This window comes from Paralichthys olivaceus, chromosome 5 (genome assembly GCF_024713975.1).
Source record: "Paralichthys olivaceus isolate ysfri-2021 chromosome 5, ASM2471397v2, whole genome shotgun sequence".
NCBI classification, from domain to species: Eukaryota; Metazoa; Chordata; class Actinopteri; order Pleuronectiformes; family Paralichthyidae; genus Paralichthys; species Paralichthys olivaceus.
The window spans coordinates 19,838,439-19,960,334 of NC_091097.1; the positions used below are offsets into that span (position 1 = coordinate 19,838,439).

Consider the following 121,896-nt stretch of genomic DNA (forward strand, 5'->3'; position numbering starts at 1 on the left):
CTGCAGTGACAGGTAAATAAAAACACTGACGATCAAACGTCGGCTGCTCAGATAGAAGACAGGAAACAGCTGATCCCACTGACACTGACTGACATCATCACAACAGAGGGGCTTTCAGCGAGGACGTGTATGTGACAACTTTGTGATTTTTTATCTGTTTGAATCTTTTCTCTTCTGAGAATGATCTAATTCTGATTGGTTGATTTAAAACCTCAGTAAAGTCTTTCACGAGGTCTCAAAAGAATCTGATTCCACTTGGATCTTGACTCTTTTCAGGTCAAACTATGGATTAAATCACATTTTGCCAAAGCAGGTTTTGTCCTTTAATGTCGAAACGCGTGTAGCCTTGGAAAAAAATGCATTTTATTTCTAACATGTTGTGAATTCTATTTTTTGTGCAGCATTTTAGCGATAGGAATTAATCTGCATTAATCACATTCCTTTTTAAAGTCAACTTAATATTGTTAAAGTAAAATATAGTTGAAAAAACCTGGACAACTTGATCAGCGATGGAGCGTCGGTTTCGAGGTCCGTGTCTAAACAAGCTCTCGACCAGTCACGAGTTTTATAGCATCAAATAATTAAGTAAAACCAAACTTCTCAGTGTGATGAAGAAATAAAATGACCATCTTTGAGTAAAATGTATGTGATGTGAGCTTTGGCTTTTTACTTTACTCCATCTCTTGATGAGAGTTAAGCTGCAATAAGTTTTCACCTGTGGCCTCGCATTCATTTTATAGGCTACACGATTCGATGACAGTGACGCAGTCGTGTGCAGTTTGTATCTGTTTTGTGTTGTTTATAATCTGCTGATGTAAACATTTAAAAGAGGAAGTGAGAGTAAACTCATGATTAGTGAAGACACAAGTTGTTTTAGGTGTCTTCGCTCGGCTCGTTGTGTAAGATCCCGGCCACGCTGGCACCTGCCCAGGGCCACACGGTCGCGTCCAACAGATCAGACAGTCGCCCGTCAGATTAAACAACTACGCATGTCGTCCATCTCAGCTCGCTGCCTCAGTCCCAACTAATTAGACTCACCCGGTCTGCGGGGTCACCACACAGAGAGCAACAGCCGGAGCTGGACGACTCACTGTCTCCACTAATGACAGGAGGCATGAGAACCACTGGGACTGTGTGAGTGTGTGTGTGTGTGTGTGGGTGTGTGTGTGTGTGTGTGTGTGTGTGTGTGTGTGTGTGTGTGTGTCTATAGGGGCTGATTTGTGTTCATCACATTGTGTGTGTATTAGTGAGTGTGTATTGTGTTTGTATTGTGCCGCTGTCCAATGTGCTGAACTCCTCCCCAGACTCTGCAGAGATGGAAGTCACCTCTCGCCCTCTGTTATTGGTCAGCGTGTATTTGGCGGCTGCTCTGATTGGTGGAGCCCACTCCGAGGGGACATGTCTTCAAGACGGCAAACACAAGGCCTCGCCCAGCCCGGAGCCACACCTGAGGGACTGTGCCCTGTACGCTGACAGTAAGTGACGCTGCACGTGCAATGGTGAAAAACACATCAACAGAAACGAGTCAGAGCTGGTTGAAAAGTTTCCTCTGTCCTCGCCGCCGACAGACAGCTGCTGCACCGAAGAAAACATCCAGGACATCGCCCACGCTCCCTCCACCGGCAACGAGAACGATCCCTGGGACAAGTGTGGACCCCTGAGCTCCGAGTGAGTCTCACCGAGTTGATCCAGACTCTTCAATGTTCACCTCATGTGCTTGTACATATTTTATAAATGCAGCGTACGGTTCATTGTGACTAAACGATTTACTTTCTGGTCTTGTTTCATTAGCTGCAGCAGTTTTCAGCAAAAAGAAAGCTTGTGATTAAATCATGATACTGAAACGTTTAATTGGTGGAGAACAAAAACACTGATATTGTTGTTGTATGTGTAAATACTGTATAGAAAGAAGGACGACTCATCCCATAGTCCAGAAATGAATCTTAAATATATCCTGGATACAGACGCTGCCATGAAGAGTCTGAGCTGCAGCAATGGGGGGGTGGAGCCTTATAGCGAGGCCCTGTCTATACATAGGCTTGGCCAATTACGAGTCAGTCTCAGCTGTCAATCATGATGTTTCACCCCGTTTCATTAGCATTGAATAACTAATTGAAAACAAACTCAACACTGTGAAAAAGAAATACCTCAAATCACAGAAACCATCTTTTATTTGACTTTTGACTTTGGTCCACGTCCCCTCTGCTAACACGGAGGTGGGGTTTATGACCTACTCTGCAGCCGGCCACCAGGGGGTGATCAAGACACTTCGGCTTCACTTTTGTGGGAGATGTCATGTCGTCCATCTTCAACAGCTGATATCTAGAGGCCAGAGACTGTGTTGTTAAAACATTTGTTTACCTGTGTGATCGGCCTCGCTGCCTGTGGGGGGGGTTGTTTCTCTCCCGGTCAACAGATGTTTAAACGTCACTCTAACCTGTCGCCCTCTCTCTTCCCTCAGGTGCGAAGGTTTCCTGAAGCGAGTGTCCTGCTTTTACCGCTGCTCCCCCGATGCCGCCCGCTGGCCTCACCCCCACCGCCGCTCGTACATCCAGGCCGTGCCGCTCTGCCACAGCTTCTGTCGTGATTGGTGAGGCTGACAAACACCCTGCCTGAGCAAAGCTAAATCAAAATCATTTTATCTGTCCCCCCTCCGCCCGTAAGGACGTAGAGTCTTTGTGTCGACAGCGCTCGGTGTCATTCGTGCTGAGACAGAGTGTCCAATAAACAGCATAAAACTGTACGACGCAGATAAAAACCAAGGTTGCATCCATCGAGCTTAGGCCAGAGTCTTTTCTCACGAAGGAGGCAACAAATATGTGTAACAGTGGTTGAGTGAGTGCTCGTGTTGCTGTGATGTTAAATAGACGAGTGTAGTTCAACTCAGACAGAGAGACGAAGTGTTCCACCTCTGTTTTATCTTTCCTTTCCTACATTGTGAATAACACACGTGTACGAGCTGCTTCCATATGAATCTACATCAGAAGTCAGCGTTCATCGTTTTTGAAAAAACAGTCAATGGGACATTCGAAAAACTTTGCGTTCATCCTACCTGGTTTATCTGCTGCGAAATTGCTACAAAACGAACATTGTTGTTTTACTTTTGAAGACAACGACGTTATATCTCAACTGTTTAAGATGAAAGTGTAGTAACTGTAACAAGAAAGAGAAGTAATTATATACGTCATGAATTTCCTGAGTAAACATTCAGCTGAAGGATCATTTGATTTATTTGACGTAGCTCTACCTCTCTCCAGGTTTGACGCCTGCAGGATGGACTTGACGTGCGCTCGTAACTGGGCCAGAGACCCCCGGGGACAGAACTGCACCGGGTCCTGTGTTCAGTATCAGCAGGTAGGCTGGTGCGGCTGTGATCCTTTGTCATCGTCACTTCTCCTCTTCACATGTCGCTCAAAAGAGCTTCACAGGAGGCGTCGAGCTTTGAATCCAATCGATCGTGACCTCTGAGCTGCGTGTTTCAGTCACGAGGTCGGACACACTGTGTCACCGCGGAGTCTGAGTGTCGGTGGTCGAGGGAGTGTGAGGTAAGCGAAGGGTTAACAGCAGTGCTGAGGCTGAAGCATGAAAAGGTCTCGGTCTTGCATCAGTGGACAGGAGTCAGCTGTGTGATTTAAAAAGAGACAGAGTGACCGAGGGGCTGGAGAACAGCTGAGCCCAACATCCATCTATCCCTCTATCTATCTATCTATCTATCTATCTATCTATCTATCTATCTATCTCTCTATCTATCTATCTATCTATCTATCTATCTATCTATCTATCTATCTATCTATCTATCTATCTATCTGTCTATCATACAAATGCAGAGACACTAATGGCACAAAATAAGCTCCAACAGATTTAAGTAGCTTTCCAACTGAGCTTTTCAAACGTTCCCAGAATATAAAACAAATGAATCACAGCAGCACATATATATATATATATATATATATATATATATATACACACACACACATATTTATATATATATATATATACATATATCCTCTCAGAGCTTCTGCAAACAAGCGCCCGCCTCTTGCAACATTTTGGAGGTCACGGCAGTGAAGCTTCATTTTGTTTTCTCCTCAGCCGGCAGAGATGGGAGATTTCACGGTGGCTCAACGCGGCTGAGACGAGCTGCACAGAACATATACACGGACACAGCATCACATTAAAACCTCTCACAACCGTGCATTTAAAGATGATGTGCAAGGCTTTCAAATGATTAACTCCGGAGTGTCACTGTGATTTAGAAGAAACAATCCTCATTAAACCTTTTGCAGAATCTTTAGTGTTTTATTTGGAAAGCACATTTCATACAGAGCTAGATTCAAGGTGCTTTACAACATTAACAACGTCACAAAATTAAAAGAATTTAAAATCAGAGATTGAAGCTAATTTTAAACAAAATAAACAAGATTAAAAAGAGCAGAATGAAAGTGATTAACAAGAGGGGATGGAAATAAAAAGGATATTGATGGAAACAAAACATTGGTGTGTGTGTGTGTGTGTGTGTGTGGAATAAATAAAACGAGATGCAGAGAGGATTTGTAAATGCTGAATGCAGAAGATATTAATTTGCATAGAAACAAGTGAATATATTTAAAGGCACACACACAAACACACACACACACACACACAAACACACACACACAGCATGCAAAAATCCCTCTGGCACTCCATGTCTCACTCTCTCTTTGTACTCGTCGGTAACATTATTTGTGAGCCAAGGTCTGATTTCTCTCAGCGTTAGACTCGTTGAGCTCCTGGTTTTGTGGGAATGAGGTTACATCTGCAAAGAGCGGCCACGTCTGTGCCAGGCGCTGGCACCAAAACACACACAGCATCAGAACCAGTGGTTAATGGTCACAGGAAGGCGAAATGGTCACATGAAGTCACTGCCAATTACAGTGCAATACATATATTTCGTACCAGGTATTACGTACTGGTATTGCGTACCAGGTACATACCGATTGTTAAACGGGAAGAAAAACACAGAGTAATATTTCTTTATGTGTTTTTGGATGAATTAATAAGTAACCCTTAAATAAGTTGTTTCCCTTTTACAGCCCAATATATTGTCTTCTAGCATTGTATTTACATAGTTGTCCTAGTATCAGTACCTATCTATGTTCTGCTTGTACTACCTGCTATATACTACTACTAAGAAAGTAATTTTTTTTTTAAAATAATCTGTAAAATGATGCAGGAGATTTTCTCAAACCAGGAAAATAATTTACTTTCTTCTGTTGCGTATAAATAGTTGACCCTTGGCCAAGAGAGTAACTGCAGCAGATCATTGCTATAAGCTGTAAAAGATTAAAGTGTTTACCTCGACCTCCTATTCTCGGCGTCCCTCTGTACACCAGGTGTGATGTCATATTACTCAGAGAGAGGGGGGGAGAGAGAGAACTGGGTGGGACGAGAACTCTGCCCCCGGGAAATTTCTCTATCACACTTATTGGATCGCACCATGTCGTCTAAAGCCACTTGTTGTTGTACTGAATTAGATCTGGCAGCAAATCATGTCTGCCAGGGGGAGGAGTGTCTGTGTGTGTGTGTGTGCGTGCATGCATTTGTGTGTGCATGTGTGTGTGTGTGTGTGTGTGTGCGTGCGTGCATGTGGTCCAAGTTTTCCTCATGTTTTGGGGACATAAATCTATTTACACAGTCCCATTATGAGGACAAGTCTTTATGGAGACAAAAAACAAGTGTGTTGTTTGTTTGTGTGGGTGTGTGTGTGTGTGTGTGTGTGTGTGTGTGTGTGTGTGAGCCTCCAGACAGACGGTGTGTATGCAGCGAAGAGAAATTGCACTCATCCTCTTTGTCCTTCCAAGCCTGTAAATATATTACAGCTTCTTCTTCTCTGAGCTCCCTGTGTGACTCAGGCTTAATCCCCACGACAGACAGGAGGATGAGCGGAAGCAGGCGTAGCGGTGGGGGCGAGCTACAGAGAGAGACTAAGAGCGATACACAAACAGCAAGTGCGGCAATAAGCAAGAGAGACGGAAAATGCAGTGTGTGTGTGTGTGTGTGTGTGTGGGAGGGGGGTGTATCGTGGAAGTTTGGTGAGCTATAGCAGGAGCTTTGCAGAACATCCTAATGACTGAGACAGACACCGGAGGGACAGAACGAGGCTTACACCCAGAAAAGCACAGTGTGTGTGTGTGTGTGTGTGTGTGTCTCACTGAAACTTCACTAATTAGCATTCCCAGCTGAGTCGAGGCCTATTTACAGTTTAACAGCTTAAATGTTGAATTGTGATGTGTTTCTGCAGCGTAATGCAATAATCCTCGTGTGTGTCTCATTAGAGAGGAGAGTTCATGAAGCCGATCTCAGCACTAATTGAAGTTTCTCCCTCAGAGTGTCTTTACTGTGAGACGGGAACACCGGAGGTGCTGGAGGTGACCTTTCCCATTAGTTTGGATCATAGACTGTATGTAAAGGGGTTTGGATCCGTTTCAGGGTCGTATCTTGTTCACAAGCAACAAGAGGCCGAACGACATGAATGTGACAGATCACATGTGATGAGTCATTTAAAGAAACTCCTGAAACTCTTGTCACTGCCACTACAGTCACTCAGCATCAGTCCAGGTATATGTGTGTTACTTGGGCGTGTGAAATGTGGGGACGCTGGGTTGAATTCGAGGAGACTGACACGAGCGGCAGCTTTGATTTATGCAGTTAAATCAGATGATGAACTTATAGATAGTGTTGCATCACTGCACGACGGAGGCTCGTCACGAACTGATCACTGAAATGTTCTGAAGTTTTAACCTGTGAAATCTGAATGTACCTGATATCCTGAATGTTTTTAAATCTTGCTGCTCCTGATAACTTGATGCAGAAATGATCGTCTCCTGCAAAGAATCTATATTTCCATTCCATTTAAAAAATACTGTTGATGATGAGGTAATACTAAAGGATCATATTTCATAAACATAAAAATTGTGTGTGTGTAGATGTACCAGCACGGCAGGGATCTCTGCGAGAGCCTGTGGGGTGATGCCTTCATGACGGTGGAGGATGATCCAGAGGACGTGGGAGTGGAGGGGGACGGCGGTCGCCCCTGCGGCTGCCTGACCCTCAGTCCATCAGACAAGGACGTGATCGCCGCCCTCAGGGCTCAGCGGGACGACCCGGAGGAGCTGGACACCACCAAGACGGGCCTGCCTCAGTACCGCGCCCCTTGCCAGACCAAGCTGCCACTGCAGGCCAGGGGCGGCAGGAAGGGGAACTCCGTGCTGCGTAAACGCTCGGTGACGGTGGATGACGTGGAGGGGAGCGGCAGTGGCTTTTAGAGAGCAGAGGTAGAGGGGAACACGTTTAGGTTTAATCGTTCTAGATCCTAATGTCAGAAATCTCTTGAGATGGAGTCGTAACCTCGCTCCTGTAATTAACCTTACAACACGAACCTGAGCTCCCGTTCTCATGATCATATAATCTCTGTGGTTTTAAATAGTTCTGTATGTGGCAGAGGATAAACACGTCGTCTCCAATTCTATTGAACAACTTCAACAGAAAGAATAAAAAGTCAACTGTCGTGTTTCTGTAAGGGCTCTGACTTCGGTGACGAGACTCGGTATCAAGCGTGATTTTTTTTTTAAATCAAACGTAGTCTTTTATTTTCTTTGTGTGTCTCAACATCGTGGTTTGAGTTGTGTGGAGTTTTGCTGCAGTGCTTTAGATTCTACATTTCTGCATGAGCTGAACACGTGCTCGTCAACCAGGGGAGTTTGTGACATGAAGAAGTCTCCGCCCTGCTCCCGTCCGAGGTCACCTGACTTTAATCTGAGCTTTAGAGAAGAGTTGACCAGTTAACTTCAGGGTCACGCCTCCACCACGCCTCTAATCACCATGTGACCGGTCAAACGGTCACGCCCAGCTTGTCTCAGATTCTTCAACTCACCCTTTTCTCTCCCTGGAGAAAGAGGAAAAAGAAAGAGAAACTTCCTTCCTTCATCCCTACCCTCATCCTCATTCCCTTATCCTCATTCCCTCACCCCTACATGCATCTCTTCATCCTTCATCCCTACCCTCATCCTCATTCCCTTATCCCTTCATCCTCCTTCCCTCACCCCTACATGCATCTCTTCATCCTTCATCCCTACCCTCATCCTCATTCCCTCATCCCTTCATCCTCCTTCCCTCACACCTACATGCATCTCTTCATCCCTATACCCTCATCCTTTCATCCTCTCTCCCCTCCCTCATCCCTTCTCTTCTTCTTCAGTTCACCCCCCCCCCCCCCCCCCACACACACACACACACATACAGAGTCTCCCTCCGCCCCTCCACTCAACATCCAATCGTTTCTCCTCATCATCTATTATCAATTTCCATTCAAACCTTTGAATCACTTGTTAATTAAACGCTGATCTTACTGTTGTGATGCTGCACCGAGGTGTGTGATATAATGATGAATGTAACTGAGACTGGTGATGATAATGGATGATACGCCTGGTACCTGAGGGGGGGAGGGGGGGTTTGGACCATCAGCGCACGGTGGTGGATGTTCCTTTTATAATCACGTCATGTATTTCTAGAGTGAGGCACTGTTAGATGTAAATGTTTTGTATAAATAAAAAAAGGATCCTGATTCATGTGATTAATGGTGAAGCCTGATGAAATTGATGTTTCTGTGCTTATCTTTCTCAATAAAGACAAAATTTCGAAATGTCCCCCTGAGCCTCTCGAGCCTGTTTTCATCCAGATGATGGAGGACGAAGCCTCGCTCCTGAACTGGATGTGACTCCGACACCTTTAGTCTGATGGATAAACTGAGCCGCTTATAAATATAGATTTTATCTTATTATTATATGTAACTGTATATTTTAAAGTGGAGGATATTTAACATATAGAAGTGTCTATGTGTTCACAATGCAACCTGTGGTGATAATGATAATATCAATAACTTGATTTATGTAGCACCTTTGTTTAAAAGTGCTTTGACGGACACAGGACATTATTAACAATTGAATAAAGGAATAAGAAGGAAGCATCGGGCAAAAGGGATTCGAATAAAAAAAGGACAAAGAAGACGACTTCAAATAAATAAAAAGAACAAAAGCAATAAAAGATAGAAAAGATAAATGAAAAGATGTCAAATAGAGACGTGTCTGTGAAAATGGGCTTTAAGAAGAGATTTCAAAGAAGATGATGGGTTTGGTGATGAAGTCAGCTGCTTTCTGCTTTTTCAAATCTTCTATCAAGGACGATGAATTTTGAAAAGAAGGGAGATGGTCAGAAATGTGTTTCCCTGGATCGTGAATCACAAACATCAAACCTCTGGAAAGAGACGCAGCAGGTGAAGTTCTTGTTCCTCATTCAAAACTCATTAAATGAACATTATCTGCAGTGTTGGTGTCTGAAAACGAGTCGTCCACCTCCGATGATGGGAACAGACACTGTCCATCCAATGTCCCCTCGTCAGTGTCAGTCCCCGACTTACTGATACATCTTGACGTGTTTACGCTCCTGTTCTCACAGCTGTCGCTCACTCTCTCCTCTGCTGTGAGGGAGGAATTCAAATGATCTTATATTTGAATAAGTATCTGCACAATTTATATCAACACCGTCAACATATGATTTTATCATCCACTTTCAAAGCAAAGGCCTTCTGGCCATTGGAATCCAGGAAATAGACCCGTCCAATAAGAATAATGTTCATGTCATCAGTGTTCAGGAGACAGTGGAATATGTGGATTTAAAACCTCATTAGAAGTGACTGAAGTATCACAGTGGAGCAGTGTGCGCCCCCTGCAGGTGGAAAAACAAAGCAACACATCATGTTGATGCCACAACACCACTGACAACAAATGGTGTGTTTTTAATATTCATCCTGTGTTGCTTGTTGTTCATCCAGGTGATAGACAGTGATCAGAGTAGATATTTTCTGTTGAATGTCACATCTTACTTTAAGTGTGTATTTAAATAAACGCCATAAAAAAACTTATTTGGACTCATGAGTCCTTTTGGACGCGTCACGGTGAAGAGCCCGCTCGGCCTCTTGGCTGCATTTTCACACAGGCGTCGCTACACAGTTGATTTTACAAGAATAACATCTGAAACAAACTGTGACATAAATGAGACATGGATCCGTTACAGCAAGACCAAGATCTGACCTTCATAGTACGGAACGCTTCCTGTCTTCTAGTTTCTAAACACTCCCTTTAACTCCTCTTATTTCTTTTAAGTTTGGAGCAAAATGTAAAATTCATTTGTCAAATTCAACTTTTCAAAAACTGGCCTTTGTATAAAAACAAAGACAGACGAGTTACTGACAAACTTTGATCTGAAATATTTGTCTGTTATTTCATTTTAAGCCAAAAGCCCATTTCATTCAATTAGACCTTTTAAAATATGTGACGTATAAAAACACTTTTAGAAGTAATAATCACCATTACATCATCATCACCATAACAACCAGGATCACAGGAAGAAAAGCCAAACTTTCAGAGGTGATTGGAGCTAAGTCTGTTTACAGTGGATGATTGAAGCTGCTGCTTCAGTTTCACTCCACTAGATGACGATGTGCGCCTTCAGAAATCCTCTTACTGTTGTTGTAGGCGGCTGCTTCCTGGGCCTGTGCTCTGCTGTGGTGAGGAAAACACCTGCACACATGAGAATATGAGCACATTTCAATAAGAGATCAACTTTAATCCCAATGATAAGTTTCCCATCTTCAGAGTGACGCAGCTTGGTCTTATTTTATTGTGAAAGCCTCGTCTGTGAGGCCCTGACTGGTTGAACCGGTGATGGGAGCAGCTGGTGAACTCTATTCGATTCATGGCACCGATGATTAATGAAGCTGTTGCCAAATCTAATAATCAAGAAGCAGAAAAACATGTGGATTTCCTCATGTGTGTGGTTTTTGTGTGTGTGTGTGACTGGAACACACTCCCTTCAAGCTATATAGGTCCCACGGAGAACGACTGATGCAACCTGCCGCCCAACTTCTGTAAGAACCTCAGATGGCCGATGCAAGGTGGGAGGAATATTCATGGTCCTCGTGGAAGATAACACAAGATCGGAGAGAGAGGGAGAGGGTGAGTGACAGAGCCAGGCCTCAGAGTGTATGTGTGTGTGTGTGGGAGGGGAGGGGGGCCCGGTGGAGGAAAATCAAACCCACCCAGAGCTCTTCATACGTCAGTGTTCACATCACAGATGTTACCACAGACACTCAGTGTGGGTTGTGGGCCGAGGCGTGTTGAGAGCCAGTATGGCTTCAATTGGCTTGTTTCTGGAGTGTGTGTGTGTGTGTGTGTGTGTGTGGATTATAATACGTAGGCCTGCTGTGTGCGTAAATGGAGACAGTGGGGATATTTTTTCAAAGTATGTCTTTGATTAGAAGCTGCAAGCTGTGATGTTTGTGAGGATTAGTGGTTTTTTATTTAGCAGACACATCATTAACGTTCATGAATAATTCAACCTTTGAAAAATAGAACATTCTGTTCAGGGCCCCAGATTTGTGTAAAAGTGTTTGAAGCTGTGAACTGATGCTTATCACAAACATTAAGGTTATTTGAAAACTGTTGAAAGAAGCAAAAAGCAAAAAAAAAAAAAACAGACAATGACCTCAACAGAATGTAAATCCCCTGAAATATAGGTTTCTTGGTAAATGAGACGTTGCGTGGGCGGACGAGGATCAGTTTCCACGTTCGTGGCAAAAAAAAAAAAAAAGATAGGGGACTTGTTATTGATGGAAATCAAGTGATTTAAATACGCGTCAGATGACAGGAGGTTGAAAACCTTTCTCTCCAAAACAGCTTGAAGTGAGAGTGCGCGCAAACAAACCGCAGCCCTCACTCACACGCTCTTTTGAAGTGGTTTTTACTGAGAGGTCGGTTTTTCTTTTTTTTCTTCACTCCAGACCTGCTGTTGTTTACTTGTACGTCAGAGGTTTTTAGTATTTTTTTCAACAGGGCAGAAAAACCTCCTCCAGTTTCCCTGAGACCAGCAACAACCTCCCTCTGGGTCAACGGTCAATAAACCCTGTCCACTGATCTTCACGCGCTAAATTACCTTCTCTCGACTCTCAAGCCCAGTTATTACTTTACCCACCGCCCCTCCTCACCTCATATTATCATTATTACCTTTGTTCCGTGCGTTCAGGGGCCACTGACCCCTGCGTAACAGCACGGACGCTTAATGACTCATCCGCATCTTTAAACGCGGGACTTTCCCCCTTTCTATAACCGTCTTTTGAGCCCCTAGTGCGGCACATAGTTGGCCGGTGATGCGTCCCAACCAGAATGTTGTCCTTGGCAGCGCGCTCATCTCCATCCATCCACACAGATGCTCCCGCGCGCTCCGGACGCCCACTCACGCCTTAGTGCTGTGCCAAGTCGGCGTGGCATCTTGAGACGCCCCCGACATTCCTGAAGCCACTGTCACTTCCCCTCGTGTGCAGTTTATTTATCTTACCAACACACATCAAATGCGTCTAAATGGCTTTTACGCGTGAGTGGCACCGACTGGCTGAGAGATTTAGGGAGAGTGCTGGTTCTGTTCTGTGATTTCAAAGATGTCAAACTCCTCATGTTAAATGTTGTAGGTCTGTTTACTTCTTATTACCATCTGGTGAGTTGAAGCCACGTCCCTGAACCTCGCTCTGCTCTGTGTGGCCGATGAACCCTGGAGATCTATACGGCAAGAAAGAGGAAATTCCGTCTCCCCTCTCACGGACCTTATCGATACAGAAGGGGGCGGGGTGGGTGCGACTGAGCTGACACCAGCTCTCTTGAACCTGGGCGGGGGTTCCCAGAATTCCTCCCCTGTGACGAAGTATTCACCAACATGCCCATATATGGACAAGCCCGTGCGTAATTAGGAAAGGCCTACGTATTACGCAGGCACGCTGTGTGCGTAAAAACACAGCAACCATACTGTGTTTGAGTTTCTAACTGTGTTATCGTTACCACGGCGCTGTCACAGCTTGCCTGCTGTTTATGTGTGTTATAGAGTTTCTCTGTCTATATATAAATATATTCAAACAAACACTCGAGGTCACATGTTCAGTCTCATTTGAAGACACTTTACTTAAATACACAAGACAAATAAAAAATACATTGTAAACATTGGATGTCTTAAGTTTGTCTGGATCAACCAGACAAACAGAATAATTTACACAATGAATAAATGCAGCATTTCTTGACAACATCAGCTGCAAAAGTACAAATATCATTCCCATTTTCTACCATTAGTGAACCCTTATGGGCCACTTAGTTGCTCAGTGTCTGCTCAGTCTGGATGCTGCCCTGGTTTCTAGGGTTGAATGGTCCCTTGAGCGGTGTCCAGCATCCGGAAGTACCATTTCATTCAGTCTCTTCACCCCACATAGCCTCTACAGAGTTGTCTACACATTGCCCCCCACCCCGGCCCTGTGCTGCAGCCGGTGCTGACAACACATCAGCCGGTAATCCAGTGCTGCTCATGCAGAACATGACTCCAGTGTTTTTACTTCTCAGTCACATTTTAGTCTCTGGTGTTCAAAACGCCTCCATCTTGCTTGTGAGCATCAGCTGACAGCCGCTGCTCACATGCGTCAGGACCTTCTGTTTGAGCTGGGCGACCTGGTCCCGGAGCACCGACGCTGTGTTGGAGAGCCCCGCGTTGTCGTTCTTCAAACCTTTCACCTTCTCCTCCAGCCGGGCGATGCGCTCCAGCTTGCGCCGCCGGCATTTGGTGGCCGCCAGCCGGTTCCTCAGCCTCTTGCGCTCCGCCTTGATCCGCTCCTGGGTCTCCAGGTCGATGGGAGACATCGGGGGCGAGCCGTCGCTGCTCAGGAGGTCCGGCACGGTCTGCGGCTCCTCCTTCAGAGCGACGAGCCGCTGCGGATGGAGCACAGAGCCGGGGAGAGCGGGCTGGAAGTGGTGCACGCCGTGCGTCGCGGACTGCGGGTGGCTGTGCTGGTGCGGCGGCAGGTAGCTGATAGTGGCTGTGGGGTAGCTGGATGCGGAAGAGAGGCTTGTGTTCGGGCAGTAGGCGTTCAGTGTTGTGTAGATCGGAGGCTCCGGCTGCAGAGCGGAGCCGAAGACGCTAGAGGCCGCCGCTGAACACGCAGTAACTCCACCGGCTCCGATGGACACGTTGGGAGGAGGCATCTGGTTCATCTGGTGCAGCTCGTCTAGGGCTTTCACAAACCCCTCAGCGAAGCCCTCCTGCTCATCGGTGATGCCGCGGTTGTAGAAGTACTGGCCGGGTGTGGGTGTGGTGATCACACCGTTACTGTTCTGGATGATGAGCCTCTCTAGCTCCGGGGAGGCGAGCTTCAGGGACCCCACGTCCTGCTGCGCCCCGTGGTACGGGTCTGCCTCGGCTCTCAGCTGGGAAGATTTCAGGCTGCGATAAGACTCTGTCAAGTTCAAATTCATATTCTGCTTTAGCAGCTTATAGTCGTGCATGGCTGCTTCTGAGTGGCCGTAAGCCGACAGAAAAGAGTCGTCATGATAAAAAGGCTGTTCCATCTTTGTAGACATAAAGTCGTAGGGAGAGAAAAAGGGCTGAAGCTTACCAGCTGCTTCTAGAAACACAGTCTCTGGGATAAATCAACAAATGTCAGAGTCAGCAGAGAGCATGCACCAACTCAGCAACGTCTGTCAACAGTGTCCCACAATGGAAACGAAATCAAAATCACTCCGGAGAAAGAAAGAGTGAAAGTCCAAGGTTCGATCCCAGCAGCTCGGTTCAGTGTGCGCAGGGGAAACGTGTCCTCCAGTTGTCTCCTGTCAGTTTGTCTTCCTCTGTGAACTTTAGGTCTGAACTCCTCCAGTGTGCTGCGCCGCTCCCGGTGTGTGTTGAGGTGTGTTTCAGGCGGAGCGCTGCGTGCTTTTTTATAAAGGCAAGTGCACAAGTCAGGCCGGAGCCGCGCGCTGATTGGCGGAGCCACGCGCTCTCCACGCCCCGGTGGGCCCGACGTGGAGTGACGCGGATGCCGGGAAGACGCTGCTGTCAGCTGGGCCTGCAGGCACCACAGCCCGGGCAGAGAGGAGGGGACGGACCGTGGAGGACAGCTGGAATTGAAAAGATTGGGCTCTTTTACGCACGGATTTGCGCGCGCACGGGGTTGAATAAGTGTTTGTTGGAGAAGGTGAGATCACACCAGAGCTGCTGCTCGTCTGTTTTCAATTCACGCGCGAGGATTCGCCGAGAATCCAGATGTTTTCTTTCTCCGGACTCGTTAGTTTAGGATGAATTATAATATTATTTTAGAGTCTAAAGAAAACTGTTCGGACACCGGATTGTTTACTGTCGTGCAACCTGTGGAGGAAGTCCGCATTCCTTATATGGCCACGATGACGTAGCAGTTCCTCTCCTGGAGAACCGGGAAGACACGCCCACCAGGGGCCTCATTCCAGTAGCATTCCAGCTCGGTGTGTGTGTGTGTGTGTGTGTGTGTGTGTGTGTGTGTGTGTGTGTGTGTGTGTGTGTGTGTGTGTGTGTGTGTTTAAAACTATTAACCTACATTCACACAAACAAACTCTACTTCATCAGATAAACATACTAGTAAAGATAAACATGAATATAAATCGAAGGGAGATAATAATAATAACGATTGTGTTTTTAAAGTACTTACAGTATCACATACTTCAAAGTAAAGTTTGTTTGTCCTACTCTGTTTACTTCTTCACTTTAAAACGATTCACGTGTACCTGGTATGTTCGTACTGCAACATAATATTAATATTAACAACAACAACAACAACAATAATAATAATACTAATAAAGTTTTTGTCGGGCAGATTCTTACCTTCATACTTTAAAACAGTGACTTTAGAATGTGCTGCTTAGCAATGGAGACTTCGTTATAAAGAGGTGACCTGTATTCAGTCCTGCTTTCATTTTTGAAATCGTTGATATAAATATTAAGATGTGACTAATGCTCCAGTGTGACCTGGACTGACACACACACACACACACACACACACACACACACACACACACACACACACACACACACACACACACACACCACTGCAGAGCCTGTGATCACTTACAGGACAAACTCCTCCAGTTTCCTGACAGATTTGCGAGGTGCTGCTGATGCTGGGCATGTTGCCTACAGTACCGCTGCTTTGATCACTGAAGGCAAATAGAGCAGAGTTGGTTCAGCGAAAGCCAAACCCAGTTAATTAACTCAGTAATTCATCCCTTTGATCCGTGAGGCCCGTTTCATGAAAATGACTTTTCATTTTGATGCACAAGTGGTGGAACTGAGGTTAAATCTCAAAGGAGGACGGAGGACGGAGGGGTGCACCTGTTTCAGTCGAGGAGAAGTAAACCTTTGTCTTCAAACTTACCAACATAAAAACAAACGCCTCCAGCTGTGTGTCCTGTGTCCCTGCACAGACAAAACAAGTCAGGGGGGGACGTTCAATGTCCGTTTAAACCAGGAGACACATCAACCACACACCTCTTGTTTACAGATGACGAGTGCAGACGAGGTCAGAACAGAAAACAGAGAGTTCGTGAATGATGGAACAAATCGAGACGCATTCGTCTTTCATGAAATGAGCAGATTAGTCAAGATCAGTGGTGGACATCTATCTGTCTGTCTGTCTGTCTGTCTATCCCATGAGGTATTTGGTCCTGAGGAGGACATTGTTTGTGCTGGAAAAGAACAAGTACATTCACGTATCTTTTAAACAACATGTGAACTAGTATTGATGATGTAAAAGTCAATAAAGTGTGCTGTGTGAAGTTTCCAAACGCGTTCTCTCTGTTGGGAACATGCACGTGTTGTAAAAAACATATATGGAGATATTTACTCAGACGGACCCTGTTATCATGTTTAGGCCTAAAGGGAAAGGTGCTGTTAGGACACAAGTTAGTCAACAACTGCTACAGAGCGGAGAAAACGCTCCTTCACCATGTTCTTGACGTGAATGTTCGAGGGACTTCACGCTCCGATCTAAATTAACTTCATCCCAGGTAATTCTCTGGTATCCACTATTTTAACTCTGTCAGTATCCATGGGAATATGGACAAACAGAGGAAAACAACAGTTCCTGGCAGGGTTGTGCCTCCACTTTGCCACCTCCCTTATAAATTCTATTCTCCGTGCAGCTGTTCCTGCTGCTGCTCCGCTCTGTTTGGGTTTAGGTTTTATTCAGCGCTGCGGTGGAGGCTGACCACAGTCCTAGTGGCATTTTGGCAGAGCACAACAGCACAGGGTCCAGAGTGGTGAGTGTTTACGGGAAGGCTCGTGAGGTGGCACGGTGCCATCCTGCCAAATGTTGGACAGAAAAACACTCACGTTACCCAACCGGAGACAGATGTGTGAACACGATGTGTGCATTAATATGTGATGATGTTTTCGTCCTGAAACAATCTCTGCTAATCGTCACGTCAACCGTAAAACGGCAGTGGTGTGAATTCTGGGCCAGATTCAGCTCTAAAACAACGACATGTGGCGAGGAGCTGATCTATTCAGTTATCAGGTTTCAGCTTTTGCAAAAGCAAAAAAAAAAAAGCAAAAAGTTGCAGACGTCTTAGTCACATCTCGATTAGTCACATCTCTGTTTAGTCTGTTTAGATTTAGAGTTGTTCGGTATGCTCAAGCACTGAAGTTCCTGATATTGAGTTCTGCTTTTGTGTGTGTGTAAAAAAAATATACACGTCCTAGTTATCACCGGGGAACTGCTCTAGGATTGTGTGTTGTTTGTTATTTTTTATGCATATTTTTTTGGGCAAGCTTTCAAAGAGTTGCAGGGCAGGACAAGCTGCTTGGCAACAGCCTCTGTTTTAACAGTCGGGTTCAGATGGACGAGCGCCAGAACCAACTGAGTGTTACCTGCTCTCGTTCCTGGGAAAGGCAAAGCCAGAGGGTGGAAGGAAGCTGTTTACCGTAAGATTAAGCAAAGCATGCGTGCGTGCGTGTGTGTGTGTGTGTGAGCACGTATATCTTTCAGGGTGGAGTGTTCATGAGCGTAGGATTTTTTCTGACCACATCTGCATGCAGTGGAAATTTTTATCCATTGTCTCCCACATCATTTACTTATCAGTGCAGTGATAAATAATGGAGGCTGAACTTGTGGCATTTCGTTTTATTTCCACAAGAATTAGGGAAAATAGTTTATTTTAAAGCACAACTCAAAAGTTCAACACAAACATCTCTTCCTGCTCTCTCACACAATGTCACCAGTTCCTACACACAGGAAAATCCCCTTAATTTCCTCGGTCTATCTGTCTTCTGACAAAGCAGGCTTTCACAGTAAGGTGCTTATGGAGGGGATTGAGCTGTCCTTACCTCCTCCTCTCAAACTGTCCCATTGTGCCTCGCCACCTCAGCACAACAACTTCTTTTGTCAGAGCCGGCCTGCAGCCTACTTGTCCCCAGCCTCTCCACAACGCTGGCCTCTTTTTTGGTCGGCGAGTCCGCTCCGTCTCTGTGACTCAGCCCAGCTCGGGCCGCCGAGGCCACTCGGAGGTCAAAACCCCCGAGCTCCCTCCTCGCATCTGTCCCCCGAGTCTTTCCCCTGACCTTCGCAACTCCTCCAAACACCCACTCAGCAGAAAAGAGTGGTGGTGGTAGCGCAGGGGGGAGCGGGCGGGCAAAGGGGAGAGATAAAGACGGGCTCAGTCAGATGAGGTTTGTTTGTGAAGTGCCCTCTTGACAGAGCGGCTGACTCCTTCATTTGGACATAATGGGGCCTCTCATCCATGGCTCTGCTGTTCTCCTTTGTGACTGTGGTCACTGTGGTCACTACTGCCAGGTCTATTAATAGAGTGATCCATCATCTTCATCATCTTCATCCTCGTCAACATCACATGATGGCCCGATGGTGTTTTGCTCGTCGTGTCGATGTGTTGACGCTCCAACCTCATTCGGCCTCTGCGTGTCCTTCATCCAAAGGTGGAAGTTTGTGATCTTTCAAATCAGAGATGCTTGACATTCACCGCTGCCTCTGATTCTGCACGACGGCATCAAGAGAGCAAATCTGAGGTCGTGTCATTTAATTCAAGTAATCTCTTTTTTGAGGAACTGAAATTTGTGCTGCAGTGAAAATCCAATTCCCTGATTGAACCAGGACATGTTGTCAAAGGACGGTTGTTGGACCGACCTGCTCATATTTCATCTGAAGCATTTTGCAGGAATAAGACCAGAGAATTTCATTTCGTGATCATTTGTGTCCCTGATGGGTTTTATTTTTACCTTCAACAGCAGCAAGGACTCGGTCGACCGGAGGCTGAATGTTTTTAAACTTTCATTGACACCAAACCTGCCGTTCATTCCTTATTCTCTTATTTTTCCTTTAGCGCCACCACCATGGTTGACAGGTCAACAGCTATGGGATGGATTGTCATGAAATTTAGTCCAGACAATAAACCGAGTTTATACATCATGCCTCTGCATGCGCTACCCGGATGCCCCCCCAATCTTCTGCTGCGTTCTGTCTGGACATTTTTCGACACCGACAGACACACAAATCTCAAATCAGCCAAAGCAGAACACAAAAAGATCACAATCTTTCGTGAGGAGATAGTTGGGGAGAAAAAGACTTCGTCTACGTCCGCGCTCGTGGCAGAAAACATCATGTCACTAAAATTCATATTTATGTTGTTTCATCTCAACTTTTACTCTACACGAAATCCAAGTTGACCCCACACTCTTTTTTTTTTTAACTTTTTCACTTTTCCAATGAAAAATCTTTGATCACTTCAGAGTCAAAAGAAGGGACAACTTGTCTCTTTTGTCCCCTTCAGTATAAGAGACAAGTGTGTGCATCTGCCCGTTCTGGGCCTGTCACAATCTCTTGCACAGTTCTTCAAGATAAACAGGACGGGGGTGGGGTGGTGGGGGTGTGTGTGTGTGTGTGTAAAAAAGCCTGTTGGGCAGCCACACGCTCTCACGCACAGCGCCGTCCACGACCACGCTAACCGAAAGGACTCCGAGATCTCCTTGGCAAGGGCCCATGTCCGTCCTACGCAGTGAACCTGAAACCGCCTGTAGGAGCTGTGAGTCAGGTAGCTGACCGCGGCCTCGCTCGCCAGCAGCACGCCACACTCTGCACGGAGAGAGAGAGTGTTGGGGGGGGGGGGGGGGGGGGGGGGTAGAAAAGCTGCTAGTCGGTCAAAAGCGCAGGTCACCGATGTTAAAGCCAGAGGTCAACATGTTTGTCCACGTCTCCTGTCCTGTCCTGTCCTCCATCCTTCCACAGGAACATCTCATCGTGGTAATGAAAACAGAATGTGCCCGATATGATCTTGGCCTATTTAGAGTTATAAGTTAAAAGCTCGGGAGCCTGTAGCGCAGGAGGACATTTAGCGTAACAGAGGGGAATGCGGGGGTGAGGGTGTTGTGGCATGAGCGAACAATTGGCTCCAGATCTTTCCACTGTGTGTGTGTGTGTGTGTGTGTGTGTGTGTGTGTGTGTGTGTGTGTGGAGGGCAGGGACTTGAGATAGCTGACATTTTATCCTCACAGTCTTCAAGTGGCAAATGAGCTATCGCATGAATTCCTCCTCTGCACCAAAGTCGACACACATTTGATCCCCGTGTGTTCGCTGTCTGCCAAGCGACTCTGAGATTTCCTTTGAGTGGGTCTTCTCAGTTATGGTTTGGCTCAGTCGGGCAGCCGCAGCCGCTATGTGTGTGTGTGTGTGTGTGTGTGTTTCCCTTTTGGTTTCCTTATCCGCCACATGGTCGAAACATGGCTTTGGCTTTCATTTAAAACGAAAAGCCTCCAGAGTATTGCCATGTCAGCCTCAGAGGAGCTCATGAGCAGGGTTTTTTTTTTTGGATTGATATAAATCACCAGCCGGAGCAGTTATTTCTCTCTGTGGAGGAGTTTGTTAGCACAAGCGGGTTTGAACGCAGCTGCTCCAGCTGCTCTCACTGTAACCCACATCACTGTGATAACCAACAAATCAGAAGTGTGTGTGTGTGTGTGTGAACAATCACATGTGCCCTGTAAAACTCCCTTTTCCTCTTTGCCAGTCAGCAGAGTTGTTGTTTTCGTGTCTGTGTTGAGTCTCCTCTTCAAACGTCTGGTCGTCTTCCTGGTTTTCCCTCTCAGTCAGTGTCCAGGATGTCACGGTGCCAAAGAGGTAAAAGTCAGACCCAGGGAATCCCTTTGGGGGTGGGGGTTGGGGTTGGGGTTGGGGGGGGGGGGGGGGGGAGTATTGGGAAGGTCACGACCCTTGAAGGCAGTGATGTCACAGAAGGTGCTAAATTCACGACAATGACAGAGGAGTGAGTAACTGCCAAATCTCACACACACCCTCAGACTTCATACAATAATACAGACAAACAGCAACACAACCAGCGTAACACACACACACATGTGCTGTTACTCATTATTATTGTGCTGTTGTGCTCCGGTCTGTGTCACAGATATCCACAGGGGTTTTCTCAGGTTAGAGATGGTTCAGAGAAAAGGTGCAGAGCCGGCACTTTTCTGGGGGCAAACATCCACATGCAGGTTTTACTGTCAACATGAAAAGACCACCGATATTTTAAAAAAACTCTTTTTTTTTTTTTTACTTCGTCTGCAACTCCTGTTCGGCCTCGGGCAGCGTTTGCGTGATCCTGTAACTGCGAGCCATTCCCGACACCCGGGACTTGGCACGTCTGAAACAAGCCTGGACACAGACGCCCTGAGGTGAATTCATCCAACTCCCCCACAAACACCCACAGATTTCATCCACTCACTCACTCACGCAGCCAGACAGACACAGCACTCTCGCTCACACTCTTACTCACGTATGTAAATGCACTTTTACTGCTGCCCCACCTTGTACACAGCTTGTACTGAACACACACACACACACACACACACACACACACACACACACACACACACCGTGCCTCTGCTCTCAGACATGTTTTTGTATCTCACCTCAGCTGACAATTATTGTTTGCGTGTTCCTGCGCCCGGGACAATGATCTTGTGCAGACTCGACGCTGAGGTTGGTATTAAGAGCAGTCTGCAGGTTCCTCTGGGTGGAGGCAAGTAGAGACGACCACAGGCAGCACAATTAGCAGTTTGTGGTCTGTTATGTGGTGCACTAATTACCTCACATTTAATGTAGTTTACCTTAAGTAGTGCGCTCAGGAAGCCCTGCTCCAGATATAGACTCTCACTGGGCAATTTAAGAGCCTCCTTTGGTCACAAAGTGCTGTTTAATTGTTTTCATGGTAGAGTTGTTTACTAGCGTTTGGAGGCAGCGACAACTTCAAGAAAAAAAAACACTGAGAGTTTGTGTGTTGTGAACGTTTATTCTGACATTTTCAACTTGAGTATTAAAGCATGTGGTTTGTAAACCAGGTGCACAAACATGAGGAAAGAGGCTTTCATGTTGTTTTCCCTGAAGTCGAGCACGAACAACATCTTCCTCCTTCACATCTCACTCTGAAAGTTTGGACTTAGTCATCTTCACAGTGAAGTTCACTGCTTTGTCATCCCCCATCATTGTGTCGGTCTGGGCAAAGTTAGAAGTTATTATCACATGTATGTACCATTCCATCCATCCATCATCCATCCATCCATCATCCATCCATCTATTATCTACACCGCTTCTTCTTTGTGGGTCTAGAGCTAATCCTTCACCCTGTACAGGTGGGATAGAGCCGACGTGAGCTGCTTTCAGTCATGAGTTTCTTCTGCCCCCCTGGTAAAAGCTCTGGATAAAGACAAACTCTCAGGAGGAAGACGTCCGAGTTTTGGTGACACGAGCTGACGCTGGCGTCGACGTGCCGTAAACAAGAACACGTGACCTCCACATCAGAATGAATACGTCACTTCCTGCCTCTGTCCGCTGCTCTACCCCTCACCTGAACGCGTCTGAGCAGAGAATTTCAACCTCTACAGAAAGTCCAGACCCAATTGTGAAGAAATTCTCCAGAGTTTACATCTGAAAAAGGTTTTTGAAAACGGCGAGCTACTTGTTTCTTGTAGTTTTCTGCTCCGACTCTGGTTGGACGTTACTCGGTGCAGTTCCCGGTGACCAGGGAACGCTGCAGTGGCAATAACAGACCTGTCATTCCTCCTGTTGTAAGGTTGAAGCTGTAATAATAAGGTTTTAAAACCGCCCAGTGTTGCTTTAAAGAAGAGTCTGCTGCATCTTTGCAGAGCTGAATGTATTTTAAGCTTCTTGACAGAGTGAAATAATGAAACATATTCCTCAGAAGGACAATTCTGGAGAACATGTAGCTCAGAGTCCACATGTTCCCTCCGAAAGCACCGCTGAGGTTTTTTAAAAAAGGACACTCTGATGTTCAGCGCCTGATGTTTCCTGCCGAGGCTGCTCGTGTTCTGAAGCGCAGGTTTTAATGGGGTTCTTGCTCGATGTTTCGCTGCAAAGTGCGAGGACAGAAATAGCTAAACAATGCCTGGCGGCTAGAGGCTCGCATCCATAATGACCCCAGCCTCGTGATTGAAGAGGGCCCCTCTAAAAGGCAGAGCAGGTGGAAGTGTAGGTGGTCTCCCCCCAGCACTCTCTCCTCACGCTGCATATGCACACACAAACACACACACACACACACACACAGCAGGTACATGTGCTGCTGCTGCTGGTTTCACTTCACTCTCTCATCTCTGACTTACAGACACACACACGCACACTATGACAGACTCATTTCACACGGTTTGGCTTCATCGGCACTTTCATATTGTTATTTTTCTTCCTATTTCTGGGTCACATCTCTGGCTTTTGTGCGACTCTAGTCTGATTCAAGCTCCTCGTTAGAGACTGATCTCCAGACTCCACTCGTATCCAACATTTTACGAGCGTGCAGGATTCACCCATCTCAGTTTGAAGTTCTTTTCAATCGCAAGATTTTCTGGTAAAACGAAGCAGCTGCAGGGAGTCGTCAACTTTCTAATGTGCTCTGAGTAATTTCGAAAGCTGCACTCTCATCCCCTGACGCTCCGAGACAACGATGTGGTGCATTGACTGTTAGAGAGCAGCTCCATTCACCTATTTGAGACGTTGCAACGCCTGGTGACTCTGAAGAGTTTCAGTGTCAGATGCTAAAGAAACTTGACGTGCAACCTTGGCTGGCATCTGAAGTCCGTTGGCTTCACCTTTACAATGTCACACACACTCGATAACTGACTTTGCAGCTAACCGTGTGTGTGTGTGTGGTGGGGGGGATGTGGGTGTGGGTGTGTGTCTAACTTTCATTTGATGTTATCTGGTCGTAATCACTGCCGAGATCACAAGCAATCAGAATCCATGACTCAGAAAAACTCTCGACATCCTGAGCTGAATATATGGATGTGTGCGCGGTGGTTGGGTGTTGGAATGTTAAAGTATTTTTGGTGTTTAAGTGCGGTAACAGATAAGTCGATGGGTTTCTTTGTGACGGATAAGCACAGATGTTGTGTTCACTGGAGATGATTGCATGCAGGTGGATTCATATACAGATGTTCATCTGTGCTGAGTGGGTTGAAAACTCACACTTGCGCACACACACACACACACACACACACACTGGTTACATCCATTATCAACAAGCAGAGCGTTTAGACTCATATTCTGTACTAGGAACACTAAGAGTTGTTTTAGAAGAAATGCTGATAAGGTCACAGATGAGTGACAATAATATTCTTTGGAATAATTATATAATCATCATCTGTAGTGACAAAAATCCCCTGGTGCACAGGAAGTGATGCTTATTGAACTGTTTCCATTGCATGCACAGACACCCTGAAGGTCAGAGGGCAACTCCACAACCTTCTCTTATGGTTCAGCTTCATTTTTGGATAAATTAGACTTTTTTCGGGGACACGATTAGGATCGATACTGCTTATTAATGTGTGATAAGTAGTTGCATTGGTAAGCTGGATTTAGAATTCACTGCCAGACTCTTAACAAAGACCCCCCAAACAACAATTTGAGCCTTTTGCTGGTGAAAAAAAGAACTTAAAGTCTGAAGTGTCGCAGTTGAGCCTTTAAGCTCAGATCGTAGCCGCTGCTGGCGTCATGTTGCTGCTGCTGGCGGTGAGCTACGGGACTGAGTCCAGAACGTTCTGCAAATTAATCGAGACGTAAGGAATTCCGAGATTGATTTAATGCTAAATGAACTACGGTTAAGTTATCGTAACTCTGAAGTAACAGATTGTTTGGTGACTCAGGAGCAAAACATAATAGACTCTTAAGCTGTTAAATGTTCCTGTATGTTCACCAAACTGTCGTGAACTTTGTCCGTCTGCTGTTTTGATGCTTAGAGTTTTTTGCAAAACAAATTGACTGGACTGTGACAGTTGCTCCATAAAATGACTCTGTGGCCACCGCTGCCGGCAGAGACGATCTACTCGACCGATTTTCCAAAGGTTAGTCATTTAAGCATCACACACATATTAATAAAGGATAGGCCCCAAGTTGAAACATACTGGAAGTCTCCTGTAACCGTACCATCATTCTCAATGCGCAGATTTTACACAGACAGAATTTTTAAAATGTTGTCACCTTCCTCTTTCTGTTGTTTCCTCTTCTTTGATTTGATCGTCTTCGACCTCTCTGTGTTTTTCTTTCTTCTCTTTCCCCATTTCACCCTTAACTATCCTTCTTTTACAACATGCACCTGTGCGTCTACTCCCCGGCCACTATCTCCTGTTTGCCCTCTGGATAACACAAACCACGTTGCCGATAGCCTTGATCAGAGGCACCACATGCTCGCAGCCGCTTTTACTCACAGCAGGAGCGGCGCTTCAGACTGATGCATGCGTGAGCACAGCCACTTAAACTCGGCCATTCAGAGCCATGTGGACCCAGCAGGTGCCTCCTCTACCCTCCTCTCTGCATATACAAGCTCCTTCTCTTCCCTCCACCTCTTCATCATCCTCCCTCTTCCCTTGCTTGCGTTAGCCATCCACCCACATCCGTGCATCAATTAAGCAGGATCACAGAGCAGAACAATGTCCTGAAGCAAATCATCTGGAGCATCAGACCCTCAGACTCTTTCACGCAGGTCGGTGCGTTGGCTCAGCCGGCTGAGTGTCTTGTGTGGTGATGAATGGATGCGACCCAGCGCCTGTCAGACACTTTTCAACTCCCAGCTCGCATGTGGCAGCGAGAAGGAAGTGGCATTGAACTAAACGAAACTCTTTTAGTATTGATTGCAATATTTCCGTCACTTTTTCATTCAGCTCAGCTCTGAGTGCAGCGTGGTCCCCGGCGCGTCCCATCCAACCCCCGTGTCCTTCCTCGCAGCCTCCACTTCCTGTGATGCTGCGGTAGCAAGGTTTTCACACAGGATGTTGAGGGGGCAGAGAGGATGTTTGAATTGTGATCGCTTCCTGTGGTCGTGTATTTTCATGATTGCGTCTCGGTTTTTTTCAAAAGTGACGGAAACTCTAATATGTGAACTGATGGTGGTGTGATAGATTTCACGAGAACATAAGAACACTGCAATATGAAGGCATTGCATTTAACTGACAGGGAGCATTGATCATCCATCCATCCGTTATCTATACCACTTATTCTTTGACGGTTGCAGGGGGAGCTGGATTCTGTCCCAGCGACCACTGGGCAGGAAGTGGGACAGTTCGCCACCTTATGAAGGTTCGGTTGAGTTGAAGCTCGACGTTCAAGCGCTGGATGTTTGTCTCATCTGGCCATCTTTGAAAAAACGACTCATCACTGAAACGCAATGAATCCTGGGATAGGTTGGGCCAGAAGAGGATCCACACAGCGGTGCCTTTCTTTTCTTGGGGATTGAAGGACGCATTTGAAGGAGCCTTCGAAATGGGACGGTGTCGAGACACAGCTACTGAGACAAACACCTTAATATTTTCAACTAGAGTCAATCGACGAATCAGGAAGAGAAAATTAAGACTTGGAGACAGACGGGAGACATGGAGACAGGCGGTCAGGGTCACGCTCAGACCCCAATGAAAGAAAGGTTGAAAGGAAGGATGCAGACCCACAATGGCTCGTCTCCCAGAGAGCCAGAGTAACGGAGGAATAGGAAGAAGGCCATGAAGAGAAAAGGAAAGGAAGGAGCCAGGGGTTCAGACACTGGAATACTTTACACAGTTTCCAGTGAAGTAGCTTTTATTTTTCCACCAGTTCTGAAACGTCTTAAACTACCTCCGATAAAAACAAAAAACAGGACAAAGGTCACAGATTTATTTTTCTGACAAAGGGCCGTTGAGTCAGATGTGATTGTTTAGTGTTGTCCGCAGATGATACCGGAGGGTTTTACAGGAATGTCAAGAATGTGTGTTTTTAATCTATTGCTGTTTGTTTGTGCATTTCTGTGCGTGTGTGTGTGCGCGCTTGTGTTTTGTGTGTGCATCATGGGGGAAAACGTGTGTGGGTGTACTCTAAGCCCTAGGAATAGCATTTGTGTCGTAAATGCTCTGTTTAAAACAATCAATATCCACTCTGGTTTATACACAATAAAAGAGCATGAGGATTGTGTGTGTGTGTGTCTGTGTGAGGGTGTGTGTGTGTGTGAGGGTGAGTCTGCGTGAGCGTGTGTGTGGGCTGCGGGGCCACCCTCTGATCGTCTCCTTGGCAGCCGCTGTGCTGAAGTGCTCTCTGGGTGCTGAAGAGGCCTCCCAGAATGAGAAGAAACACACACACACACACACACACACACACACACACACACACACACACACACGCACACACACACACACACACACACACACTCACACAGACACACACACTCCAAACTCTTTATCAGAGCTGACAGCCCCTTTTTCTTTCTTGTCCACACTCGGGTTGATGCAGAATAGCCTGGATGCATCTCTGCAACTCTGCACCATGTTATGATGCTCACACAGACACACACACACACACACACACACACAGACACACACACACGCAGTACATGTACATGTACGTACACATGAACCCAGTCCAGCTCCCTCCCTCCCCACTTCACCTCCCCTTGCGTTTGATGTGGTCTTCGGAGAACCATGTTTAAAGAAATTCTTCTGCAGCTTTGAAGTCGCTCCGTGTGTCCCACTCTCGTTCGGCTGCGTTTCTTCTTTTTATCTTCTGACGGAGTGCGAGTTGGGAGGGAAACAGGCTGGTGTGGAACAAGATCCTCGCCCCGTATACACACTTACTTACCATGCGTTGTACCTGTGAACTTGAGAACTTCACAGAAAAGAAGCTATTGTTTTTTTCTTTTTCTGTACGATACGGGTATACCCCCCCCGACCGCTTGCCAAAACACTGCGGTCGCTCTTGGCGAACAGCTCCTCTTTAAACAAATGCCCCAGGAGCAAAGTTTTGATGTTGTTCCAGGCCTTTATCAAACACAGTGTGAAGCAGCACTCAGCTACGTCTGGTATTCTTAGACAAATATGCCAAGTGTCATTATGGCCCCTCGCTCTACAAAGACACAATTACTTCAAAGCGTTCGGCTGCAGCTAAAGACTCTCAGCTCCGCTCGCTTACACCTACAAGTCCCGCACAGGTGGAGGCAACAACACGAAATGGAAAAATTTCTCTTTGAGTGTGTGAGAACCAACGATCTGCTGAGGCTGGCGTTTCGAGAGATGAGGTTTTGCTTTGATCGGTTTATGAGAAAGTTAATCGTCGTGTGATGCAGCTGCAATAACTCCAAAGTAAATTTCAAGTTGTGCATCGATGTATTCTGTCTCAGCGAGGCGTACAAGTGTAGAGATTCAAAGTGTGACAGAAACGTGAGACGTGCAGTGTTAATGCATCACGCTCCATTATAAAAGTCGGTATGGTTTAATGCTCGGCGCTGCTCTGAAACACAGCGGCTGCAGTAATTACAGAAACGTGTTCTCACAGGGACTCTGGGGTCTAATTTGCAGCTGACGTGCATTGACCTGCCTCACCCCGACGAGCTGGTTCGTCCCACAGGTCGATGCATCGATGTTTTTCAGAGCACACACGTCGCAAATTATTTATTATGCTGGTCATCTGCAACCGGACAATCTTTGTACATCGATACTATAATTGAGTTTTGTTTACAGCACACTGGAAAACAGGAGGAAGATGTTATTATTTTAACTGTCGGGTTCAGCGATTTCCAACCTTGTTGACTTATTTCTAACAAATTGCGTGATTTCTCCAAACCGTCGGGACACAGTGTGCTCGAAAAATATAGCCCTAACTCCTGAGAGGGAACAGTAAAGGAAAGACACGTGCATCTTACTGAATCGGGAATCGTGCATGGATGTTGGCCCCTCTGCTTAGATTGTGAAAACCCAAGATGGGGCTCGGCATGCAGTCGAGCAGCTGCGGGGTCGTACAGTTCGTACCTTAAACAACATGAGGAGGTTACCGCTCCCTCCTGAACACGTTGATTACTCCTCAGGTTGGAGGAGTTTTAACGGAGGCCTGAGCGCCGCTCCTGCCGCTGCTCTTCTGAGAAACGTTTGGCGACTGCGATATCGCCGAGGTCAGGCGGTTGAGCCCCCCCCGTTGTCCACGGCGGAACTGCTTCCTTGTCGTTAACGAGCCGACCGCCGCCAATCACCCTCCCTTCACCCTTGCTCCATGGCAACACCGGCAGACAAACAGGAAGCAGCTGTTGCCAGGGAAACAGCCAGAAGGGCTTCAGCTCCACAGTGTGGCAGAGAGCCCGAGTGAGGTAAGAGAGGAGAGAGAAATGTGGAGGGAGAAGGATGGCTGAGGTGGTGGAATCTAATTAGACTGTGACAGAATGAAAAGAGATATTTCCAGCTCGCCTTGACAGAGTGAGAAAATGTGCATGCATGTGTTTGTGGAGGCCTCCTCTCATTTGCGCAGATACTGTACCTGCGTCCGAGCCTGGGAATAGGCTGACTGACGCACAGAATGACAGACAAGCTTTGGAGTCCTGGCAACCCTCGCTGTTTCCTCCTCCTCCTCCTCCTCCTCCTCCTCCTCTCTCTTTCTCCTCCTCACACCCCCACACCTCCCTCTCATCTCTCATCCCTCCGCCACCTCTCCTCCACGTCTGTCTTCTCCCTCGGCATAAAGTGATTGCATATGGATCGCCGCATAATCCGATTCTGCCTCCGCGGGCCTCTCGTCTCCTGCACATTGTGAGTTTGGATCACTTATCCCCACAAATTAACAGGACGGAGAGAGGAACCATCGCATTAGCATTCACTGTGCCACTGCAGAGGCTCACCGTGGGGATTAGCTTCACGGAGGCCGACGCGGCTCTCACCTGCGAAAATGGTGTTAGGAAGCGGAAAGTCTGGTTTTTGGATCAACATTAAAGAACTCACGCGGGTCCTCTGGGTCTTTACTCAGCGCTGACATACAACGCAAACCTCTCCGAGCTAATTGTAAGGCCACCTGACTTTGATCTTGAGATGAGAAAACAAACAGGAATCTATCAAGCTTCTCATGTTTGAGCACATGCACACACACAGACACACACAGACACACACACAGAGACACACACACGGGTGTGGGAGAACATACAATAGATGTGTGGAATCAGATACCTGAGACTGGAATGCTGAACACAATGCATCATTTTTCTTCTGATCTCATTCCTGCGTGTCATGTATCATTTTCTTGCAGCCGTATTAAACTTCATCGTCGCACAAAAGTCTAACATGTTGTGATTATTTTTCTCTCAGGTCAAGTGCATTTGTTTTCTTGCCTTTGGGAGTCGAGCACAGTGAGAGAGAGAGAGAGAGAGAGAGAGAGAGGGAGCGTGCGCAACTCCTGGATTTTTCCCTTGTCTTGGCAAAAAGCCTTTTTCCTGTCTTTGTATTTTTCCGTCTCTCGCTCGCATGGCAGCCGACCATACTCTCATTTTCACTCTCCGCGCGCTCCAGAGCTTTCACAATGAATTTACGAGAAAGGCCCCCGAGAGCGGCAGCTCCTGTGGCAGGATGCCGAGTCCGATACACTCTCACTGTGCCTTCAGCAAAGGCAGACGCGGTGGCCTCCGAGGCGCGGGCAGCTTTGTGTGAATAGATTTAAATGATGCGCACGGACAAACTACACGAAACAACTCACAGTACAGTGCAGCCAAATGTAAAAACCGTCGCAGACTGTGGCTTTGACAGAACAAAGGCTACATCCACAGCACTTTGTTTAAAACTCTGCTACGGACACACCTGACTGGACTTTGGATGGGTTGAACCAAGAAAACAGCCGGCGTCAGTGCAACACAACATGGATGATCAATAACAAGCAGTTAAATTCTGTGTTTTACATTCATGCGTGTGCAGGAGACGAGCTGTTATTCCATCTCCGACAATTCTGCAACTAAAAACCAACAACGAAATGCTTCCTGTTTACATCGGCACACTCATGCACAATGTGAGCGGTCACGTGAGGTGAGAAGTTTTTGCCGGATCCAAACAAACACAGACAAAAAACACAAACTCCTTGGTGACACCTGCATTTATCATAAAGAAAAAGTTTGGCCTGATGGTGGCGCTAGAGGAAAGGTCAGGGGGTCACCACGCTATTCATGCAATTCATCTCTGTGTCTCTGTGTCTCTTTGTCGTTGTTTCTCTGTGTCTCTGTGTCATTGTCTCTGTGTCTCCGTGTTGTCGTCTCTCTGTGTCTCTGTGTCATTGTCTCTGTGTCTCTGTGTCGTTGTCTCTCTGTGTCTCTGTGTCGTTGTCTCTCTATGTCGTTGTCTCTCTGTGTCTCTGTGTCTCTGTGTCGTTGTCTCTCTGTGTCGTTGTCTCTTGTGTCGTTGTCTCTCTCTGTCTCTCTGTGTCTCTGTCTCTCTGTGTCTCTGTGTCGTTGTCTCTCTATGTCGTTGTGTCGTTGTTTCTCTGTGTCGTTGTCTCTCTGTGTCTCTTTGTCGTTGTCTCTCTGTGTCTCTTTGTCGTTGTTTCTCTGTGTCTCTTTGTCGTTGTTTCTCTGTGTCTCTTTGTCGTTGTGTCTCTGTGTCGTTGTCTCTCTGTGTCTCTGTGTTGTTGTGTCTCTGTGTCGTTGTCTCTCTGTGTTGTTGTCTCTTTGTCTCTCTGTCTCTCTGTGTCTCTGTGTCGTTGTCTCTCTGTGTCTCTGTGTTGTTGTGTCTCTGCGTTGTTGTGTCTCTGTGGTGAGCTCCCACGGCAGCCTTATGATTAACTGGAATTATTTGTCCATTTCGAGACGCTGCCGGACCTGACACATGCAGCACACCAGGAGTTTTCACAAGTGGAGTCATCGGCTTTGAGTTGTGTGTGCGTCAATGAACGCTGTTGCTCAATCATCTCACAAACCACAAACCAGGCAGGCGGTGACCTCAGCTGCATTCAGGTTTGTGCAAATCACCAGAGGAGGAGACGTGAAAGAAACAAGGTGCAAAGTTCAAAAGAACACAAAATGTTTTCATCGAGAAACAGAGATGATAAGAAGAGTAACTTCCCAAAGTGAGTCACGAGGCTGCAACTGGCTGTTTTTCTTTCCATTGGAAAAAGGTGGTGTGTTAAACGTCCCTGTTAGCTCAGAGTGAATTGACCCATTTACTGTGTAACATTCTCCAGTTTTTCTTCTAGATTAAGGGTTTCGCTGAATGTGGAATTCATTCAAATCTGTGTAAACGTTCATCCTTCCTCGTTGTGACGCAGCTTGATTTTAAGAAAGTCTGGGATGACCTATAAATGATGACGAACGGCTCCTTCATCTCATTTATTCATCAAATCTCCTCGACACGCAACCATCAGGGACCTGAAAGTTATTTTAGGCTAAATTGTGAAACAGAGTGTTCTAATAATAATCCTATAAGGAACTGATAGCGTTCTGTTTTAAGTTCACCCTCGACACCAGATGGGTCACGGGTTTCTCTCCCACCGCCACCAACTCCTCACAGGAGTCACTGGAGTGAGGAGCGTCTTTTACGTTCAGCTGCAGAGAAACTTATTTTAAACGCATCTCAACTTATTAAAACTTAATCTGAACTTATCTAGACGTATTCAAATGTTTCTCCAGAGCGACAGACACAATATAAATGATGTTTGAATCAGAGGAGCTTACAGGACAGTTCTTCTTAGTCAACATAGTTTCTTCATGCCAGGTGAAACCCCCTTCTCCTTCTCCTTCTCCTTCTCCTTCTCTTTATCTGTGTGTGTGTCTTCTCTGTTCCCCCTTGTTGACCCGGAGGACCACACGGCTGTCGGACCACCTCAGTGATGGAATCAGACCACCAGAGATGTTCAAGTACAACATGAAAAAAAAAAGAGGTAAGCACTTGATGGAACTGAGAACCAGAGAGTGGTGAATGACAATATATGAGACCAAGATACAGGGACAGTACCCAACGTTTCATGCTGTACCCATTAACGTGTGTGTGTGTGTGTGAGTGTGTGTGTGAGTGTGAGTGTGTGTGTGTGTGTGAGAGTGTGCGTGTGTGTGAGAGTGTGCGTGTGTGTGTGAGTGTGCGTGCCAAGAGAGGACAGATATAAACACTCAGATAAGACGTTATCTCTCCTCGCCGGTGATGAGCCGCGGAAGTTGTAACAAGGAAAACTGATCTTTTTGGAAATCACTTTTTTCACATCTCCCCTTAATGTGAAATCCCGAGGCTCGGCATTAACGACCTACACATGCACAGATATGAAATTAATTATGTCACTCATGTGTCGTACCCCCTCCTCTCTCTTTCTTCCTCTCCTGAATCATCCAGGCTGCAGCTGCCAGTGTCTAATGGCTTCCAGATCCATCTCGTCCTCCCTCCATCCCTCTTCCCCTTCTCTCTCTCTCTCTCTCTCTCTCTCTCTCTCTCTCTGTTTTTCTGCAGCATTTCAGATGAGCGGGCCAAAGTGGAAGTGGAAATCCGCTCAGCTTTAGCCAGTGAGTCAGCCAGCAGAGCGCCCATTTGAAAGAAAAACCGCAAAGCAGGAGAAGTAATGGATTTTGTTTTTCATAAATCACCGTAAAGGTTGTTGGGGGGGGGGGGAATTTTCTTTTTCTTTTTTTTTAAAATGTATTCCAGAGGAAGGACTTTGATGAGTGTAGTAGTTAAAAATGTGCGTTTATGCACAAGGGAACACATTCAGAGAAATACTGCTGGAGTTATTTACCTTTACTGGAAACTGAAAGAAGCCTGTGTATAACGGCTGTGTAACTGAATTCTTTCTTTTAACTTAATACAGGCTGTGTGTGTCTGTGTGTGTGTGTGTGTGTGTCTGTGGGTGTGTGTGTGTGTGTGGGTGTGTAGACACGTATAGAGAGACGTTTATTTGAAGCCTTTTCCACTGAATTTTTCACTTTCAACACTGACAAAACTGGTGTTTTTTTAGATTATATTTGTGTGTAAAGGGGATTTTTGTGACTGATTAATGTAACGTTGAAGCACGCTCTGTTCACTGGATGGAGATGGGAGGGTGAACCACAGGATTCATTCAAGCTGTTGTCATCTATTAAATCAACCGGTTTTATGAACAGATGTTTTGTGCAAACGAATGATTTGTTCACCTGTACTTTCTCTGATTTAGAATTTTCTAAAAGAGAATTTACGAAGTGGCCCGGCTCTGTCACAGGAGTCAGGAGACACTAATCTGCACAAACGCATTCGCATCTGGTTTTTGAACTGATGGATCCTATATTTCATTAGTTTCAAACAATCATAAATGAATCTGTGAATTACTCATCGGAATCATCTTCTGTTTAACTCTGCGGTTCAACCTGTGAGATAACACGATGAAAAACAATAATGAGAGCAGGGAGAACGATTAAAAGCAAACGAGAGCAATAAAAATATCAAAACAGAGTTGAGGTATAGGAGTTAAAATAAGATTAACTAAAGGTGGCTGATGTACGAGACCTTGAGGATAACGTGCGAACACGAGGTCTGCTGTGTGTTAACGACTGAGGATGGCACGTGTGCTAATGAGGCCACATGTTTAGACTGTACTGATTATAACCGTGCACAGACGCAACACAAACACGCCAACCAGCTCCTGCCGTTGAAGGTGTCAGACGCTTCTCTCCAAGGGCGAACGCGGCCTTATATCAGATCTCTGACATTTTAATGGCAACAACTGTCTTTGTGAAACTGGCTGGTTTCTACGACTGTTTTGATTACTCACTCTGAGTCAGCAGCAGCAGCAGCGGCAGCAGCTTCGAGGCCTCATGTGCCACATACCGCGACAGCCGCCCCGGCACAAAGAGCTCAGTGAGACTGAGGCCTATCAATCAAGTGAGGTCACCGCGGTCCAGCTGAGAGGAGAGTGGGCCGGCCTTCTTTTTGTTGTGCGCTGTTGTGTTGTTGCGGCCGGTGACATCATCCTTTGTGAACTCTGTCATTAAAGCGTGATAAATATCCACGGTGGAGAGAGAGGAGCTCGGCCCCCGGAGCTAAACGGCCCCTGATAGAGGGCTGAGGGTGTTATTGTGCGGTGAGCAGGGGCGGCGGGGGTGCTGGGGAGAGTCCCATGTTGATGATCAGTTAGTGGAACAGAGCACTTCAAGGACGAATGAGTGGTCACACAAAAGAGCTGACATAAAAATAGGAGAAGAAAGTGGAGCAATAAAAATCTGCGGTTCACTCACTATGAGAATTTAAGCACTTTCCATTATGGGGTGTGTTTAAAATGCTGTAAAAGCTCCCATATTGAAGCCCCGTCATCAGTTTACAAGCATTCGTCAGCAGGTTGTTGTCACACGAGACGAAGTTGGCGAGTTACAAACTTTTCAGCACATTAGCAGACGTACACTGACTCATCTCTAACCCTCTGTGTTCGACCTGATTGCTGGAAACTGTTTAGCACCCTCACACATGCACACTCACAAGAACAAACCAGAGCGACAAAAGCGAGGGTTCGATCCTGCAGCGGTTCAAGTTGTTTTTCATTCCTCCTGCTACCAGTCGTAACTTGTTATCTCCTCGGAGCGGGCAGCTGCGAGCGAGACACTTGTCAAAGCTCCAGAGGGTCAGTTGAAAGAGTGACGGGGCAATCTGCCATGGAGGTGTTCCAGCTCCACGTTGAGATGCCAAAGGGGGGAGTGCCGGTAGAAAAGAAAAAGTGATGACTCATTAGACTTCCCAAAATCCCCCTTCCTCCCCCTTCCTGCTTTACGGGAAAGGGAATGCTGTTTCTCTCTCTCACACTCTCTCTCTCTCTCTCTCTCTCTCTCTTTCTCTCAGACGTTCATCTTCTTGACAGGCTGCCGGGTCGGGGCCTGGGTTAATGTTTGTCTGTGGGATTGTTTCATCCCTCTTCTGCGGTGGCCAATCCGCCGAACACGTCTAATTGTGTGCGGCGAACGTTTGAAAGTTTGTTGGTGGCGGTGCTGGGGGGGGGGGCGGGGGGGAGGATGTGAATAGACGGAGCGGTGGTTTGTGAGACAGATAAGCTTTTGTTCTGCGTCGTTACCAGGACCCTTTTCATGCCAGTGATTTACGCTGCTGGGGTCGGGATTTACCAGCTGCCAAATTAATTCACTGCTCGGAGAGGGATTAGAGGACCACTTAAAAAGAGATTCGAATCAACCGCACTGTTTAAACCATTTAAAGGATTTCATCAGCTGTTATTGTGTTGGGCCTGTGCGCTCTGTAGCTCTGGGGTCACGAACTGCTGACGCCGTTTTACTTTGAAAACTCCAGGGGCTGCGTTTTTTTTAAGTCTGGACGGAGACGTTAGAAAACGATGACGCAACCTCTTGCTGACTCGGTTTTTTTTTTGGGTCCCCCTCTCTCGGTTCGAATTCTCGTCTGCTTTTGCCCTCCCCTGTTGCAGCGGCTCGGAGGTTGTTGTGGTTGTTACTTGTAGTGAAGGGGATTTTAAAAACAGTAACAGACAGGAAGTGGAGGGGGAGGAGAAGGCCTCATGAGACACATGAGTCTGTAATAGCAGATTTATACCAATCAAAATGACGTCTCATGTCTCGCAGGAGCCGACGCAGTGTTTGTTATTGATGTGTCTATATTCATTTCACCTAAACCCTTCAAATTGTTGTTTATTTTATGGATATTTATCTATTTATCGATCTATATTGAATACTTCACAAGGATACTTTACTATATTTGTAACCGGAAAGTCACAATACACATTAATAATGTATTAAACATCTATGTTCTTCTTTCTAAATGCACATAAATACTCTGGTCGGTTCTGCTCTTAAAGCAAAGCAAATCAATACTTGACTTCTACTCTACAGTAAATGTCGGTGACTCACTGGTCAAACAGTCAAAACAGATTTTTCTTCTGAATATTTCATCACTAAAGAGTAGACAGTAAACTGCAGTAGTAGTACTCCACAGATAGCAGTTACTGCGTGGGGGAGTGAGAGCATCTGGCTCTCTGCGGTGAGGCGGGGCGGCTGCAGGAGTTGAGCCGGGAGGAATCGTTGCACGCTGACCTGCAGAGTTGAAAGGTCATCGCCTCAACAAGGCTCTAATCCTGCATGACACCTCACTCTTTCAAAGTCAACCTTTACTCACTCCCCTGTAATTATCTCGCAAACCGCAGGTGCTATCGCTTGGTTCTTGTCGGTGGATCTCTTTGTCGGAGTGTGTGACAACTTCAGACCTCTCGCCGTGTGTTTACCTTGCGATAGCCATCGCGTCTTCAAAGAGCTCCGAGCGTCCCACTCGGCTTCTCACTCAGCGGGGTGGGATCCGAGATCAGAGACGTGACAAGTTCGGAGTAAAGTTTACACCGGGGATGATGGATGCTTGAGAAATGAGACAACATGTGGGGTCAGCAGCTTTCACTGGTTCAGGTCGTCAGAGTGTGTCAGTCGGCCGAGCGGCTCCTCCATCACCGCTCTGCCTGAGCTGAGGGGACAGTTAGTTCACCTGAGTTCGAATCTATGACTATAGATGTTGTCTGGATGGATCAGTCTCAGCGGGAACAGTCCGCACCGGCTTTGTGCTGACGCTGCAGGAGGTTTAGCAACAAGTGTGCAAACAAAACATTACATGTCTGTGCAGGGGTTAGGGTTGTAATCGTCAGATCAATGAAAACATCTGCGAGGTGTGTAGGTTGACGTTTGTGTTACGCTGGAGTCCTGTTTTTCAGATTTTCTTCTTCTATCCCATGAGGCTGTAAATGGAGCGGGAGACAATTACAACCTCAGTAATAACGTATATATTTGGATAAACACCTCTCTGGGAAAAGTATTGTTGTTTATTATATTGTAAATATTGTATGATATTATAATACTGAATGTTTTAGCTGTTGTAGTAATGTTTTGTAGATTTTAAGTGTCACTGAGTTTTCAGCACATAAACATTTACATAGTCCAACACCACATCGGAAATAAGAAATCAAGAAAACTAGAATGGAACTCTGGATCCGTCAACACCGAACAGTGATGTCATATAATATGTTTGATTTAATCAAGATTCCATCGAGATCCATGAATTATTCCAGGGAAATTGATGAAAGTGATAAAAGAGTTCCTGGATCTCTGTCAAAAGATTTCTCTCCTTGTCACATCCTTCTGTTGCATCACATTCCATGGAATGTTTTTTCTGCAGTTTTCGTTTTTTTACGCTGCTGACGAACAAACAGGGATGAAAACAAAACTTAGCTTAGCGGAGGTAAAAACATGTAAGTTGAGAGATAGTGAGGAAACCTAGGAGATTTATATGTTGTGTTCAAATACAGAAGGAAGTTCATACATGATAATGCTGATCTTCTGGAACAAATGCGAATGCTCCATTTTATTTATCTGCAGGAAAATGCTTTATATTACATGATAAAATATGCAGAAGCTTTTATTCTCATTTGACTTTGGCTCTAATTGGAATAACGACCCTTTTGGTGTCGTTCTCTGTGTGCAGGTGTGTGCGGCTAAAGCAAACTGCAGTTCAATTTAATATTCTCTGCAGGATGATTTATGCAGACGCTGTCACAGTGTGTGTGTTTGTGAGGAGAAGTGTTTGCCCTGTGCGTGCTGGCCTAATTTGTTGCTCTGCTTGCCCAACTGCATGATGTGAATGAGGAAGGACAGAGAGAGGGTGGGGGGGCGGAGATAAGCCCCTTCCCTTCACAGCACTGATGAGGTTAACAGTGGAATTACAGTCAGGCCAGATGCAGGCGCGTTGATTGCTGTGGACAGGTCCAGTAAACAGTGGCTGCGTGCTGCTGAGTCAGGTGGAGTGTCACAGTGGGTGAAGGGCCGCAGCTTCACTCAGGCCACACTTGTTGACTACCCGCTCTCTGCTCTGGACGCCCAGCTCTGTAATTTAGGTTGTTAGGGAAGGGCATCAATTAAGCCGGGCTGGCTGCAGAACACTGAGAGGAGGTTTGAGGATCGTCAGGGTGTGTTTGCTGAGAGTGTGCACACACACACACAGAGAGAGAGGAACAGGGAAGTTGTGCAAGGTCCAAGGTGTGGTTGATGTTTTTTGGCTCGCGTTGAGAACTCGCTGGAATCTCACTCCCCACAAACTGTCTAGAATGGTGTTTTTTTTTTTTGTTTCAAGATCAGGGACAAACAAGGCTGCGTCTCTTAAAAACGGACATCGGTGGTGTTCAAGTTCAATTCCTGGCATTTAGGAAGATCCCCGCTGGATTTGTCTGATAGAGAATGATGAAGCATCAAATTTAAGTCTCACAAAAAAAAAAAAAACTGGATTTCGTTTTTTAAGCATTTTCTTTTCAGGGCCTTTATAGAGAACAATCGCAGCAGGGAACCAGCAGGGAGCTAAGAGAACAGGCACAACAGTCCCCAAATGAAACCACATTGAATTTCAATTTTTATTTGGATCCACACCAAGTGCAACATCCCAGCATCACAACACTCTCTGAATATCCGTCCCTCATTTTAGAATATAGGCTCAGGACTAGATGGTGAATATCACTTCAATACCCACAAGGGATATTCACCATCTAGTCCTATGACTTTTTTAGTTTTACTCTTGTTGGGGGTTAAGACCTGAGGATGTCGCACCTTGTTAGGATCTATGAGACAAATGGGTGATTTGTGAAAATGGGCCATACAAATAAAATGTGATTTAGTTTTTGTGTAATCCTGCACAAACCACATGAAACAACACTCAGATCTCTAGTTGCCACCAGCTCAGCAATACCTTTTTGTGCAGGGCTGACATTGATTACTTGTGTAACTGGGATAACAGGCCCGGTTCTGTTAACCCCACCCCCCCCACCCCCTGCCAGTGTAAATCCAGCTGCCACCAGCATGACCAGGCCACAGAGTCCGGTTCCACCAGCAGCACTCGAGCAGGACACACTATTTCTGTTCAGGGTGTGTGGCGAGCATCTGAAAAGGCAAACAGGGTGGAGGAGAGCTGAGGTGGAGCGCAGTGCACACTCCTCCATTGTTACAGTTCACCGTGGGTGTGTGAGGTGTGTTTGCCATAGTCTGTGAACATGTGCTGGGAGGAGCAGGCTTAAGCTCTGGGCATCCAGCCTGTTATTAGTACTGCACGGTATAATTACTGCACTCATAACCACTAAATACAACAATATTCAGATTACTTTCAACCGCACGTCCATAGGTGATATTTGCAAACATCACGTACTTGCACCTGATGACAGTTTTATGTTTTTCTGCCCTTTTTGCCGTGTGACAATGGTCAGGATCATTTGTGTCATGTGTATAAAGTGAGTTACTGGTAATTGTCCTTAATTGTTTCTTTTGTTGGTTTTGATACATAAAACAAATCATTAGGCCTATTTATTTTTGTGTATCCTCCAGGCTGCTGGTCATATTGTGTGGCGGCACAGTGCTCGTCTCTTCTCAAACAGGTCGCCCCCTCCTGCAAACCCTCGTGTCTCTGAGCCCAGTCATCTCTGTGCAAGAAGCTGCATCCTCCAGAGCTGCAGTGTCTCAGTGAGTACGCTTCAATATCTCTATTTTTACATGCACAAGTGTTACATGTCAAATCAAATATCAACAAAAAGGAGAATTGGAGCAAACCCTTCTGCCACTGCTTGGTTTTTCAAGCATGCATCTGTCTGTCCGTGTTGAATGTGTATCATGTGTCCTAGGCGTGTTGTTGCATGAGCTGAACTTTATTGTGGACTCGGGGACAGTGGAGCCGGGTCTCACGTTGCAGACTGGTGCACCTGATACACTCAGGCGGGATTGGCCTTAATCACAGGAACACATGGAGGGACTCTCCCCTGAGAAGAGGCACTTGTTACCAGTCCATTGTGACTCACCCACGCTGGCCATGTGCTGCCTGAGTGTGTGAGAGAGAGAGAGAGAGAGAGAGAGAGATAGGGTGAGGCATCCGAAAGGGAGACAGGCAGAAGCATGGGTAAAAACTTGAGTGCAAATTTGTGCAGTGAGAGTAGAAGCAAGCAGAGCACACCTGGTAACGTGACAATGATGGAGGATGTCTGCTCATCGCAGCTGATCCTCCTCCTCCTCCTCCTCCTCCTCCTCCTACTCCTCCTCCTACTCCTCCGCAGCCTCTGGTTTGATGTTACAACGGGTCACTTCAAGAACAGAGTGGGGTTTGACTCCCACTGCTGTTCATGAGTCATGTTGAGATCCAGATCAATAAGTATAAGGGTCGTTCGGTGCCATGTTGCGTAACATGCGTACGTTCTTTAAGTGGCACAGACACAACAACCACTGAGTCACCGGAGCGGAGCTGAACTAACCGGCTGAATATTCTCTCGTGTTGGAGAAATGTGTTCAACACATGCTCACACGGTTCGGCTGGATTTTGAAGGCGGACACATTTCTCTGTGGGTCAACAACTCGTCTGTAAGACTGGACTGTGAACTTCTTGGACTGGACCAGAAGAGCTTTAAATAAATACAGACCTTATATATTATTATATTCACGTTTCAGATTGACAACTGCCTGCCAGGTTCCAGAGGGTTTTTTATTATTACCTCCCAAAGATATGAACCTGTGGTTTGAGACAGCTGATAAGAGAGACAGGGCCATAAATCTCTCCTCCCACCCTCCCTCTCTCTGGTTTACATGTCTTAACAGCATGTACCTGTGAGGGTGACCTCATGTCTAGAATGGAGCTTTCTGATCAGACTCCTGGGTGTTTTTCACCTCCAGCCCCACGCCCTCTCTTTTATTCCTCGCCCGTCCACCTCTGCTCCGCGGTTTTGTTGTTTTCCTTTCCCTCCAACACCTGGGAAAGCTGAAAGGGGGAAACAAACCGCTGCCAGCATTCCGGCACATTCCTGCTGGAAATGCCTGGGCACATCACTGGCATTCTTTCATTTAAAGCCGCAACGTTTTTTTTTTTTGTCTCCCACGACTACTGCATTGTTTTAAAAACACAAGTATGTGAGGACCTTCTGGAGAAAATGGGTTCTCGTTATTTGTTTGTGATTTTCTCTGTGTTTGTGGTTGAGATATGAAGCCATAAACAGACATGAAGTCCTTGTGCAGATACTCAAAAACCCTTCCAGATATTTTAAATATTTTAAACAACTATTTTGGCTTCATACCATTAAAAATGTGTGAATCATAACTGCCCTCTTCCAGTTTGGGTTGTTTCGCTTCGTTTCTGTGTTTCTCTGCGTGTACCACACAAACATTGAATCACAATTGGCTTCCAAACCAGTTGTGATGTCACAAAATCATGTTCAAACTAACCCACAAGATTTATGGTGATCAGAGGAACTTTTCACCTTCTGCTGATGAACGTGAAAAATGGTCGGGTAGCGTCAAAAACTGTGAAACATTTTGTCAGAAGGTCGAACATCCAAGTGAAGCAGCAAGAAGCAAATCGCATTTTTGAGCTGAGTTATTTATATTTATATATATAATCTTATTTTATACCAATCAGAAGAATCTCACACAACTATGCGACCTTGTTGTGTGTGGAATGCAGATAGTTTGCTCTATGCACTTAAAGAATTATTAAAAACAAGGAACTATCCCCGCTATTTTTTCCAAACAAGAAAACCACAACTTCTAAAAAAAAAAAAAAAAGAAGCAATAATTACTCAATCTTAGCTTCTGGCCCTCCCACCTCCACCCTTCCATTTCCCCCCAGAGAGAAGCGTTGTGCGTCAGTGTGGGGTTGGAAAAGAGGAGAAGTAAAGCCTTTTGACTTTCAGGAAGGAAACACATCTGGGGAATAAGGAAAGAGAGAACGGGTGAAAAGAGGAATTAGATTGGAGGAAGAGGAGCTGGCCAAAAATAGTCAGCCTCCGCTCTAGCCTTGCCAGAGCCCCTTCACCACACCTCCTGCCGCCCAAGCATTAGTCAGCCCTGACCCATCCCTCGGTGGGTGACTAAGTCCTCCACCGAGACCCCATGTCATGAACCTCACTTCCTCCCAGGTGTCTTCATCTAGTCTGGGGTTACACAACTTGAAATCCCCGAGTTCTCCTGAAGTGAAGATATACAAGAACTGCCCTTTTACACTGGAGGGAGTGTGGGACTGGAGCTACAGATCACTGCTGGGTTTAAGAGGCCGAGACAGAAAACATTTCAGTGGAATGATAGTAAATGTAAAATCCAAGTTTAATCAGCCCAGAGATAACCAGTATCAGCATGAGTGAAGTATAATTTATTATAGTGCAACAGCCAGTCGGAGGAATGAGCAAACATTCCTCCTACGAGAAAACCATGTAGAAAAACAGGAACTCCAGCCACATGAATATGGTGAAGCCTGCTGTACAGCAATGTTGTAACCGGACTGGTTTCTGATGGGAAGGACCGGAATCATAGTAAATAATTTATCTTATGCAGCACAGTGGACTTACACAGTCACTGGCGGGGCTTGCCAGAGCAAACAGGAAGCAGTGGGCAGTGTTTCTTTCTAATTGGTGGCAATAATTTGAATTGTGCCTTCGACAGGGAACGCAGGGAGGTGTCATGTGGACAGGGAGATATGCAGATTACCAAGAAAAGGGAGTACGTGTGCGACAGCATGTTGACGGTACGAGACAGGCTTCTGACAGGAAGCTGTTAAATCACAAACCAGTGCGAATGGGTCGGTTTAACCGCATGTGGAGGCCTACTGATAACACCTCACACTGTGTAGGGGTCCTTATTGGAAAAACAGTCAAACCGTGGAACATACACATTCAAAAAAGTTGTGATGTATTAAATAGAATAAAAGAAAATACTAATTTTATCCCGGAAAGCCAATGATTCATTTATTATTCCCTCGGTTTTATAAAATCTGCTCAGAGAACATGTCTGTACAAGAAACACCTGTGACACAGTGTGTAGTTTGAACTGCCAGTTGTTCATCAGCCTGTTATCTATAAAGCTATTTGTCAACTAGAGCCATCCAGTGGTGCATTAGGGAACTCTGTGTATATATATGCAGCAAAACAATGAGGCCTTCAAAAGAGACGTGAGCCACAGTTCATCACTGAGATTCTTCTTCTTTAAACAAACATTGCAGAGCATCATGAAATTCTTCTTCCTCCAACAAACCTGGTGAAAATTGCTTGTACCAGATTGTCCTGGTGTAAAATTATCCAAATACACAAACAAACTGGTAAACAAAGCGATTTATCAAAAGGTCCATCGCAGTCTTCTCCTGGGATGTTTGGATTTTTGTGCGTTACATGTGAGCAAACACTTTGAAATCCAAACATTCTACTCGACAGCTGGCGTCCGCGGTCATGTCCACAGGAGCATCTCTGTGTGATTCACTGGGAAAAGAGGTGGACCTCAGGGCGAGGAAACACGGACATGTTTCCACTCCTCCTCGATCTGGAGTCCACACGGTTCTCGACAGTAAGATAAAAAAGGTCGTGTCAACATTCGGATATTTTGGACAGATCACTTTGCTGTTTCGAGGCCAGATGTCGTAGAAACATGAGATAACTTGGTGTGAGAGGTCATCATTAGAAAAGTTCTGACTAATTACATCATTCCTCATTAGTTTGTAAATAACACTTTACTTTTTTATTTACATGTTCCAAATAAATAAGACAATTAAATGAAAATAGTTGTTGCCCTTATATTCTGAAATATTATGATGGTCATTATTATTAGTAGTATTGTAAGCATTAGTGTTATTATTGTTGTTGCCATTATCATTATAAATATTATGAGTTGTTATTATCATTATTATTATAAATATTAAGATTGTTGGTATTATCATTATTATTATAAATATTTAGATTGTTGTGTTGTAAGTATTATTGTTATTATTGTTGTTGCTGTTGTTGTTATTATCATTATAAATATTATGATACTTGTTGTTATCATTATTAATGGTAATATTATAAGTATTATTATTATTATTATAAGTATTATTATTATATATTGTTGTTGTTATCATTATTAATGGTAATATTATAAGTATTATTATTATTATTATTATTATTATATATTGTTGTTGTTTATTCTTTGTTTCCAGACACGCTGACCCGAAACCTGATCCGTCTCCATGGAGACGCTCTGAGTACGGGTGCCCGCTGGGATATGACCAGGCGGTGAAACGCGAAGCGGGCCTCGGCAGCAGGAGCCCGTAGATAATGACTGACGTGGAAAAGTGTGAGAGCCGAAGTTCAGGGGAGCGAAGAGACTCGAGCTGAAAACCTCCCCCCCCCCCCCCCCACGCGTGTGTCTCCGGCTGAGCTCAACCCCACGATGAGTCTGGACAAAGCGCAGCTCTGTGACTCGCTGCTAACCTGGGTGAGTTTGTTAGCAGGGGGAGCTAACAGGTGACAGCAGGTGGCTAACCAGCTAACCGGCTAACTAGGCAACAACAATGGCGTCTCCGTCTCCTGTGAGTCGAAGCCTCTCAACACTTCGACTCGTTGTCGGTCTTGTCAGCCGACCTGAGCGCAGGGGGCCTCGGTGTGTTCCCGAGCTAACCGTCGCTAGCCACTGGAGCCACAGCTTAGCTTCGCCCTCGCAGCCCTGGAAGTTTGCCCTCTGTGGGGTTATAGCCTGTGGTCGGAGCAGGCTGCGGGCTCAGCGCAGCCGAACAAACCCAAACAAGCTTAGCGGCAGCTCCGGGTCTTAGGCTGTAATGTCAGGGTGTCCGGCACAGTCACTGCTCGGGCTCAGGGGAAAGCCACTTGTTTGGCTCTTCTCCTCCTCACACAGGCAAGTGGAGGATTAACCGAGGCTGCACCGGAGTCAGTCCACGTGAGGTCAAAACTCTCAAGAGTTCAGGGAAATGTTTTTTCATGTGGAACTGAAATTCAGTGTCTCAGATGCTAATTGATGGAGATGTGGACTGAGTTTTAACTTTAACACGTCCTTTTAATATGAGTCCAGGGAACTGTCCTCGTGTTGTTTTTACTCTCTGTCCCACCTCTGTGTTAATGAGTCAATTATCAAACTGTCCCCAGTGTAAAAATAACAGCATCACGACTTGAAAAACAAAGTGGTGAGATTCATTAAAAATTGGCTTTTGATGCCATGAAAAGAAACTCCAGGAAGGTTTGAGTTGTTTCTGACATCTAATTATTAACCTCTTAATGATGTGAGATCTTCTTTAATACAGGTCGTGGAGAAATGGTTCTTTTATAGTTTTGAAGCTTCAGGTGAATAACTTTATCTCAGCGACAACTAAAAAACTCAAACTCAAACTCTCTGACAAATCTAAAATGTGTATATATTGCAATTCAGCTTTGACTGTTATAATCACTCATATCACTCTGTTATTTTTATTTTGGACATGACATACAGCTTAATCAAAGTGAGTCCCTGCAAAAAGTTCAAACTCGGTAAGCCCATATCCCCTTTAATTAGAAACTGAGGCTGTCACAGATATTAATTATAGTTTTCTTGCTGATTTGGTAACTTGAGAAACACATGGAATCTAAATTTCATGTGTCTTGGATCACAAACACGAAAGAAAGGGGCTAATAAAGTTTGAGGTTTTTTTGAGGGGGACTCTGTGAATGTGTATCGTCATTTCTCCCTTAATATAGTTCATTTGGTTTATTTTAATAGTTTACTGAAATGTATATGTTTGACAGAGGTCGCTTATTTAATCATTTTTACTATCCTCACTCTCAGTTGCAGACGTTTCAGGTGCCATCGTGCAGCAGCAAGTATGACCTGGCAAGCGGAGTGGCCATTGCACATGTGCTGAACAGAATGTAAGCACAAATGTATTTATAGTTGATTTGTGTGGTATTTTTTAATTTATGTGCACTGTGAACTCCTAATAGAAATTCAGTCTGGACCTTCTCCTGGTGATTTGCTTATCTGTGTGATGTGATTTGCACTAATTTGCTTTGTGAATTGCACCAAACCATTATCTGTGCAAATGTTAAATCACGTCACGTACTGAATGCTTAGGTGCAAATTTTACTTTTGTAGCATGTGGTGGATGATTTGTGTTTCCATCTGCCTCCTGAGCGTTATCCCCCCACGTGTGACTTATGACTTTTAATGAACTGTTGTATTCAAATGTCATCGCACTGAGTAGAACAGAAGCACACAGCCTCATCGCCCTGATGTCCACAAATGTGTTGTCCTTGTCACTGGAGTTCTCTTGTGCTCTCATTAACAGAGACCCCTCTTGGTTTAATGAGGCATGGCTCGGCAGGATCAAGGAGGAGAGCGGGGCCAACTGGCGCCTCAAGGTAATTTGTGAAACAACAGGATATGACATCGTACCTTAAAGCAACCAAGAGTAAACAATATGTCCAGGGTTGGTTTTTGTTTTTTTTACTTTGCCCTGATGAAAATGAAAATCTCAGTTATAAATCTTGTTTTGTTCTTTCAGGTCAGCAACTTGAAAAAGATTCTCAAGAGCATGCTGGAGTATTATCACGATGTAAGAAGATTGTATTTTCTCTACTTTTGTTTCTGAAGCCGTTTTCAGACGTGAACTCTGGAGGCTGGCCCGGAGAAACTCCAGAGAAAGTCTGGAGCCTCTCACTCGGACCTGCGTTTACACACACAGCCGAGTCAAGTCCATGTCTGGAAGCTGCTTTAGTCTCTTGTATTTTTCTTTGCTAGATTCTCTCTCCTCTTTTTCCCCCCTCATCTCCAGACTCACTTCTGTCTCATCTTCTCTCTCCATGAACAGGTTCTTGGTCATCAGGTGTCAGATGAACACTTGCCAGATGTTAACCTCATAGGAGAGATGGGTGATGTCACTGAGCTGGGCAAGTTGGTGCAGCTTGTGCTGGGCTGTGCCGTCAGCTGTGAGAAAAAACAAGGTGAGCTGTCGGCTGTAGAAGAAAAATAAGAACCAAGCAGCAGCAGAAGAAAGACACCGGATTAAGTCAAAGACGACTCACATGATTCTTTTTTTAATGTCAGTCACAAGATTTTAAACTGATCACATGTTGTTTTCCCGACACCATTTTCCAGATAATAATTCAAAGGCTTCTTCTGTTTAACACTTATAGATCGGTTATTCGAAGATTATTTGTGCTATCATCTGCAGTTGGCTGCACATTCACTGCTCTGGTTTTGTCTTCTCCTGAACACAGAGCAAATTCAGCAAATAATGACGCTGGAGGAATCAGTCCAGCACGTTGTGATGACAGCGATTCAAGAAGTGAGTTCCTGGAAAAACATTAAGCAAGAAAAGAAAAAATACTTTCCGTTCCAAACAAAGACGCTTTTGGGAGAATGCTCTTGTGTCTTTCTCATAATTCAATTGATCTCAATGACTTTCTTATGGCTGTTTGTTTTGTTTTTTTAGCTCTTATCGAAGGAACCCTCCTCTGAACCAGGAAGCCCAGAGACCTACGGAGACTTTGACTACCAGGTGAAACCAGCAGCACGTCGAGTCACCCTCCTCTCACCAGGGGCAGGTTTCAGAAAGCAGGTTCAACTTTAACGGGAATTCTGGTGCAACCTGGTCCCAATGTTTTTAAACGTGGTTTTGTAATTGAATGGTACTTCATGAACACGACGCTATGTTATGGGGCAGCTGCGACAGTCCATGAAATGTCCTTAACGTAATGATGAGTATGACTTGAATGTCCCATCAGTGCGACCAGTCACACCATGAGAACCGATTCTTCCGAGGTCCGAGTCTCGTGTGTCTGAAGCTTCACTCGGATGATTTAAATTATCAGTATATATCAGTATTCAGTAGCTGACTGACGACCTGACAGATGAATGTTAGAGTTCACCGTCTCTGTCCTCACATTAAAGACTGATGGATTATAAAAGACTTAATGCAGGGTTTGAGAGACGAGCTAATGTCCAATGGAGTTTAAATCTAAAGACGTCTGCAGATAGATGTGCTCTGAAATGAGTGTGAATAAGAGAATTACATGTCGTGTCAGATGACTTCTTGAGGCTCAGCAAGAGGAGACAGGGTTTGTTTGAGGAAGTACCCTCCAGGAAGCAAGTTATACATTCACACTTTAAATTACCACAGTAACTGACTCTGTTTCTCGAGCAGAAACCCAGAGCTTTCCTCATCTCAGACTCACAGACTTAACAAGATCTGCTTTCTGGAATACAACCCTGGATCTGTTATATATATATTTTTTGCATTTATCATGTTTATTCCAGCCCACTGACTAGTATGAGATCTCCTCTGTCGCTGTGTTGTGTGTTTGCAGTCCAGGAAGTATTATTTCCTGAGTGAGGAGGCAGACGAGAAGGAGGATCTGAGCCAACGCTGTCAGCACCTGCAACATCAGGTTGGTTATTGACTTATTTTGCTAATTATTTCCTTAAAATTAAATAAAATAGCCCTGGTTGATTTGGTGGTCACTCAAGTAACAGCTAGTGTTCAACATCTAACTGCTCACCATGAATGCTGCTGCTGCTGCTGCTTGTTCCGCTTTTGCAAATATGTGTTTCTTGAAGAAGAAGAATTGTCAGTGCAAACCACGTGTGACAAGCATCGCATGTTTCACCGGCTGAGCGCTGTTAATGTGAAACTGTAGGAAGCGTTTGGTGCGTGTCAGAGGCAACTTAACGCAGCTGTGATGTGACTGAAGCAGAGTGAACAGTCAATTAGATTTCAATTAGATAAAGTTGCACAGTTTCACTTGATCCAGAGGATGTCGCACGTTGTTACGACCGAAAAAGGCAAATTGTGAATCGGAAATATGGGCTGTACAAAATGAAATTTGACCGATTTGAGCAGTTTGTGGATATATAAATGCATTTCAGTTCAGCAAAGGACTCTTCTGATAATAATGAATCATTCATTCAAATGATAAGAACAAATAATCAAATCTAATTGCATTGAGTGGATAATGGTGAAGAACTGCTGAGCATAACTTGCACCAAGAATGGGTTTGATTCCATGAAGTTATTACTATTTATAGTTTTTTTTTTTTTTTACTTTTAAGATTGTCTAACAGAGCCGTCAGTTGTTGTGTTAAAATCTGCTCCGGCTCTTATTGATCAGCCTCAGACTTTGTGTTCCCATTCCTTGTTTTTGCACCTCGGACTGAGGAGGGTTTAATTTAGGTTTTTTTTTTTTTTTTTAAAGAAACACTTCAGTCAATAGTTGCATAACATCAAGATAGAACTGACACATTGCCTCGGGATGGAGCTGTAGCCAACAATAATTTGTGCTGCTCTCGGCCCACCTGTTTGTTTACTTACTTAGCCCACGCATTAGGGATTAGTCATTTGTGTTGTTTTGAAAGCTATTTACTGGTCCTGTGCTAAAGCGTGCAATCTGTGCTTAAAGTTCAGTGAAGGGTTTTGCTGTGTTCAAACTGGAACGATGTCCAGCAGGTAAGGAAAAGTTCCCCTTTTTAAAACTGAAACACCAGATTCTCTAACTACCTCACAACACAAACGTTTTGTTGATGTGATACGACTCTAAACTGCACATTTACTACACTCTCTCGCTCCCTGTCTCAACTCAAACCTCCTTCATCAGCCCTGAAGTCAGAACATTTCTGTCCTCCAGCTATAGCAATATCACACATGCTCCTCAGTGAGCTGTGCAGATTGATCCCTTCACATCATGAGGGTCTGGTTTTGACCCCAAGGCTAACGCTAACAACTCCACCATTGAGAACGTTCCGTCTGCCTGAGACCATTGCACACCAGCTGACTAACAATCCTTTGACGACTGAGCATGTGACATGACAACAAGCATGCGTTCGAGCTCCTCTGTGCACGAAAGGTGGTGAGTGCGATGCCCCATGTCAGTGCTGTTCCTGTTCCAGTCGGACCAGTGCTCGTACAGTGGCTCACGTTTTGGATTAGCAGCTCTCTGGACGATGTTATTCTGTAAATCAGAAGTGACGACTTTTCTCATGCAGATTTGTTTGCCTCTTCTTCTTTCCTTCCTTTTTTGTCGCTTATTGCATCTTCACCACTTCTCTCTCAGCAGTGTTCAACTGAACCTCTGTCTCTACGTCTCTTTTTTGGAACACTTGTCATCTGTTTTTCTTTCTCCCCCCCCCTCCCCTATAGTTGTCAGCGGCGCTGGAGGAGAAGTCGGCCCTTCAAGCGGAGACCCGCGCTCTGAAGGAGAAGCTGAACCACCGCGACTCTCTGGACACCTCGTCCACTGCCATCACTGGCAAGAAGCTGCTGCTGCTGCAGAGTCAGATGGAGCAGCTTCAGGAGGAGAACTACAGGTATTATTTGTTGTTGTGATCTGAATCGGAGAATCTCCTGCTGCGTTGTTCAGAAGTGAAAACAGCTATCGTTAGTTCAGTCACACAAACCGCCGTGTGTCGTGTGTGTGTCAGATTGGAGAACAGCAGAGATGACATGCGTGTGCGGGGAGAGATTTTGGAGCGGGAGGTGGTCATCCTGCAGCTTCGTAATGAAGAGCTCACCAGCCTGGCGCACGAGGCCCAAGCCCTCAAAGACGAGATGGATATTCTCAGGTGAGACCTCCAGTACTGAGCTGTACTTGCTAACCTAAGTTTATACTCTGCAAATCCACAGAAAGTCTTAAATGACCATGATTCATCCACATGGACCTGATGTCTTTTTTTAATTTATTTAATTTATTTATTTAATTTTTTTTTTCTTTAGACTCAATCGATTATGAACTTCTTCAAATGAAATTGATTCATAATTCCTTTTTATTTTGTGTAAACCGTGTTCCTCACTGGCACATTGTTCATTTTCATCTGATGTTTTATTGACAATGCCAAAAATGGAGGTTATCACCAGCAGTAGTTCATTTATTATCATTTTACACTCACAGAAACGACTCCCACGCTGCCCACACACAGACGTCCATTAGCTCCTCTCTCTGACATCTGTGTTGGTAATATGAATTTGATGCATCGACTCTGGCTTGCGTCAGTTTTGTTTTCAGCCGTTAAGTACATAACCACACGGATGTATTGTGTTTAACTAAAAGTCATAGTCCTGTGTTGTTGCTCAACACTTCCCACACATCTCCCCCCTCAGGCATTCGTCTGACCGGGTGAACCAGCTTGAAGCGCTGGTGGAGACGTACAAGAGGAAGCTGGAGGATCTGGGAGACTTGCGCAGACAGGTGCGCCTCCTGGAGGAGCGCAACACCGTGTACATGCAGCGCACCTGCGAGCTGGAGGAGGAGCTCCGCCGAGCGAACGCTGTCCGCAACCAGCTGGACACCTACAAGAGACAGGCAAGGAGGGCGGTGCTTGCTCCTTGTGTTGATCTCCAAGTGCTGTTGAACACATCGCTTGGCTTCGGCACGTGTTGTGGAAAATGTTGCAGCTTTTATTGAGCGCTCTTGCCAACACAGACTGTTGCTGTGCTCTGTGACTTGCAGGCTCATGAGCTTCACACCAAGCACTCAGCAGAGGCCATGAAAGCTGAGAAGTGGCAGTTTGAGTACAAGAACCTTCACGACAAGTATGACGCACTGCTGAAAGAGAAAGAAGTGAGTTGGAAGAACGTCAGGAAGTAAAAGTTAAGTTGTGAATGGGGGGGGAAACCCCATTCATGCCATTGGGTGTTTTATCAGCACGGAGCATCTGTATGAATTATCTCCGTCTCATATCGTGGTCACGCTCCATCACTTCACAAGGTGTAGGAACAGTTGTTTTCAGGGGCCAGTTCAGTTTGATTCGTTGATCTGAGACCAAACATGATAAAGAAGAAAACACATTTCTGTGATTTCAATTCTCTGCAACGACTTTGACGGGTGCAAAAAAAAAAAAAATTCAGCAAATGAAACCTGTTACAAAAACTTTCATAATTGGTGGAAGAAAAAAATAGACTTTAACGTCACAACAGACAAACATTTACATGAGAACAGCTGAAATTTATTGAAGAACTGTTTTTGGAAGTCGCTGTTTACGGCACTTACACAAGTTTTCAATTGCGTCCTCAGTTTCCCACGTTGACCAAACACCAGGTCCAGCCATACACTAGCTCTTGTTGTGATCATTACTGTACGCACGCTGCTGCCGGTGGAGCTGTTGCCAGGCAAATATTGTACTATTCTTCAGTGGACTCCCACGTCCAGTGTCAGTTCTAGCACCTTCTGCAATCTGACAGCAGTGATTAATGTCCTCGCTTACTTGTGGGAGTAATTAATACACACTGTACCAACGTGCGTTTACATTCACTTCATCCATTATCTGTTATAAAACAACATAATATATGTTGTGAAGTAAATAAATAATAATAATTTATTTATGGAGCAATTTTCAAAACTAATTTGCGAAGTTCTATACAAGATGAAATGATAAAAGCTTTTTTAAACAAACTGTTGAAATGTTAAGCGATCATTATTCAAAACACATTTAAATACGATAATTTAGACAAATAAAGAAATGGGGGTTACGAGAATACATAAATGAAAGCACATTTATAAAACTGACTGAACAGACGAGGCCCGGTCACCTTTGGTTCTCTGGTTTGTGGAATGGAGAGGAAATCCTTTCTGTGAGGATGTCAGGTTGCGACCGGGCACATATGGCATCAGTGATACTCTTGTTTCACAGAGTCCAGAGCTCGGCCTGAAAAGTTGTTGACGATATCTTCGAATCCGTTCTGACATGAAGCTAACATCGGGTTGTTCTGCTTCAAGTGTGATTTAGTTAAATTCTCTAACAACAAACCAAAGTGAGATCTGTTTGTGTCGTGCTCCTCAGCGTCTGATCTCGGAGAGAGACACGCTTCGGGAGACGAATGACGAGCTCAGGTGCGCACAGGTCCAGCAGAGGTGTCTCAGTGGAGCTGGTGAGTTGTGACTCTGCTCGGTGTGGAAATAAAAACTGAACAAGTTGCAGTCTGATGTGATATTCCAGTAACAATATGTTCAGAAATGAAAATCATAAAACTCTCTCTGTCTCCACAGGAGGCTTGTGTGACAGTGGCGACACAGTTGGAAACCTCGCTGCAGAGATCATGCCTACCGAGCTCAAGTATGCTTGTCATTTATTATTCTGTATGTCTGTGTGTGAGCTGTGGTGTAACAGATGAGACTCGCCCACTCACACCCTGTATTCATCTTCTCTGGCCCGAGATAAACGACTCGTCCAGACTTTATTTTTAGAACTTGAATGCGCAGTTGTCCCCTGAAATAGCGACACATGGCGGCACATTTGGCCTGGGCGTTGTCATTCAACGGGGCTTGGTCAACTCTGCAGAATCTTTTTATTTTTTTAAATTTTATTTCCCACTTCATCTTTCTTCCATTTTCTTCCTCCGCCATCGCTTTTCCTCCCACTCCCCCTCTCTCCTCTTACCTGCGACAGGGAGACAGTCGTGCGTCTGCAGAGTGAAAACAAGATGCTGTGCGTCCAGGAGGAGTCATACAGGCAGAAACTGGTGGAGGCGCAGGCCGAGCTGGAGGAAGCTCAGCGCTGCAGAAACACCCTGGAAACACAGAACAGGTACGTGTGTGTGTGTGTGTGTGTGTGTGTGTGTTTGTTTCCTTCAACACACTGGCCAACTCCGTGTTGAGTCATTTCTATTGCGCCATATTGTGTGTTCCTGGACATTGAGCAGGTTGTTTGGCTGATAGTAGGAGTGATATCTGCCTAAATGTCAACTCACCCTCTGGACTGTGTGCTCAACTGAGCTGTGTGGGCTGCGCTGGAGGACGGACAGCAGAAAGCCAGATTGTCCCTTGACTGTGTGTGTATATATGTGTGTGTTTACATGCCGGTGGGCATGTGGACATGTGGGTGGACTTTGCGTGTGTATTACAGCACCAGGCCCAGGGTGTGGGAAGCATCCTCAGCAACAGTAACAGGAGGAGAGGAGGGGAGTGAGCATGCTCAGTGGAGAGAAGCAGGGACAGGCCAGGCAGCACAGAAGGATCCATATGATACGATGCAAACATCTTCAGCCCAGAGACGAATCTTTACAACATTACGTTTCACCTTCTCTCTCGTGTTTTCACATCTTCAACCATTCTCATTGTTTGTGGCTCTCTCTGCCCTGTTCTTTATTTCATCTCTCATCTTTTATGCTCTTTCTCCTCGTCTGTTTTTTTTTTTTTTTAAGGTTGAACCAGCAGCAGATCTCAGAGCTGCGTTCTCAAATCGAGGAGCTCCAGAAAGCGCTGCAGGAGCAGGACAGCAAGACTGAAGATGTGAGTGGAGCGAGAGCTGCCTCCTCCTTCTCCTCCTCTGCCTTCTTTAGTCACTTCACACTCAAAACTTTCGTCATCGTAAATCATAGTTTCCTACAATCGAGTTCAGACTGAAAACTGAACCAGATAAGACCAAAATACAAGTGACACATCTTTGTTAATCCAGTTTCAAAATGAAAACAGATTGATAATTATAATAATGATTGCAGTGTTTTGACTTTTAATACATGTTGTGTGGGACTCAAGTGTGCTGTGGTGATTCACTGTTAACACCTGCCCCTCTCTGTCTGTCTCTCTTCGTCTGCCCCCGTGGGTCAACTCTGCCAAAATCAGGCCATCGTAAGTACGGCCCACCCTCTGTCCACCTGGCCCATGATCTAACTCTTTGACAGCTTGGCTTTTGATGCTTACACCATGTTTGTGTGTGTGTGTGCCATTTAGAAAACCTGTTGGGTTTTAATGTGTGTTTTTCCCATTTTTCTTAGTCCTCCTTATTGAAGAAGAAGCTTGAGGAGCATTTGTAAGTACAAATCTAAAGCATCATTTCTCCATGTGTTTCCCAAACACGAGCCAACTCACACTCTTGTCCTGTGATTGTTGCAGAGAGAAGCTCCATGAAGCTCATTCAGACCTTCAGAAGAAACGAGAGGTCATCGATGACCTGGAGCCCAAAGTGGACAACAGCAGTAAGTCTTCTACAAAACAATAATAATAATAACTTCAAGCTCTTTGCTGAATCTTCGAGCACCTGCCAACGTACAACTCTCTCTTCTCCTCTAAACACCTGTTTTGTTCTTCTCCGTCTCAGTGGCGAAGAAGATCGACGAACTCCAGGAAATCCTGCGGAAGAAGGACGAGGACATGAAGCAGATGGAGGAGCGGTACAAGCGCTACGTGGAGAAGGCGAAAACGGTCAGTGCACCTGAACACAACGGCTTTTCCTGTGGCTCTGAACAGAAACACAGAGAGGAGTTGTAACAAATCTTTTTGTGACCTTGGTTTGAAAATGGAAAAAAAAGAAAATCTTGACGTGTGGAGGCTGAAAGAAAGGATCTTCGGTGATTCAGTAACCCCTCCCACTACCGGATCACATCAGACGCCACAAGAACAACAAACAAATCTGACAAAAGACGTTATCAATATCATTTTATTAGGAGCTGTTCTGTATAAACAGTGTTACACATCCTCTTGTGTGCAGGTGATCAAAACCCTGGATCCCAAGCAGCAGCAGGTCGCTGCCACTCCTGAAATCCAGGCTCTGAAGAACCAGCTGACGGAGAAGGAGCGAAGGATCCACCACCTGGAGGTGAGAACCATTTTAATGGAAAGACACAATCAGGTGTTTCCAGCTCTGCTAATGCGAGTTGTCCGGGACGCTTCAGGAAAAACAGATGTCGGGAGACTGTTGTTTCCCGTTCCAGTTGGACAGTGGGAAAAAAAAAAAAGGAATGTACTCTGATTGTTTAATGCGTCCTGTTAAAAGTATCTCGATTGCGTTCTCACGACTGAAACACAAACAGTCGGTGACATCTGTCGTCACGTCTGTGGACTGTTTTTAAAAAGAATGTGCAGCAGATAAAGATGCTGGTCTGTTCTCTTCCTGCAGCATGACTATGAGAAGAACAGAGCCAGACACGACCAAGAGGAGAAACTCATCATTTCCGCATGGTACAACATGGTGAGTGACGGCACAGATACATGAAAACATGTTGGTCGAGAAAAACATTCACGTGTTTGCTGGGTTTGTTTTTCCGGAGAGAACGAGTTTGAGGAAGACGTTTGTTTTCCTCAGGGGATGGCGTTGCATCAGAAAGTGTCCGGCGAGCGACTGGGACACTCCAACCAGGCCATGTCCTTCCTCGCCCAGCAGCGTCAGGCCACCAACGCCAGGAGAGGCCTGATGCGACATCACCCGAGATAAAAAAAATAAAATAAAAAAAACACGCACACACGTGCTGATAAGAAGTGTAGAGAGGATGAAACGATCTACGACAAACTTCTTCTGAAAACTTTGCCTTGATGCCTTCACTGGATCGCTGCTCCTCAGAGTATTTCTCCATGCTGCTACTGCTCCCTGCTGGCTCGTAATGGTACAAGATCATTTTTTATTTTCTCCGCAGAGCCGCAGCAGAGAGACGACGCGTCTGCGTTTAACTGATCCAGAGTTAAGCCTCAGAAACAGAACACACTGAGGTGGGAGGAGTTATAGAACCTGAAATGAGGCTGAATCACCTTTTAAGGTGACTTTTGTTTCCTCTTTAGTCTCTGACGCCCTCTTGTTTATTTTTAGGTCTCTTTTAAATCTTTTTTTTTTTTTTAAATATCTCTTATGTTTAACACTAGGATGCAACATGAGCTAGTTTTGTCGAGGTTACTATTTAAACCTGGGAGACAAGGGAGGTGTTATTAGGGTTAAGAGGACATGAAGCTACTACAAGTTACAGACTGATAACGGAGAATGACGTTAGCTGTTAGCACCTCTTTGGTTTTGTTCATCAGTTTTTATTTTTGTCTTGTAGATCGTGTGTGTCGAGACCATTTTTTTAAAATTTGGTTTGGTTTTTAGATTTTGAAGGAAAAAAAAAATGTCCGTGAGGTTTGTTTAGTGGCCGTAGTCTCATTTTACAGTTTTTCTCTAAACATAACATCCGGTTTCTAAAGTTACACCAAAGCACTTTCTCTTTGGGAGGGTGGGTTCGTCCAGTGCCTCGTTACATCACCTGCATGAAACTGTGGAAGAAACCTGCAAGTTTCAGATCTCTGCAGATTTTCTTTCTCCGTCTAATTTGGCGAAAATGGTTCGTTCTCATGTGTTTGTGATGATGTGACTTTTGTCTCTTGTCCTCACTCTATTACGATTTTATTGCCTTTTTTTTTTTTTTGTTGTTGTTTTTTTTGTCCTCCCTTCGTGCCCTCCTCCCAAAGATTGAAGCAGGATGTCGGTTGTGGGTTGGACCTAATTGCACTCACCACTTTACATTGGAACACTATGTGATCGAACCCCTAATTATAATAATAACACTAAGAATAATGACTGGCCTCGTGGCCGTCGGCGGCTATTTGACCGTCAACCTCATTCAGAGTTCAACTGAAATGGAAGGAGCTGATTCATCAATGCACTGGAATTCTTTTGTCGACTGTTGACTGGAAGTCAGACGCAGAAACTAACGAACCTGGCATGGTTCCCTCTGCGTCTGCATTTGTTCATATTTTTCCTTTTCAGCAGAAGTAACATTAGATCGTCCCATATCAGAGCTGCTGTCTTTGTGTCTTCTACTTCGTCCTGGTGAACAGTTGTGCTGTGATCTACAGGGACCAGAATCCTGCTGTCGCGTGCACATGTTTTTACACTGGTGTCTTGTTATTTGAGTTTATATTTATGGTGTCGTGTCGTTATCTCTGCTGCACATTTACATGGCTGGAGGGTTTTTTTTCTTGTCAGTGTTTGTATCACGATGGTCTCGTAGATTACAGCAAACTGTACTTCACACAAGTTTGAGTCGAGTTAAAGTCTGTAGTTCTGTACGCTCTAATTTTGCACAACAAATAAATGGGATCTTAAGAACAGACATCTGGTGTTGTCTTTGTCATAATGTGTAAAAAATAACTAATAAAGAAGTTTTCATTAACACGTCTTCAGGCTCTGATCTGAGAGAGACTTGATTCTGTCACATTCTTCAAGCCTAAAGGCCAAACTGGTTAGTCAGACTTGACACTCTGAAGTTCAGGTCTCGACAGAACAGTTGAGGGAAATTGTGTCACCACCACTTTCAAACAGAACAGTCGGATAGTGTTGATAACTGATGTTTGTTGAATCCAATCACCTGATTCTTTAAAAACAGATTTTCTCCCATGAAAACACAAAATGATCCAATTTATTCAGAAAAACTGAAAATAATCTTAATTTGGGGGAAAAAAATATTCCTAATGAAAACTGTTAGTTCAGAAAAAACAGAGGTGTTTTTCTCATTAAAACAGAAAATGATTTAGTTTATTCAGAAAAACTGATTATTTTTGTGTGAAAACTGAAATTTATCAATAATCAGGAAAAACGTTTTTCTCATGAAAATCATCTAATTAAATGTAAAAACTGGATTTTTTTTAATCAAGATTTTTTTTTCTCATGAAAACAAAATAAAAAATGTAATTTATATTATTTTCAGAAAAACTGAAAATTATTTAATTGATTCAGAAAATTACTTTTTTTTCGTGAGAAAACAGAAAATTTTTATTCATCTCATCAATGACGCAAAACTGAGAATTTTCTCATGGAAACTTAAAATTATTCAATTGATTCAGAAAAAAAAACTTTTTCGTGTGAAAACAGAAAAAACTTTTTTTACCCTTGATAACAGAAAATAATCATTAATAAGGAAAAAAAAATTCTCATGAAAATTTTAAATCATCTCATTAATGAGGAAAAACTGAGAATTTTCTCATGAAAACAGAGAAAAATATTTAATTTATAGTCTTTTCAGAAAAACTGAATTTTCTCACGGAAGCTGAAAATTATTTTATTGATTCAGAAAAATGAATTTGTTTTCGTGTGAAAACAGAAAAACTAATAAATAAATTCACGGAAACAGAAACTTATTTTGATTCATATTTTTTTTCTTCATAAAAAAACCCAAAAATATTTTGGTAATTCAGATTTTTTTTTCTCACGAAAACTGAAAATTATTTAATTGATTCAGAAAAAAAAATTTGTTTTCGTGTGAAAACAGAAAAAAAAAATTTCCCCTTGATAACAGAAAATAATCATTAATAAGGAAAAAAAAAATTCTCATGAAAAATTTAAATTATTTCATTAATGAGGAAAAACTGAGAATTTTCTCATGAAAACTGAAAAAAAAATATTATCCAGATTTTTTTCTCATAAAAACAAAAAATATTTAATTAATATTCTTTTCAGAAAAACTGAATTTTCTCACGGAAGCTGAAAATAATTTAATTGATTCAGAAAAAAAAAATTGTGTTCGTGTGAAAACAGAAAAAAAATGTTTTTTCCCTTGATAGCAGAAAATAATCATTAATGAGGAAAAACTGAGAATTTTCTCATGAAAACAAAAAAATATTTTGCTAATTCTTTTTTTTTTTTCACGACAACTGAGAAAAATATTTAATTTATATTCTTTTCAGAAAAACTGAATTTTCTCATGGAAGCTGAAAATTATTTAATTGATTCAGAAAAATGAATTTGTTTTTGTGTGAAAACAGAAAAACTAATAAATAAATTCACGGAAACAGAACATTATTTTGATTCAGAATTTTTCCTCATAAAAAAACCACAAATATTTTGGTAATTCAGATTTTTTTTTCTTATGAAAACAGAAAAAAAAGATCTAATTTATATTATATTCAGAAAAACTGAAAATTATTTAATTGATTCAGAAAAACAAATTGGTTTTGTGTGAAAACAGAAAAACTTAGAATAAATTCACGGAAACAGAAAATTATTTTGATTCATATTTTTTTCTTCATAAAAAAACCAAAAATATTTTGCTAATTCTGTTTTATTTTTCTCACGAAAACTGAAAATTATTTAATTGATTCAGAAAAAAAAAATTGTTTTCATGTGAAAACAGAAAAAACTTATTTCCCCCTTGATAACAGAAAATAATGATTAATAAGGGGAAAAAAATTCTTATGAAAAATTTAAATCATCTCATTAATGAAAAAATTTAAATATATATATATTTTTGATAATCCAGATTTTTTTCCTCATGAAAACAAAAAAAAGATAATATTTATATTCTTTTCGGAAAAACAGAATTTTCTCACGGTAACTGAAAATTATTGAACTGATTCAGAAAAACTTTTTTTCTTTTCATGTGAAAACAGAAAAAACTATTTTCCCTCGAAAACAGAAAATAATCTCGTAAATTCAGAAAAACTAAGAATAAATTCACAAACACAAAAAAATATTTTTATTCAGATTTTTTTCCTGATGAAAACAAAAAAAAATTTTTTCGTTAATCCAGAATTTAAATTTTCACATGAAAACAGAAAACTCTTTATTATCTAAATTCTGAAATATGAGATAGTTTTAATTAAACTAATTAAATAAGTGAATGAAATATGTACTATATATATTTTATACTGTAAAATACTACGTGTAATCCGTGTGTGTGTAGTTAAATAAACCAGAACGAGTTTAGTTTGTGAAACTTTAAATAAAAATAAAATATATTTTTATCTTCAGCGTCAGTGGGTGGATTCCAGCTCACCACGTGACGTCAGCAGAGTAAAGATGGCGGACGGTGGGATGGAGGCTAACGTTAGCTTCGGGCGCTGCTGAAGTTCCGGGACTTTCGGAGTTTCAGAGTTATTCTGAACTTTGCGGTGAACATCGACAGTAATATTCCACACGTGGGGAACCCCCGCGTCACCGCGGCCGGAGTTTCCTGTTGAGTTTGTCCCGCAAAGGCCTCACTCATCCGGGCATTAGCCCGCAGTGTTAGCACGTTAGCACCGGAGCCTGCTTTTGTTTTTGTTCGCGCTGAGCTTCAGATCTGTTCCTCTCTTTGTTTCACTCGTTTCTTTAACCAACACGTGTTTGGTTTTAACCGGACCGAGCTTCTGATCACTTCACCTCCACAGGGTCGGATGTTTCTCAGCCCTGTTTTTCGTTAGAGGCTAACTCTGCTAACGAGCCACATTTATTAAAAAAAAAACACCACAGACTTTTTTTTTTTTTTTTTAGCTTCGGGTCTGTTTATGAACTTTACTTCCGGGGAAACATGGATCCAGCCCGCAAACCTCCAGCAACATGCGGCAGCGGAAGCAGCGGCGACTCCAGCCCCGCGTCGCCGTCCGGCAGCTCCGCGACGCCCGGGGGCAACGTGTTCGCTAACGACGGCAGCTTCATGGAGATGTTCAAGAAGAAGATGGAGGAGGAGGAGAGGAGGAAAAAAGAGACGCAGCAGCAGCAAACAGCTGGAGACGCCAGAGCCTCAGAACATGGACAGACACCAGTGGACAAGAAGCCCCCTCCAGTGACGAGCTTTGTAAGGGGTTCTGCCAGTTGTAAGATGAGATAGATCCACATGCATCCAAACACTGAGCCACACTTCTCACACCCTAAAGTATGAGTCGTAGTCACACTTGCATTGTTGTACACTGTATATGTAACACACAGCAGATCAGTGAAGTCTAGGGATGCTCGTTGCTGATGATGGTTTCCCGGTGGACACACAATGTAGACCTTCTGCTCTGGTGTAGTCTCCTTCATTGGCTGCCCGCCTGCGAGAGCTCCTGTAACGGTTTCAGTCTTCTATCCCCTAACCCAGGTGGGGAAGCGCAGAGGCGGCGTGTTCCTTAAGACCGGCATGGTTGTGAAGAAGCAGAAACAGGACTCGGAGGTAAGGGGTTCTGTTGTCGGTGTCGGCGTGATCCGTGCGTTCTTGTGCTGACTCCGGTTGTTTCTTTTCCTCCAGGTTGTGCCGGGAAAGAGTGACGCCTGGTCAAAGTACATGGCCGAGGTGAAAAAGTACAAAGCCCACCAGTGCTGCGACGACGATAAAACCAGGCCTTTGGTCAAGTAGGCTCCACGGAGGTGGATGTGAAGCGACACTGCTGAGAGAGGGGGGGGGGGGGGACATCGCCTGGGAGAAGCCGGACACTCCCGACCCTCTCGTATTGACAGTTCAAGTGACCCTTCCCATCACGTCTTTCACAAACTGCTCATACTGACTCCCCCTTTTTTTTTGTATATCGTTTTTGTGTCGCTTATTTGTTCGATGTCGGTGATTTGATCTGGTGTCAAAAGGTGCTTCGAAAACTTGAACTCTCGTGATTATTTCTTCAATCTTTTCCAATTTCTTGTTAGGTTTCGTTAGTGATTTGATTTTATGCCAAATCGATTAAATTCACATTGCCTATTCGTGTTCTGTCGTGTCTCAGTTCTGTCATCGTCAGGTTCCATCAGAGGAAACTTGGGTTTCATGATAAGTTTTTCATGTTGAATTGCAAACGATCGAGTCCGTGGTGAAAGCAAAGATTTTTAATCAAGTCGGTTTGAGTTCTATACAGAAAAGAATTCATTCAAGAATTCAAGTACAATGAAAAAGTTTACATCTTTCATTGGAGAGAAAAAAAAAAAGAAGCTCAAATTCATCAATTTGCAGTTTACAATTCTTACAGGTATCAGTGATAATAACATTATGATAAAAACAGCACCAAATAGACACACTGACCATGCATCAGAGAGGGAGACGTACAAAGGCACGCGTTCAGCCCCACACACACATTCTGTCTCACGCACACTCGCACTAAAAACCCACTCACTCCTCCCTGTCCACAGTGATATAGGTCTATCTTGTAAACATTGACAAACAGCATTTGTCATTTCATTTAACAATTCTATGAAGAATAGTATTTAAAATTTATCAAACTGTTTAGAAAAGTTATAGTCAACTGTGGTATTCGTGAAAACTTAAGCTGATCTCAGATCAGGAGTCCCAAGTGAAGCCCAGTCCGTCCGTCACCCAGAGCCACGTCCCATCGTCCGTCCCAGCGTCGCTTCATTAGACAGCGTCTGCTGGGTGTAGGAATCCCGCTGCATCATCATAGAGTCTTCCTCTTAGTGTCTCCTCCCTGGCTTTGACTGACATCTGGACAGGAATAGTACACTCAATAAAAGCAGTGACAGGAAAATAAAACTTAAAAAGAGAATTGAGGACAGCTGAAATGACTCCAGGGAAAGGCATGCTGCAACCGACAGACGAGCAGAGAACAGAGCGGGACCGGGCAGAAAAAAGGACAACCTAAGACAGAACACCTGAGGGGAAGGAAGGAGCGAGGGAGTAAAATGGAGCAGGCTTCGAGGGTGGAGGGAGGGTCAGATTTTACCTGAGAAAGCGAGCTGCAAGTGAGGAGGCACAGCAACCTGAGACCCTGACTGGAGACTCTTATACAGATCTGAGGAGACAGGACAGGGGGACGAGGAGGGAGAGGGCGGGAGGAACAGACAAATCAGGGAGGGGAGGAGGGGGAGACGTGGATAGAGATGGAAAGACAGATGGGGAAAGGACAGATGATGACAAAGCCAGAAGAAGTGTGAATAACAGAAAAGTGTCCAATACAGGGTTGAGAGAAATTTGGGGAAATGAAGCAAACAAAATGGAAAAATGTCAAACAGGAGAAAAATCACAAGCTTCCATCTGACGCACGATACGGTGATAAACACATGATGCTCTAACACGGAACACAGAACGAGGCCTGGACAAACAACAGCAGCCCGACGCACTGACAGTCACATACAGAGTCTGGTTCTGTTGAATCATCTGAAAGATAAACTGTTTCTGGAGCTCAACAGTCAGAGTAGTTCTGAATAGAGAAATAACGAATAGAACAAGTTTAAACTCAAGCAGCAGCTGGAAGTCGTTGGTGCAGAATCTTTTGCAATGGTTTCTGGGATGCACAGTTTCTTCATTCTTTAAATATTTATACACACAGTCTCGTACCTTTGCCTTTTGTTTTGCTCTGAATCAAATGTTTTCTGGTCTTGATTTATTTAGCAGCCGGTCGGTTCCAGGCTTTAAACTCTGAGATGAGAGGTTTGTTTCTGGAACCCGTTTTAAACGTGGGCGCTCACTATTTGGACTAAATGTAATAAAGCGTGTCACCAATTTTAAATCTGCCTGTCGTGCATAGTGTGAAATCTAAATGTGTCTGTCCTGCGTTCATCACTCACTCTGGGTCAGGGTAGAGAATGATGCATTGCTACTGGCCGCGGAGCCGCCGGCTGCCGTACTGGAGCCTGCCGTTCCCAGCGGAGGCAGGTTTAGCAGCGAGGGGAACTGGAAGGGCAGGGACACGGGCACCAGGCCCCCCAGCATCCCGTACCCCAGGGTAAGAGACTGGGCTGAGCTGAGCAGACTGCCGGTTCCTGCTGTGGAGACCTGGACACAAACGAGATTCAGATCTTAAGAACTTTGTTGCAAGTTGTGGAAATCTACTTTCCTCCAGACCTTCTCCCATTTCTGTAAAATAAAGATTTTTACTACAAGAATTATTACGACTGATCCATTATGATTCACAGGTTTGTAGAGGGAACTCATTTTGAAAACTATATCTTTTGTGTCAGAGTTTAACCTGTAAACATGAAGGTTTCACTCAAAGCCCAGAGTTAATTTAGTCTTAAATGACGTCACAACTGAAAAATGATCTAGGGAATGTTCAGCACTTTGGCTTGAAAGATTAATCAAATAATCAAAATAATCGCTGCTTCATTTTTGCTGTTGTTTCAACTATTTGAGTAACGGATTCATCTTAAACAGTAAACTAGAGAGAAACTCTGGACCCTGTTTTATAGACACTGTCCAGTTCATGTTACGCTCCAGTGCTCAGCTGAGGAAACCAAATTAATTAGTTAGTTAATGTGTTGAAGTTACAGGGAAACGCCGACTTGTCTGGAACTGAATCAAAAACCACGAGCAAAGATGTTTGCTGAGCTTCTGACCTCAAACAGTAACATTGTTTTCCTTCTCAATCCAACTCTGTGTTCTGGAGATGGATCGTAACAAACCTGCCGTGCGTGTAAATGTGCTAAATAATGATGCTGACGGTACAAACCTGTGGCAACTGAGAGGAGATGGATGACGATGAAACAGACGCCACAGACTTGACCCCCTGAGGTGTCGTACCCCCGGGCCTCTGACGCTGGCCTGGGTTGGCAGAGGCCACCGTGGGGGAGGCACTGGACCCTGAATGCTTGCTTATGGATGACGTGTTAATAAGGCTGATGTTGTTGGTGCTGTTGTTGGGGGTCTTCTGGCTGCCTGGAGGAGTGTAGCTGCCTTGCCCTGGCTTGGTTGCTCCTCCTTTGGCACCTGAGAACTGCGGGCGGAACCCTGCTGGGGTTTGGGGGGAGTACTGGTGTATGGTGGGGGTTGCCTGAGACCGGGGGTTTTGGGAGATGGAGAGCGAGGCTGAGGTGGTGACGATGGGGTTGCGGGGAGTGAGCTTGACAATGGGTGGGATACTGCTGTGTGTGGATTTGGTGAGCGTGGCGTGCATAGGGGTGATAAAGTTAGACTGTGGCTGGGGCTGAACACCAGACAGCGTCTGCACGAGGGAGGGGGAGGATTTACTCTGCGGGGTGTGGGGCAGACGAGGCGCCTGGAAGGTCTTGATGAGCGTGGGCGATGACAGGGTGTGTGGTCGAGACTGAGGCAATGTGAGGATTAGAGTGTCACCACTGTTGGCTTTATTATTATTGCTGCCTTTGAGGAGGCCAGACGGGGGAGTGGAGACCCCCGTCTTAGATCCCGGGGCCACGAGTGGAGATGCAGTGGGTGGGGGACGTGGTTTAGGCGGCGACGTTGAGGCAGACATGTTGGCTTTTGCTGCACCCAAAGGTCTCTGAGTGTTCAAAACTGAGTGTCTGTGCGCCTGCGCGATGCCCTTGACGACCCCCATCCCATCCACCCTCACGGAGGGCAGAGGAGAGGACGTGATGGAGGGAAGCCGCGACAGAGGGGTGGAGGAAGACGAAGAGGTAGAGATGTAGTGAGGTGCACTGGAGCTGGGAGTGCTGACAGAGTTCTTCTTCTGCTGCTGCTGAAGGAGTGGTGAGTTGTGGAGGGAGGAAGGGTTGGCTGCAGTCCTGGGTCCGTCCGGGGATGGGGGGCTGTCCCCCTGGGCCAGGCCCTTCGCGGCGTTGCCGAGGATGGCGAGGGCCTGGGAGATGGAGTCCAGGGAGGGCGTTGTCAGATCGTCATCGAGACATATGGGCTCAGACGGTGACTGAGGCGGTCGCTTGGCAACCTGGGCTGCAGGTGAGGGAGTGGCGCCTGCTGACGGCGTGGGCCGAATCCAAACAGTCTCCTGGATTCAAGGAAAACACAAACATTACATTAACACAACGTTTCATAGCAGAACGAATGAAAACAGACTCTCACGGGTGAAACTTTAAAGAGTCCGACCTTTGGCTTGGCCTTTGGAGCAGTGACCATCTTCTTCTTTGCTCTGGAGTGAAAAGACGACAGAAGTGAGTGAGAACAAGCTAAAACATCAGAGTCGAGAAAACTGGTCAACGATAAGTTTGCATCAGACTCACGTGTAACCTGTGAGATGACCATGGGCCATGGTGCTCTCTTTGAACAGCATCCTGTCGACAAAAATAAACACGTTAATGCGAGAAATAATCAAGTAGAGGAGTTTTACTACTCAGCGGAATTACCACACACACCTGGCCTGCATCCAACCCTTGGGCCAGAGAGGTTTCACTTCCGTCTCCATGAAGGCTTTGAGGTAATCCTCCAGAGACAACGTGTTCTTCCCCTCCAGCTCATAACAGCCCAGCTTCACCCGCACCAGGTTACACAGCAGTGACCTGGAAAACATACAGTCATTCCAAATACTCTGGTCAGTGTCAATATTAATAAACTTTATTTATACTGGACAAGTGCTTTACATGGCTGAGACGAGATTTAAACGTTTGAGGCAAATGATCAGGGAATACGATAATACAGAAATAACACAAAACAAAATAATAAAACAGGCAATACTACAAATTAAATAGTTCAATAAAAGTGATTTAAAGATGTCACTGATTTTATACGCTCCAGGAAACATAACTGCAGGCGTCTAGTTAACATTACATTTAACCCTGGTGGCAGCACACTCTCTACATGGCTCTGGCAGCACGTTAGTTAGCTGATAGCTAACCATCGACACAACAACAAAGAGGGCGAAAGTGTGGCTGTAATTCATATGAGCACTAGTTAAAAGCTAAAGGCACAAAATCATTTTGAACTAGAAAAGATTCTTCGTCATCTGTGACACCGACCTGAGTTTGTCGTCCCAGATGAACTTCTTCCGAGGTCCCATGACCCTCTTCCCTGGTTTCTCCTCATCATCGTCTTCGGAGCCGTTCTTCTCTCCTTCCCCAGACTGCTGCCTGCGATCACATCAAGAAAACACCACACGTCACATCACCTTTGTAAACAACGTGGAAGGAAACATGTTGAAAAGCAGACAGACATAATTAAAATCAAGAGCCACTCGAGACGTGTTTTCTTACTTTGCCACTTTGGCGATACAGTCCATGTTGTATCGAGCAATCTGCTCCGGCATCACGCTGCACACTGCCAGCTTCAGCTTCAGCAGGGGCGTGCGAAGACGGTCATCCTGGGCGATAGGGATAAGCACAGTCAGAAATCACACACGCACACACACACAGGGGGGCAAACTGACATGCTAAATATAGAATCAGATAACGGGCGCACAGCCAGAAGACACATGAATGATTCAACTTCCACATGGAGACACACCTGACAGCTTCTGCCTGGATTCAACAAAGATTTGTGTCCTTGTGTCTAATAAAAATAAATACAACAATTCTAATTGTGATGACTCCCTCTCACCTGTATGTTGAGGCTGAGCTTCTTAAGGCGTTTGAGCAGAGCTTCTTTATTGCAGGGCACAAAGGCCTCGAGGTGAGAGTAGACGGCTGCACGTATCTCTGCAGGCTGCTCCTGAACCTGCAGCTCAATACTGACACACACACACACACACAGTGAGATTTACATACATCGAAGTTTGTTGCGTATGTGTAAATGTGACTGCTACTCACTCCAGCAGGATGTTGTTCATGTCCAACGTGAAGAACTTCTTCCTGCCCTCTTCGTCAAACAGACGGGACGCCTGAGACAAGAGCTGAACGTTACCATCAGACAGACTTATGCAAATATATTTGATTGATTGATGGGATCCAGAATGAGGGCACGGGCACACACACTTTAAATATTTAAATGTCCTGCTCACTATCAGTGTGAGTTTATTGTAATACATTTGCTTTATGGTGAAGTTCAACCTTGGTGAAGCTGCGATATCCGCTTCATATTCATGCATGTGTGACTAGGTCCTGATAATAATGAAGTTCGTACCGCTCTCAGGTCTTCGATCCTCTTCGTGAGGGGGGCTGGGAGTCCATTTGGCAGAGGAGGGGGAGGGGTCATCATGTTACCCTGCAACACTCTGCTGCCACCTGCTTTGTGTCCCATCCCGAAGGAGCCGTTCTCTCCCTGCACTGGACTGGACGGCTGAGGGGAGTCCAGCATCCCGAAGTCCAGGTCACCCATCATGTCCTGCAGGATGTCGTTATTGGTCGAGCCCAGCAGTGACATCACAGCTGGGTCCGCACTCAGGTCAGTGATGTTGCAGTCGTTGCCGCCAGCGGCCTTAGGGTGGGCGTTGAGGAGCGCACTGTTGGCGTTGGGCACTTTGGCGTTGGGTCGTGGCAGACCGGGAGCAGACAGATTCTTCTTGCGCATCTCGTCTTTCTCCCTGGTGAAGCGACGCAGCATGTTGGCCAGATGGAGCGAGTCTTTCATCAGCTTCTTCCTCTTTTTCTTTTCTGGACGATGAACATTCAGGGCTGAAACACTGCCGGAACAGAGGAAGCACGGAGAAGAGGAGACATTTAGCCAAGTGACACAGGACTGACGTGATTAGCTCCTGCACTGATATTAGACACAGACTTCTGAAAAGAGGAAATAACACATACAAAATTATTCGACACAAAGAAAATATATCAAAGATTTAATCACATGTTAAAACCTCACCCAGACTTTGGTACTCTATTCTTCTTGGGTTTCTTTTCCTCCAGAATTCCGTCTTGCTTTTTCCGCCGTTTTTTAATCACCCGCTCTTCACCATCTTTCATATTCTACAAATGAGTAAAAAAGACCAATTAGCACAGTTATGACAACAGTAGTTGTCAGAGGTATGAACTCTACAGTGTTATTCAAGTTCACAAAGTACTAGTAGTAGTAGTAGAGAAGCAAGAAGCTACCTTGAAGTGATTATCCTCCTTTCCTGCGTTCTCTCCCTCAGAGTCCGACGCTGCTCTGAACTGCAGGGTGCCTGTGTTGATGTAGAAGCCGCCGTGCTTTGTGGTGAGAGAAGCAGGAACCAGCTCATCATACTGAGGTCAAGAGAGAAGGACAAGTACTGTTAGTTGTCTTTAATAACTTAGGACACGTCATGCGATTCTGAGCAAAAAGAAAAGCTGGTCAGATTAACGGCACGTGTACGAAGCTACTCTTGATATTCTCGACCCAAAACAGAAAAGTACAGCTCACCATTACTTATCAAGATAAAAATAAAAATAAGTAAAACTTTAGATCACATAACTACAAAAATTTTTAACTCACAGCCTCTGAATTGTCTATGAAGGGATCAGTCTCATCGTAGCCATATCCGATATCAATGAGATCCTGCATTCTGTCCTTTTTCTTTTTCTTAACGGCACCACCCTACAGACAAGACGGAAAACACAGAGATCAAAAACCTTAAAAATAAATATCTGACATCCTCCTCGTGCACAGCACCGTCGCAGCTGAAACAATATATTCAAGCATCCTGAGGTCACAACACTTACATATTTGTTCTCAAACTTCTTGGCCAGCGCCTCCACCTCCCGTCTTTCCCTGTCGTCGTCAGCAAACGGATCGTTGGGGTCCAGCGGAGGAGTGAGTCCTTTAGGGGCAGCTGAAACTGCAATCTTTACCTGGTGCGAATGAAAACATCGAATCAGGATTGAAACATAGACTTTACTTTTCTAGAAGCTCTGAAATTATGACTCCGTGCTTCACAATTCCAGAAGTGACTGAAGATAGAACAGAGACACTTCTCGTAATCGATTAAACCCAAAAGTTAATGGACGCACTGTAAAGAGTTGGTATTTAAACTCATGCAGCTGTGTTGAGTTGCCCTGTGAAGCTTGTGCGTTGTAAACATGGAGGTTTTTTGCAATCTGACATAAATAGAAAAACTCTTTGGTTTGCAGGAACACGCACAGAGTTTGTTCCTCACGTCGACAAAAAACATCAACACACACGACCGACGCTGACGCTGCACCTTCAGCCGCTCTGACGGAGACGTTGGGTCCAGCTTTGTAATAAAGTTGATGTGATGCTGGACATTGAGTTTACATTGAATGTGTTTATTTATATTATACTTTATCAACTGTAACACACGGATTTGAGGTTTGTTCTTTTCGCCATCTCACATTCAGCAGGGTCCAGAACAATTATCATGAATTACATCATTACATCTATAAATACCACTCTTCTTATTTTAAATTAGAATCACCAGTGTCACGTGAGTATGATGGTTAAACAGCTGTTCCTGGTCTCTCTCTCTCTCTCTCTCTCTCCTCTCTCTGTTTTAGCTCACTCGCCCCAACCGGTCGAGGCACATTCTAGTTTTAACTCTAATGTATGTTTAGATTCAAACAAATAACTTTAAAATTGAGTTTCTAACATGTGCTGTAGACACAGACGGGTGTTGCTGCTGCTGTTCCACCTTCGGCCTGAATGTCACTTTCTGTCTTTGTGTTATTTAATTATTTCTCTTTGTTGAGTTGTAGAAACTGTGTGAACATCCGGTGGCAAACATCTGGATGAAGAGCGGTGATAAATAAGCCCGGATCACAGATGTGGAGGTCGTGAACACTCGTGTGTGTGTGTGTATGTGTGTGTGTGTGATAAGTGTGACATCTCGGCCGCTGCCTCTCCGGAGCTGATGCCGGGTTTAGGCCCCTCCTGCCCGGATCACGGTGCCTGCTGTGTGCGCTAACCTGAGAAGCGGAGGAGTGGACCAACTCTCCGTAGTTGAACTCTGCGGAGCCCCGCTCGTTGGGCTCGGTCAGCGGGAGGTGGAGGCGCACGGTCGGCTTCGTCTCCCCGGCGTCGGCGTCGCCTCCCTGGTCGTTTCCGAACGGACCTCCGCCACCTCCTGACCCCGCCGCCGCACTTCCACCTCCATCTTTCCCCAAAGTGCTGTCGACGGCCTCATCTTCGCGGCGGCGCTTCTTTCCGGACTCCGGGGTCGCGGCTGAGGCGCCGAAGGACGAGATGGTGACGAACGGAACTTTCCTCGGCTCCGCCATCCCGACGACCGGCCACGGGAAACGGGAGGGCGGCCGCTCTCCGGAGCCGCGGAGCTGAACCTGGAGGTGGTCGACAAGTACAAGAAGCTAGCGGCTGAGCTAGCTAACGTCCCCGGAGCGGGCAGACAACACGGGCGCTTCTATCTCCGCTCGGCCCCGTTTAATCCATAAAGTTCGATCCCCGGAGCGGCCCCGTCACCTACGAGGGACTCGAACTCTGACCGATCGTAGTTTTGTGAGCTTCCATGAAATCTGTGGGTCGCTACCGCTGGGAGTCCTCAGGAGCCATCTTGATCATTATTATCATTATTCACAGGCAGGGCGTGCGCGTGAAGAGAAAGCGGAAGCCGGGGAGGAAGGAGAAGAGCCGCCGACCAATCACAGAGCCGGAACACGCCCACCTGACACACACGCGCGAACGTGAGGGAGACGATTGTTCTGCGCGAGCGGGACGATGCGCGTGCCCTCTGACATCAGTCTGAAAGAAATGACGACAAACTAATTTATGACCGAAAATATCTTAATAATACACAATAGATAGTACACAATCATTACTACACTGTTAATATCGGTAGTACATGTACTCATTAATACACTCTGAAGTACACACTAAATAATACACTCTATAGTACACACTTAATAATACAGTCTGAAGTACACACTTAATAATACACTCTATAGTACACACTAAATAATACACTCTGAAGTACACACTAAATAATACACTCTGTAGTACACACTAAATAATACACTCTGAAGTACACACTTAAATAATACACTCTGTAGTACACACTAAATAATACACTCCTAAGTACACACTAAATAATACACTCTATAGTACACACTAAATAATACACTCCGTAGTACACACTAAATAATACACTCTGAAGTACACACTAAATAATACACTCTATAGTACACACTAAATAATACACTCCGTAGTACACACTTAATAATACACTCTGTAGTACACACTAAATAATACACTCTATAGTACACACTAAATAATACACTCTAAAGTACACACTAAATAATAAACTCTGTAGTACAGACTAAATAATACACTCTGGAGTACACACTAAATAATACACTCTGTAGTACACACTAAATAATACACTCTAAAGTACACACTAAATAATAAACTCTGTAGTACAGACTAAATAATACACTCTGAAGTACACACTAATAATACACTCTGAAGTACACACTTAATAATACACTGTATAGTACACACTAAAAACACACACACATGTTCTCTGTATAATATTTAGTGTTTTAATCTTTTATTTTTTGTCTAATTCATCTGGTTTAACTTTATCTTTACTCTTTTATTTTTTGTCTAATTCATCTGGTTTAACTTTATCTTTACTCTTTTATTTTTTGTCTAATTCATCTGGTTTAACTTTATCTTTACTCTTTTACTTTTTGTCTAATTCATCTGGTTTAACTTTATCTTTACTCTTTTATTTTTTGTCTAATTCATCTGGTTTAACTTTATCTTTACTCTTTTACTTTTTGTCTAATTATCTGGTTTAACTTTATCTTTACTCTTTTATTTTTTGTCTAATCATCTGGTTTAACTTTATCTTTACTCTTTCTCCTTCATTGTTCATGCTTGTTGATTATCTTGCTGTTGCAATGCTGTTAATTTCTTGGGACAATAAAGAAATTCTGATTCTGATTTTATTACTTCACACGTTCTCTTGTTAGATTTATTCCACCTGTGCTGCTGTAACGAGTTAAATTTCCCAGTGTGGGATCAGTAAAGTTTGTCTTGTCTAATTTTATCTTCATCTTTTTCTATTTTATCGCCTTTTTATTCAATTAAATTTCGAGGAGACGTGGAGCTGTGGAAATAGAATTCAATTTAAAAAGATTTCTGACCAGTGGAGGGTATTTTGCTTTCTGTTCTTCTATGAATGGATATAAGCAACATCTTGCTGATATCTTGCTTATATTAGTTGACAGGTCTCAACTAATGTTGAATATATATGTATGTATATATAATATGTATATATATATAGAGCTGCAGTTACAGGAAGTCCCCCTTCAGTGGTTAGTTGAGACCCTTCAGTCTTTTCATGTGTTGACTTGTGAGTGAGTTTTCTACTGAGATTATGAAGTGGAAAATTACTTGATGAGTTTATGCTACAGCATCAGAATCTTGTTTTTTGTTAAAATGAATTTTGACCTTCAGTTATATACTTTCATATAACTCCCCATCCTCTTTGTTCATTCCCTCATATGCAAACTGTGGCTGATGTGTTTAGTAAATCTGCTGTAATTATGTTTAACTACATGTTCATATATGTGATGTCCAGACTTGAGGAATTACACTGGATTTTACACTTGAGAAGTTTGATATCAAGTAATTTCCCATTCCATCTAATGTGCAATCGTGTATTACAGTTTAACATTACTTCAGTTTATATATCTTAACTTCTGCTACTTTTATTGGGGTTTATCTTTTGCCTCTATGAAATATAAATTGAACAATTTCCTCACAGTTCAGTAAATTTTAAATGAAACAACCAAAATCAGTCAGAGAGTACAGTTTTTATTGTTGGCAAAGTCATTGACTTAAGACCAGTCAGCGGGGGCACCACCCCAGTGTGAAGCCAGTTCAACAGTTTGAACTGTGGCTCAGGTCACTATCAAACCCCAATCATCGGACTGCAGTCCTAATGGTGTTAGCGAAAACCCGGCCAGCTTACTATTGCACACATCCGACACCTGAACACCGACATCAGTGCCAGGCTTTAAAAGTGCGCGTATTTCAGTCAATGTACAGAATTTCTGTAAGTGTTGGACATTACCTGTCCAGTGTTCCTGGAGGAGATGACACACACATCAGCTGGGTTCTCAATGGCAACAATCAGTTTTTATGTCTTAACTTGTGCTACTTTTATTGGTGTTGATCTTTTGCCTCTATAATGCTCATTTAATGCTGTGAGGAATTCCTGACATTCAGTAGATTTTAAATGAAACAACCAAAAACAGTCGGAGAGTAAACAACAGTTTTTATTGTTGCCAAAGTCATTGACTTAAGACCAGTCAGCGGGGGCACCACCCCAGTCTGAAGCCTGGGCAGTGGGAGCTGTGGACCAATCCTCAGTGGCAGGCTGGTTGCTCCAGTCCTCTGTGGGAGAGAACACAAGTTTAGCATTCAAGAAGTTTTTACTTCCATTCAAAAGAATTGATGTTGACATAATTTAAGATTTCACTTACGCTCAGCTGGGAAGGGTTCAGCGGGCTTAACGGGTGCAGCGGCAGCCGCAGCAGTTGTTGCTGCTAGAGAGCAAAGAAAAGTTTTAATGATGCGTTCAGTGCCACGTTACAGAGACCAGCCAAGTGCTACATTACAAAGTTTAGATAAGAGTCGTTCAAAAGAAAACAAGTGATCTTACGTGCTGGGAACTGCTGGATGGGCACAGATGGCACAGCAACGCCCTCAGACCAGTCAGCGACTTCAGGCTGAGTGAACTCAGCAGCAGGGGCGCTCCATTCTCCCTGGAACTCCTCCTTACCAACAGCCTTCTCAGCTGCGGCCTGCTCCTCCTTCTCGATCTGCATAGAAAATATGGGGCGTTAGAGATATCAGACACATGACACTTACACACTGCAACATCAAGCTGCTGTAACTTTGTCTCACCTCTTCAGGGTCTCTGTAGAAGTACAGATCAGGCATGACCTCCCATGGGTGCTCCCTGGAGATGGTTCCCCTCATCCTGAGAACCTCCCTGGCCAACATCCACCACATCAGACCCACAGAGTGGTGACCCTGTAACACAAGTGCACTTTAGTCATGAATAACCATAGATGAAGAAACCCAGCAGCCACCATTGCAGTACATCTTAGTCATTTAATATTCACCAAGTACATAAATGTACAATAGTAAAGTTTCTGTGGCAAGATCTCTAACCAAAACTCTCCAAGTGGTTCGGAAAGGAGTGGTCAGAGTTCAAGCATATTATTTTAGCACACGTCCTACACCCCGCACTGCACAGACAGGACAGTACCGGGCTCTAACGGTGTGCAAAGTGTGTAAGTGTGTAAGTGTGTGGATTCACCAGGAAGTCAGGAGTGAGTGGTTCTCACCTTGTTGTTACAGGGGATGGAGATATCCACGTATCTCAGTGGGGAGTCTGTGTTACACAGGGCAATGGTGGGAATGTTGACGTAAGAAGCCTCAGTCAGTGGCTGATGGTCAGCACGAGGGTCTGTCACGATCAGGAGGCGGGGCTCCCTGAAAGCTGCCTGGATCTGATTGGTGAAGGTACCAGGGGTGAAACGACCGTGGAAGGTGGTGGCGCCGGTGGCAGAGGCGAACTTCAGCACAGCTCTCTGAAGTGGGAAGAGAAACAGAGGTTATATTCAAAATCTCAGCTAAATCCCAACAATTACTTTATCTTCAACAGTTTGAACTGTGGCTCAGGTCACTATCAAACCCCAATCATTGGACTGTAGTCCTAATGGTGTTAGCGAAAACCCGGCCAGCTTACTATTGCACACATCCGACACCTGAACACCGACATCAGTGCCAGGCTTTAAAAGTGCGCGTATTTCAGTCAATGTACAGAATTTCCGTAAGTGTTGGACATTACCTGTCCAGTGTTCCTGGAGGAGATGACGCACACGTCAGCTGGGTTCTCAATGGCAACAATGGCCCTGGCCGCCAGCAGCAGCTTCTCCCAGGTCTTCTTCAGGTTTATGATGTACACACCTGGGGATTAAAGCACTGACATAAGACTTCATGTGCATTTCATGCAGTGACCTACATCACAGTGAGAGGTCTCACCGTCGCTTTTTCTCTTGTAGACGTACTGCTCCATCTGGAAGTCCAAGTTGGTTCCTCCCAGGTGGGTTCCTGCCGCCAGGAACTTCAGCACATCCTCCTCCTTCATTTGAAGGACATCTAGACCTCCGGACATCGTGACCACTTTCCCTGCGTTACGAGTTTATTGGGAGAGCTGGGAAAGGAAAGACAGTGGATTAGTGTCAGAATATAAACTTCACGTTTTTCACCTACGATGATTTATCATTAAACCATCAACTGTTGAGACAATTTTGGAAGTTTGCAGCAGACAAATTGAGAAATCCAGGTTCATCACTTTGTTCGGTACCCTGGAAACAGCACGTTTCTACATTTACACGTGTTGTGACTTCTTAATATGTTTTCTGAATTTGTAGTGTATCTCTCTCGACCACCGTGATATATGAATGAAGCAACTGCACATATTCTTCAGGACCATGAGGTTCAACTCAAGCTCAAAGACGGTGACTAATCAGGTCTTTCAATACCAGTTTAAATAGACTCATGGCAGAAAAAGTTATTAAAGAAAGTTTAATCACTTTCTGATGAGGATCAGTTTTTAAAAAAGTCCCCGGCTGAGTAAAGAGCTGCTACTACAGGCGTCCAGTTACTGAATGACCCGCTAACACATCGCAGATTCCACATTAACACATCTAATATATTTCACATATAAAAAAACTGCTTAGTAAAGTTTTTTAAATGGAGATAAAATATGAATTCACAGCTTCATGAGTATTTATCGTCAGGCACGAGGAGGGGCAGCAGCGGGAGGAGCGCGTGTCAGCAGCTAGCGTGTTAGCACGGATGTTAGCATCGTCTTCTAAACGATATTTAGACTCTTTAAAGAAACAACATGGCGGATTTATAACCACCCGGCGTGAGTTAATGCACCGACTCATCATCACACCAAGTCTCCGTGGTGACTTCACGGGTTTAACGGTGAAATATAACGAGTGAAAGAACTCACCACGAAACAACGCCGTTGGAGATCTGACCACACGGTGAAAAGAGGGCGCCGGGAGGAAATGACGTCGTATTTATAGTACGTTTCCCGGTGTGTGATTGGTCGGTTAGCGGGAAGCGGAGATGACGTAGATCTGCGACGTGGCCGCCGGATGGTGCTGTTTCCCGCGCGCTGTTACAGAGCTCAACAGTTTGATTGATTGATTTTGATGAGTTCTTTCTTTAAACACGAAGATCTCAGGGTTTCATCTTCAATCAGGAAATTATGAGAAAGTCTTACAGGATTTTATTTTCCGGTTTCCATCAAAACAAAACCAACTGATTTTGCTGAACACAAATATTGTTTCAGAAAAGAGACCGATTCACAATTCACTAATACGTTTATCTGAAAAGTTTTGCTGACACAACACAACCTCATGTCCATATTCTGTGTTTTTTATTTATTTATTATGGATTATTTAAAAGTCAAGCCCCATATCCACAGATGGGAGAACGAAGATATTTAGAAAATCTCTTCAAATACACAACTGACCAAAATGCCCTGAAACTTCTTTTTTAAACTGAACTTGTTAAAGCTGCTTGAATGAGATCCTATATTATTTATGTATTTATTTCCCTTTGTTGTGTTATGACAAAGTGTTATAAACTCTGTATCAACACCAGTGCAATGTTTAAAATGTTGAAATAAACCTTTAATTGTTTTAATCATTGTTTCCGAAAAACATTTGATTAACAGTCAGAGGTAGATTTACCAGAAGCTATGAGATTATTAAATCATGCAATATAATTCTGTATAGTCTCAACTGTGTTAAATGTGTTTAATTCGACCGAGTCTAGGAGAAGAACTACACTACCCACAATCCTCAGGTGTAGTGGCGACGTCTCTGATTGGTGGAGCCCCAAAGGTGGGCGATCCCAGTCTACAGCGGTAACCAGAGGTCAGTTGTGTAAATCCCATATTAAGACAAAGCAGAAGATGGAAAGACCATATTAAGACTCAGCTGAGACTCCTCAGGGAAAACGACCTGTGGTGCAACTTTATTTGTTCGAGATAAAGAGTTCCAGGCACAGAGATCATCCTGTTTACACAATTACACAACGAGAAGATAAATCATTTCAATGGAACCTGTATGTCCAGACTCTTGTGTATGATATAAACTGATCAAACATGTTGTCAGGCGGTCGGTGTGCACCACTGTGTGTTTGTTTTCAGTTTTTATATTTGCATTGTGTAACACTTGACACCTTCGTGACTGAACAGTCTCACAATATGTGGCTGCAATACTCTGGGTTTGGGTGAAAGTCAAGGACGGTCGAGGCGCCGGTCGTTACAAATAAGGACCGAGAAGAGGAGCTGACGTGTTCTGGGAAAGTTGGAGGTTAAAGAACAGGATGAAGGAAATAAAAAAACTGTCATAGTTAATTTATTAGTTTAGCAAACAATGATTTTCTGTAAGTTTCTCGTCATCAAACAATAATTAACTTTTTCCAGCAGATCGACTCCAGAAATACTTTCATTTCTCACTGTAGCCTGCCCCTCCTCCACTCCTTGTTCTTATTTACTATTTGATGCCAGGTCACCACTCCCCCCTGACGGAGTCCAGTTTGTTTTAAAGATGAAATACTTTATACCAGAGCAAAAACAAAACTTTAATGTCATTTAAGGCAGGTTAGAAGCACATATTAAAATATAAGAACATAAATAGCACTGTGTTATTAGAAAGGCTTTTAAGAGTCTCTCCAGGTGCTGGGCTGTGCCATGAAAGAACGGCAGAGGTCAAAGTGCATCGCAGACGTCTGAGCTGAATCTGGGACAGTGTCCAGATCACTGAAGTCTTTTTGAAATCATATCTGAATTTTTTTTTTTTTTAAAACAGATAGAGGAATGTCCCACTGTGTTTCCAAAACTTAAAGACAGAGTCCAAACGCTCCCTGAGATTAAAAACTTGTTGTGTGGTTCGGAACATTTTTAGTGTCAGTATTAGTTTCTGTACAGGGAAGAAGTTGGATTCTTGAACTTCAGCCTCAACCCAGTGACACACTTGATAGTGAAATCTCTCCAGACGTGCACGTCACTCATTCAGACGAGTCTGTGCTCAAGAGTCAGCATCTCCATAAAATATTTTTTTACTGTGAGCGACAGCAGCAGTTCCTTCCTCTTCACACATTCACCCTCTTCATACAGTGACTTGACTTGAATCTCCATTTTCTTTTCACTCATCAACGTTCCCCTTCAGGACTTCAGTCCGACGTTGGCCATCATCTTCTCGTACACTGTCCACGCCATGGCGGCCATCATGGTCCTCCTTAGCGACCGAGGAACTGCTCCCCTGAAGAAGCCCCGGACGCCATGTTCCTTAAAGAACGGACAGAGACGGAGGTCAGACCTTTAAATGAATCATGCAGCTACGTGCCGTTCAGACTAACAAGCAACAGAGGAGGGACACAGTTACCATGTAGATGCATCTGACAGCCTCTGCCGTCCTCAGCTGTGGGTTCACTTGCACCTGTGTTTTGACCACGTCGGCGGGTTGAGTGATCAGAGAGGCCAACACGCCCGCCAGGATCCCACAGCCGAAGTTCGCGAGGGGGGCCGACGGAGACGTGCTGATTTCTTGAAGGAATAGAGCTTGTGTCACAATATTAAATGTAAATGTTAAAAGTCATATTTCTCTCTGAGACTGGACGTACCTGTCGGCAGCGAGGCCTTGGCCTGGCTGTAGAACATGACGTAGATACCAGAGAAGGGAACGTCTCTGAGGAGAGTCGCCATGAGGCCAGAGAACAGAGAGGCAGGACCCTCCGTCTGACACACGCTGCGCAGAGCCCCGACCACACTCCTGTACCCGTACCTGCCGCACTGAGACAGACGGCGAAGCCATTCAGTCACAAGCAGGACCAGCTTTCCCACATCGTTACAAACGGATTCGTTAGCGATGGAAGAGTGTTTAGAGTACAGTCGTACACACACATACGTCCACCAGCTTACCTCAAAGCGTGTCTTGATGACAGTGACCGGCAGCATGAAGACCCCCGCCACCGCCCGGGCCCCGCCTCCCAGCAGCATGGCCTCCATGGGCCCTAGGCTGCCGTTCTGGAGGAAGTGCTGCTTCAGAGAGTAGAAGGTGCTGAAGTAGATCCCCACACCCGGGATGGTCCGAACGAAGGACTGGAGGATCACATGCAGGAGAGAGCAGAGCGAGGGGAGGAGGGAAATCAACCACATGTTTTCATTGTGCGAGTGAGAAGGAGAACATGTGTAGTTCAGGAGCAGCAGGATCTAACCGGTGAAACTCCTTTCCACAGTCCCAGCAGCCTCTCTGTCCGCACCACGCTCAGAAGCACCGTCACCATCCCGACTCTGCCCGACCTGGAGGAGGAACATTCAGACGAACGGACATGAAGACGATCAAAGGTAAAATAATGGATTCTGCTTGCATGTGGAACCCGTGTGCTGCAGCCGTGACATGACATGTTCCTCCAGTCAATAAAGCAGGGTTTAGAGGTCAAGTGATGTAAGCCAGTGTTACTGATAAGTGTGTGTGTGTGTGTGTGTGTGTAAGTGTGTCAGTGTACGCTGACTCACCCAGGCTGCACGCCGCTCTGCAGCGTCTGCAGACGGGTCTTGACCAGGTCCAGAGGCTGGAACAGCAGCGTGGAGCAGGTCCCGCTGAGGGAGCCGCACATGAAGGCTTTGATGGCCGGGTGAGCCTGAGGAGGGCAGGGGACAAGGAGAGAGGAAACATGAAGGATCCTACACTTCCAGTCTGAATGTGCGAGGTAAAGATTACGTCAGGATGTCAGTTATGTAATCTCCGTCCAGTTCCACCTGCGGCGGACCAGAGCGACGATGAGGACACGTACAACATAAGAGCAGTGATACACACAAACATATTCACACGCTGCCCGTTGTACAACACGTACTGTTAAAGTCCATAACATTACACAAGTGAATACTCTGACTGTAAAACTCACCAGGGAAAGCTCCATGCTTCTTCAGGACGAGGCTCAGTTCGATCCGACGCTGTCTGTCTGTTACTCTGCTGCTCACTGACGGGGAGAACGTGCACAGTCTGTCACACACACACACACACACACACACACACACACACACACTTAATATAGATCACCAGACTGAAACTGTGCTTCTTATTTGCGACCACCTGACGAACACACAGCTCCTCATCAGCCAACAACTCATCCTGCTCAGTGTTAACACTGATCATCTGTCTGTTGTCCTGAGTTTCACGTGAGTGTGAACATGTGAGCAACTAATGTAACGTGTGTGTGTGTGTGTGCGTGTGTGTGTGTGTGTGTGTGTGTGTGTGTCTCACCTGGTTGTTGTGTTTTCTCTCCGTCATTAGTTCAGATGAGTAAAAGTCCAGACTGAATCTCAAACAGCTGACACACACACACAGACACAGACACACACACTTCCTGCTGTTCGTCCTTTTCACCGGTAACTTCAACCGGCCGCTTCCTGGTTAGTGACGACACAGCCCCGCCCACAAACGGCCCTGATTGGTCGACCAGCGCTCTGACCGTGACGTCAATAATTCAGGAAATACTTTTGAATATACAGTGTGAAGTACTTTCTTTATCAACAGTCTATGTGAAGTACTTTATTAACAGTCTGTGTGAAGTACTTTCTTTATTAACAGTCTATGTGAAGTACTTTATTAACAGTCTGTGTGAAGTACTTTTTAAATACATAGTATTTAAAAATGTACAGTCTTTGGTGAATACTTTTAACATATACAATCTGCGGGAACTACTTTTTATTAACAGTCTACATTTAGTACATGACATATCGTGTAGCCAGCGCAAGTTAGTTTCTAATTTAATGTAAATAATTTATAAAGGAACATTTAAAAAGCAAAAGCCGTCCCTTTTCAAACATAATCATATATATATATATTTTTTTATTATTATTGCATCACCACTATTGAAGATTGAATGTGTGAGCAGCATCTTCATGTTGTGGCTCGTCGAGGTGAAGAAATTTAAAATGATTTACACTCTGTTGTATGGTTCATTTCCAGGATATTAACGTATTTTAAAGCTCATTTTAAAACAAATGTATGACCACTATTAAAAAAGCAACGATAGATGTGAAATAGTGGAGTAAAAGTACTTTTGTACGTGTACTTACTGCATTAAAGAAAACCAGGGAAACACAAATGTAGTTATACATAAAAAATACTTACAAACACTTCCTTCAAGTCAGAGTCATCATATGAATAAGTTGAGTTCAGAGCAGAAACATGACAACATCAGAAAGTTTCCTCCTTGTTTACTTTGTGTTACTCTGGTGGATCCGGTTAGAACCTGATTGGGTTCTACTAGTCCCCCCCTGGAGAACCCCTGAGCGCCCCCAGCTGGGGAGGAAGCACCACACCAACAACAATTTGAGGGTTTCATCATTATCTCTCCAGAGTCAAATCTCTGCAAACCGACATCAGCGTGAAATCAAGACACGGGTGGTGCACGTGCAGCAGTTTAGAAAGCCTCTTTAATTGCAATAATACCAACATGTCACATGTTTTCCATTTCAGAGGTGCAGTCAGACCAACGTTACAACATAATTGAGAAGATGCAGTTTTTTGTTTTTTTTTTCCTTTTATTTTCGTCAAGATGTTCTTTGTCTTTAAGTGCGAAAAGATGTGTGATCCTTCTAACTGTGAACCGTTACTCTTCAGCAACAGATTCCTCTCACTTCCCAGCAGTGTGAGCCAAAAGCCGCCCCCGGGGCACGAGCTGTGTGGGGTTTGTGTCCCATGAACCACCGGCCAGTCGGAGTAAAGTGTACATGGACTAGAGTAACAAAGTACACTCCAACGTCTTGAATCTGCCTTTGGTTTTGTAAAATCCTCAGCTAACCCCCCCCCCCCCCCCCACCTCAAGAGGCTGTGCCCCGAGTATACATTGTGTGCTGTGAGTATTTAACTACCCCACCACCCAATTAAACGTTACCCTGAACATTAACGAAAACACTGATAGTGATAAACATAAAAATCAAAGCATGTCCAGATAGAAGCCAACAACCGCACCCAGTAGAAATCCTGCTGTTTTTAAGGCTTTAGTGTGTGTTGGCAGCGTGTGCGCCCGCTACACGAGCACGTACACGGTCTTTCCGAAAAACTTCTCCGTCACCGTTTCAATCAAACACACAAACGCAGTGGTTTATGATGTCGAGGCTAAAGTGTTTTTTTTTTTTTTTTTTCCATGTCAGTGCAAAATTAAAGATATTTCAGCACAGTCACAATCAAATGCCTTCACTTTGACGTCAATGAGTTTCTAATTATTACCCGAAATCAGCCTCAAATTTCATTTTCCACATGAAATGTACGTATCAAATGATTAAGCCCAAAAGCGTAGTCTCAAGTGCTAACTGCTGCTAAATTGATAGAATACATTTCAGCATATAAACCTTCATTATAAACTGAGGCGAGAGCGCGAGTGTAATAAACATGAAGCACTTCCATTCTTAACCATTATAAAAACTTCTGCATAAAATACAATTCTATAGTTCGAGATATTACTTTGGTCCCCTTCCAGTAATCGGTCTTCATTCATGTATACTTCTTTGTTTTCTCTTTCTTCAATTAGAAAAATAGATCCGTGATCAGGACTATTACAACTGGAATGTTTCCTTATAAAAATATCTTTTTCTTTTTTTTTTGTTTTTCCCAGAGAATGAAACAGGAAGCAAAAAGAAAAATTTGGCCCAAAAATAACGTGTGTTTGTCAGCATGTGATTGTCCGAGTTAACTGGCGTCTGTGTTAAGAATGCATAGATTGTCGATGGTAAAGAGATCAGACTGTCACATTATCGTGTGTGTGTGTGTGTGCTCCTCTCTGTTCTGTTCGGCAGGTACAGTAAGGTTTGCTCATGAGTATTTGGGTCTGTCTATTTACGATGCAGTTCTAAAGAAGTAGAGCGACGGCCGTTCATTCGGGTTTGGGCTCGGGCGTCTCGGTCTTGGGCTCGCTCTCCTCGTCACTCTCGATGCCAGTGCGGGTAACGGTGCGGCGCCCGATGAAGGGGAGATCGACACGCCTGGAACAGAGGAGAAAAATAAAGTGAGCACACGTCGCCTGAGATAATGGTCACGGCACCATCATGGGGTTGAATGTGTTTATTTACTTTTACGCTGCAAATCATAGAAAATAAAAGCTGCGACGTCTCTACAGACTCTTTCTCCCACCTGAGCTTGTTCTTGAGGGTGGTGACTTCACGGTTCATGGCGTCCGTCGACTCTGTGGCGTCCTCCAGCTCCCGCTGCAGTTTCCTTCGGTTGGCGTTGGCTCTCTGAGCCTCCTCCTCAGCCTCCTCCAACTGACGCTTCAGCTGCTTCATGCGAGAGTTCAACTTGTCCACCTGAGAATTAGACAGATCACAGAACAATTAAAGAGAATCGAGAAAACCAGAGCGCAGATAAAGAAATCCGATGTAGAGCTGAAGGAGCTGATGAAGGAAAGCCTCGGACCTGGTCCTTGTGCTGCTCTGTGTTGCGTCTCTCGTCATCCACCTGCAGGATGACTTCCTTCAGTTTCTTCTCCGTGCGTCTCACAAGTTTGGTGGCACCCTGTCTCTCCCTGAGTCGAGAGAACAACACTGATCAGGCTGAAGTCTTTACACAACATATTGTCGATCAGTGGTGGAGAAGTGTCTCTTAATGAGAACATAGATGAAGAGCGTGTTGATGTTTCTAAATATCTCTGGCTGAGACGCTCACCTGGTCTCCATGTCCAGCTGTTCCTCCAGCTGAACGATCTTTGCCTCCAGGGCGGCCATGTTGGCCTTGTACTTGGACTTGACGGTTCCCTCGAGCTCCTGCAGCTTCAGTTTCAGCTCCTTGTTCTGACGCTCCAGCTGAGAGCGAGCACCTTCCACGCGCTGAGAGCTGCTGCGCTCTGCGGTCAGCTCCACATTCATCTGATCCGTCTGAACAAGAGGGACCGAGACTCAGAGTCAGTTTGGGCTGAACGCAGGAATTAATCAATGACTTCAAATAACACAACCGGTTGCTGAAGAAGCATCGACTGATGAAAACCTACAGACCTGCAGCAAAGCTTTCTTCAGCCTGTCGTTGGTCAGCTCAGTGTTGCATTGCTCCTCCTCCAGCTCCTCCTCCAGCTGAGCGATACGAGCCTCCAGCCGTCTCCTCTCCTCTGCAACCTGAGCACTGAGATGGAAGAAAGGTTGGTGTGATTACAGTGCACACACACAGACACACGGGTAAACAACAAGCCATGCACATAACTAACAATTTGTTGAAAAGTGATGAACGTCTTACTTCTTGTTGGCCTGGTTGTTAATCTCATCCTGCAGCTCATCTCTCTCCTGCTGGGCCTGTCTCTTCACTCGCTCTGCAGATGCCAACTCCTGCAAAAGTACCACAGAGCAGTTTGTTTAATTGTGCCAGACAGTTCTTGGCTCATCTCACTTTCACTTCAAGCGTAAAAAAAAAGAGACGACTGTAGACGTGTGCGTGCCGACCTCCTGCATCTGGATCATGTCTGCCTCCATGCCCTTCAGCTTCTTCTCGGTCTCCTTGCTCTGGGCGAGGATCTCCTCCCGGGACATGCGAGTGTCCTCCAGTTCTCGGACAAGATCCTTCATCTGGGCCTGAGGAGAGAGAATAAAAAAAAAAAAAGAAATGCATCGATTAGCCGAGTCGGAGTAGTCATTAGATTTGAGTTGTTCAATATATTTCAACAGTCAACTCACTTGGAGTTTCTTCAGCTGCTTCAGGGCCTCGTCGCGGTTCTTGTTGGCCATGTCGATTCCTGCCTCGAGCTCCTTCAGGTCCAGCTCCAGCTTTTTGCGAGAGGCCACGGCAGCAGAACGCTGCTTCCGCTCGTCCTCCAGCTCCATCTCCATCTCACGCACCTGGAGGACGCACAACTCATTTTCAGCCATGCACCAATTTCTACATTTTTCCATAGTCAAGAACTTTTCCCACAAAGATGACAACAGCTAACATACGTTACAGCGGCTTTAGTACCTGTTTGACCAGAGCTCTCTTCTTCTCCTCGCCCATCTCGTCTCGTCCTGCCAGGTCTCTCTCATACTGGGCCTTCAAGGCCTGCATGTTGACCTCCAGACGCAGCTTGGCGTCCTCTGTGGCCTGCAGCTCATCCTCCAGCTCCTCCAGCTGAGTCTTCATCTCCTCCAGCTGCTGGTCCATGGCACGTTTGGATTTCTCCAGTTCGTGGACCTGTGCGACAGGAAGTAGGAGTAGTGATGAGGACTTGAGCAGACCACACAGGCACAAATACTCACACACTAACACACAACTCATTTTCCAGACGTACACTCTTGCCGACGTCATCCTTAGAAGATACCAGGTCCTCCATTTCAGCACGCAGCAGTTTGTTGTTGCGGTCCAGTTCTTCCTTCGTGTCCATCAGAGAATCCAGCTCACGAGTCAACGCCAGCGCCCGGGTCTCCTTCTCGCGGGCCTCAGCCTCAGCTCGGTCACGCTCCTCTGCGTAGCGGGCGGAGATGTTCTTCTCCTCCGCCAGCATCTAGAGAAAGTCAGGGCAAAGTGTTTAAAAGATCCAACAGCTAAAATATGCTCATTACTAAAAATGTCTACTATAATCTGTGGCACTGTATTTACATAAAACAGATTATCTGACCTGGTCAAACTTCTTCTGCTTCTTCTCCAGGTTGGAGACGATCTGTCGGAGGTGGTCTTGGTCTACGAGCAGGTCGTCCAGCTCTTGCTGGAGACGCGTCTTGGTTTTGTCCATCTTATCGAAGGCAGCACATTTCTCCTCCAGGCGCTGGTTTGTTGCTTCCAGGTCCCTTTGCAGCCTCTTCTTTCCCTCCTCGGCCGTCTCCAGACACCCTGCGTCCTGCTCCACCCTCTTCTTCATTTCAACCAGCTGTATGGAGAGAGGTGGTGTCACTCAAACGTTTGACACCGTGAGGTAGAGGCGTGCTTCATAATACATCCTGGATGAAGTAGCAATAGCTCCTCAATCCTCCAGTAGCTGCTGATAATGAGTTATCAGCAGGTCTGAGGGACGCGTTCACGTTTTACCTGAGCCTGCACAATCTGCAGCTGCTTCTCCAAGTTCTTCTTGGCGGCCTCTTCCTCCTCCAGCTGTTCTTTCAGGTTGTTCTGTTCATCCTCTAGCTGGCGCATGCGTGTGCCATGTGACAGTTTCTGGCGGGTTTCTTCCTGGAGCAGTTCCTGTTGTGAACATGGACATACAAGGTCAATTATAAGTGAGAGGCAGGTAATTTGACTGAAAGGGTTTTCACACCTATGGTTCCTTTGTTCTGCTCTATTTCTCCATTTCTGCCGGAGAGTCAGTTGGTTTTCAGATCTCTGAAAGTATCGGAGGGTGTGAAGCGTATGCGGGTCTGCGTACCTGAACGTCCTGCAGCTGGGACTCCACAGCGGAGCAGTCTTTGCTTGCTTTGATGGATTTTCCCTCCAGATCGCTCAGTACGCAGGTTACATTTTCCAACTCAGTCTGTGGACAGACGACAACAAATCAACCACTGAACAGAATCCTTCTTCTTCTTCTTCTGCCTCCACAAGTGTTAATACACTGATAAATATTCAGACGTAATAAAAGATCTCTACCTGAGTTTTTGACAGTTTCTCAACCAGCTCCACCCTCTGGCGCTCGCTCTCGGAATGTTTGAGCAGCAGCTCCTGGACCTGGGACTCCGCCTTCTTCCTGCGATGCTCAGAATCTCCTTTACCCTGCATCAGCGTCTGCATCTCGATCACCAGCTCGTTCCTCTCCGACTCCAGAGCCTGCTTGGCCTTCTCCATTGAGACTTTGTTCTGCAGGGAAGGACCGAAACATTGAGGACTTTAAGGAGAAAAGAAAAACATTGGGTGGATAGAGGCTCTGAAATAGATTTTAATTACCCTCTTCGCCTGCTCCAGCTGCTCATTGAGCTCATCGAAGGCCTGACCGTGTTTCTGTCTCATCTCAGACAGCTGCTGTTCGTGGACCCTGGCCTCTTCATCCAGAGTCTTTTTAAGATGTGCAACCTCCGTTTCACGTTTGGTCCTGAGAAGGCAGAGCAGAGGTCAACCTACTTGATTCCATGGAGCATGATGGGGAAATATCTCACTGCTGTAGCTCTTACAAAACCAGTTTTCTACCTCAGTTCTTGCTGGGCTGCAGTGGAGTCCAGAGTGTCCTCCAGCTCGGTCTTGAGGGCCTCGAGCTCTTCTCCCAGGTCCCGGCGGTGTTTCTCTGCCTTGGTGCGGGCCTGCCTCTCCAGCTCCAAATCCTCCTGCAGCTCAGAGAGCTGAGCCTCCAATTCGCGAATCTTTTTCTGGGCCAGGTTCTTCTGTGCCGCCTCCTCCTCAATCCTGAAGGGAGGGACAGGTCAGACAAATTTATAAAAAGAAAAGCAGCGAAGGAACCCATTTTTCAAACAAACGATCATTACGGATAATAAAACAAGGAGCTGTCAAGTCCATACAGACCTGGCCAGAGCTGCCTGGAGCTCTTCCTCCTTCTTGGCCAGTTGGGCACGGAGCTCAGCAATCTGGGCCTGCAGCTCTGAAATCTGGTCTTGAACCTCAGTGAAGTCACCGTCAAGTTTGCGCCGATTCTTTTCCAGCTCCTGACGCTGCTTCTCCTCCCTGCGCAGGCGGTCTGACAGAAAAAAAGAACAATTGCTTTGCTAACGATATGCTAACAGTTGGAATCAGCCACCAGGATCTACGATGGCTCATGTATGTTGCCTCATGTCCGCATCATGCTTCCTTCTTACCCTCCAGGTCTGTTATCATGGCCTCGTGCTTGGTCTTGAGTTTCTGCAGACTCTTGGATTTCTCCTCCTCCTCAGCCAGATTGGTGGTGAATTCAGAGATTCTCTCCTCCATCAACTTCTTCTCCTGTGTTCACAAGCAGAGATGGCAGAGAGGCTCAAATCGAGCACCGTAGCAGCCACTAGCTCCCAGGAAATATAATCATTTTAATCTTCACCTTGTTTAGTTTGTTGTTCTGGTCGTCTAGAACCATAACCTCATCCTCTATCTTTTTCATCTTTGCCTCCAAGGTGACCTTCTCCAGCTGCAGCTTCTGTCTGGCCGCCTCCTCCTCATCCAGCTGCTGCTCCAGGTCCTGAGGGTAAACAAACAGTAAGTACCCCACCCTAACATATACACACCGCCTGCATGCGTATCATTTCAAATTTCCTTACTGAGATATTCTGCTGCATCTTCTTTTTCTCTGATGTCAGGTGAGACGCTCGCTCTTCCTCCTCCTCCACTCGGGCCTCCAGGTCATGGAGGATCTCCTCCAGCTCCTGCTTCCTGGCAGCGAGACGGGCTCTCATCTCCTCCGCCTCGGCACAGAGCTCTGTTTCCGCTTGAAGCTGCTCCTGCAGGGCCATCTTCTCAGCACTCAGCTGCAAGCAGAGTAAAAATGATAAATGTACAGGAATTACATGACACTCAAATGAAGCACACTCCTTTATCTTCCACCTGTGAATATTATACTGAAGTCCGGGGATTTTATTCTACAATATAATGTTACCTGCTGTTGTTTCTCCTCCATCTCCAAAAGCTGCTGCTGAGCATACACGTGTTTCTCCTTAGCTTTACTGAGCTCGTCATCCTTGGCCTGCATCTCTTCCTCCTGCCTGCTGACCTGCAGCAGAGGCTTCACCTGATGCAAGAACAAGTGGAAATAAGGGGCATTAGGAAAAACGGAAGGAGCAAAAAAAAAGGAACAATCTGCAATTTGTGGATGTCGTAGGAGATTGAAGTTCACCTTGGTGAAGAGCCTCCACCACTGCCAGTTCCTGAGTTTGAGATAAGCGGCGCAGTTTCTTTGGATCACCTTCATTGCAGTCAGTTGCTGCTGTCTCCTGGCAAAAGCCCTGCGAAGCAATATAACCAATAACACAGTTCAAGAAATACCCTTAAATTATATATATATACACACACAGTATAATTCCGGTGCATAGTAGCAAGTTTTTCTTTTAATACTCTCAGCAATAAAAGCTGAAACACTAAAGTGTAATGTTGTTTCAATCAGTCATACTATGCTCCACATCATTTTGTCACAATAAGAGGATCCTGATACGATCGTCTCTTCTTACTTTCGGGCCACGTAGCCTCGGCACCAGGCCTGGAAACTGATGATGATGTCTGTGATCTTCATGTCTCTCTCCTCCTCCAAGTGAGCGAGGACACCGGCTCTGAAGAAGACTTTGCTCTGGCCGATGCGGTACAGGTTGGGATCCAGCTCCAGGCTTTTAATCTGACGGGTAAGGAAACGTGCTGATCAATCACATCATGGAGGGATTTGTTTGTGTTTATTATGTGGTATTATCATGCAGACTCCCAAAGAAACTTTTAGCTCCATTACCATGAGCACACAGGCCTGTTTTCCATCCATGAAGCCCTTGGGGATGGCGTTCGGAGTGAGGATTTCATACCTGGGGGAAAGCAGGCGTTAGGATTGAGTATTTGCTGGATGAAACAACAATAAATCGGAATGGGAACAATAAAATTATTATTCCGTTACCTCTGTCTGAACTCCTGGAAGACGATGCGGTTGGGGAAGCCCTGTCTGCAGATACGGATCCCCTCCAGGACACCGTTACATCTCAGCTGGTCCAGAACCAGGTGAGGGTCCAGTTTACCAGCCTGTGAGAGGGGAACGAGTGCTGGTCGGTTATTTTGGCGAAACAGAGATAAACTGTTCTAATCTGTGCAATGACGGCTTTACTGTTGCCTGACTCTAAAGTTCCTGTGTTGGAAATGGCCCAGTAGATGCCAGTGTTCGATACCTTTTTCTCGTGGTTGGGGATGATGCAGCGGACAAAGTTTGGGTTTGTGTTCCTCAGAGTGGCCATGAGCTTGGACAGCTGCTCCTTGTACAGCTGGCCCACCGTGCGGAACATGCCCTTGCGGGTCTTGAAGGCACCGGGCATCTCGGACACCTTATCCAGACCGACGATGCGGTCCACTGAAAGAGGAAGACAACAGAGAGAAACAGAAAGGGGATCATTATGGAAGAAGAAGTCAGTGGGGATTTACATTAATAATACAAATATTCAACCAGGCAAATTCAAACCAAACGCATGTCACAAGGAAAAATGAATATGACCATTGTCTCTCCACGTTCTCTTGGTAAACACGCACCAGGAAAGAATAGAGAGTGAAACACCAAACACACACCGAGTGAATGTAGAGGGAAACAAAGGGGAGTCACGCAAATAAAGTGAAGTGTGGAGAGGCCACACACTATCTATATATTAAAAAAAAAAACACTGAAACTTTGTTCTTCTCAGAGTGAAGATATGTGTGATGGTTCACTTCGTGTTCGTGTGACAAACGGTGCTGCAGTGAGCAAACAAACAACCAAACCCATGCAGTATATACCCATTGCTGCAGTACCCATGACCAACACCAGGAGTCCCCAAACAACACTATCACACAGAGGGAGAGAGGGAGAGTTCAATGACAGAGCAACAACTAGGATGACCAGAGGATTGTTACTGAACACGGAGCTGGTTAAAGACAATGGAACAACAGAATTTACGAGCATTTCATCGGAAAGATCTTTTTATTTTAGGAGAAAAGGACATGGTGGGAATAATTATTTAATTTAACCAGACAACAGGAGAAACAGGGAAAGAATAAAGACATGAAAAAGAAACCTCATCACCTGAGTCTGAGTGTAGAATAGGAAAACGCTGATAAAAATAGGCTCTCTGACATTTCTGTACCTCTGAGGCCCAGTAAAAGAAAAGAGGACAGACAGAACGGGGCCGCACAGAGGAGGAAGTGGACGTAAACGACAAACGGGAGTTGACGAGGTAAAAAAAAAACAAAGGTCCACACACCAAACAGCAAAAGAGAAAAAGAACTATGAAATGCAAAACAGGAACAGTAAGACATCGAGAGCTTTACTCTAGAGAAGCAGTGATTCCTGGGATACCGCGACTGAGTTAACGTCTGTCTGGACTCACCGTCCTTCCACAGCTCAGAGACAAACTTGTCAGTGGACTGGTTGAGCAGTGAGGCCACGTTGTCATTCAAGGGGTCCATGTTCTTCATCAGCCATTCACCTGCCTTGTAGTCCACCTGAGGGGTGACATCACACAGGAAGTTAGTTAGGAGTGAGGACATGCTGCAGAGGGATGAAGCACAGAACGTGGCGGAAACCCAGCGGTTGGTGAACGCACGGCATCAGGTCGGTTAGAGGTTATAGATGTCAGTTTCCATAGATTTACGATTAATTGCGAAGCCCTGTTCTCACATGACCTCACCTGGACAATATCTGGAAACTCTGGAGAAACTCTGGAGCCTCTCACTCACACACAGCCCCCCTCTGGAGAATGTTAGATTAACCGACTCTGTAAACGTACCTTGCCGGCATAATGGATGACACAGAAGTCAGCCTCATCCTTCAGTTTCTTGGGTTTGAGGAACTTGGGGTGCGTGCCCTGCTCCTGCAGAACTTTCTCCACAAAGCTCTTGTCGGTGGCCTTGGGAAACCAGCACTCCTCATCCAGCAGAGCCAGAATACCAGGGGGACTGGCCTGGAGACAAACGCAAGAGTGCAGATCGTAAACATCTTCCAATATTTAGTTGGTTGCAATGCTTCTTCGAGTAAAGAAATAAAAGCTGCAGAGGTAAAAGAAAGAAAGAAAACTCACTGGTTTTTCAATGAGGTCGATGCAGGGCTGCAGGTCGAGGCCGAAGTCGATGAAGCTCCACTCGATGCCCTCCCTCTGGTACTCCTCCTGCTCCAGGATGAACATGGTGTGGTTGAAGAGCTGCTGCAGCTTCTCGTTGGTGTAGTTGATGCAGAGCTGCTCGAATGAGTTCAGCTGGAGGGACAAACAAACAAACAAACAAAAAAAAAAAGGGTTCAGAACACTGCTGATAAACAGCACGAATGCAAACGTGGAAAAACATTTTGCAGTTTGGCTCAATTGTTTACCTCAAAGATCTCAAAGCCAGCGATGTCCAGGATGCCGATGAAAGACGCTCCCTGTCTCTTTGTCTTGTCCAGCGCCTTGTTGATCCTCATGACGAGCCAGCGGAACATCCTCTCATACGTGGCCTTGGCCAGAGCCTCCACGGCAAACTCGGCCTGCTCCTGGGTCTGGGCCTTCTGGACAAAGTCTCTGCCCACCTTGATCCGGGGCGACAGGATGGCTCGGGTGAAGTCGGTGACGTTCATGCCCATGAGGTGACACACCTTCTGAGCAGCTGTTGCAGAGGAAATGGGAGGAAGATAATGAGCAACACGGAAATGACAGAGCTGAAGATTAAGATTTAATCCATTTAGACCGGGTGTGACGTTCGCTCGCTTGTTTTAGAACGCATTTCTATTCAGCGCCTCAAAATAAAACTGCAGTGACGGTCTAATTTACCTGTGTTGTCGGGCATGGAGGCCTGGTCTGTGTGTCGCTCCTTCTTGAAGCTCATGTTCCCCAGCTGCAGCACAGAGGCCACCACCTTCAGCATGCCTGCACAACGAGAGAACAAACATGGGTTTCTACCGACGGGACAAAGTTAAATAACAAAAAAAAAAAAGTTGTTGATTCAAAGTTATTTGCTTTCTGCCTCACCTATCTGCTCATCCTCCGGGATGCTCATGATGTTCATGGCCTCCATGGTCTCTGTGAACAGATCCTTGTCCTGCTGCCCAGGAATGGTGACGTTCCCGTTGGAAAGGAAACGGTAGTTGTTGTAATTTTCGAGGAGGAGTTCATCTGAGGGGTGGGGGGGGGAAAAAATCGCCGTGAGAAAAAGGAATGAAACAGATAAATCCTCAAAATCTTCAAACATATGGGGAAGGAAAGCGTCGCTTACTGCGCAGTTTGTCTCCAGCCCCCGTGAGCAAGTAGTAGAAGACGTGAAAGGTCCTCTCGTCTTTGGCCTGGCGAATGGCACGAGATTTCTCCAACAGGTCTAGCGGACGATCTGTTAAGTTTTTCTAACACTTCTGCGACAAAGCCCTTTTGAAACATTTAGCGTGCGAATAAAAATTGTAAGTAAGAAAAAGTTTTCATTGAAAAAGTGAAGTTAGAAATTACAAGGATACAAGTTTCAATATTGGCACCGACGATGTAACCGTTGACGTCGAAGTTGATCCTGATGAATTTTCCCTTGAAGAGAAACAAGAGCGGCGTCAAAGAAACAAGAACTCGAAGCAGTCGAGGAGGAAAAGTGAGTTTGTAAAGAGAACAACAGTTTATACATGTAAGACTTACAAATCTGGAGGAGTTGTCATTCTTGACTGTCTTGGCATTTCCAAAGGCTTCTAGAATAGGGTTAGCCTGCAACAGTTGTTTCTCCAGCTCCCCCTGGTGGAAATGAAGATATAAAAAAAAAAGCAAAGCATAATATGAAGCGTTGAGGTCACTTCACCGTTGGATCTGGACGTTTCTCAGCCTTGGACTCTGATCTCACAAGATCTCATCACCAGAACTGATAACTCATTTCATTTCGATGGAGTGATAGAACCTCAAATTAATATCGATCAAGAGAATGATTTGTTTGTTTGTATATAAATATGATGACAGCTGCTTGTTGTTAGACGGAGCATCGGGGCTATATCGAAGAAAAGAATCCTGAGATTTGGAGAATTGAGTCGTAACATTTCCTTTTTGTTAAAAGTGAAACTTATACTACAGAAAAACTTAAGATGGCGTGTATATTTATTTTAAAACACAGGCGACAGGCTGATCTTCTGATCTTCCTGCTGTAAAATGACACGCAGCCTGACATTATGAGTTTATTCACATGATTTCAGGAGTTTCTTTTGGAAATCTCCGATTCTTTTCTCATTTAAATGGCCCTAATACTCCGTCATACTTTGTTACTTTGCCCCTGATGTACTGAGACGAGAGAGAGATCATGGATTGTGCAAAAACTTTTAAAAAACAAAAAGTGACAAAAGAGATACCATGTACACACCAGCAACGCACACAAACACACGCACACACACACACACAAAATGCACCAAAGCGTTTTAACCTCCCCACACAAAACATCCAGTTAGTGCCCAAATCTGCAAACACCCGAAGACCCCGTGACCTTCATCGATAAACCATCACCAGACTCCCAGAGCGGAACGATGCAGTGAACACAGAACAACGTCCTTTCAGCTTCGGTACAAACATTTGACTTCTTCCTCGGAGCTACGCTGCCTCATTAGTGACAGTGAGTCTGCACATATACAGCGAGCCATTGTGTGAAGTATAACATTACATCATCAGGGAAGTGACGCTGGAAGTCGGGGTCCTGAGGGGGCTGCGGTATTCAGTGTATGTATCTGATGCACTAAATCAGAATGTGACTCAGATAACATTTCAGTAACGAGTTAGATATTTGTTTAATTGCCACAGAGGCTCGTTTACAATGTTCTAAAACTGTTTTTAAATGTTGTTGAACATTTGAATTGAATTTTGTGCTGCGTTTATCTTGATGTTATTCTATCGACGCTCTCTCAGCGACTCTGACTGACTTCCTGCTAAGTTGCTTCGCCTCACAATTAGGAACTTTTATTCCATCAGACGACAAATCCTCCTGGATTTTCATACAGAAGTGTTTCCCCACTTGTTTTTTTTTTTTTACTGATGATGACATCAAATCCAGCAATGAAAGTCAAAAAAGCTGACGTTCCCATTGAAAAATATTCTACTGAACAAAGAGTCTGTGGACAACTGAGGATCAAATCCTAACTAATCACTTTGTTTTACACTGAGACCAGACATTGTACGAACACACACACAATGACCAAGCAAAACTTTATACAAAAAAAAAAAAAAAAAAAAAGAGAGAAGCAACTGGACTCAGGTGCAAACACACAGTAGCGATAAAGGTTATGAAAAATTCAACCAGACAAAATATGTGATCACATCTATAAAACCCAAAATTTGCATGTTTTGTTTCCCCCCCCCACAGCAAATATCCCGCCCCCTTATCCTACCATTGTCTAGCTGAATTTTTCACAGGAACACATACGGCTGCCACTGATCTGCAAACAAACTTCCTCCTTGCCTGCAATTGGCTGGCAAGGCATGTCACCCCACCCTGCCCTTAATACGGGGGGGGGAGGAAAGAGGAGGGAGGAGGAGGGTGATGACAGAAGCAGGTGGGGAGGAAGGGTGAATGGAGGGAGCGAGTGGACTCACATGTGTCAGGACGAAGCTGTTCTGTTGATGGGAAGAGAGAAATACAACAACCTCAAAAAGGGATGATGGATGTGGTTTTCATCACACCTCACTTTGTTGCTTTCAGCAGCTTCCACTAAAAAAAGGCTGACGGGACAGATGACAGTAGTTTTGTGGTCCAGTCTGATGTGTGGCCCCTTGTTAGGTTTAAAAATGGAATATACCATCTTGGTGTTAAAGAGGTTTTCTGCTGAGGATGTGCAGCAAAACAGAAAACACCACAGACGAGGTAAAGTCCGGAGCCACGGTTTAAATTTGCACTACCGTTTTTTTCTGTGCCTTCAGTGCTACTCTCCTGATTGCTGCTGAAAACAAGCTGTTTGAAAACAGCAGTGTGATGATGATGGATTAACAATCATGTGCACAATCAAGTGCACACACACAATAAAAAGCGGTTGATGCAAACAGGAATAATGTCAAGCCTGTAAAAATAAAACAATGGAGATTAGGGATTGAATCTCGCTCCACAATGAGGACTGAAATAAATCAGTGAAATAAGAAGGAATGACCGATAAAGGCTTTAATGGAGGACGTGAGAGAGGAACTGGAGGACGTCCTGAAGGATGACGTGTGCCGATGAGAGGCAGGACTGACCTGATCTTTCTTGGTCTTATGAGAGGAGGCCACATGAGCCAGATACTGGATGACCTTCTTGGTGTTCTCCGTCTTTCCAGCACCAGACTCTCCTCTGCACAAGACGGACAGAGACAAATAAACCGTCAAAAGATTGAGAAAAGGACGGCGAGGGAGAGTGAGCACACTGGAGGAACGCCATGTCCATGTGTGTGTGTGTGTGTGTGTGTGTGTGTGTGTGTGTGTGTGTGTGTTTGTGTGTGTCAGCATCTGAAACTCACGTGCAGAGAATCGACTGGTCTTCACGATCTGCAAAATATATGTGCAAAAGTGTGATCAGGCTTTATTCTACGCGAGCGTACGTTATCACTTCAGTGCATACAGGATGTACATGGCCACAGACAGGAAACCAATATCCGGCTTTGTGTAGCTGGAAGGAGGCGCTGCCGGTTCTCAAACTAACTGGTTAATTACCCATAAGCCCCTATCATGCGGTCTGAGCACTTTGGAGCCGCACATGAGGACAATTATGTAACGATGTCGAGGTTAATGTCTCAAAACTACATGCAGAAAATATTCACTAGCAAAGTAATATGAGCACTTGACAACTGTAGAGTGTGTACAAAATGAAGTACAATGAGTTCTACACAGTTAGCACCTTTCACAGCGTGCAGCTTCCAATGTTCACAACGACCGTGACTTACCCTGCATCATGCTTCTGTAGGACGTGTCAGTGATGGCGTAGATGTGAGGTGGCATCTCGTGCCTCTTCTTGCCCTTGTACATTTCAACAATCTCCTCCGAGTAGATGGGCAGGTTCTTGTACGGATTTATGACGACGCAGAAGAGACCGGAGTACGTCTGCAGAACAGAGAGAGGTTTAAAACACAGATTTGAGAAACCAGTGTTTTGATTTGATACTTGTTGATTGTTTTAGGCCAAATCCTAGAGACTGGACGTGAAACACTTAAAAGAAAAACTCTTTGGAACTGGATGTTTTGACAGTTTCCTTTGGCATATCTGGAAATCCACTTTCTGGGGATCATGTTCACAAATTCGAACGTCACTCCGGGTCCTTGACTTTTCTGATATCTTGCTCGCAGTGTCGTAACTTGTGCGCCCGTCATGTGTTAGTGCTGGCAACATTAGCGCAAAAGATTAAATGCCCTTGTCTGAGAAAAACTAACATTTTTGTAGAAATGCAAATATAAATACGATTTTATAAAAATGTGGGTCAACCCTGTCGCTCATTTCACGTGCTAAAGTAAGTGCAGACGCCTCCGACTGAAAACCAGCTTGTCAATAATAAGTTCTTGATTCAATAATTATTCTTCCTCTGCCTTGTCAACACCGAGCTGTTTCTCACACTTTGATTCGTGTCCGCCTGTATTATGTAACGCCAACCGCGCCCTGCAGCAACTTTTAACTGACCAAACCCCGGCTTTGTGAATTTGACTGGTTTGCCGAATCGTATCTCTAAGATCACAACAGGTGGAGTTATCTTTTTCTGCTTCGAGGCCAAGTCTTAAATCCTCCTCCATTCCTTTTCTATAAACTCTGCTAAATATTTTTCTCTGTGTCTGGACTTACACCCCCCCCCCTGCTGCTGCTGCATTCTTGTGCTACCCTCCTAATATCTTTGTACCAGGCATCTCTCCCTCCATCGCACACCCACCCACCCTCTCTCTCTCCCTCTGGGACACGCTGAAATCTAAAAACTACAGAGAAGCCCGGAGCTGAGGATCTCTGGGGGGAGCGAGGGCAGTGACAACGGGCTGTGTTGATATGACCCGGTCACACCACAGCGTCAGGGAGACCAAATCACTCCCAGCCCAGAGAGCAAGCGATAAATAACATTAATTATGGGAGCAGTAATAGCAGCTACAGCACTTTTAACATTCCACGTCCAATTGTGCAAAAAAAACTGGTTACTCCCTCGCTCCCCGACACCGTTCTCCACTTCTCTCGTACTCTGGACTGTATTGTTCCCTTTAACTTCCTGTTTACGAGATAACTCCAAACACGGAGAAAAAGAGGGAGAGCGCAAACGAGGGAGACAGAGAGGAAGGGGATGAAAGGGAGGAATGCTCGCATACACAAACTGCACATTTGCTTCAATTTGAACACAATGGATTTTCTTTAACAACTGGGCTTAATGACATAATGAGGAGGTTGGACGTGGAGATGAATTGGTTTGTGGGCATCGCAGATTGTTTTCTACAAGCCAGTGGGATTTTTAAAAAACTGATTTAAGGGCACAAATGGATTATGATATTCATCGTTCACATTTTTATAATGTTCCCCACAAGTTGAGAATGTATCTGTGGAGTCCCACCACTGTGTGTTTGCAGATAAGAGGCCCCCCACTTACGTATATGAGACCAGAGTAGTATCTCTCCTTCAGGTTGTGCAGCACAGACGCCTCGTTCAGGCAGGTGAGCTCCGCCATGTCCTCCACCTTGCTGAACTTGGGCGGGTTCATCTTCTGGATGTCATCCTTGTTCACCCTGATCTTCTTACCAGAGTCTGCCAGCTCCACCGTGCACTCGTCGCCGCGCTCCTCCTTCACTGAGCCGGCTTCGAAGCCCAGGCGCTCTGAGGGCACCCATACCAGCTTCTTGGTGGCCCAGTCGGCCTGCGCCAGCGGGTTGTTGACCAGATTGCGGTCCACGTACAGGAACTTGTCTGCATCCGACATGGTAGCTGTTTCGGGGAGAGCAGAGGAGGAGAGTGCGGGTCAGTGAAGGGGAATTTAAAAATCAATGGCAGATCAGAAACTCAGACATAACAAACATTCATCCTGCTCATCATTTAGATATTTCTTATCCATCATCACACTAAAATGTTCCCACTGTGTGACTAATCTCATCTTATCTTTGAGTTGCTGCACGATAATATCTGGGAGGAAAAAGACTTCCTTGTCAAGCTAAAAAGAAAAAAGGTTTACAGGACCAGACCTTTGCTCTGCTTCCATCTTAACACATGCAATCTCTGTGGCATGCAAAGGTCACACTGATGTGATGTACAACAGGAAAAGCCCGCTGAAGTTAGGTCAAGACAGCTAAACACACAACCATGCCAAATGAGGCCTCATGTTGCTCCCTGGCCAACTGCTGTGAATACTTCATCAAGTTTCCAGCTGCTGGGCCGTCGGGGCGAGAGGAGAAACATTCGCCCGGGATCACAGAGATCTAAAGTTCACCTCCCAGCAGAGCTGCCGGAGTTTGGCTGACTGCTACGTCAACCGCAACCCGAGCGTCTGTTTGCTGGTGGGAAGCCTGCATGTCCATGTTTCTGCCGTCCCTACTGGTCAGTCAGGGGGAGCTGAGTGAACCATGAGTGATCCTGGATGAATTATTGGTCTTTCACAACCAAAAAGTCCCAGGAACTAAATTTCCTTTTATTCACTTACGGAGAGACGGACAGTAAAGATAAAGGGTACGAATAAAATATAAAAAAGCATGTGTAGAAAAGTGAAAATACACAGTTTATGTACAAACTGCAGTACTTAGTCAGAGGGAGGGTAGATAACACGTACCCATAGAAGCCAGACTTTCTTGTCCAGGCATATACAGCCGATAACAAGCTCTGCAAAAGCTGTTCTTACTTCGATACACCTGTGAAAGCTAATGAATAACATGTTGTTGACGGGGAGTGCTGCGGTTTAACCCATATAGAAAGTGACGAGACAAGTTAAACCAGTGTGACCGAAAAAAGATGAGTGCGCTTGAAATAAACCTCCCTGACTTCAGCGAGTGCAGAGACTCTGAGCGAGTCGCTGAACACGGTGTGCTTTCACTGACACTGGTGCCCCAGACTTTACCGTCTCAATTATCATTCCAACACAGCAGGAGCATGACAACGTATTCCCAGCAGTGCCAGGGTCATTAGCCTTTCTCAGCGTTCCCCTCACCTCGGAGGGAACACGAAAAAAGCAGCCACATACGAACTTGTTTGCATATGCTCATGTGCAAACACTACGGGGGAAAGAAATCTTTGCAGAGGTAAATTTCAGCTTGTACCGTTACCAGCGTGTGTGAAATAACATGAGGGTAATTTCACATAGTAATGTGGCCCAGTGGGAGAATCTGGGGCCAAATTCTCATGCTCACTCTTATAAAACACACGATCCTACAAACATTGCGGCTTTAAACTGATTTTGCATGAGTCCTGGAGTTGTTTAAGCAAATTTGCATTGTCCAGGTTACTTTTATTTAACTGATGGGTTCGTACAACAACCTCTTTTTAATTCTTCAAGCTAGAAAGACGTTCCGGACAGAGTCCAAACTCCGAAGCTCGACTGTGCCGAGGAAAGGTGGCGGACGCTTAAGAGTCGCTTGAAAGAGAGAATAGCAGTTGCTGCATTTAACAGGCTTGTGTGTGTCCTGTCTGTTCCACTACATTAACCCCGATCTGTGAGAAAGAACGCAGAGGGAGAGCCATTCTTCTCATGACCCTTGCATCCCTCTGTCCTCCATCAGCGCTGACAGCCGACGGTTTAGCTGCGGAGAGCGGCTCACCCCGCCTCCCCAACTCATCCCAAGTGTACCGACCCCATCCCGTAACAGAACGTGGAGCAAATTAGTCCTGCTATAGCTCTCAGCTGGCTCTACACTCCCCTCTCTGCCTTCGGTCACCCTCCTCTGCCTCTGCAGAATCCTAACGACCATCATCCTCCCCCCTCCCCTTGTGTTTATCCAGTCTTTTCAGGGTCGCATTCCTCCCATACTCACTCTTTATCAGGGAGAGACAGCAAGCAAAGGCATTCCACACATTTCTGTACTCTATCCTCTATGCCTCCTCCCTTACATCTTTCTCTGACCTATCCTCTCCAGCTTTCCTTCCTGTGTCGCCCCCCCCCCCCACTTTCCTTATTCTCCTCACACCAGCAGGTCATTTGTGGGAGTTTCACCACTCAGGAGAGATCAGCATCACCTCACACTGGTCGCACACGTGAGAATATCTTACACACTACAAGCGTCTCAGAATGTTCTCACCGGATCGTTAAAATCCGCTCGACCATTTCTCCCTCAAGCATTTTGGATACAAGTCGGGATGATCGACTGAAATCCCAGTAGCTTTTTTGTTGTGAAATAAAACAGGCTGAACACACCCAAAGCTGTTTCTTTAGCTGGTTTCCATGACAGCAGCTTCTCAAACACTTCAAAAAAAATACTGTGACCATTTATTGTTGCACTCAAGTGGCTTTTACCTGCATCACTTTAATTTGTATTACTGCCCCAATTAGAGTCTTTGTCTGACGAACAATAAATCAGCAAGATAGATTAAAGTGTTGGAGAATAATTTTCCTAACTGGTTTGGATGATATTAAAGAAGCAAAGACACGAGTCTTGTCTGCTGTTGTGTGCCACAGTCCGACACACATGCTCGACACAGATAACTCAGTGACACACTTCAAACTGCCTCTCCAGAGAGCGGCACGAGGACTAAAAATGACTACAAGAGCTATTTTAGTTTGGCAAGTGCTGAACGATATTGAAAGAAGAAAGAGAAGGACGGATAAAAAAAACTCCCATCAGACATTCTTAGAGCGTCCTGTGTGGAGGCCGACAGTTGTACTAAGACGGGGATGTTGATTTGAGGTACAAGAGTGCGTTTTCCACCCGCCCTCTTCTTGCAGCCTCCCGTCTAATCCTTTAAAAATCAGTTTTCTTGATTACTTGTTACTTTGCTCAGCTTTGAGACCTTTAACTATCTTTTCCGCTGAGGCGCATTTAAAATGAGATTAGCTGCTCTAGATATTCATAACGAGGATTACTCATTAACTAAACACATGATCACACCGACATCCCGAAACCAACCCTTGGCAACGATCCCTAAACTTTATGAAACGTGACGGATGCCATTCAAGGATTATATATCCTACAATTCCCCCAAAAGAAACAGAGTTAGGAGCATCCTGTCCAGGCAGCAGCAGCTTGCTTGAAAGAGGAAGAGGAGCCATAAACTAAATAACAGCAGGAAGGGAACAGAGGCCTGTTTTAGAAACCAGCCTCAGAGAGCAGCGTGTGGTTACAAAAAGAGGAAGTGATGCAGAGGCCAGGACTTGGAGAAAGATGTGGAGGAGGAACGAGGAGAGAAGCGGAAAAGGGACGAGTTCCAAAGCATCCTTTTCAGTCCCATTCGTCCTGTTTCGAAAGCAGGTCAACCTTAGTCCTAATAAAGCGGAGGCCATACGTCCGTCAGTCAGACTCCCTCTCATTCCTTTCCACTTCACTGACTCTCCCAGAGTTACTGTCAAAACCAGAAGTCATGTCGGCCTCTACCACAGCATTACCATGTACAGTCAAAGCCTCCTGCTCCCGCTGAAGGGAAGACAACGGGGCTCAGCTGATTTAAGGCCGTTGGCAGGAAAGTCATCAACAGCAAAGTCAATAGCGCTATTACAACCGAATGCAGTGCCTAGTTTGTGCCGAGCAAGAAACGACTTTGCACCCAAGTTTGTTTGGATTTATAACATCTCCGTCTCTTCCATCGTACGTTCGCTGTCCGATGATCTACCAACTGCGACTTCACTCTCATAAAAGACGTCCCGGGTGCCAGACGTGGACTGAAGCGGTGCACTCGGTCAAAATTAATTGCGGGCTCACATGTCGACTCCCTCTCTGCCCCTTCGCCCTCCTTCCCTGAAAGTGGGAAGGGTGGGGCAAGGGGAAGAGAAGGGAGAAAGGAGGAAATGACAAACCGAGAAAACTATTTTGCCCATTTGTGGAACTTGTTGTGAGAGAGAGCGTCTTTCACGGAGGAGGGAATGTGGCGTTTTCTTGAGCACACGCAGAGCGGCTCAGAGGAGTGAGACGTAAATTAAGCCCTTGCTGGAAAATAACCGCACTGCATGACAGATCTACATCACTTTCCACATTACTTTTCACATTCCTGCCCCGACCAGGATCCAATTTCACTTTGAACTGAAGCTACCCAATGCCATCTACGTCTAGAGAGGTCCCGACTCGGTCTTAGTGCAGTCATCAGACCTGTACCAGTGGAGCCCGACCTTTTCTGTCTGATGAGCCCGTCACCAGCAGTGGATCAGCTGTTTGCACATGGAAGTATCTCATTTAATTGTATTAACGCGATTGTATAAATGTGACTCACAAGTCATTTTTAAAGTTTGCACTCGTACCCTTAACACCACTCAAGACTTAAACGTGTATTCATTCCTAGGGCAACGTGAATGATCTCAGATGTGTTGCGAAATTCCTCCTCCAGTGCGTTTTTTTTATTTTTTTTTTACTTTTGTGGTGAATTTCCGACGGACCGTGTGCACTTTCTGCTACAGGAGCTTAAAATAACACATTATCATAAAAACTAATTACCTAAGAGGACGTTTCATCCACTTCTACTCGACTATGATAGTCAACGTATAATTAAATATTGAAAATCACATTTACTCACCAACATGAGTAAGCCCACTTGTTTCTGATACAGCCTCCTATGGGTGGCGCTGTTGCGAATGGTCCATAATCCAAATGTGTAATTTCGAAAGAAGCAACCTTTGACTGTTTATCAATGTCAAACATTCCGCATTTCAAATATTCCTCTTGGACTTTCTGAACAACTACCGTCAATCGCAGGGATGAGATCATTGAGATGATAGTGTGTTTGTCTGATACGTTCATACTTTTCAGGGTCACAGAACAAATTCCTCGTCTATCTTTCAAACAGCTGCATGATTACACCACTGAATGCATCGACTGGTTGTTTGTTCAACCATGGCGGGTTACTGCGCAGCACCAGTTTGACCTTTTAACAAAACCCTCCCATAGTATTGACCGTTTGATGGATGATTACGTAACCTTTAACAGAGAGAGAGAGAGGAACGCAGCACTGTTACGACTTCTGACTGAACCAGTGATGAAAATCTGCTACTCCCACCTCACTTCTGCTCCTGTGTTCTTACACTATTCATCCTATCAGCAGACAACTCCTCCCTCCCACATACTTTATCCTTGTGGATTAGTATACAGCTTTTTTTTTTTTTTTTTTTAGCTTTATCACTTGTTATCTCTACCTGGGTCACTCCCTTCTGAGTCACTCTGACGACCACACAAAGCTATCTTTGTTTTAACAATCGTCTCCTCAGACGATGCGTTCACAACCTCAAAGGGCCACAGGAGCGTCTGAAAACCCGCTGTAGAAACATTTCCGATATGAATCAGGATAGATCCATTACACAGCGTGTTTTAAGAGTTCACAGTGCAGAGTTTAAAGTGTCTGCGGTGAATGTGTTTCACAAGTATTTCTCTGCAGTTACACTCCAGTGGGTGTGTGCATTTGTGCGACTCTCTCACACACACACACACATACACACCTGAGGACAAAGTCTACTTTCGTTATACAAGAAAAGAAGTGTACCACTCTAGATCTGTCCTAATACATCACAACTGTCTTTTCCACCTGAAGGTTATTCAGGAAAGTCCACACACACTTTCACATAAATGTAACCCAACAGGAAGCTGGATCAATAAATCGGCATTCTAAGAAATGCTGGCCTGTGGAGTCAGTAATCTGTGATCAAGTGTGACCTCATAATACCACAGAATAGAAACTGTGCAAGGGTCAAGGTCCATCTTTACAGATCAGAAATTCAGAGTCCGCTCTGTATGTGGCCCAAGTAGGAGCGCAGCCATTTCCTTGTATTGTCTGGGAGCATTTTGCAATCTTACAGGTGTGTGCTGCGAGGGGGAGGATGGAGGGAAGGATGGGGTGGTGGCAAAAACACACAAGCGGAGGAAGAGAGGCCAAGCAGAGGAAATGAAGTTGAACAAACCAACGCATTAAAAGTCTGTTAAGGAAACTGAGACAAGAAGGAAATGTGAGAAACGAAAAGCAGTGACAGGAAGTAGGTCACCCGCAGCACACACGGGTGCAGACTCATCTCAAGCACAGATTTCTTCAACCGGTTTGACGGAGGCAACGTGTTTATGCTGTTCCCGTCAACCAGAAGGAAAATGATGCTTCGGCAGAAAGTAAGACCAGACATTCAAGAATAATCTTTTGAAGGAGCTGAAATCAAAGCCAACTACCTACTGAGAGATCACATGATCAGCTCTGCCACGGTTAAAACACTTCAACAGTCTCTGGACTGACTGGACTTTTTTCTTTTGCCTGTGTGAATGAATGTCAGCTGACTCGGGAGGACACTAGGATCAGCATGACTCTTTGCATGACTGATCTACAGCACCAAATATGACCAGATAATTACTATGATGCACGAGTGATGCGCTCAGAAGAGAAAACATCATCTTCTGCTGTTTCACGTGTTATAAGACATATTAAGGATTTGGCCCGGACGAGTCTCGGCTGATGAAACCAGATACTTTTTCACATTTTTCTTAGTTGCGTAATCCATCATTAAAAACAGCGGTTGAATAAAGTTAGTTCAACAAGTCATGTCCGCTCTCTCGCAACTTTGTGAGCTTCTCTGGTCTCCGACTGTATATCCGGTTCAGTGCGTTTTTATTTTATTTATAACCCCGCAGCGGATTCACCCAACATCTACACTACTCTGGAGTTTTAGAGGCGTTTGGAAACGACGACAGACACTCATAGCCACTTGGCTGATTTTTCTGATCCCGACGTAGCTTGTCAAGCTCCGATCACGTGACCCTCCTCCAGAAGACAACGAGCGGCAGCAGCCTAAGCTACCAGTGTAGAACGCAACATGGAGAATCAATTACTGACCATGTTGTCTTTTCTAACAGCTGTTGTGCGGTTAAATTCGATTAAGTTCACACAGACGGGGATTGAAACTGATAGAAAGACAAAACGCTCGTGTGAAGACATTATTTTAGTTTGAAAATGCCGTTTACGTTTGAAAACATAGAGGTATTTATGTCGCCTGTGGCAAAAACACATTTTTCTCATCTCAGTCTGGCCATCTGAGGTTAGGGGATGATTGAGACCACGACTGTAATGAGGTCACACTAACAACCGATAAAAGTTTTGAAAACTCTGCACATTTGTTTGAAGAACGTTGAGATTTCATAACAGAAGACAGCTGTGGGTTGTAGTGAGTCCAACTGCGTCGCCCTCTCATCTGCAACAAAAGCAGGGGGCCTGCAAGTAATCTGGCACCGTCGGGACAACCATTCATTCAATAACACCCAAACATCCACAGGCATGTTCTCCCAGCCCGGACGATTCGACTAAGATTTAACAGACTCACACAACAGCTGCATGTTCACGTTTTTAAAAATATCTGCATCTAAGCTCGTCTATCCGACAGTGCAGTCCTAGGGGGCCTCGGGTGCAGACGGTGCTGATGCATGAGTGATGGAATGAAAGAATCTCTGCGGGAGGCTCCACATCTGCACCAAAAGTAGTAACCCACGCAAGGAACGGGCCTCCAGAGACATTATTGCACAACGATTTGCCAGGAATTCATTCACCTCAGTGACTCGATGGCAATAACAGGATATGACATAGTACATGTCACCCATTGTGTTTACAGATGTGCCTTTGTCATCAACAAAGCAAACGTCTATTATCTGAACTCGATGTAGATAAGAGTTGATGACTTAAAATTCTTTTTTTAAAAACAACACACAAGCTACTGGGTATTTCAGCATGACGCATCATCAACATTTCTATACGACTGTAGTTTAACGGCTTCTTGGCAGAGAACACGAGCTGGACGGGAGTGTGTGGTTGTGATTACTGAAGGCAGGAGGAAAAAAAAGTTTCTGTGCTCACCTTCTCTGACACCACTAACACTGTTCAACGAGAAGCAGGTTTGCGTGGAGGAATGCCAGAGTTGTGAGTGCTACAATGCCCAGTCTGACTTGAGGTTAAGTTCACGCAAATACTTCAAATACTGAGCCACACAGCTCAGCTCCCCTTTACTCAAACTCGGAGGGATGTGCAAGCATACCTGACTCTGTTTGCTTCCCAGGGAGCAAACACGACGACGTACCACCTGAAAAGCGAGACTAACAAATTGTACCGACAGAAGCGCAACACCTTGAAACTGCAAAGTTAGAGGAACGAGACACAGTTTGAAGCCGTCGCTAATCGACATTATTCCCTCCCCACTCTATGACACACTTTTCCTGATTGCTACCTGCTTGACTTAAACTCAGTATGTCCTTAAGTTTCAAGGCTCTGAGAAAGATTTGTGACACTGCGGTAAATAAATAAAATGTACTTAACTTGGCAGGATATTGATATACCCCATAAAATCTCTTAAGCTGTGGAAAATTCAAGTTGCCAAGCAAATACTCATCACAGCGGACTGCGCTCTAAGTAGAAGGCAAACCTGATAATTTTCAGCTGGCATCCCCATGTTTTGGCAACCGAATCGAAATGATACGACAACTGATGCATTTATGATTGTGTAATTATTATATGACCCAATAAAAGCAGTTATCTGCTTTGCTTTTCTGTGTCAAATATATCTCAGATTTGTTTCTGGAGCTTGTCAATCACCTTCCCCTGCAGATTGAATCATCTCAGAGGGCTTGTTTCTGCTTTCGACACGGAGCTGCAATGTTAACTGATGCTTTCAACCAGGCTCCTGTCGTATATGTGCCATTTCTGATAAGTGCTGGCTCACTCAGCTTCCTGATGCAAAAACAAACCGCTGTTGATCATCACAGATTGAGTTTGTAGTGTTATTCATCCCACAACAGCAGAACAAACGTTTTTTAAATATTGAATGTCATTCTTTATGTGTCAATGTATATATATTTATATACTTGAGTTTAAAGGTTCAGTGTGTAAGATTAAGAATAATCCTAGTGATGTTTTCCCTCGTGCGTAAATTCTACATACTGTGGTTTAATATTCCCTAGAATGGTCCCTTTATATTTAAATACTTCATATTTAAATCTGGAGCAGGTCCTGTCCACGGAGGCCGCCATGTTTTTTTTTTTACAGTAGACCACCTTTTGAGTTTTTATGAAAACTGAAGCTACCACAGTTTGGAAGGCGAGGGTGTGGTGAGGGGCGTTCAGCTGCAACGTGACACTTCACCACTAGATGTCACTAAATTCTACGCACTGAAGCTTTAAGTTATATTTTAAGTGTATTGGGGGGGGGGGGGGGTCCATCGTTGACATCATGTCTCACACTTAAGCAAACTATAGGGAATTGTTTGAAATGTACTTTACATATAATCATATACATTTACAACAACGGTCATAAGAAAGATGCAACAGTATGGATTTTTAATATTATTAATTTTATAAGGGGGGGGGGCGTTAACATTTACAACAATGGTCCTGATAAACACACACGTGTATGTTCTGTTTGATCATTACTTATTTTATATATTTGACTATTTCATATATTTAAGTTATAATTCAAGTTTAAGGGGGGGGGGGTCCCCACCATGTCCTGGTGACGTCATGCCATCAGCCAGACACGTTTACCGGCCACACACGTCGTCTTGTTCTTGACGCTTCATCCACGCAGAGTTCAGCCATTATTCAACAATCACAATAACCGAACTCCTCCGGGTTCCGCAGGAGCCAGCAGAACAGAACCGAACCCGCCGGGCCCCCCCCCCCCCGCCCGCCCCGCGGCTCCGCACCCGCTTTTCTTTCACCTCCATCCCGCTCGAGGCCGAACTCTCCCCCGGCCTCCTCCTGCAACTCATTCAGGCGAGTCACTTCCTGCCTCTGCACTTTTTTTTTTTCTTCTTTTACTTCTCAAACTAAATCCTCTCCTTCTCTCTGATGAAGCACAAATAACAAAGTGTTGAGAAGTGAGGATCCACGCTGGAGGGGGGAGTTACAGGAGCCCCGGGGGCTCGGATGTGTCGCGGAGCTCCCTCTCCACCCAGCGCGGCTCTAACTCGCCGCCGCGCCGCTTCCTGGTTCCCTGCACTTGCTGGAAGTGACGGTCCGGGGAGAGGGGAGAGGGGAGGGTGATGGCCGATAAAAAAGAGCTGCGGCCCGGCGGTCTTACCTGCTCGTAGGGTGCAGGAGGCCGATCAGAGGGTGGCTAACAACAACCGAGTGGCTCCGTCCGCGTCGCCGTGAGTCAAACTTCTTTTCCCGTCGAGCCTCGCGGAGAGTTGTGGCTTCCTCCCTCTCTCTCTTTCTCTCTGGCTCTCTCACTCTTTCTTTTCTTCTCTCACCCTCTTCCTGCTCTCTCTCTCTCTCTCTCTCTCTCCCTCCCTCCCTCTTCCACTGGCTGCGCGCTGGGTCGCGTAATTCCGCCCGGTGCGCAGACAGCCGGCGCCGGGGTGCGGTCCAGGCGGAGGCGGGTCCCGGCGGCTCCTCACGGAGACACTCGCTCTGAGCCAATCAGCGGGACCCGGGGGGGCGGGCGCAAGTTTGAAAGGGTGACAGCCGCCGAGGGAGAAGCGGAAGTCGAGGAGGTGCAGAGGAGGAGAGGGGTCCCACATGAAGCTGGTTAATGGAGGAGGTATGTGCACAATGAGGGTTTCATGCCCATATAAGTAGCAGCCGCTCTCAGGGTGCACCGCATCACCCAGGGCCTCCATCATGTGTCAGAGGACGAGTAGTCAACCTCATTGTCAATCCTGCCTCATGTGGAGGACAAAGATTCAAAAGCAGGTTCTCTCCGATACATATACACACATATAAGTAGACAGAAGTATGCAAAGACACAACACAGAAGTAGTATCCGCTCTCAGGGTGCATCATCCAGGGCCTCCGTCGTGTGTCTGAGAAAACAAGGAGCCCTGAACACACATGATGAGCAACAACAAGTCTCTGCCCTGCGTGTAAACATGTCAGAAAGCTACAAGCTCCAGTTCTGTCACTTGAGCAGCTGCCGGTACATTGTCAAAGTCAACTTTATTATCAGTTCTGTATATCCTAATGCAAAACAACTTTATCCGAGGCACATTTTTTAAAGATCACGTCGAGACGACGAGTCAAAACAAGAGAGAAAAAACAACAATCACATCAGTGGACTATCAACAGACAGTTAACAATCAATGCACTGTGCAGAAACTATAAAGTAAGAGTTGTGTATTTGACTGTAAAAGGACGGTGAACAGGATAATGGCTGTGAAAACTGTAGGTAGATATTGATTAAAGTGATCAAATGCGTTGAGGATATAATACAGACAAATGATGTACAGTTAACGTGAATGAAGAATATTTGTACGGGACCAGGTGGATAAATATTGTAGTGTGTGTACAGGACATAGATGATATCGAGATGCTGTTTCTCTCTGATCCCCGGTGTAAACGTATAAGTAGGCCGGACATATAAATACGCAACATAAGTACCCAGAACTAAGTACTCAGTATAAAATAGTATGCAGTCATAAGGCACACGGTGGAAAGGATGAGGGTAGTGCAAAAATGGATCCTGGACGTTATTTTAAGGAAAGGTGCTACGTAAATGAAGTTTATTATTATTGTTTTGCTCCGCTCCATTAGAAGGTCAGAGGTCAGCAGCAGAGCAGACCCTGCGGACCCGATTAGGCCTGAGCCTGACACTCTGGCACCGTGGACTCTGGCCTGAGAACGGTTGAACAGTACGTAAGCATGTTCTTGCTAAAAAAATAAGTGACTGCACCCTTTTGGCCTCTGTTTCAAACCGAGAAATATTTTTATTATCTCACTCACAAAACTTGCCTGAGCTCTTCGATCCAAGTGAAAAAAAATAACTGTGGATGAAAGTAAATGTACATTTATAATAGCTGTTAATGCTATTTACATTTTTTTAAGGTTAAAGTGCCAATTTTCAAACTATATCTGGATTTTTTTTTTTGCAATGATGTTTTGAACTGATAAGATGTGAGATAAAGCACATTACAGTTGTTGGATTCACACAGGTTCCCATCATCGAAGCAGGTCGGACAAGGTTCATGACGAGACACGTCAACATTACCTGGGAACCGCTGCAGGTGATGATGTAATTATGGGAGAAACACTTGTTCAGCCTAACAAATCAACCTTGACATTTGTTTTCCTTGGCTCTTACTCATCCTTATCACATGGAAGCGAAGGAGAAGATGAAAAGATAAACAACGGAGGAGAACTCAAGGGAAAAGCAAGAGAAGTCTGTAAAAAACAAACTGTTAAGTGGAAGTAAAAAGACGGAATCGTAGGACAGCAGTGTGAGAAGAGGACGGGTAGTGCTGGGTGTGGAGATGATCTGAGGTGCCACTGCCAAAATCCTTGCAGAAGAATGGAATCATACAATGAGAACCTGTTTACTTCAAATACCCCTCTGGGATTGATCTGAAACCCGGTTTGTGCAGTGGAGCTGGAGGCACGGGGCCAATTCACATGCCACAACCAGCAGGGAGACATTAGCAATGGAAAATAAAAAAGTTTTGCACTTTCTCAAAATGAAACATATTTGAAAATTAAGCAGCTTTGATCAGCACAAGCTGAGGCCAGAAGATAACTTGAAACAGCGATTCCTGACGAGAGCTTATGGTGCGTCAAAGGGTCTTTCTGCAGCCTCCGTGGGAAAGATTATGGGAAGAAATAATATGATTTGATTGAAAGATAAAGATCCACACGTCAGGTCATCTGTAGCACCAGTGGGTTAATTAGAAAGTGTGAAAACTAAACATCTTATGGATAATTGGTGATATTTAATGTAGCTAAAGTAAATAAACAGTTGAAATAGCTAAAAGTAATAGAGCGCGCTAATTGAATTCGATGAATTAGGTGAAAACAACACGTTACATGATGGATGGTGTTCATGAACAGATGCGTCTGCTGGGATAACGGGTTCAGAGGAAGGAAGTGGAAAGGGAAGTGAATAATCGTGACGTCTCTCTGCTTCATCTTCCTCTCTTTACCTGGAGGCTGAAGCCAGACAAGAGGCCGGAATATGAAACAGACGAACCTGTAACCTGAGCTTATGAAAATACGGCCTCCATCGGTGACGTCCACATCACACAGAACAACGCTCACGGTATAATGGAGCCTCGGTTGTGGCTGGCGTCCATTCATAAACGTAGGAAAATCACATTTTCTGTGACAACGTGTGATTTACGCTCGCTATGTGTGTCGCTATGAAAGGAATGTGTGCATGTGTGCGCCTATAGGTTTAGCAGCTGGACATCACATGTCTGCATGTAAGGCAAAACATTTGACGTTCGACATGCCCGCCTGGAAAAATCAATAAATCTCACACACACACACACACACACACTCTCGGCCCCCGGGACGGATGGGAAATATCTGAAATTTCAGCTCAGGGGTCAAAGATCACGCGTTCGCTCGTTACTTGAGCAGGACCAGATGCCGAGGGCAGAGCGGAGGAGAACAGGGCGGGGGGGGGGGAGTAAATGACAGAGGGAGACTGTGTGCATAGAACAAATAAATAAAAAGTAAACGATTGTGAATTCAAGGTTAAACCGAGAAAAAGTTCACACATGTAGACACAGAACGGGGCTTAGAAAGGCAGAAACGCTGGGATAAATGACCAAATATGGACACTTCTGACCTCCCTCCCTCCCTCCCTCCCTCCCTCCCTCTACCTCACGCCCTCCTTTTCACTGTGACCTAGTCTCTCTCTCTCTCTCTTTCCTTCCTTCAGTCGGTTGTAATAGCAGCAGGGTGTGTCTGTAATTCAGGGTGTGCAAAGCCATTATATCATCCAGTCGAGGAAAAAAAAAAAAAAATAGGACCCATTCAGTGTCAGCACATTAAAAGGGTGCCATGTTAAGTCACTGACCGCTCTCGCCGTGTAATTACTTGTGTGAATTCATGTGTGCGGGCGTTCATGCTCCAGTGTCTCTGTGAGAATCTGAGCGTCTCTGTGTGTGTGCGCCCTCATCCATGAACACAGAAATGTGTATAAATACACCGAGGCTCAGATCTGCGTCTTTAGAGATCCCGTATATGACTGAGACCTTCCAGCTGTAACCTCTTACCTGGCTCGCACTGAGACGCAGTCCAACACACACATGCTTTTAATGGGATCCCAGGGAAAACACGTCGCCGCTCATTCCAACATCTTGTGTTTTGTTCAACATTGTTCAGCAGCCATGTGCTACGCCCTCCTGCTTGAACCACTTCTTCCCTTGACATGATAATGCTGGTGTGTGTGTGTGTGTGGTTCTGTGCAAACAGCACAGGACCACAAACAAGAATCAGGATCGACTTCTGCTTTTGAGATGTGACAATAAGATGGTGGCCATTTATTCTTCCTGCTCTCGCCTCCATCCTCCTTCTCCTTTCCACAGTCATCAGCACATAGAAAGCGGCGATAACACATGTTGACTCACAGAACTAAGGAATGCAGAGTTAAGGGAAACTACGCAAAGCTTCCCCTCTTTTGTTACCAAGTCTCTTTCCTCGTTTATCATCTGAGCTGCTTTCACAAACTCGCCAAGTGCTCTATGATGCATGAGAAGAAAAGATGGAGGGATACTAAACAGCAGTGGCTGTTTTGTCTCAGGCTGGTATTCGTCTGGAACAGAGCGGAGGCCGAACAAGTTGGAGGGCAGCGTGTGTTGCAAATACAAATACAGCTGCGTATTTACTATAAACACAGATTCTCTCAGCCTGAGCCAGATCTGTTGTTGCAGAGTTTCTACCCCACACACACACACACACACACAGAAACTAACACAGCCTCCGTGTCATCAGGCACTTTAATTTTCAAACAAACACTCACAAGCAAACATTCACAGTTTCAGGGGCAGAGAGCAGCAGGCAAATTAGGACAGACGCACCAGAAAAATTCTGCAACTCTGCCCCTCAGCGTCTCTCAGGCGGTTTGTTCAGCAGCAGCAGCAGCCACTGGCTCCCCTGTCTTTTTTTTGCCTTATATGGTCACAAGAGTGGTTGAGTAAGAGAGAGAGACAGCGGGAGCATGGCTGGAGGTGTGGTCTATTGTTTTTTTTTTACAGAAAAGGTGTAGAGTTACTGCTGCTCTTGAACCCTCGGAGCTTGTCGTCACTTCCACAGTCACCTCACTTCTCTGTCTGAGGTCAGACCACGAGGATGAGACGGGGGGCAGATTGAGTCATGAGCCCTGAGGCCTGCAGACCAGTCAGAGATCACTGAGAAGCTCACGAGCTGACAAGAAGAAGGTCGATGGTGGTTAAAATGGGAGATCATTAACAAAGGTGCTGTCGCACAGACCAACAAGCGTTGACAACTATGCAGGAATGTCTTTCATCCAGCTCACAACAACCGGGTCTGTCTGCACATCTGAGTCACTTCCCTCTCTCAGCACCTGCCTACGTAATGCCAGTGGAATCCCCTCTTTTCTGGGTCTCTGCCTCCCCTGCATGATTCTGTCCCCTGGCCAAACCCGAGTCAGGACGGCTGAACGTGCAGGTGGATCAGGTCCACTGTTGTTCTCTTAGAAAGCGTCTGCAGGCCGCTGCATGACTCAGTCAGCTGTGGATGACTTCATGCATCAGGATGGGAGGTATAATGGTTTTTTGAGAGAGGAGGGAATGATGACGCAATAACTGTCTGACTGCAGGTTTGGTGCCGTCTCCTTCTGCCCCATTTCACCTCATTCACTTAAGGCTCTTCAAATCTGGCCTCATTATTATTATTATTATATTATAAGTGTATGATAAGAGTCCTTGGGTCTCTTGAGAGGAGCTTTATAAATTCAAGCTATGATTATTATTATCATTTCCTGACCCAGAACAAACTTCCTTCCACCAAGTGTCCTGCTTACAAACAAACCAACCAACCAACAAACGGACAGGGTGAAAACATAACCTCCTTGGCAGAGCTAACAGAGACATACAACAGTGCAACATCACAAAACTGGACATTTCTATGATTGAATGAATGATTTGCAAGACAATGCAAAAAGCAGAAAGCCATGTACGTGTATTTACCTTGGCGAGGGTCACGTCTCACCATCTGAAAACTGTATTACTTTTGCATTTGAATGCCATAAGCACAAAGAATAGCAATCAACTCGTAAGTTATGTGCTGAAGGCAAAAAACATGAACTCACTACATTATCAGAGAGAGAGCACACACGTCCACCAAAGCCCAACGGTGCCATTAAATCCAATTTCTTTCTCTATTTCATACAAAGTGGAAACACTTCCCGTAGGTGCCCCTTTAATTGGTTCTGCTACAAACGTTAATGGGTTTTTTGTTGGTGCTCAAACATTCCGCCTCGTTTCAAGAAAATCGTTTCGGTAGTTTTTTGTAAATTCTGCTGACACAAATGAAACATTTGATTAGAGTAAAACTACCAGAGGAAAAAAAACAAAAAAACAGGCTGAATTCAGAACATCTTTATTTATTACTTGCTTTTCTCACTTGTTTTCCGTACATAGAGCTCATTCCAGTAAGAAACTAAATCAAACTCAGAATTTGCAATTCCTGCTCGACTTAAGCTTCACAGTCAGGACCCACACAGACACACGGACAGACAGACAGACAGACAGACAGACAGACAGACAGACAGACAGACTTCTTCCTCTCTCACATTGTTAGGCATAATGGTGTAAAATGACCATGTGTGGCTTTGCAATGTTAACGAAATGCCACCCTCTCGTGGAGAAAAGCAGGAACTACAGATAACAAGATTCTCATTCAGTATTGTCCGGTTTTAAGTTAAATCCTCTTCACAATTAAAACTATAAATGTTTGTCCCTCATGTAAAACAGTATAAGTGCATAACAGCGGTGTACTTTCCATTCTACAGACAGCAAACTGTTACACACCAGCTCGGCAGCTCCGGGGGTATGAAAGAGGAGCCGAGGAGCCGTCACATTATTCAAGAGAAAAAGGAACTGCTCCAAACTGGAGCACAGCCTGAACTAAAAGGCTAATGGAGGCACACACCCATCACTAAACAAGAGAACCAAGAACGAGATGGAAGCAGCGATACACAGCTGAGGCAGTGTGTCTAGGTATGGGTGTGAGAGTTTGAGAGTTTGCCAGCTGGGAACGTGGCGTGTTTGTAATTATTGTTGGCGGCTGCTAAACAGGCTCAAGATGGCGGCGAAGAACTGCCGACCATGTTAGAGTCGTACAAAAGAAATAAGAAGTATGTTGGTGAGTGGCAGGGCGGGAACAGATGCTTCACTGTCCAATGACTTTGCTGACAAATGAGTCCAGCTCATTGTCATCTTTGATCCCAACAAATTGGTCGACGACGTCCCCTCCCCGGATGGCGATGACTGTCGGGACAGCAGACACCTGGAGACGCATGAAGTCATGTGACATACAACAAGACAAAAAACATTTCTGAACAACATTAGGTTATGCAACTAAAACCCTAACCTCAAAGTTTAGACGCTTACAAAATAAAATAAGCTCTCACCCCATATTCAATAGCGAGGTCTGTGTGATCGTCTATGTCCACTTTGGCCATGGCAACGCGGCCTTTCTGTTTCGCAATAGCCTTCTCCAACCTCGGCCCGAGGATCTTACAGGGACCACACCACCTTAAAAGAGAACACACAAACAGAACAAACGTCAAAACTCCTTGAGTTTGACTGCTACAAGTATAAAACAATAATTGTTGTGAGCTTAATTTAATACACACACTCTTAAGTGTGTATAATTGAAATCATGCAGATGTAGAAAGTTGTTCAGGAAGAATAAAACTGTGACGAGATCCACGTGAGATAAAAATATGTCTTCAGAATGCACCAGGAATAGAATTTGCAATAAATAATCAAGCCCTCATGGAGGTGACGACTCCTCTATAGGACACAGTATATCCAGTGACTGTCTTTGAAACTGTAGCTGCTGTGTAACCTTGCGTGACTTCCCAGTGGAATCCCCCATGGTGGTGCCCCTGTTTACATACATGTATATTTTTAAACAGCAGGACACAAACACGCACTGTATGTAACATGTGTAGTCAAGAGTCACCCCAGAGAGTCAAGAGAGAGGAGAGCTGTGAAACAAAAGGTCTTTCTAAAGACAGAGCATGAATCAGGGTTTCTGCAGGTTTCAGCAAGCTGAGTTTTTCAGACCACAGACTGAGAGCGATTAAAAAACCTGAAAGTGAAATCAACACCTCCTGCTCTCAAACTGAAAGACCACACTCTTGAATAAAGAGATGAAGGAGCTCTACTCGTGACAGTACTCACTGTGCGTGGAAGTCAACGAGCACGGGCAGTTCGCTGTTGATGACCCTCTCTGTGAAGTCCTCGTGGTCCTGGACATTGAAGGAGACCGTCCGGCTGAAGGTGTGAGGAAGGGAGCGAGGCAGAGTGCGCGACGGAGAGAGGAGGAGGACCCGGGCTGTGGCGGACTGCAGGGAGGTGGAGAAGGAAGAGGACGCGATGGAGGCAGTGGATGTTGGGAGGCAGCGGGTATCTTTCGCGGACAGCGTCCAAATTCTACGTACTAGCAGCCTGTGAGCCATCTGTGAAAAATACATGAGACATGGGGAAGATTAAATGTCACATTCCTTTCCAGGAAAATTTGTTCTGAACACACACATAGAAATAAACATAAATATAATATAAACATGTGTACAGGCTGTTGTAGGCTACTGAAAACTCAGGAAGGGTCTTTGATTTAAATGACGTCAAAGGCAATGAAATAATGTTTAATATGAACAAATAACATCGCTTAACATTCTTAAATTTAGTACATTTAAAATTATTAATTGCAGTCTCACACATTATTATGAAATTACACATTCTTTAAAAAGTAATTTCTACTTCCTATCTTTTTCTGAGATTTCTCTGTATAATAGTGATTCAGTATGTATGTGAGTCCCCCCCGGTGTCCTCTGCCTCTCTACCGGACTCTCTGCTCCACCTCCCCCCGTGTCCCCTGCCTCTCTACGGGACTCTCTGCTCCACCTCCCCCGGTGTCCTCTACCTCTCTACCGGACTCTCTGCTCCACCTCCCCCCTTGTCCCCTGCCTCTCTACGGGACTCTCTGCTCCACCTCCCCCTTGTGTCCCCTGCCTCTCTCCCGGATTCTCTGCTCCACCTCCCCCGGTGTCCCCTGCCTCTCTCCCGGCGGCTCGGTTCCTCCATTACCCTCCGTTACGTATGACTTTGCCCTCTTCGTCCTGACCTCACCCCGCCTCCTTCTCCCGGCGTGACCCGCACACTCACGCACACAGCCCGCACAGTTTGACGAACAGGCTCCTGAGCCCCGCACTCACGCACACTCACGCACACCGCGGAAATAACGCGTGTTCGTACCTTGATGTTTACGTTTCTCTCCTGCTGCTGATCTTCACCTCGCGGAACAAACGAGCACTTCCGGTCTGGAGCCGCAGATTTAAAAAGAAGTCACCGAGCGGATGTCGATCCTCTGCGGTGCTGTGAGCAGCGCCACCCCCGGCCACGTCTGGAACAACACTACGCTCCACCATTATTTTATTCTACTGGAAATACTCAAATACAAAGTTTAATTAAAAGTAAAATAAATAAATACAATAAATAAATGAGGAGCTTCGTTCAATGAGCATAAACAAGTCCAGTGAGGAAAAAGGTTTCTGGGCATTTTTAATTTTTAATTGTATTGAAAATACTCGTTACAAATACGAACCTTTAAAATCACGTATGAAAGTTGATATTGGTGTTGATATAAATATATATTTGAGGAGACGATGATACACTTTGATTGCGCAAGACCTTACTAAAAGAATCATGTCCAGCAATAATCGATGAAGGAAAATGAGATGGGTTTAATAAGAGTTGTTATTTTGTGTGTTCCTGATAGAGCACATTCACAAGAACAAGTCATCGTGACCTCCGATCTCCAAACACCAAAATCTAATCAATCAGTCAATTCTTTAAAATCAGCAACTGCCCTGGACAATATCATTTTACATAATAAACATTGGGTGAAGCCCTTTTACTTGTGTCATCGTGTGTCTGGACAATAAATAGGCGATAAGTCGTGTGCAGCTCCAATTTTCTCACGCAAACAAACAACTCTGATCGTAATTCAAATAGATGGAATCGTGTGGTGGATGGACAGAGTGTTTCATGTCATAGAGCGCAGCGGGATGAAAGAGAGAAGGTGGGTGTGGATGTGTGTGTCATCCCAGGCTGAGTGGATAAAGTCAAACAGACTGAAAGAGACATCGGACAGAGAGGAACGCAGATGAATGTTTTCATTTTTGCCAAAACCAGTTACCTTCATAGGGACATCTGTATGTTTCTGAGGTTTTAAAGAAACTTTCAGGAAGACTTTGGACTGTGGTGTATTCTTTTTGAACAGTGGAATGAGACATTTGCTCTGAGGACATCTGAGAGGGATATGTGAAGTACGTTTTAAGATATTAATATGGATAAATACCTTGCAGATTCATCATCCTCTTCCACTCTTCGACCTCCTCCCCTTCTTCGCAGCATAGAACCGTCTGGCCTCAGCGTTCCCCCACACCGACGACTGCGCTCTCTGTTCTGCAGGTCCACAGCCGTGTTGCCTGCAAACGCACACAACTCTGAAGCTCCAGAGGTTCACACTTTTACAGACATACTGACAAGCAACAGTGCCCCAACAACAACTACGTGCCCACTCGGGAGCGATGATGCACCGTCAGGGGCGTTGAATGCACTTGAGCCTGTAGTGGATCCACAGAGGAGAGCTGTGGTCAGGTCAGGTTCACGGTCTGCAGGGAAGCAGGACAGACAGCTGTTTTCTCACATCTGTCCATCTGCAAGAGTCGGTGGCAGAGGCGTGGGCAGGCAGGGCAGATCGGTGACTCCACTTCAGACATCACAGGATCCCACGATCAAAGAGAAGCAGCATCAGAAGAGGAGGAAGAGGAGGAAGAGGAGCTACAGGGTGGGAGTGGACTGTCGCTTAGACGGACGCCAGGCTCTGTGACTGGCTACAGAGTCTGGACATTGCAGATGAGAAAGAGAAGGAGTCAAACAACCAGCGGCGGCTGTTTGAGTCCAGGTGCAGGGGGGGGAGGTGCAGGCCTCGGACTGACTGACACAGACGGGAGTCACAGGAGAGACAGACGCCCCCATTTCCTTCCTCCCATCCGTCAGTCCGACTCCCTCCTTCACGTGCCCCTCCTGCTTCCAGAAAACTCCCCCCCACCCTCACCCTGCACCCACCCAGATGCCCCCATCCTCTCCCTACCTGTGCTGCCACTGCGGCCAATCACATCGAGGGGGAAGTGAGACGCAGCCAATGAAGAGCGGACGCTGACCTCGGGTCTCGTGACTCGTGGTTTTTTTGCACCGACCGTGTTTCTGACTTTTTTATGTTCTTCATGTATTTAAAACATTTAAATAACGTGACAGACACGTTTGAAAATCTGTGAAGTTTAACCTGATATATAATTTTTTACCTTTGTAAACACACATCTGTATTTTCATTAAATAAACCAAGACTGACTCACAGTGAGAAGAACATCAACATAGAACATGTCGACGTTTGTTCTGTAGGTGGAGCTGTTATATCTGAT

At 45.1% G+C, this 121,896-nt stretch overlaps 9 protein-coding genes, 1 long non-coding RNA gene and 2 other non-coding genes across 23 annotated transcripts in view; 4 read left to right on the forward strand and 8 right to left on the reverse strand.

The window, feature by feature from the left end:
* The window catches only part of rtbdn (retbindin), an 8,895-nt gene extending 211 nt beyond the window's left edge, over positions 1-8,684 (forward strand). Inside the window, exons 1-6 of one of the 2 annotated variants that reach the window (XM_069525177.1) lie at positions 1-127; positions 1,305-1,475; positions 1,569-1,668; positions 2,462-2,590; positions 3,258-3,354; positions 6,966-8,684. The exon at positions 1-127 is cut by the window's left edge and continues 211 nt beyond it. In XM_069525177.1, coding sequence (XP_069381278.1) covers positions 1,316-1,475; positions 1,569-1,668; positions 2,462-2,590; positions 3,258-3,354; positions 6,966-7,304 — 825 coding nt within the window. In that variant the 5' untranslated portion in view covers positions 1-127; positions 1,305-1,315 and the 3' untranslated portion in view covers positions 7,305-8,684. The remainder of the gene's footprint in view (positions 128-1,304; positions 1,476-1,568; positions 1,669-2,461; positions 2,591-3,257; positions 3,355-6,965) is intronic. The other variant, XM_069525176.1, reaches the window with a different exon arrangement.
* A 1,954-nt stretch (positions 8,685-10,638) lies between these two features.
* On the forward strand, positions 10,639-58,718 carry hook2 (hook microtubule-tethering protein 2). 3 transcript variants are annotated; one of them, XM_069524902.1, is made up of 27 exons: positions 10,639-11,051; positions 33,015-33,067; positions 33,511-33,730; positions 40,497-40,631; positions 45,106-45,383; positions 46,722-46,804; positions 47,221-47,293; positions 47,437-47,487; positions 47,743-47,875; positions 48,152-48,219; positions 48,367-48,432; positions 49,241-49,321; positions 51,066-51,232; positions 51,347-51,487; positions 52,023-52,224; positions 52,372-52,482; positions 53,702-53,789; positions 53,908-53,974; positions 54,308-54,445; positions 55,062-55,149; positions 55,483-55,488; positions 55,635-55,669; positions 55,753-55,835; positions 55,958-56,061; positions 56,348-56,455; positions 56,756-56,827; positions 56,942-58,718. In XM_069524902.1, the coding sequence occupies exons 5-27, from the start codon at positions 45,339-45,341 to the stop codon at positions 57,068-57,070; spliced, it is 2,139 nt and encodes a 712-aa protein (XP_069381003.1). In that variant the 5' UTR covers positions 10,639-11,051; positions 33,015-33,067; positions 33,511-33,730; positions 40,497-40,631; positions 45,106-45,338; the 3' UTR covers positions 57,071-58,718. The 3 variants fall into 3 exon arrangements, with proteins under 3 accessions (XP_069381003.1, XP_069381004.1, XP_019963401.2); XM_069524903.1 differs by lacking the exons at positions 10,639-11,051; positions 55,483-55,488 and having other exon boundaries at positions 32,565-33,067; XM_020107842.2 differs by lacking the exons at positions 10,639-11,051; positions 33,015-33,067 and having other exon boundaries at positions 33,511-33,677.
* On the reverse strand, positions 13,024-15,266 carry junbb (JunB proto-oncogene, AP-1 transcription factor subunit b). Its single transcript, XM_020112154.2, has one exon. It carries the CDS (start codon positions 14,481-14,483, stop codon positions 13,494-13,496), a length of 990 nt encoding a protein of 329 aa, XP_019967713.1. The 5' UTR covers positions 14,484-15,266; the 3' UTR covers positions 13,024-13,493.
* A 2,644-nt stretch (positions 58,719-61,362) lies between the features above and the next one.
* On the forward strand, positions 61,363-63,031 carry trir (telomerase RNA component interacting RNase). The gene is made up of 3 exons (XM_020107841.2): positions 61,363-62,156; positions 62,439-62,510; positions 62,586-63,031. The coding sequence occupies exons 1-3, from the start codon at positions 61,890-61,892 to the stop codon at positions 62,691-62,693; spliced, it is 447 nt and encodes a 148-aa protein (XP_019963400.2). The 5' UTR covers positions 61,363-61,889; the 3' UTR covers positions 62,694-63,031.
* Positions 63,032-63,136: 105 nt separating this feature from the next.
* On the reverse strand, positions 63,137-72,537 carry ubn2b (ubinuclein 2b). 2 transcript variants are annotated; one of them, XM_020105751.2, is made up of 17 exons: positions 71,738-72,537; positions 70,538-70,666; positions 70,311-70,412; positions 69,950-70,081; positions 69,720-69,823; positions 69,042-69,540; positions 68,729-68,799; positions 68,520-68,649; positions 68,177-68,283; positions 67,943-68,053; positions 67,343-67,486; positions 67,211-67,261; positions 67,077-67,119; positions 65,725-66,978; positions 64,844-65,051; positions 64,000-64,068; positions 63,137-63,761 (listed from the first exon to the last, which is right to left on the reverse strand). In XM_020105751.2, the coding sequence occupies exons 1-17, from the start codon at positions 72,047-72,049 to the stop codon at positions 63,715-63,717; spliced, it is 3,513 nt and encodes a 1,170-aa protein (XP_019961310.2). In that variant the 5' UTR covers positions 72,050-72,537; the 3' UTR covers positions 63,137-63,714. The 2 variants fall into 2 exon arrangements, with proteins under 2 accessions (XP_019961310.2, XP_019961311.2); XM_020105752.2 differs by lacking the exon at positions 64,000-64,068.
* Positions 72,538-74,683: 2,146 nt separating this feature from the next.
* On the reverse strand, positions 74,684-74,823 carry LOC138410006 (small nucleolar RNA SNORA62/SNORA6 family). Its single transcript, XR_011242802.1, has one exon. It is a non-coding gene; the product is annotated as a small nucleolar RNA SNORA62/SNORA6 family (small nucleolar RNA).
* A 229-nt stretch (positions 74,824-75,052) lies between these two features.
* Positions 75,053-77,969, reverse strand: rpsa (ribosomal protein SA). Of its 3 annotated transcripts, none has more exons than XM_020111953.2 (8): positions 77,830-77,969; positions 76,848-77,019; positions 76,654-76,772; positions 76,148-76,393; positions 75,702-75,830; positions 75,457-75,616; positions 75,278-75,337; positions 75,053-75,188 (listed from the first exon to the last, which is right to left on the reverse strand). In XM_020111953.2, the coding sequence occupies exons 2-8, from the start codon at positions 76,978-76,980 to the stop codon at positions 75,094-75,096; spliced, it is 942 nt and encodes a 313-aa protein (XP_019967512.1). In that variant the 5' UTR covers positions 76,981-77,019; positions 77,830-77,969; the 3' UTR covers positions 75,053-75,093. The 3 variants fall into 3 exon arrangements, with proteins under 3 accessions (XP_019967512.1, XP_019967511.1, XP_069381005.1); XM_020111952.2 differs by having other exon boundaries at positions 75,278-75,340; XM_069524904.1 differs by having other exon boundaries at positions 75,278-75,340; positions 76,848-77,074; positions 77,735-77,873.
* LOC138410005 (small nucleolar RNA SNORA62/SNORA6 family) lies at positions 76,472-76,611 on the reverse strand. The gene has a single exon (XR_011242800.1). It is a non-coding gene; the product is annotated as a small nucleolar RNA SNORA62/SNORA6 family (small nucleolar RNA).
* Positions 77,970-79,233: 1,264 nt separating the features above from the next.
* On the reverse strand, positions 79,234-82,311 carry LOC109646229 (mitochondrial glycine transporter A-like). 2 transcript variants are annotated; one of them, XR_011241034.1, is made up of 9 exons: positions 82,160-82,311; positions 81,801-81,898; positions 81,412-81,536; positions 81,111-81,195; positions 80,815-80,994; positions 80,517-80,685; positions 80,279-80,439; positions 79,319-80,181; positions 79,234-79,275 (listed from the first exon to the last, which is right to left on the reverse strand). XR_011241034.1 is itself a non-coding variant. In XM_069524905.1 (8 exons), the coding sequence occupies exons 2-8, from the start codon at positions 81,813-81,815 to the stop codon at positions 80,059-80,061; spliced, it is 858 nt and encodes a 285-aa protein (XP_069381006.1). In that variant the 5' UTR covers positions 81,816-81,898; positions 82,160-82,311; the 3' UTR covers positions 79,234-80,058. The 2 variants fall into 2 exon arrangements, 1 of the variants encoding a protein (XP_069381006.1); XM_069524905.1 differs by having other exon boundaries at positions 79,234-80,181.
* Positions 82,312-83,318: 1,007 nt separating this feature from the next.
* LOC109645534 (myosin-9-like) lies at positions 83,319-110,730 on the reverse strand. 2 transcript variants are annotated; one of them, XM_069524900.1, is made up of 41 exons: positions 110,524-110,730; positions 99,965-100,296; positions 98,298-98,454; positions 97,875-97,902; positions 97,615-97,708; positions 96,982-97,002; positions 95,056-95,148; positions 94,887-94,950; positions 94,655-94,753; positions 94,411-94,554; positions 94,213-94,308; positions 93,777-94,048; positions 93,490-93,663; positions 93,199-93,372; positions 92,800-92,914; positions 91,615-91,793; positions 91,350-91,471; positions 91,191-91,260; positions 90,922-91,082; positions 90,591-90,699; positions 90,354-90,485; positions 90,019-90,225; positions 89,802-89,939; positions 89,587-89,710; positions 89,297-89,468; positions 88,967-89,179; positions 88,727-88,871; positions 88,433-88,639; positions 88,215-88,319; positions 87,881-88,033; positions 87,474-87,722; positions 87,147-87,359; positions 86,837-87,049; positions 86,560-86,721; positions 86,329-86,457; positions 86,126-86,214; positions 85,891-86,014; positions 85,565-85,773; positions 85,316-85,424; positions 85,034-85,206; positions 83,319-84,885 (listed from the first exon to the last, which is right to left on the reverse strand). In XM_069524900.1, exons 2-41 carry the CDS (start codon positions 100,289-100,291, stop codon positions 84,777-84,779), a joined length of 5,874 nt encoding a protein of 1,957 aa, XP_069381001.1. In that variant the 5' UTR covers positions 100,292-100,296; positions 110,524-110,730; the 3' UTR covers positions 83,319-84,776. The 2 variants fall into 2 exon arrangements, with proteins under 2 accessions (XP_069381001.1, XP_069381002.1); XM_069524901.1 differs by lacking the exon at positions 96,982-97,002.
* Positions 110,731-110,788: 58 nt separating this feature from the next.
* LOC109642863 (uncharacterized) lies at positions 110,789-112,512 on the forward strand. Its single transcript, XR_002203685.2, has 3 exons — positions 110,789-110,985; positions 111,975-112,072; positions 112,373-112,512. It is a non-coding gene; the product is annotated as an uncharacterized lncRNA (long non-coding RNA).
* A 4,252-nt stretch (positions 112,513-116,764) lies between these two features.
* txn2 (thioredoxin 2) lies at positions 116,765-119,807 on the reverse strand. 4 transcript variants are annotated; one of them, XM_020107807.2, is made up of 4 exons: positions 119,666-119,807; positions 118,592-118,869; positions 117,814-117,937; positions 116,765-117,689 (listed from the first exon to the last, which is right to left on the reverse strand). In XM_020107807.2, exons 2-4 carry the CDS (start codon positions 118,867-118,869, stop codon positions 117,573-117,575), a joined length of 519 nt encoding a protein of 172 aa, XP_019963366.1. In that variant the 5' UTR covers positions 119,666-119,807; the 3' UTR covers positions 116,765-117,572. The 4 variants fall into 4 exon arrangements, with proteins under 4 accessions (XP_019963366.1, XP_069381010.1, XP_069381009.1 ...); XM_069524909.1 differs by having other exon boundaries at positions 119,540-119,678; XM_069524908.1 differs by having other exon boundaries at positions 119,498-119,675.
* Between the last annotated feature and the right edge of the window lie 2,089 nt (positions 119,808-121,896).

What these genes read in the sequence shown, in the direction of transcription:
- hook2 (XM_069524902.1), top strand. Translation starts at nt 45,339, where the DNA reads ATGAGTCTGGACAAAGCGCAGCTCTGTGACTCGCTGCTAACCTGG. An exon ending in GCACATGTGCTGAACAGAAT is followed by an intron (nt 46,805 to 47,220) that starts GTAAGCACAAAT and finishes TCTCATTAACAG; the next exon opens with AGACCCCTCTTGGTTTAATG. An exon ending in ACCCTGGAAACACAGAACAG is followed by an intron (nt 54,446 to 55,061) that starts GTACGTGTGTGT and finishes TTTTTTTTTAAG; the next exon opens with GTTGAACCAGCAGCAGATCT.
- LOC109646229 (XM_069524905.1), bottom strand. An exon ending in TCATCAAGACACGCTTTGAG is followed by an intron (nt 80,686 to 80,814) that starts GTAAGCTGGTGG and finishes CGTCTGTCTCAG; the next exon opens with TGCGGCAGGTACGGGTACAG. An exon ending in CAAGGCCTCGCTGCCGACAG is followed by an intron (nt 80,440 to 80,516) that starts GTACGTCCAGTC and finishes TATTCCTTCAAG; the next exon opens with AAATCAGCACGTCTCCGTCG.
- trir (XM_020107841.2), top strand. Translation starts at nt 61,890, where the DNA reads ATGGATCCAGCCCGCAAACCTCCAGCAACATGCGGCAGCGGAAGCAGC. An exon ending in CCCCTCCAGTGACGAGCTTT is followed by an intron (nt 62,157 to 62,438) that starts GTAAGGGGTTCT and finishes CCCCTAACCCAG; the next exon opens with GTGGGGAAGCGCAGAGGCGG. An exon ending in AGCAGAAACAGGACTCGGAG is followed by an intron (nt 62,511 to 62,585) that starts GTAAGGGGTTCT and finishes CTTTTCCTCCAG; the next exon opens with GTTGTGCCGGGAAAGAGTGA.
- txn2 (XM_069524906.1), bottom strand. Translation starts at nt 118,884, where the DNA reads ATGTATTTTTCACAGATGGCTCACAGGCTGCTAGTACGTAGAATTTGG. An exon ending in CTCGTTGACTTCCACGCACA is followed by an intron (nt 117,938 to 118,591) that starts GTGAGTACTGTC and finishes TTCTCTTTTAAG; the next exon opens with GTGGTGTGGTCCCTGTAAGA. An exon ending in ACCTCGCTATTGAATATGGG is followed by an intron (nt 117,690 to 117,813) that starts GTGAGAGCTTAT and finishes ATGCGTCTCCAG; the next exon opens with GTGTCTGCTGTCCCGACAGT.
- rpsa (XM_020111952.2), bottom strand. Translation starts at nt 76,980, where the DNA reads ATGTCCGGAGGTCTAGATGTCCTTCAAATGAAGGAGGAGGATGTGCTG. An exon ending in CCTCCAGGAACACTGGACAG is followed by an intron (nt 76,394 to 76,653) that starts GTAATGTCCAAC and finishes TTCCCACTTCAG; the next exon opens with AGAGCTGTGCTGAAGTTCGC. An exon ending in CCATCCCCTGTAACAACAAG is followed by an intron (nt 75,831 to 76,147) that starts GTGAGAACCACT and finishes CTTGTGTTACAG; the next exon opens with GGTCACCACTCTGTGGGTCT.
- junbb (XM_020112154.2), bottom strand. Translation starts at nt 14,483, where the DNA reads ATGTCTACAAAGATGGAACAGCCTTTTTATCATGACGACTCTTTTCTG.
- LOC109645534 (XM_069524900.1), bottom strand. Translation starts at nt 100,291, where the DNA reads ATGTCGGATGCAGACAAGTTCCTGTACGTGGACCGCAATCTGGTCAAC. An exon ending in CGAGGCTACGTGGCCCGAAA is followed by an intron (nt 90,700 to 90,921) that starts GTAAGAAGAGAC and finishes ATTGCTTCGCAG; the next exon opens with GGCTTTTGCCAGGAGACAGC. An exon ending in CCCAGCTGCAGGACGTTCAG is followed by an intron (nt 88,034 to 88,214) that starts GTACGCAGACCC and finishes TGTTCACAACAG; the next exon opens with GAACTGCTCCAGGAAGAAAC.
- ubn2b (XM_020105751.2), bottom strand. Translation starts at nt 72,049, where the DNA reads ATGGCGGAGCCGAGGAAAGTTCCGTTCGTCACCATCTCGTCCTTCGGC. An exon ending in AGGAGGATAATCACTTCAAG is followed by an intron (nt 69,824 to 69,949) that starts GTAGCTTCTTGC and finishes ACTCATTTGTAG; the next exon opens with AATATGAAAGATGGTGAAGA. An exon ending in AATAGAGTACCAAAGTCTGG is followed by an intron (nt 69,541 to 69,719) that starts GTGAGGTTTTAA and finishes CTGTTCCGGCAG; the next exon opens with TGTTTCAGCCCTGAATGTTC.